The sequence below is a fragment of the Gasterosteus aculeatus genome, chromosome 15 (assembly GCF_964276395.1).
Source record: "Gasterosteus aculeatus chromosome 15, fGasAcu3.hap1.1, whole genome shotgun sequence".
Taxonomy (NCBI): Eukaryota; Metazoa; Chordata; class Actinopteri; order Perciformes; family Gasterosteidae; genus Gasterosteus; species Gasterosteus aculeatus.
This window is the reverse complement of record NC_135703.1, coordinates 1,460,112-1,590,008: the sequence shown is the minus strand read 5'-3', so window position 1 is coordinate 1,590,008 and position 129,897 is coordinate 1,460,112. Positions and strand designations below refer to the sequence as shown.

Genomic DNA, 129,897 nt, shown 5'->3' with positions numbered 1-129,897 from the left:
GGCCCCGAACCCGCCCCGTCAGGGGGCGAGCACGCAGGGGGGGGGGCGTGGCGTGGCGGCACACGACCACATCGAGGCCAGAGGGGGCGTGTCCACGGGGACCCTTTTGCTTTGAAGATAAACATAAGAGCAGATCGTCATGGCGACGGAGCTCCTGGTTTAAGATGCTAATGATGTATTTTTAACGCTGCGCTGTGTTCAGCAGCTCGTACATGAGCTACTCACTGGTCCCTTATGTCCGATTTTACAATTTAAACTGGTTTCTTGTAGAATTAAAGTCGCTAAAGTAATTTTATGTCGCGGAAAACACATTTAGGATTTAACACAGTATTGTTGTTGGTTTAATTTCTTTCCGCTCATGTTGAAGCGGGAAGCGTCATGAACTGATTGGAGTTGTGTTGTTGGAGACGATGCAGCTTCTTGTCTCCAGAAGACCTTCCAATGCCGGTGGGACGGAAAGGGAACCGGAGGGGAAGCCCACGATGAGATTAGAGGCAAAGCTTCTGCCGTCTGAATAAACCTCACACAGCAGCAGAGACGGATCGACGACGGCGTTCTGCAAAGTGAGGCTGCACGTATTTGTGTCAGGGTCAGAGGTCAAAGATCTCTGCTCGTGGACGCCTCGGCAGGGTTGGTTTCCGTGCGACTGACGTTGGCGACGAGAGGTTCCGCATTAAAAGCAGAATGACCGTTACCATGGAAACACAAAGTCAACATCACTGCAGTTTAAAACGCGTCGTAAACAAACTAAAATAATTTGGGGCAAAACAACAACAAGATGCTACCGGTGTTCAGGTGTCTTCTCTGGAGGACAAATAGTTAAATGTTCGTGGTCTCCTGAGGAGGTTCAGTTGTTTTTCTGTTGCTTCCTTTTAGATGTGACGTTATAATCGACAAGCAGCTGATTGACGTGTGCAAACATTCCCCTGCGGCTCCACCGATGACAATACAAATAATAATAAGGGTCGTGTTCCTGTGGGGGCCGAATGTTTCCATGAGGGCCGGAGGCGTCCTCGCTGCTCTCATTACCGCATGAAATATTGACGGGCAGCTCGATGGCGGTCGATCGGCGACGTGTCATGTTTTATAATATTGCACCTGCGACATTCAAAGTGGACATTTTAACGTTGTCCTTCCGTTTGTGTCGTGTGTAACTTAATAATAATTACACAAATTTACCCGCTTTCCAGCTTGCAAAGCCACTGAATTATATATTAACGCTTTTAAGACGTGATGACATGACGACACACGGCCTTCACAATCAGTCAAACGGGAGGATTTCCACTCATTTATTAAAAAGCAACTTTCACATTGAATATGTATCAGATGTTTTACAGACAGTTTGATGAAAGTCTCAGTCGTCGTCAAACATTCCCGGTCCCCTGAGGATGAACCCGGCTGACTCTGACCCTCTGATCTCCCTCCAGCGCCTCCATGAGGTGTCTGTTCAGGCGGACGTATTAATGTGTATTTCCTCCATCACTTACGTTTCTTCTGTGAGATTTATGTCCTTCAAACATGATTCAGAAAGAGGAAAAACATTTTATTCAGGAGATTGTTGAGCTTTGAGGGACATTCATTCGTCCCCTGGGAACCGTCCTCATTAAAAACCACCTCCTCCTCCACGCAGTCTGAGGGGGGGGCGGGGGGGGGGGCAACAATGGAGGGTTAATCAGGGCCGCTCTGCTCGTCCTCCCTCAATGGACGAGCCGCTTGGCGGCGGTCCAACCGTCTCATGGTCCTCAGCGGGGACACTGGGGCCCATTATGGGCTCTGGGGACAGAGGGTCCCTTGTGCTGGAAAAGACACAGTGGGACAATAAAAAAAAAAGTGTTTTTTTACAGATTGAAAAAGGTAATTGAATAACAAAACATTCCAAACTAATAGCGGGTGACACAAAGTCCGTCAGTGTTCACAGTGGAAAGGAGGGTTATCGCTGCGCGTCGGGACGAACAACACCAACTGAACATTATTGGACGATAAAGTACTTTATTGCTTCAGTAAAAACCACGTTAACCAGCTGCATAAGTGGAAGATGAGACTACTGGTGACATCCAGAGGAGATTCTTTATGCGGTCGTACGTGTTGTGCGACCGCATAAAAAATCTCCTCCTGATCATTGAAACCAAAACAACATCTGTTCTCGTAATGTGGACGATAATCGGCAGACGTGTGAATCTGCAGACAGGAAGTGCGTGTCTTTGTCTCCGTGTGTGTGCATGTCTTTGTGTCTACGTGTGTGTGTGTGTGTGTGTGTGTGCAGAGGACGTTTCTCTGAGGTTTTTGTTGCAGTTTCAGCAGCTCAGAAAACGAGTCCTTGTTTTTCGGCACAAACCAACAGGGGGAGAAGACTTGAGGTTAAATATTGCTGACGAGGCGGTTTTGAGAAGGATGAAGGATCCCCTCACGTTTCTCTGCATGCTTTGCTCAGCTGGTTCCATGAAGCACTGACTTGGTGTGTTGCCATTCCAAATGTTAAAGAGTGACCTCACTGCACATGGAGGAGCTGCAGGGGAAGGAACGCCTCCGTCAGTATCTAATCTGCAGGTGGTGTAAAAGCGGAGCGTGTTCTCTCAGATAGCAGAGCTGCTATCTGCTCCGCGTCTGCAGAGGTGACTCCCAGAGTCAAAGCGAAGGTGACATCATCCTCTGAAGGAAACGACATCAGGACTCATCAGATTTCTCATGTTTAAAATCAACTGTCGGTGAGACGATTTCCCTACAAGTGTGTTTGATGTTCTCCAGTGAAGGTGAATGAAGATCAGAATGCTGACATGTTGATAATAAACTTGCGTGCAGCACAAAGTTACAAGGTGCCTGAAAATAAACAATGAGAAAAAACTAAGAAAATAAATCAAAAGGAACAAAGTAACAAAAGAGCGAAATAAAGAAATCCATATTAAATTCCTCTAACCGTCAGTTCATGAGCATAAAAAGAACATGCAAACTGGCCACAGCTTCGTAACGGGCTCTGATTGGCTGCTGGTGACGTCACATGTTGAGAGCTTGTCATTGAGTTGAAAGTCATAAAAGGTGATCTGAGACGTGAGCGTTGGCTCGGGGGTTAATCAGGACACACACTGACTCACAGTTCGACCTTGTGATAAGAAAACAGGCCGACGGCACTTTGAAAGGGTTACAGACCGAGAACAACCGAGATACAGAACTAATAAGAACACATTAAACAAGTGACTGACCCGGAAAAAAACAAAACGCCAGTTAAACTACCTCGTAATGTCAAGTAGAATATCAGGGGTTGGGCTTTTAAATAAGTTTGTTTGAATACAAATAAGTCACCGCTGACTCTGGATTCCACGAAGGACGAGAGCAGCGGTTTCCTGTGTTTGTTTCACTCAACCATCCAAACCAGATGCTCAAACCACCTGGACGAGGACAGAGGTCACAACGAGTTCAGGCTCTCTGCTCGGACACGAGGGACAACCAGATGATGCTGAACCACGAGTTGAGGCCAGACGTACATTCCCCTCCGAGTACGTGCAGCGCGCGCATGAGTCACAGCGTCATGGGACGCATCGACGAGCATCCAGAGCATCGACGAGCATCCAGAGCATCGACCAGCATCCAGAGCATCGACCAGCATCCTGAGCTTCCTGAGCATCGACCAGCATCCAGAGCATCGACCAGCATCCAGAGCATCGACCAGCATCCAGAGCATCGACGAGCATCCAGAGCATCGACCAGCATCCAGAGCATCGACCAGCATCCAGAGCATCGACCAGCATCCAGAGCATCGACGAGCATCCAGAGCATCGACCAGCATCCAGAGCATCGACCAGCATCCAGAGCATCGACCAGCATCCTGAGCATTGATGAGCATCCAGAGCATCGACCAGCATCCAGAGCATCAACCAGCATCCAGAGCATCGACCAGCATCCAGAGCATCAACCAGCATCCAGAGCATTGACCAGCATCCAAAAGCATTGACGAGCATCCAGAGCATCGACCAGCATCCAGAGCATTGATGAGCATCCAGAGCATCGACCAGCATCCAGAGCATCGACCAGCATCCAGAGCATTGATGAGCATCCAGAGCATCGACGAGCATCCAGAGCATCGACGGGCATCCAGAGCATCCTGAGCTTTGTGCTTTTCTCAGGAAATGGGAAACGTGAGGAGAGACACAGCTGACATCTGGCTACCAATACAAACTCAAGAAGTAACAATTCACATTGAAACAGTGCACTTAAAGAGAGCGAATCCACAAAGCAAAGACTCGCTACCAAGTGTGCAAACACTAACAATGGACCACCAGGAGCTGTCGGGATGTTTCAGTCTGGATGAAGGTGAAGCAACAGCTTCCTGTTGTGTTTTATGTGCAGCCTTTGCATCTCATTGTGTGATTTGCGTGAGCCGGGCGGAGAAGGTGGGGCACATTCCTGCTGCACAGTGTGCGCGCGCTCAGTTGTGTGCACTCGTGAAGTCGCAGGTTGAACTTTGGTCAAACATCCCGGAAGCAGCAGGCGGCCACGTACACAATCCTCCAGTCCGGAAGAACGGAGAACTAATGATGATGATTTAAAAGCCAAAAGTCCCACAGCGAGTTTCCAGCGTAGTGATGAGTCTACCATATCTACCCTGCTTTTAGCTCCGTCTTTGGTCTCCTCCCCCCTTTTTTAACCAGCAGAAATACAGGAAGTGCCCCTAAAAACGAGCTTCTGACAACCTTTTCTTGACCCTGACATTCTACGTCCGCCCCCCAGTCGCTCTTGTAGAGTTTCCTCCATTAACATCCGTCACCTGACCTTTCTCCCCCGCACACCCGCCCTCAATTACCACATTACCCCGTTAGCACCAATCAGAAATGTTTGTGCACAAAGAAGGAAACCAGAGGGAATATACAGATACGTGTCTTTATTATTATTATTTATTCTGTTTTCAGTATGAAGACTTTTATACAGCTTTATACTTATTATTTAAGGTGCAGATAGGAGCTGTAAACATAGATTTTATTGTTTCTTTTTCAGGGTGGCTGATTCATTTTCCTTGGTTGTCTGAAAAGAGGAAGTTCTTTGCAGCTCTGTCTTGTTCCACTTCCTCATTCTGCAGACGGCGTTCCACCTTTGCACCCATTTTAGGAATAGACCCGCTTCAGACTTCCTGTGCACACTCAGCTCAGCGCGGGTGCAGTTAGTTGAGGCTCATTTTCCATTTCCCCTCTTGTCGCTCTGCCCTGTAGGGGGGGGGGGCAACACTCCCGATTTTAACTTGTCCTAAAATCCCAAACACAGCACAGACACAAACACAGGATCAAGGTGAGGGAGACGTGATGATCGACTGCCCCCTGCAGCTCGGATGGAGGTGAGCCAGCCCCCCCCGCCCCCCCCCCTCCACCACCATCGCTGCAAACGCCTCTTTACATCAGACTGCAGGGTTTTGAATAAAACATGACGTTCACGATCTGGTCGAGCTGTTCTCCTGCAGAGCAGCGAGGACTCAAGGAGCGGCGCTTTACACCATCACGCTATCGGGTCAAACGCCCTCATGGGCCCTCTGCCTCCGTCCTCGGGTGGGGTCATGTGTGTACTTTGTGGGAGTGGAGACACACAATAATAATACATGTCACAGGGCAGTGGAGTGAGGGGTGAGTCCTGCTGTTGCCGTGGAAACCGGCCAAATGTGGCCACAAAGGACACGAAACCAGAGTGTCCCCGCGTCTCACAGAGACATCAGTATTATCAGGATGAAGGCTGTATGAGTCGTAGAAAGGAGACATTAGATCATGGATTTAAATGTTTGAGTTATTCATATTCAGGGTTACGCCAGCAGATGATCCTCACTGTGATCTGGTTGATAACTCAACCAAAGATAGAATTAGTCTTGATCTCTGAACTACAATCCTTTCTAAAGCAGGTAGAGACTGTGGACGGAATGAGGTTATGTAAAGTCTTAACTGGAGCGTAATGTCCTCTATCCAAATGTCTCGTGTCCTCATGCCGTCAGGTCACACACACCGAAAACACAGACGCTATGTTACCGACAGGGTTGCCGGTTTGAATCCCTCTTCTGGGTGGAGGTCAAAAAAACAAACGTATTGGTCCAGAGACATTTTAATTATATTCACATGTTATTTATATTTTACATAAATCTGCCAAATACTTCACGAAAGAATGCTAATGAATAAATCTAAAGAGAAATCTATTTCTAGTTCTGGCATATTATCGCTATGGTAACCGATCACTCAATGAGAACAACGTCTCGTCAACGTCGAACCGCTCGCAATCGATTCCCTGACGGGGGCCAAGCAGGTCAGACACATTTCATCTGAACCCCCTCCGGCCCCCCCGGCCCCCCCAGTCCAGCAGCTCGACGCTGATCGATGCCGTGAGAGGGGCTTTGGGAACGTTACATAACCCTCTTCCTCCTCCTCTTCCTCTTCATCCTCCTCCTCATCTGTTTGTGCTGCACAGCCGACCGCTCGAGCTGCACCACCGCCCCCCCCCCCCTTATTTTATGTGTCCACGCCGGCTTTATTCACATATACTGTTTTCAACCCTTCGGCTGTGCAGCACATTCGTGCATCTCGTATTGGAAGTTGTCTGAAATGGTTTTTGAAGGTTCCATTGATGTATAAACACCTGGATGTGTATTTTAGATGTTAGAAGACAAAGTTCTTGAGTGAGTTAAAATGTTTTTGAATGTTTTCTGCTTGGTCAACAAAACAAAAAGACAACACTCCTCTACTTTGTACGTTTACATCATATATTTATAAAACCGGGCCTAAGTGCACTGGTGGAAGATATATTTATTTACTTGAAAGGCATTAAACGCGAGCAGGAAACACGCCACTGAAAGTAAACACCCTGCATTCATAACGTTACGTAAAATGAGCAAAATGTACTTGTAGTAAAAGTATTAATAGTGCAGTAAATTGTTCCCTGTGTCCCAGTGTTTCTGGACTAATATAAAGCTGCATGGATGTTGCATTTAAACTAATTGAATGTTTAATCTTTATGAATGCATCATATTCCATGTTTGCACATCTAAAAAGAGCAACGCCTGTTTCCAGCTCGATGACTTCCAGCGGACAGGAAGCTGATGAAAAGTGCAGAAGGTCCATTAAAGATCTATTAAAGGCCCATGTCATCCTTCATGGTGCTGCCGTTGCCATGGTGACGCGTGCTGCAGAGTTTAAATGGCCTCCATGTTGCACATTATGTAATCGGCTGCAGAGAGATACCACTGTCTGCTCCATCCACGCCGCGTGCGTGTGAGTGCAGCCTCCTCTTCCTCCTCCTCTTCCTCCTCCTCCTCCTCCTCCTCCTCCACCTCCTAAAAGGAGCGAGCCGAGCACCTCGCGCCCTCTGGTGGCCACACGTGGAACAGGCAGGTGCCACGTGACGCTGAATCTTTTTTTTATCATCTTTTTTGTTCTTTTCTAGTATTTTATTCTCTAGTATTTTATTCTCATGTTACTTTCTACGTCCTTTCAACCTCAGAGGGAAATATGTATTTATTTGATTCCTCTCCGGATTTAGTCACTTTTTTGTACTTTTATTTGAGAGAATTCCTTAAATTGTTCTCTTCCTGCTGATTTTAAATCCCTTTATATATTTATTTGAGATCTTTATACAATATTTGTGTTTATTTCAATATTATGTTGCGTATCTCACTATTACTTTAGATTTTTTACAGCTAAAATGACAAGATGGAAAATGATTTAAAAACTATTTTGATTCATTTTTCCAGCTTGCCAATTGAGAAAATAGTCGTCACTTTACATAAAATACTTTGACGTTAAGGAGTCAAACTTAAGATATCTGTCCGGTGTTTTTGTATGAACTGCAACATCGTTTTGCTTCGGAAAGAAGTGCATATTTGCATTTTCTCATTCAGAAAAACTAATTCTCACTGCAAATACATGAATATTGCAACACTTTCATCAGTGTTTAAGTGATGAACCGGCTGCAGACCTTTTCTGTAGAATGGAAATGGTCCAGATCTTTAAACCTATGAGCGCTTTGGGATTGAATGCTTGATTTAATTGACTGAAACCCCTCAGACCGCCATTAAAAGGCCCTGAATGCTCCTCCTCCTCTTCCTCCTCCTCTGAGGGGGAGCTGGTGGTGCGTGAAGACGACTTCCATCCGGCTGAGCTGCTGCTTGTTTTTTCTTAAAATAACCTAGAGTGTTTTTTTTTAGCTTCTTTTCAAAGAAAGTTTTAGTTTTCTCTGGAGAGCAGCCAGGAATACATCAACTAAAATAAAATAAGACCCCGCAACACCAAACACTGTTCAAGACACGCCGTCTTTATTTAGTAGTGGGAATACAAATTCAATACACAACCATCCATGGAGCATTCACACAAACTTTTTTTTTTAGTGTGCTTTTTAAATTTTCTTCGTTGAAGCGCTTCACAATCGATGCAGTTAAAGGCGACTTAAGAAAACGTATTTGGAAAATCTACCAATTGCAATCCCCCCTTTTCCCCGACGCAGAACACGTTTTCCTGTCGTTGGCAGAAAGAAGAGTAAAATAACTATTAGCTACGGTTCGCTAACGGAAGATCGATTTCTTTTTTGGAGGATTTCTACTTTTTCGCGTCCTCATTTCTTCGTGTTTCACCACGTTTAATCCACCGCTGCTGGATCGAGCGCCACGTTGCACCAGCTAGAGGCGGGAATTCTGAAACGCAGCCGAGGAATCTCTACGACTCTACGACCGCTCGGGTTGAATTAAAACGCGACAGTTCGATATTTTGCAAAGAATGCGTGTTCGCTTTTCTCGCCGGCTGTTCGCTGAGAAGATGGACGCCTCTCTCGGGGCATCTGCGTGATCAAATACGCTACCGTTAGCAGCCAGCTAACTTAGCTTAGCATAAAGATCGCATATATAAAAAGCAAATAGAGGGAAAATTTGGAAATATGGAGGTTTGGCATTAATTCAGTGGTGAAAGAAGTTTTCAAGCCAGTTGTTTAAGTAAAAGTACCAATATGAGTGTAGAAATACTGCATTACAAATCAAAGTACAGATTATTAGCAACAAAAAACTCATAATGTGGGTTATCCAGTGTACTACTGTCATTTTAAATAATGTATTAATATTAAACTGATGACGTACAATCAAACCTCAGCTGGTGCAACCGGCTGCTGACCTTTGACCTGCAGCTTAACAAGCTCAAAGGTGTTCGTCTTTGGGTGGAGTAAGCCGAACTTGCTCCTGAGCCTCCACCTTCCTCATTTCTAAGCTCTCTGGAATCAACTTTGGTGCGATGAACAAAAACGAAACATTCTCCGAAGACTACATTCAAATAAAATGTCAAAACCTGCACTCTGTTTCTTGTGAACGCATCGAGAAGGACTGATGGAGGTCACCCCCCTCCCCACCTGCCCCCCCCACCCCCCCGGGTCCCACTAATGGACTGCAGGTTCAGATACTCAGAGCTGTGTGTGTGTGAGAGGGAATACAAGACGTCCGGGTGGAGAAGACAGAGTTCTTCTATTTTAGGATTGGAGATTTATTAAATGCCACTCTCAGAAAAAGGGGGCGTCGCTCAGACTTGTGGATTCCTCCGCCGCTGAAAATAGTCCCCAGAAATACGCTGTTTCCTCTCATTTCAACTTCTCCTTCATCACACTACTGACAAACCTTCATGCAGCGGTTAATACGTTTTTTCAGACCGCAGAAACCCAGAAAGCCTCACGCTGTGGACAGTTCTCATTAATCCAGATGTGTAAAGGAACCCGGGGGCCACATACACTCGTCTCGCAGACAAAGACCTCCTCGGGCTTAACATTTAGAAGATGGTGCTTCCAGCTGTGTAGTCTCTAATATACAGAAAGGCTCTTTTGACAATACATACATTCCTGGACTGTATTGTTAATTGTTGCATTATTGTGTTCACCTCTTTAAAGGTGGAGCCGGTTTTAACTGCTTTACATTCTGCCGGGTTCTTTAATCTGTAAAGATACTTCATTTATTACTTGTTTGCATCGTATCACATGGTTTTCATCTGCAGTTGAAATGTCTTATTCCTTCTCAGTAGCTTAAGAATTGAGGTTCAAAGTTAATTTTTAACAGACGTTGACAAAAACAAACTTTTACCAGGTCAGTGAAATAAACAATTTCACTAAATATAAATACCAGATAGATAACTGGGCTCGTTGGACGAAGAGAACTGAACAGAAAGGGCAGATTTCACAATGTTAAAAGAAACCGTCCTTCTTACAGGCGTCTTTCACCTTTTTAATCTGGTAGTGAAAACTTCTCTCCGTCTTATTTCAGGTTTAAATGGAAGGGTGAAAATAAAGGCACAGAGAATTTGGACTCCCTCTTCTCCCTCTCCCTCTCCCCCCTCCCCCCTCCTCCTCCTCCTCGACCTTAGAGAAGTTTCTAGAAGGCTGTCGACTGCGATCACGATCAACACATCGACCCCCCCACCAGGACACGACTGCCGGGCCTGTGGGCTTCAGCCTCGATGTGTCAATCAGGAGGATATCGCCGCCTTCCTCTTCCTTCCCCCCTTCCTCCCCCCAGTCCCACTTCTCCTCTCGGTACAAAGTGTGTGCAGGAACTAAAAGCAGCAGCAGTCCTCTTCTTCGATGGCTGAATTAAAAAACAACAACAACAGCCCCCACGTCTCCTCCAGCGTCCTCTCGTCTCCTCGCCGGTCAGCTGATTTATGGGCCCGGAGACACGGGTCCTCTGACCTCACGCACTCAGCTCCGCCTCCTCCTCTTCCACGTCGCTTCTCAAACAGAAACGGTTTGATTCCTGCACGAAACGGCACGAAAAATTTAAGTAAACAGGCGGTTCACCAACCGCGCGGCGCGCGGCGGTTGCCAGGGGCGACGGACCCTTTCCCTAATTAGGCCGCTGTATTTAACACAGCCGTGAGCCTCCATGAGAATCAGGCCCGACGCGACGGCCACAGCCGAGCGATCCGTCGCCCTGCATCGATACCCAGAGCGGTCTGAGGACAGGACCACCAGCCGGGCCACACACACACACACACACACAATGACAGACAACACATCGCACACAATGACAGACGACACATCGCACACACATCTGGGAGATTATGGAACAAAATCTTCAATTGTTGTTCCACAAAAGGAGTTCTCCTTGTTCTTCTCAGAACATCTACCACAAAAAAGGGATGAAAGGAAAGCGCCGCCGCAGTGCATTCTGGGGATTGGAGTCCATATGTACAGCCCGTGGAATGATAGCATACCAGTTAGAGTTTAGTTTGTCTTTTATATACAGATTATTGGCTCCTCCTCCCTGTTTATCAGTACTCCCACTCGTCCGTCTTCATGTCCAGGTAGTTGAGAATGTTCTGGGCGAACTTCACCGCCTGCTTCCGCGCCATCTTGGTGGTGTCGTCGCCCTGCGGGTCCACGGCGTCCAGCGCCAGCAGCTGCTTGGTCAGCAGCTCCTCCAGCAGGATGTAGCTCTTGTCGACCCGCTTGCCGTCGAAGCCCAGCGCCTGGGCCTGGAGGTCCGAGAGGCTCCCCAGGACCAGCCACACCGCCCGGTGCGCCGGGTGCTCGCCGGGGCCCGGCTGGCGGCGAGCCAGGGCCTCGCGGAGGTCCAGGAAGGTGATGATGGCCTGGACCTCCACCACGGCGCGGCGGCGGGCCTCGCGGATGCACGGGTTCTTGGCCGTGTCCACTTGGTCCAGGTGGGTGAGGAGGCCCTGCAGCTCGGCTTTGGGCCTGAAGCTCAGGTCGCCCATCACGCAGTGCCGCAGGACGCCGTCCCGCAGGTGGGAGACGTGAGCTCGCACCGCCTCGATCTCCCTGATGGAGTTATTCTGACCCAGGTCGTACCTGAAGACACAAAAAACACTGAACGAGTGCGAAGAACAAAGTATTTGTACGTCAGAGTCAATGATTCAAACCCTCCGCAGTGATGTGGATACTTGCTGATATCAATATGAAGAATTAGAAATAAGAAACCGAAAATAACTCGTTTGTTAGTTTGGTTTTATGGCGCCGCTCAGCTCTAACTCCCCACCAAAATAAAAGCACAAGTCAAGAAGCATGGTTATGAATCTATGGGATTGCTACTCTTTCATTTCATACTTCACCAAACAACCTTCTTTTACCACAATTCAATCCGAGCGGCACAAAGACAAACGTGTGAATGAAGTGGTGCTTGTACATGAGCGAGCAATAGGTGTGTTGCTGCTATGAGAGCGTTATTTACTCTGGACGGTGCAGCGAGATTCAAATCAGAATTCAACAATCCCCCCTCCCTCTTCCTCCCCCCCAGCTACGGGGGACGCATCATCAGCTCGAGTGCACTGCAGCGAGCGCAGCGTCACACTTTAAAGAAATAGAGCGTGTCTGTTTAGTTGTATATCTTCTAATCCAACATTCACATTTAGGCCCCTCCCCCCCCCGCCCCCCCTTTGAGTGACGTACCTGCGCGTGTCTTCTCCCTCCCCCTCCAGGTCCAGGTGCTTCAGCAGCCCGTTTATCTCCTCCACAACTTGTTTCCTGTAGTTTCGGATCGCCGCGTCGCCGGAAACATCCAGCGCGTCGAGCTCCGCCTGCATCTCCGTCAGGAGGCGCGACAGGTGGGCGCAGCTGTCCCTGCCGCTGAGGCCCATGAGCAGCGCCACCAGCTGGCCGCGCGCCACGCTCACCTTCACCATCACCTGGTTGATGCGGTGCACGGCCTCGTGCGTTTCCCCCGGCAGCGGCAGCGAGAGCGTCTGCTGCTCCGTGCGGCCCTCGATCACGTCCTGCACGGCGCAGAGGCGCGTCAGCGCCCGGTAGCGCGCCTTGCGCAGCGGCACCCTCCCCTCCGTCTTGACCTGGGTGAGCCGCAGCACCATCACCTGCAGGGCGTCCACCAGCTCGTCGTTGATCTCGGCCGTGCCGCCGGACCGCTGCGGCGCCACCACGCGGTCGTCCACCAGCTGCCGCGCCTCGTCGCTCACCTCCTCGATGACGGCGCGGGACGGGTGGGTGGCGTTCTCCTCCAGGTAGCGCAGGAGGCCCTCCACCTCCTGCGCCGCTCTCTTCCGCGCCCCCTGCAGCTCGGGCTTGCCCTCCGTGTCCACCTGGTCCACCTGCAGCAGCAGGCGCGTCAGCTCGCGCTCCAGGCGCTTGTAGTCGCGGTCGTCCTGCAGGCCGCTGAAGGTGCACACCTGGGGCCCCAGAGACGCCACCTCGCCGTGCACCTCGTACAGCCGCGTCATGGCGGGGTGCTGCTGGTGATACGGCTGCTGCTGCTCCGTCGGATGCTGGTGCTGCTGCGGGCCGCCATGGTCCATCCTCTTCCCACCATCAAAGGGCTTCCCAAACAGGCTGGAGGAGACGCAGAGGAAGCAGGAAGTCAGACGACCACAGCGGAGCCTCAGATGCCTTCTCCTCAACGCTCTTTATTCCCCATGTGATGATATAGAGGCTTTCATGGCTCACTTCCCTTTAGATATTGCGAATTAAACGGATAATAGATCCACACAAGCCGATATTAGAGCATATTAGAGCACCCCGTATCATATTAGAGTCATTCAGAATGACTGCGTTCACGACTCACAGCGGAGCTGCAGAGGCTCGTCTCTGGTCGGATACGAGCAAATATCACAATGAAACAACGACATTTTAAGCAAAGAAGTCCAAAGCTCCTGCTGTCGTTGCACTTTTCTGTTTTCCGATGAGATAAATTTCACGTTTCGGTTACAACTTGTCAAACACGGCGTCACCATGGGAACATTCATGAGCCACGTTCACGCGGCTTATTGGCCGTGTTCTCCTTCCAGAATTAGAGCAAGAAACTGGTGCATGTAAACACCGTTTACTGGCCAGAATGAGTGGGTTTATTCACAGCCCACGCTGGTGCAACGAGACCCCCGACTAAAGTCTGGATCGCTGCCAGAGCCGCTGGCACGGAGACGAGCGGCGACCTCGGCCGACCGCTCCACACCTACAACACGCCGCTTAGTACCGACCTGCGGTGACACGAAAGCATTTCATGAATCAACAACAACACATGCGACCTTCTGAGATCACCAACCACAAAAACAAGGAAAATAATCGGGAGACAAAAGGAAGAAGTGTCGTATCTTCCATTTGCTGGCAGTCCGTCACCTTAAACGTGTCAGAGAGTCATCGGCTTAAAGACCAGGAGGAACGACGCAACATGACGGCCTTTTCTGAGCCGCAACATCCAAAGAAAAGTGTTAAATAGCAGCGATAAAAATAAACGAAGAAGTGTATTTGACAATGACTTTATTTAACTAAAATATCTGAACAGAGAATATATCTCATAGTAGTAAGTAAGTAAGTAAACGCTGCTCTTAGTCTCCAAAAAGGCATTTTGTTATTGCTGTGAAACATCCTTAATAAGCAGTTTATTGAAACTAGTTTTTAAATGTCCTTTCTTCTTAAAATCTGAGGTGTATTTTATGTTTTTCTCTTCTGATCTCTTTCGTACTTCATCATAAACCCAAAGTGAAACTAAGCGTGTTGAGCCTGCGCAGTAGAGACAAACGTAATATATCGATATTAAATTCTTGGCGCTGGTGCATCGGATCGAGGCCGTCTAGACGAAGGCGGCCGGCAGGATAGCGACCGCTCTCCGCCCCCCCCCCTCCCCCCGAGGAGGAAACGAGCCAGCGAGACGGAGCTCAGAGGCGTCTTTGAGGACGTGAACTCCAAACATTCAACATGAGGGGAAACGTGAGGTTTCGTAGACTCCGGCGGAGAAGAACTGTCAGATTTCTCCGTGATGAAGCGATGTGACGTTGTCCTCTCTGCAGACAGACGGACGCTTCGTCTCTTCGCCACTTTCACATTTGTTGGTAAACTTTAAGTCTCGGCCGTTTTGTGGTTTCATGATTGTTTTTTAATAATTTAGCATCTCTTGTTAGTAATTGTGTGACATTTTGCATCTCCTGCTTGTTATTTCTCCTTTACAGTTCTAGTTGTTTTTTTAATCGATTCGCGCTTCTCTAGTTTTGTGCATCTTCCTCTTTGTGTCGTGTCCCTTTTTGTTGTGAGATAATATACACAATACTACAGCATACAGACAGTGTCCTGTCCAAACGGCAAAAACAAACCAATACTGGATTGGATGCAGCGGGAAGATACTTTATAGAAGTCTACTTTGAGCAGGACATTGTTGAACTTTGACTTGATATCAGTCACTTCACACGGAGGATCTGACCTCTTGACCCCCCCGGAGGCCTTCGCCCCATCACTGTAATCCATCAGTGATCACCATGCAAACCTCTAGTCTACTGGACTCGAGAACTGAAATGTATTCTACAAAAAGCGTTGAGTGGACCCCCCCTCTCTCTCTCTGCAGGGTGCGATGTGACACAGCGGCTTAAGATTAGGAGCCTGTTGTAGCTTCAGCAACAGAACGCAGCTGGAGGAGGGAGAAGCTCCGCATCACCAGACCGGACGCCTTCATCAGTGGAGGCGCCGTGCACGCATGACGGGATTGTTGCATAGGAAGACAAAGCCCAAAATGCGATGGTTTGCTGTTCCCCGCATCACTAACACTTATTGGAACAGACAGGACTGGGTTATCAGCGATAAGTACTTTTATGTAACAGGGCGAGGAGGGCCGAGCAGTGGACTGACGCCGGAGCCGGAGCTCACAAATGGGGAGTATTTAACAGGATGATCTCAGCAGGAGCCGCTGGAGCCTGACGAACACCTCACCCTTTAATTTGATCCAAGAAGGAAATAAGGGAGTAGTGCTGGAGCTGAGACAAGGGTTCGATAGTAACAACCTCCCCTCCCACGAGTCACACAGCATGAAGGGGCTGCTGCTTGCACATGCAACGACCCCCCCCTGAAATAAAAACGCACCAGCACCTCTCCTGCACGGCTGCATGCAACCGGATGCACCGGTCCTGCACGACTTTGCGCATTATGACCACATGAACAAAACCCGTCTGGCACAGCTGGTTCGCGAAGGTAACGTTGAAACATCTGCATCCCCTGCAGCACGCGCAGCCAACACACCTGCGGCACAGACGCATCCTCGCGCACATACGAGCAGACTAACAAATACCTTTATATATCTATATATATATATATATATATATATATTCACTCATACGTGTGCGCGTGTCTCACCTTTTCAAAACTCCGAACACATTCGCGCACATTTTAACGGATGTCTGTTTCCATCGGCCACGGCAGGGCGGGTCGTGGAGCCAAGTGGCACCCAGATGGAGAGCCGAAGCAGCCTTCACACCCCCCCGGCCCCGAGAAGAAAACACGAGAGAGAGAGAGAGAGGAAGAGGGGGGGGAGATAAAGAGAGACGAAGAGAGAGATTCCGGTCAGCTTCAGCACCGACTGACTGACTGACTGCGGTCGGGCTGGTGTCGCCCCTCCCACTGCCCCCCCGCCCCCCCACCCGGAGGGGCTTCCCTCCCCCGACTCTCGCTTTAAACCGACTTACTCCTCTAATACGTTTCTCCCCCTGATCACCTAAACGGAGAAGTGGGGCTCGAGCCGCCGCTCCCCGCGCAGCACGGCGTGAACGCCATTGTGTCGGAGCGTTAAGCTAGCGCCACATCACCTGACTCAGCCCCACCTTGGGCCGAATGAGTCCCCGCTTTCTTTGGAGGGGCGGGGTAGGAGGGTAAATACACAAACACCGGCTCCGTCACTTTAACGGGTTCGTCCTTACCTGCATAACCAGCGTACAGCCATCTGAAAGGTCGCCGAAAAGTGCGCACCTCCCCCCGTTTGTAGCTAAACATTAGCCTATCTAGCAACCTTCTAGAAACGTTAGTTACTTTCCGGCTCACGCCAGTGAACTTACGCGGAGTTTAGCTTTAGCTCGTTTAGGGGAGGAAATAAAAGTCGGTTTGCCGGCATTTGTTTAACTCGAGATACCCAAGTATCAAGTGATGTTTATTTATTGTCTTATAAATGTATATCGAAGTAGAAGAAACGTAATTTTACCGTTGTTTGACTTTACTATTTTTAACGTAGTGCAAGTTTTGGTTGTCCAATTCAGAGAGCGCTCCATTTTACGTGTGGTGATGCCGTTTGATTTTAAGAGCGAGGGCGGGTGTGACGCTCCCTTCGAGTTCACCCAAAGAAATGAAAAGCAGCAACATCATTTCTTAATCGTGCTCGTTTTGATGTTGTTTGTGAACAACGTTTTTACAAAGTATTGCTCAAAGAAATTGGTTCACGTTGTATAATGTCAGATTAGATTAGATTCTGGATTCACTTTGTGTATTGATTTTCTTACATATGTTGTAAAATAAATGTGAAAAACATTTAATTTTTCATTGCATTAAGTTAAATAGATATTTTATGATAAGGAGATGGTGATGTATTTTCTTATAACTCGTCTTTAAGTTAAACGGTCAATAACATTACTAAAAATACTTCACTAAAATAATTAATTATCAGACTGACGTCTTTCAAAATATGACAATATACTCTATTCAATTACCTTTAGTAACACTGTATTTAATCTACATCAATGAATCATATTTTATTATTATTATTGATTTATTATTATGTATTTCTTCATTATTTTTACGTATATAACGTAAAATAATGTGTCCTTGTGTGAACTTCAGCAGCTGTAACAATAACATACACATTAATTACATTAATAGTTATAATGCAATAATATAATACAAATTATTCAGACATGGGTTTTAGTATATATATTATACCTTTGGTACGTTTTGATGTTAACGCGCTTTTACTTTTACGGGATTTTAAATACTTTTAATACAGTTCGCGAGGAAACCCCGCCCGAGTCGCTCAAGCAGGGGCTGCGCTGACAGAGCTTTTAAGCGCCACTTTCCCTTCTGAGAGTCACGTGACCAGACTGCTGGTCCTGCTCGCAGAAGGACACCGACACGAACCCCCAGGAAGGAGGATTACCATCAACACCGGGAGTCCCTGCCCCGTAGCGTCCCGGCGGAACACCGGCCAGGTTCCCGTCGATTATAAACATGGCGGCCACGGCGGCAGCGGGCCTTCTGACGCGCGGGGCGTTCGGCGCGTTCGCCCACCGCGCTCCACGCAGCCTGACGGCGCTGAAAACGCGGCAGTGCAGCTCCGAACTGGCAACCGAGCGGGACGAAAAAACCAAGGTCCGCGCTGCGATCCGCTCTCTTACGTTCAGTTAACTCATGCGGGAGGCTTCACCGCGGTGAATAATGGACTTAAGAGCCGCCGCGTCGCCGGCCGCTCGGTCAGCTGTTCGTAACGCTGAGCGTTGCTACGCTACGGTTGCGGGGGTGGTCGCCATGTCCGTGGTCTCCGCTGATAGTGTTATTACAGTAGCGGACTGCTGGTGGACGAGGTACTGAGATCTGTGAGGAAAAGTAAATATGCCACCACAAAAAAAATACATGCAAAGTAAAAGTATTTACTGTGCTGTAAAAATGTCGGCGCATAATGTATTGTTTAAAACTCAAAGGGAGGTAATGAGAGGTAAAAAAGTGTAATAGGTGTGTCTCTAAGATGTAGTGGAAGAGAAGATACATAAAATACACAAATACCTCACACTTGTATTTCCGTACAATACTAAATATACTCCACCACTGTCATTTACTTCTATCAACACCTTTACCCCGGGATCAAACTATGTATATTTTAACACAAACATTTACTAAACTGGGTTAGAAGTCAGCTGACTGGTAACCAGTCCTACCAGTACAGTGTGTACCTGTTTTGGGCCTCCGGGAGCTGCGTGGTGTGTTCTGCTCCTCTGCGGCAGTCTGGGTGGAACTGATAAGCCGGTTCCTGCTTGTCAGCTGTTGGTTTGAGCCTCTTTAGTGTCTCCAATGTTTCTTCTTCTTCTACTACGTTGTTTGCTGCAGAGGAGCGGCCTGCTTTCAACCTCCAATGCTGAAACTCAACTCAACATTTGTAGTGAAGCAAAGTGGTCTTAGTGGTTAAATTCTAACCCAATACAGAATAGGCCAATATTTATATTTCCAGTTAAATAATTAGAGTGCAATTTATAAAGAACGGTTTTCCCTTGAAAAAAAAAGAGAACTGCACTTTTTTAAACCTTCAAATAGTTTGATTAAAATAATTTAAGCTTTATTTATTTCAAAATAAGAATTGTTTTCAACTACCATTTTTCCTCTTATTTGGCTATTATTTTCTCATTTAAAAACTTAAATTTCCAACCCGCAGATGCAGTAGTAGATAACGTAGCATGTAAAGTAGCTTCGCCTCTGATCAGCTGTTCTCTCTATGCAGAGATCTCCCTTCAGACCAGCGGCCAGCACCACACACGACTGGATCGGTCCACCGAACCCTCTCTCCAACATTCGGCCCATCGTTTACCACGTCCCCGAGAACGAGTCGGAGCTGGAGAGACGTCTGAGACACCTGAGGCAGGAGACCGAGGACTGGAACCACAACTTCTGGACCAAGCAGAACATCAGCTTCAGCCAGGTAGCCTCGGAGGGCAGCGTGCCGTCTGCACACCAGGGATGCGTTCAATGTTAACGGACGAGTTATAGACCTTAGAAGTGTTCTCCTCACCTCCTTCCTTCTTTTCTCGCCTTTTATACTTGTCTCTTCTTGACCTTTGACCTCTCAATGGAGGTCACTGCTACTCCGCTGCATGCTGAGCTCTTACAGCAGTTCTTATTTCCACCAGCAGAGAGCAGCATCTCACAACAAAAGGTGGCTGTTTCAGATAAATAAGGAGGCTTTATTCGTCTGCCTTAAATACCTGCCTTGATACTATTTAACAGCAAATTATCCGTCAAATTAAAAGTATTTATATTTTCTGGGAATATGTGACTTTTTGGCTTGTGTATAAAATGTACTTTATACTTTTGTATAATGAGGTTTCTGGGCAATCTGCCTCAGCAACAACATAATATTTATTATGCATTGATTAAACAATTCTAACGAACTCTGGACGAGAGGAAGGATTATTGGATATTTCCACTGGGATGAACACAAAACAAATAAATATTGATCTATATACATATTTCTGCTCCCTGCAGGAAAAAGAAGAGTTCATCTTTTCACAACTGAACAGAAAAGGCTTGACAATGCGGGACGAGGAAGGTGAGGACGAGCTCTTCTACACACAGAGATGTCTCAACTCCTTTCCTCTGTCCTTCCTTATTTTCTCTTCCTCCTCCTTCTGTCTTATTCATTTCCGTGGAGATTGAAGAAGTAAATGAGTCCTACTGAGAATACAAAGTTGTCCCCTGTGTCCCCCCCCCCCCCCAGGACGCCGGCGGTCCCTGAACAGTGAGGAAATGGCCGTGTTTTACAAGCGCTTCCTGGATACAAACCGAAAACGACACGGAGATTATAACCGGTGAGTTTCTCCCATGATGCCGCTGGGCAAATGTAGAGGAACCAAGCTCTAAAATGCTTTGTGCCTCCTCTCCTTCATCTTCCTCTCCTTCCCTTCTATCATTCCTTGCTCCCTCACCCTATAACGTCTGTCTCGTCTCCTCCCTCACCCTTCTACTATTTGTCTCCTTTCTTCCTCCTCTTTTCTTCCCCACCTCCCTCTTTGCCTTTCCATCCTCCCTCTTTCTTCTCATTCCATGTTTCCCTCCCTCCTCTTGTCTCCCCTCCTATAATAAAACAATTTACAGGAGTAAAATAGGCTAAACGTCTTTATTAAAACTGTATTTCACATTTGTAAAGTCATACTGTATCACTGGATTCAACCTGAGCTCACTTCCTCTGATGCTCCCTCCTCCCTGTGTCCAGGGAATGGTACCGACGTAACTTCACCATCACCTTGCTCATGGCCCGAGTGGCCCTGAAGCAGATGTGGACAACTGTTACTGAAAGATACAACAGACCTAATACCAGCTCATAACTAATAAAATATTCTTAGAAAAGTCTTCTCTTCGTTGTCGGTGCTTTGTTGTGTACTGATTTATTATATTTTTCACTTGCGAGAGTTAGAAACGTTCCTCTCGTATCGGATGGAGGATTTAAATCTCTTCTCTATTTCTGATATGTGCTTGATTCAATGAAACCTGCCTTCAGGTACTGAGACATGTTAAGAGCTGCTTCTTGGATTTCTTCAGCCTCCATATTTCTTATAATTATATTTTAAAAGGGGTGTAAATTTTGATGAGTTTATAGTCAGTATTTTATGATCTTTTTTTATTACAAAACATCAGCTCGTGAAATGTGATTCAGTGTCTGCAAGTTTATATACGATTATAAGTCAAATGTATTGGTTGTGAATCGTAGCACATATGGGGAGTTGTGTAGTGTAACATACGCGTTTACATTAAAATGAATCTGGCAGCTCAATCCGCAGCTTCCCCTTTAACCGGAGAGGGATGACATCATCACCCGCGGGGGGAGGCGCGCGCGCCGGCTAACGCCATTTTCACGCACGGCGCAGCCAGTCGGTGCCCGAGCCAGAAGGACCAGCGAGCTGTCACTGCCCGGGACACTGGTCCCCTTCGAGCCCCATGAAGCCGCTGTCGAGTCGCCGTGGGACGGAAATGAGAAACGGGATTTTCTCCAATGGCTCCGACTAAAGCCTGTGTTTTGACAGTTAGGGGGCTAGCTATGGAGCTAGCTGGTCACCAGTAGCGGCGGTTGATGCGCTGAAGTCGGCGGAACGTAATCTCAGCCGGACACCGATTTTGAATATTGAGATTTATAACGTTTATTGTTTTATTTTTTTTTACACAATTCTGCTCAAACGTTGTGGGTCGAAAGAACAAGACATCTATTTAAAAGAAGACGGAAAGGCGAGATAAACGGACGTTACAGGGAAGCTAATACATTGGCAACGGATGTCCTAGAGAACGGTAGGAATGGCTCCGTGTAATTCTTGGAGTTGTATCATTTGCTAACTAACGTTAATTAACGAACATTTCCGTCAACCTGGTTAAGTGTCATCTAGTCTAACAACACGCATTTGAATAAACGTTTTATCCATTTTTATAAATGTGTTAAAGATGGAGCTCTAAGGTGTGTGGTCCGTGTTTACGTTAATTGCAGGAATTAGACGCTTTAAGCACCTTAACTGTCACCGACAGGAGCCTCGGTTGCTCAGAGCTAACATGCTAGCAGCGTGTGGGTGCAGGAAGGAACCGGCTAACTGGTTCTTCAGGTTAATCCATCCCAAGCGAGGTGGCTGGCTAAAGACGCACTTTGCGGGGGCCACCGCAGTCACCTTTAGGGCTTGATGTTTGGTCACGTGACAGATGGATTCCCCCCCCCCCCCCTTTTCATTGATATTCCCTGCGGGAGTGAAGCGGTGTGAAAGCCGCCTGTGTTCAAGGGACCGCTTGGGAAGGGACAGTGGATCTCAGTGTGGGACCCACAGCTGGGAAACACTCGAGAGGCGTCTGTGAATATTTTAAATGTATTACACACACACACACACACACACACACACACACACACGGACCGACACACTAGTCCCCGGCCCCGTGGCCCTTCATGTTTGATCCGGCCCAAGGAGGCTCCTGACAGCCTGCAGGGCTCCTCCCCCCCGGGAACACCCAGGAGAACACCCTCTGCTCTCTGCTGCAGCTTGCTGCTAGTTATTGTGTGTGTGCGTGCGTGTGCGTGTGTACCTTCCCTGGGGTTGTCACTGCTGGTAGGAAATGGTGATTATGTGTCGCCGCTGCATATTTTGGTTGCGATGCTGCAGGATTTGTTCTGAGCTGCATCGAGCTCTTCTGCAGGTGGAGCACGTAAACTAAAACACGACGCCTGCTGAGCCCACTGCAGATGTGTCTGTCCAACTGGGGTGAACGTTTACTTCCTGAGACGTAGTTATTTATCAATATTTGTTATTTATAGACCTACCAATACAAATATTTGAAGCTGAAAACCTATTTCCTCAGACACGTTTATTCAAGTCCTTTAGACCTCTTTCGTTATTTCTGTGCTTTCATTTCTCATTACTTATTGACCTGTATTGATTAATCTGCATACGGATGTCATGCGATCAATATCAGCCTGTTTCATTAGACGCAGATGATGAAATGCTTTGGTTCTCCGTTTATGAGGTAGAGCTAAAACTAATCGCTCTCGCTGTGCTGTGAATCCTCCCTGCGTGAAGGTTGTCATGTGCGTCCTGTAACGTGTCCATCACGGTGTGATCTTTTTGTTTGTTTTGGTGGATGATCAAATAGGCGAAATGTCTGTAGTGAAGCAAACAGAGAAACCGCACATCAGCTTCTCACGTGACATCGTTTCTCTTCCCTCTTGTGTTCTATATTATCGTTAAACACCTTCGGGTTCTGGAAGGTCGGGAGAAAAAACAGAAATTTGAAGACTGGCTCAAAGATATTGTAATGTGCATTTTCACTATTATTTGACATATTGATGAAATATTTCTGAGGATAGAAATGTTACTAATTAATAAGTAATTCTTGGTTTGTTCAATGTCTTAAACAACCATGTATTAAAAAGCAGCATACTGGCCACGAGTTCCTCCTGATGTTGATTGTGAGATAGTTTATCCTCTATCACAGTCCCTGTATAAGAAAACAACTCTTCTCTCTTATCTTTCTGCCCTCGGGGGCCACTTAATATGATTTAAACTCTCGCCCACGGAAATGTGGAACAAGTCTTCCTGTCACGTGAGGCCTCAGCAGAAGCCTGCCACTCCTTTAGGAGGCGACGCGTAGGAATCGGGCAGTCGGGTTAAATTGGATGTCGATGGTCATTTCCTTGTTCCAGCCTGCTGTCGTGTCTTGTGATGGTCTGATGTCTTCGTCCTTCTCACGGTCCCTGCAGCTAATGTCTCCTGTTGACTCAAATGACTCATTAGTAACGGCTTGAGTGTTGAGCCTGAAGAAAAGTGGAATCAGAGACTCCAGTGTGTTGACTTGCCAAAGGAACAGATATATGTAAGCAGCTTTAGTCCTTTTATACAAACAATGGATCCTCTGACTGTCTTCTGTTCCCTCCAGCTCCTCAGATAGTCATAATAGTCATCAGCGCTTTGGTTTTGTTTAAAATGAAAGACTCAAAGACGAAGAGGGTGAACTATTTAGCAGTGAAAAAGCCCAAATTAAGCTGAAAGGGGAGTTTAGTTCATTCTGGTGACTTTCAGCCTTCGTCTTAAATGCTGTGAATCAGTGCTGTCGGCCCAGTTTGCTGACTAAGATGGTTTCTGCTCAGTGTTGCTCTTCCTCTTCCCCGTTGGTCCCAGTCTCCCAATAGCTTCTACCATAACCGGCTCACAGGAGGAGCTGTGTGTACACCAAACATCAGAAGCAGTTTCTGTTCCTTTCCCTCTGTGGTGCTTTGTTTTTTCGAGACTCATCTGATGCCAAAAATAAGACTGTTGGATCCGAGCAGGAAAAAGAACCGCTGTCACTTTCGCTTCTGCATTACTCCGCCCGCAGTGGGAGCAGTTATTGTGTCACTGTGCATTTTGCTAATTACTGGCCACAGCAGCCCGTTGTTACTACTGAAACATCCCAGCATAATTACCCCCCCCCCCCCCCATATCTCCCTTCAAGCTAAAATATAGAAGGCTCCCGGAAACCAAATAAAAGAAAGCTTTCTTTTATTTGGTTTCCCTTTTTTTAACTTCTTTCTCGGGTTTGTTGGGTCAAATAATGAAGAAAAAAAATCAGCAGGTTGACTCATTATGAGAATGACTGTTTTATTTGAAGGTGTTGTAGAGGATATAATTATTCAAGTGTCATTTAGATTCAATGCTGAGTTTGAGAGACAAGTGAAACATAAATACCATCAATACAAATAACATTACTTTATTAGTTTGCCTTCAATCATTTAATAATGTGAATTTACCAGTCTGAAGATTAGAGGATTTTTTTTTCTCGTTTCACCCCCAGAGCGCTCAGCTCCCCTGGACCTGCTGTGTTTCCAGCTTCCTGCCGGCTGTCAGCTGACGCGCTGCAGGCTTGCTGCTGAGTCTCATGCAGACATCACGCTGCCTAAATGTCTGTTTGCATCTGGTCCGTGTGTCTGCGATTATTCAGAGCGGTTTCAGTCAGACGTTGGGACGTTCAGACGTTTATTGGGAAGCTCGCTACAGATGCTGCTCAAGCGCTCGGTCATAATCCTTAAGAGTGTGTGCGTGCGTGTGCGTGCGTGCTTTTTAAAATTCTGGCCCCTTCCAGCAGGCTTTTAGTTAGTGATTATGACTGACTCGGTATGTGGAAAGCTAATAGAACCATGAAAGAAAAGCCTGCTAGCTGCCACTCATCACTTATTTCAGCTCTGCACTGGTTCCCCATAAAGCTTCTCTAACAATCCGCTCTCACCTCATATCTGCCGCTATCCGTAAACCACAACCCTCCCATCGGGATTCGACCCGTCAGCATGCAGCAGCTTTAGCGGGCCGAGGTTTAGGTTCAACTCCTCAGCGCACCGCCCCAGAGAAATCATCTTCAGCTACAACAGCTTATTTTTGAGGAGCACTTCAAACAGGGTTGTCACAAACATTACGTGTAACTTTTGTTTACCAAGCTTTCTGTGCTGCAACACGGCGCCGCCGCCGCAGTGCCTGGCTCAAAGGTAGCTCGAGAGCACAAACCTTTCTCACTCAACCTAAAAGTCCTCGGCTCCTAAAGCAAGGAGGTTCTGTTTAACTCCTATCGACTGAGGAGTTGCCGTGACAACAGAAAAGGTCCGGAGGATGCAACTCTGAATGAGACCTGAAGGTGTTTTGTTACGTGCTCATTCATGATTTAATCAATAAGCCACTTTACTGTTGGTTTTTACCAGCAGGAAACATGAATCTGTTGCGTTACATGTAAAGAATCCAAATGGATAAACGAGCCATGTTGACTTTCATGTGCAGGATGCGTGAGGACATGTCCACCACGGTGTGCGTGAAGGAGGAGGAGGACCCCGGGGAGAAGCTGTCCCAGGATGAGATCATCTCCCGGACCAAGCAGGTGATCCAGGGGCTGGATGCCCTGAAGCAGGAGCACCACTCCATCCTGGACGGCCTGCTGGGAACGCTGCGCTGCCTGAAGCAGGAGGAGGAGGAGAGCGTCCTGGTGGAGGAGAAGTCCCACATGATCCGCAAGTCCATGGAGATGCTGGAGCTCGGGCTGAGTGAGGCGCAGGTACCGTCAGTCACTGGTGAACGCTTATCTTATCAGATCCAAGCCAACAGCCATATTGGATTTAGTTGAATATAAAAATAAACAAATGAAGCCTAAAATCAAGAAATAAACGTTTGTAATTGCATTAAAGGTGCAATAATTGTGTTCATTAAGAGGTTTATTTAGTATATTACACATATTAATAATCCGGCTAATTATCTGGATCAGACAACACAGATCTAAACTGTCTGAATATCCTCGGCTTTAACTAGCACTCTATATAATATATATTTGTATAACAAAGATGTCCTTAAAGGGTACCCATAAAAGTGCTACGGTTCGGATTTTTGGTACCATTCTCAACTTTTGGCAGTGGAGACACAAATAAAAGGGTACCGACCCGACCCGCACCGCTCGGTGGAAACACGCCATTAGAAATATAACTCTTTTTAACAAATGCAGATTTTCTTTTAGATAACGTTGGTCGTGATGTTGCTCAGGTGATGCGTCACTGGTGCTTCAGCCTCTCGTCTCCCAGCAGGCTCTGCCTATTAACTACACACCACTCTGCACCAAGCTGACTCCACCATCAGCACTTACTGTGAAGTAGTGTGATTCATATTTCTCTGCATAATTATCAGACTCTAACTCCCCAAATGTCTCTGCCCCTCACTCTGTCTAATTAGACCCCTGCCAGGCGTGTGCCTCTCACATCTGCTGTGAGATGGATGCTTTTACCCAGAGGGCCTCACAGCAGCACGTGTGCACATATCTAGTGCTGAGCAGTTACTCATCATGCTGCCACCTCAGAATGAAATGTTGATTGTATTAAGAATAAAGCCCGTTCTGTATCAATGACTGATGTTTGTATGGACCTGTTTCAGATGATCGTATCCAGGACGGACTGGGAATTAGTGTGAATGTTGTTACCAGGTGGTTCTAAGCCAATTGTGATCATGCTCGTCATGATCAACTCCAAACATGTGATATGACTGTTCTTGACTTCTGAACCAGGTGATGATGGCGCTGTCGAGCCACCTGAGCTCGGTGGAGTCGGAGAAGCAGAAGCTGCGGGCTCAGGTACGCCGGCTCTGCCAGGAGAACCAGTGGCTGAGGGACGAGCTGGCCGGGACGCAGCAGAAGCTGCAGAAGAGCGAGCAGAGCGTCGCCCAGCTGGAGGAGGAGAAGAAGCACCTGGAGTTCATGAACCAGCTGAAGAAGTACGACGAGGACTTGTCCCCATCGGTGAGTCCCGGGTCCCCTTCACGGTTTGCTAACGAGACGTCTTTTGTTATATGGTTAATTTGTGCTGCCTTGAAGTGTCTGTGTCGAGTGTCCGTGCTGAGCCCTGGAAGTTCTTCCTTTAAACGACTAGACTTAGTTTATTCCTCTTGTATTGTTAGTTTTTATGTCGCTTCCCTGAGCTCCTCATCAGCAGCAGAGTCAATGTTAATAATCTCCACTACACTTTTGAGATGTGCCAGAACACACAGCCACATTCGATGTAGTAAACATGGAGTCAGCTCATTTCCTCCTCCCTCCCTCCCTGCCTTCCTCCCTCCCTCACCTCTCAGGAGGAGAAGGACTCTGATTCCAGTAAAGAGACTCTGGATGATCTCTTCCCAGATGACCAGGACGACCAACCCCCAGGCAGTAAGTGTCCCCCCCTTCTCCTACTCTAGGGGGGTGTTCTTAATCACAATCAGTCCAAATGACATGTAGTTCCTGCCTCGTGTAGGTGGTGTAATTGTGGGGGTGTTCTTGTCATGTGGAGAGGAAGCTTCCTGCCGTGTGTTGTGCAATAGTGGAAGGACTTAACTTCTGTTTCTTTGCTTCTGTCTGATGATGAGCAGATTTGTCTTTGAAATGAGTCAGTGTCCCTCGATCAGCTGGTTTATAGCGTTGCTCCTGCATTCATCCCTACTTTAACTTCTCACTCTCCACGTCCACCCGTCCCTCGGTGTTTGATGGTCTTTCAGTCGCTCAGCAGTAACGTCGTGTTGGCTGTGAAGGCCCATCAGTCAGGACCTGGTCCAGCCTGGAAAAACTCCCGACCAGTTTGGAGTCGTAAAGAGTGTTGTTTGGTTCCAGCGTTTCTACAGCGAGTTCTCTTTGTGTCGCTGCAGTCGGGTGAAAGACTGTTTGGCAGAAGACCACAGTGGTGTTGCTAAGACCTTTGGCTTTAAATGAGAATGAAATGCATGAACGTTTGGGACCTTTACGCCATGACTCCACTACAGCTCAACACAAGTTAGAAGTTCGTCCTTCTTCACATCCATATAAAGTAATAATGCGCCCACGCCCATTTACACAGCCACACGTTCCCGCTCACACCTCCATCAGTGCTGACAGTAAATACAAGGAAGCTACACTTGAGGATGGTGTACACAACCCTCAAAGGACCAAAGAACCACAAGCAGATGGCTGGTAGCCTGGGGGGGGAGGAGGAGGTTTAAGGGTTTCCATGTCTCCAAGACCCGTCTCCCTCCTGCATCGCATCGGATAGAAGTGGGAACATAAATGCTTCACTTTTAGTACCAGTGAAAAAGGGGCATCCTACAAGTCCCACAATGCAATGTGATGTATTTTTTGTGTAAGATCTATAAACAAATGGCCACAAAAACAAGTACTGTATATATTTTACATTACACCCAAATGCATCGTGAGTGAAGAAGTCGAGGACAAAGGGGTGAGTGTCTCATCCTCTCCTCCGTGTCTCCAGTCCAGCCGACCCACGGCAGCGCGGCGGCGGCGGCGGCCCAGCAGGGGGGCTACGAGATCCCGGCCCGCCTGAGGACCCTCCACAACCTGGTGATCCAGTACGCCTCCCAGGGCAGGTACGAGGTGGCTGTGCCCCTCTGCAAACAGGCCCTGGAAGACCTGGAGAAGACCTCTGGACACGACCACCCAGATGTGGCCACCATGCTCAACATCCTGGCCCTGGTCTACAGGTGCGTCCCTCAGATACCTCCGAGCTGCTGCTGTTGTTCCCTGAACAGTGCCAAGGAGGGAGATCGTTCTCCACGATTAACTGCCAGGACTAATGTACAGTGTCTCCTTTGTTTTCATGCTGCCAGCAGTGTGACGTAGGAAACAAAACATCTTCACTTTACCGGGCTTTCATCTGCTTTCCCAATATTTCAGAAGAGTCGAGGACCGTCAACGCTGCCACAGCGTTTCAGTAGTTATCAGTTAAAGTTATTGCTTTTTTCAGAGAGTCTGTAATAATGTTTCCAGCAGTCTTTTTGTGACCATCACAACTCACTTTGGGTAACAACCCTTAAAGCGTTCTGTCCCAGGCCTCTATAGGACCTTCTGAATTATAGCTGGGTACCTTTTGTAGTTAAGACGTGGAACAAAGATTGACAGTACAGTAAAACCGGGGAAAGGGTTCATTTCACAACTCCAGAAGAAGAGCCCTTGTTTCTCACCCCCATGAATCTCGTGCAGTGAATAGCCTGCGCCGGGAATGAGAGGCCGGGTTCCCTCGCTGTCTGCAGACCGGGGACACCGCCGGCAAGCTGTTCGGACCCCGAAGACATCGGGTCGATCCGCCCATCCGTGTGTGCTGCGTGTCCGTCTGACTCGGGTTTGTTTGGGTCCGTTTCAGGGATCAGAACAAATACAAGGAGGCGGCCAGCCTGCTGAACGACGCTCTGGCCATCAGGGAGAAGACTCTGGGCAGGGACCATCCGGCTGTGAGTCCACCCGCTTGCTCCAGACCAGACTCTGTGTGACCTTGCTTTAATTCCTTAGACGTGTCTGGTACCGTAAATATATTGTTATAGGTGTAGGTGTTCTAGCAAAGCCCATGTTAGAGATGACAAATGAGGTGTTCTGAGAGCTCCTGCTGGTGTGCTGATCACACTGATTAAGGCTAGATCTTTTCTCCTGTTTTTATGCCAAGCTAACACAGCTTTTGGCAGTAGCTTCACATTCACAGTACAGACCAGGGTGGTGATGATCCTCTCTATTGATGCCAATGGATGTATTTCACTAAAAGTAAAACATTTCCCTTTCAATGCGAAGAGCTCCAATAAATTATCCAGACTTTAGTATAATAAAAACTTGAACCTGCGGTTACATTTAATGGAGAAGTATAATAAGAGTATCTTGTTGGATTACCACAGTTCTCACTCTCTATTCTTTGCTCTGCTCCTATTCGTGGTCGCTGAGAGACATTTGACCCCTTCAGGTAACACTGGAATCACAGTGCAGCCAAAGCAGTGTTTGGGTTACAGAGGCATTTATCATTCTCATTGGAGCTTTGAGGGAGGGAGAAACATCCAGCTGGTTGACTAACTGTGTTAACCCCATCAGGCCTGTGTCTCCACTGTGTGGACCTCCATCTCGCTCCACGTGAAGCTGAGGTTAGCTCTCCCACCTCCACCCAACCGCTGCATTTCTCTTTAAACGAGGAAGTGATTTCTAATCATAAAACCCTAGTTGTGTTATTAATATAGACCTGACAGTGATTCCTCTCACTAAATGGTTTCTTCCTCCTAATATTATTTCAGAATTTCTCAATCTCCTCTTTGTCTTTTTGAAGTTTGCCTTTTGGATCTGATTCTTGGGCTGAAAGAGATTCCTTAAGAAACGTGGTCTTGACTTCCACTTGTTGACTCCTGGAGACGACATCATCGTGTTTACATGAGCGCTCACTGGGGGGGGGGATTGCTCTCCATTCACAATCACCTGTGTTAAGCCAGCAGCAGCATTGGTGTGATTACCGAACAGAGTAAGGGGGGTTTAGGGGGCAACGGTAGATTTACACCCACAGTGTGGATCCAGTGAATCCGACAGGTGAAGGTTGGACCTTTGATGGTTATTTGTTCTTTTGTTTATTTCCCTTCTGTCACTCCTCCACTCCTTGATGCCCCCCCCCCCCCCCCCCCACATGGCCACCAGTGCCCGTCTGAATCAGAGATCAGAGGTGACCTCCAGGCGCCTCGGCAATCTCCTTCTTCCTGAGTGCACGCGATCAAATTACCGCCCCCCCCCCCCCCCCCCCCCCCCCACCAACAATCACTTCCTGCCCTCCCTTGATGATTACTCCCTCACCGGATCGATGGCCTCCTGAGTCGAGCCTCGAGTCACCAAAAGTGACTGAAAGGAAATAACGGACGCGTCTGTGTTCCCGTCAGGTCGCCGCCACCCTCAACAACCTGGCCGTCCTGTATGGGAAGAGAGGGAAGTACAAGGAGGCGGAGCCTCTGTGCAAGAGAGCGCTGGAGATCCGGGAGAAGGTAGGTCAAAGGTCATCAAACACAGATTCGCAAGCAGCAGTTTCACAGTCTCTTCTTCCATCTTCCCCAGACGTAAAGCTTTCAAACAAAAGTCTGCTTCCAAATGCTGAAGTCCTCTTTAGAAACCAGCAGTCTGTCTCCGTTTCCCTCCCGGTTGATGTGTGAATGGGAGCGGTTTTAACCTTCATCCGGCATTTCTCACCTCAAGAGCTCTGTAACGTTTCTGTGTTGGGAATGATCGCAGGACGGCGCTATTCACAGTTTAATATTAAGCACTCACAAGGTGGACACCAAGAAGAAGTGGAAGGTTCTACTTTGTGCCAGAATGTCCCCTGAGGTGACTCCCATCGTTCAAAGATCCTGACGCCTAGTTCGGTTCTTGCTGAGCTGCTGCTCAGCAATCCTCCGCGTGTCCTCCGCTCTGAGATGAGACGTCCGCTTTGGTTGAGCTGAGCATTCATTTTTTTGTTATTTTTCACCCTGCTGCAGAGATTTGCTTTTCCCTGCATTTTTTTTGTCGTCTTTGTTATGGAAGCTCAGCTTCTGTGTGAGTTTGCTCGGCATCAGAGAGAAGAGAGGGAGGAATATTTAAACCGGTGGAGAAGCTTCTCACTATTCAGTTTGAGAGGAAATGAAAACATTGTGATGCTGAATACATCACCGCCAAGACCTCGAAAAACTTTATTAACAAACACCAGATTCTCACGAGAGCTTCAAAAACGGAAAATAGTTCAGACAAATGCATTATTTCATTAGTTATTTACAAACTACCTCAGCCAAATGTTTAAAGACACGGTGAGACGTTTAAAAAACCTGTTTTTAAAGATGAATGTCTTCAGTGGGCAAAGTATCAGCAGACTGATGCTTGTTGTTTTTAGTCGATCGATTTTGACATTAACATCTTTTCATTCAATTGATCGACATTGAATCAAACTGAAGCCCTTCTGCACTGACAGGAATATGCGTCAGAGGGGCAGAAACACGACGCAAACCTTTGGATGAAAAATGGATTCACTTTGTTCTTTATAAGTAGAGGCTCTTCAGCCAGATTTGAGACGACGGTGGTGTTTCTCAGAGCTCCTCCTTTCCCCGAAGACCTCATCAATAAACATGTGGTTGCGCAGCATATGGCAAATCCCTTTCCAGCTAATGATGTTTACAGGGAAGGTGGGCGGCTGCGGCTGCTGGAGGTAGAGAGCTCTGCACCACCCGGTGGATCACAGACACCGACAGGCTGGAGGAGGATCCTGTGACGTCTCTCCTCTTGTTGATGAAGCTCTTTCTATACGCAGCACAGATTACAAGGTTTCTCCTGCTGAACGTCCTTTTCTCTCATCCTTCTTCTGCGAGGAAGGAAGAAGAGATTCAACGCCTCAGCCGGTCTCTCCTCTCCTCTCATCTCCTCTCCTTTCATCTCCTCTCTGCGCTGTTTCCTTTGCTGCTCGTCATACTCTGATAAAAAACCCTTGCTGCAGTTTTTCTACGTCTGGTCCCCCTCGTCTCTGACGGTTCTTTTTGCGTGTCTTCCTCGCTCGCTCAGTTAAGCCGCTCAGGAAAAGCTCTCAGCGCGCTCATATCCTCATTCAGTGTAGGAATCAAGCCGTCCACTGTCCTCTGCTTTGATCTCATCGAGCAGGTCCACAGTCCGCATGTGAAAATCTTTTAGCTACAGATTTAATTTCTAACACGGCATCCTGATGTCATTGGTCTCAAAAAGCAACATCCCAGAAGGAAGCGAGACGTGTTACTGAGCGGCGGCTTGTGAATTCCAAAGTTTTCCGGCCACTTAGAGAAACAGCCCAGTGACGGAGGTCCAGCTGCAGCGCCTGCAGACGGACCAAATGGCCCCTGAAAGTCGTCGTCGCTGATGTAATGACTGTTGTCTTGCTTCCGGCCCAGGTGCTGGGGAAGGAGCACCCAGATGTGGCCAAGCAGCTGAACAACCTGGCCCTGCTGTGCCAGAACCAGGGCAAGTACGACGAGGTGGAGTACTACTACATGAGAGCGCTGGAGATCTACCAGAGCAAGCTGGGCCCCGACGACCCCAACGTGGCCAAGACCAAGAACAACCTGGTGAGGGGTCTCATTGCTGTAGCCGTCAGACATGAATGGATTCAGTGGTGGAATCCCGCTGTTTTAAATGCTGCTAACGGAAGATCCGCGCCGAGCTGCCGCGCGCTCTCCTGCCAGCAACTGGTACCTGTGAAAGATTAACAGGAAACATCTGGCATTCAGGACGACGTGGAGGACCAATGCCACGCTGACGCTCGACTGTTTCTCTCGTGTTCTTCAGGCCTCCTGTTACCTGAAACAGGGCAAGTTCAAGCAGGCTGAAACTCTGTACAAAGAAATCCTCACCCGCGCCCACGAGAGGGAGTTCGGCTCCGTTGATGGTACGACACACACACACACACACACACACACACACACACACACACACACACACTCAAGCATTTTGGTGGCTGTAAAGAAAAATCACCTTTTAAGCTAATGGAGAGCTCGTGCTCCCTGCTGCTGTTTATCTGAGCCGATCAGCTGTGACCGACGTCTCTGTTCCTCTGCAGATGAAAACAAACCAATATGGATGCACGCTGAGGAGAGAGAGGAGCAAAGCAAGGTGAGTCCTGTGCTTCTAGTCATGAGAACCACAGCTGCTTTAATATGTCTTATTACCACATTTAAAATGTGATTAACTTCAATAAGAGCTGGATAATCTGATCACGTCTCCGCCAACAGGCACAAATAATGTGAGTTTATTATTTTAAAAGGTTTCAGAGAAGGAAACTTTAATCCCACCACATCTTCATCCGGGTTCATTTTCATCCTTTAAACGCAAGTTTGAGACTCTAATGACATTAATGTCGTACGCGGATGAAACGGGTGTTTTTTTGTCTCGCAGGGGAAGCAGAAGGACGGCTCAGCGTTTGGAGAGTACGGAGGCTGGTACAAGGCCTGCAAAGTGGACAGGTCAGTTTGTGTGAGAGGAAGTAACCAGATCCTCAATGATCCCGTTTACTCGTGTTGTGTTTGACCGCTGTTTCTTACTTTCTCTCTTTGTCTTAGATAAAAGGGCATTTTAGAAATATTATAATTGAAGTTATTGCCATACGTTTGCTTGTTTAAAACCAATGGTTTTATATAAAATCAGGTAAAATCGCTTTACAGTAAGTGTTTTACAAAGCACTGAAATATGAAGAACAACATGTCTGAATTGGTAATTATCGGTGTATTCTTGGAGTGCCTCCACTCCTCCCTCAGGTAGATTCTCCATGGTTACGTACCCCACCCCCCTTGTGTCTTGCAGCCCCACAGTGACGACCACCCTGAAGAACCTCGGCGCCCTCTACAAGCGGCAGGGCAAGTTCGAGGCGGCAGAGACTCTGGAGGAAGCCGCCATGCGCTCCAGAAAGCAGGTGAGGGTCCGTATGATGTCACTCGTAACGCAGACGCTGTTTAGAGCTGCAGATCGGCTTTGATTTCAATCAGTTGCATTGGCATTTATAGTGTGTGTGTGTGTGTGTGTGTGTGTCAGGGTCTGGACACCGTGCACAAGCAGCGCGTGGCGGAGGTCCTCAGCGAGCCGGAGGTCCGCGAGAAGCAGCGGAGCCGCGAGAGTCTGACCTCCGACACGGTGAAGTACGAGAGCGGGCCGGACGGCGGCGAGGAAGTGAGTATGAGCGTGGAGTGGAACGAGGTAAGTACAGTACACAGCCCCCCCCCCCCACCCTACCCCCCACACGCACACGCCACTGAGAGTCTGCGCACACGTAGAGGAAACGTCTCAATGACGACATCATTGTAATTGTAATGGTAAGCTGTCAGTCTGGCGATTGAGATGAGATTCTCCATGTTTTATCTCCAACAGTCGACCTTAAAGAGTTCCAGTGGTTTCTGAGGTTGTTGCCCCCCCCCCCCCCCCCACCACACTGACGGACTGACATGTAGCACACGGTGACCTCTCGCAGGCACTGCAGCACTTCCTCAGTCCCCCGCTCACACCCCTCCCTCGTTTACTGCTGCCTGCTCACATAGCAACAGTAGTCATAGCGCCCTGAACAACCAATCAGCGTTGTGTCCGTGGGAGGTCTGCTTGGTGACGTCACCTGTAACCACAATGATGCTGCATCAACATGTGGACGTCGATTAGTATGTATACAAAATGAATACGATTCAAACATCAGTGAGGGCTTTAAATCAGCAGTTTAAGGAAGCCTCACATCTAATTTATTATGACATCATCGCCCCCCCAAAAAAAAATATATAAATGTAATGATGGTGCTGTTAGATTGCTGCTGAATACAGCTGTCACTCAAAAACACACATTTACTCTGCGCCGCTTCCCTGCAGCTGTCAAACTAAATCCTCACTTCCTCTTCAGGCTCATTCCTGAGTAAGAAGTCAGTAACGTGGGCTCTGTACTGTACGCTCCTTTTCCCTTGTCATCCTCCGTTTGCTTCGGCGGCGTGTCGGCAGCCAGAGGAAGACGATGTTGGTGGATGTTTATGTTAAAAATCCTTCAACCGGCCTCTAAGCTAAAGTACCTTTTTTATTATGATGACGCGCCGTTTTCACTACGGCGACACTTGAGTCCGGCGATGACTTGGTCTTCAGCCCAAACTCTTGTCTGCTAATTCACTCAACTGAAAATCACCTTCAACCGCCAGAAAGAAATCGACAAACTCTCCGTCTGGCTGCTCTCGTGTTTGTGTTTTATTCTGTGGTGCAAAGTTTAACCTTCTACTTGATGCTCAGTGTGCAAACTAATGTCCCAGATACAGACGCGGTACCTCTCCACCACGTTAGCGCCACCTGGTGGAGAACGCTATCAGCTTCACACCAAGTAACAACTTGCTGTGTGTCCGTTAGTATTTACCAACTAAGGTACCACAGAGAAGGACGATAGAAGGACTGTTCCACCCATGAAACGGTTCAGTTCCCTGTCCGAGCCTCTTGTATTTTATAAACCAGCCTAAAGTTTATAGAAATATGTGTCTGCCGTCATTTTGCCGGAGGCAGCAGCCGGTGGAGAAGTACGGCGTCTGCTCTGGACGACCAAGTCGGCCTCTTTAATCCTCTGTTTCCTTTCCTCTTCTCTCCTTCCTGTCTCCTTGATGACTCTCCTCTCGTCCTCTTTTGTGTGTCCTTCTCTCTTCTCTGCGTCTGACCGGCAGCCGTAACTCCAGATGCCTTCTAATGGTTCTAAAACACTCGTCTCCTGCATGACGGACGTCTCGCCTGCCTCCACCGCGCCTCCACCACGCCTCCACCGCGCCTCCGCCCTTCCAGCTTAGCTCTCTCTCTCTCTCCCCTCCACCTGGGGGGGTCGAACCACAGCGATAACGTTGCTTTTAGAAACGTGTGTGTGATGAACTCATGTTGTGTCTGCTGTCTTCTAACACGTCTCTTTCTGTCTGTGAGCTGTACTTTCTCATTGCCTGTAGATTTAACAGGTTGGGGGGTTTGGGTGGTTTTGGGGGGGGGGGGTGACAGTTAAACAGATGAACACTCTCCATTTAAACCGGCGCTCTTAACATTTAACATCTCACCTCAACATGACAACTTAACCAGATTCACACTTGCAGGCTTTTAAGTTCATTCCTTTCTTGGAAAAAAGCAGCATGAAGAGAAATCCGACCTTCTGAGCTGTTTCTTTAAATCAAAGTGTTTACGTTGCTTCTCTCTTTGCCAGCTGCCAGAATAATGTATAAAAGAAACGGTGACGTGTCGCATGTAGAAGTTAAACGATTAGTCGACCAGCAGATAAAACGTATCAAGAATCCGCCCATTTGTCAGGATTTATGTTTTTATTTTGTATTTGTATTCAGACGACAGTGTAAATAAATGAACAGCAGATTAATCATTAATTGCAGCCCTAATATCAAGGAATAAGATAAAGATCATAATAATGATCAGTAGGATTTAAAATGGCAAAGTCAAATAATGAATGAATACGGATTTTACATCCCGTTATAAAAAAAAGGATGAATGAATAAATCCCCCTTTTAAACAAATGGTATTTGTGTGAATATTCAGTCCTTTTATTTATCCACATCATTTGAGGGGGAAAGTCAACGTTTTACTACTCAGAGATGATTGATTGATTGATTTAGAGAAGAAATATAAAGTCAGCTGATTGATCCGCTGATCGATGCCTATAAATAACGTCTCGTCAGCATGAGCGAGAGGCTGTTAGACTTTAGTCATTCACGTTAAAGGTCACGTTGAAGGTCACAGGACTCGTGCACGACGTCTCGCGGCTTTACCAGCAGAGAGGTCGTCCTACATCGAGCTCTGTTCCTCTGAATGTCCGTTTGTGGGGGTGAAGCTGTAACCTCGCGTGCATCTCTGTATGTAGATGTGAGGGGGGGGGGGGGTAAACAAAGCCGTGGTCACTGCGTTTTGTATGGACGTGGTCTCGTGCTCTCTGTTCTCGGCTCCTTGCTAATAATCCCTCTGCGTGTCCTTTTGTCTTTGTGCATCTGAGCGCTTGTCTTCTTAACTTCTAATAAAAGCTCAACTCTCTGCTCACCTGAAAGCTGCAGCCTGTCGCCTCTTTGTGTCCTCTGCTCTTCTCTAAACATCAGTAACTCCTCTTTTAACTCACTTGTCATCGGCTCATTGGAGGCTGCAGGAGCCGCCACCTCCGTCACCACCTCCGTCACCACAGGTGCTCATTCAGGTTTAATGGGGGCACAAGACGTCAGGTGGTGGATTGAAATTAAACAGTAATTTTATTAAGTTCATACTCAGACATTATTATATCGACATTATCACCATAACAACTGAACCGGAAACCACCTCCCTGTGATGTCATCAATCGCTGACCTTGTATTGATACTATCAGCTATTGGTTTATTAGTTTATCATATATGTGTATGTATGTATCCGTACTGTCAGTTACAAGAAATCCTAAAGGAACATTATTTTTAGGTTATTTAGGATCCACATTGTCAACAAGTGAAAAACATGAAGAAATGTTATGCTGAGTAAATATTAATATATTCATTTATATTAATATATAATATAATATAAGAAATCCATATATTTGTATTTATTCCGCTTGTTATGTTACTTTATGATTTAAGCAAATGTCAATGAATTGGGGAAAAAACGTGAAGTCAAAGGCGTTGAGGATATTATCTTAAATGTCCCGTTACGACTGCTCCAGGTGCAGTTTATACATTTGACTTTAAATTAGTCAATTAAAGGCTTTGCACAACCACACAAGTGTTTCTTCTGCTTCCCTGAGCACTGACCTGCTCCACAAAGAGCAGACTCACCTGTGTGGATGCAGTGAAGCAGTGCATCATGGGAGTAGAAGGCAACTACAGATTTGTCTGCATCGTTTTGGAAGTTTTCCATAGAATATCATGTTAAAACACTGCTGCCAATTATCCTTTTGATTTAATCTAAATTAACCAGAGTTTGTTGCAAATGGTCCTAAGACATGAAATTTCATTGAGCTCCTCATTCTGTTGATTTTAAATAAAAAAGAAGGCCTCATTTTGTCAAACAACTCCCCGTCTTCAGCTAATGTGCACACAGTGTGTGTGTGAGTGTGTGTGTCTGCAGCAGCAGTGCGTGTTGGGACGAGAGTAACGCTGTGGCGTCTCCCATCAGGACGGCTCCGGCGCTCTGAAGAGGAGCGGCTCCTTCAGCAAGCTGCGAGCCTCCATCCGACGCAGCAGCGAGAAGCTCGTCCGCAAGCTGAAGGGCGGCGGCGCGTCCCGAGACAGCGAGCCCAAAAACCCCGGGTAACTATCCCATCATGCACCTGGTCCAGCCAGGTGACTCTGACTTTAGGCGCCGGAGGCCCGGAGGAACTAACCCAGAGGGAAGGAGGGACGGGCTTTGCTGGCGGTGAAGTAACTCTGAAGCTGTTTGCACTTGAAATGACGGAGCAAACTTTAACTGGTCCTCCAACCGTCGCACTGGTTTCCTGTCCTCACTGCGCCTGCACCTGTACGCGGCGCCGCTTCTCTCTTCCTGCTTTGGTTTGGTTTGCGAGGGAAACGGTTTGGGGGAAATAATCCCAGAAGATTGCAAGAAGTTGCATTATTTTAAGAGAAATGCTTTCTGTAAAGGAAATAACTGAATATTTCAGGTAAAAATAATTGTATATATTAAGAAAACATTGCAACATTTTACGAGAAATCCTTAATATCTTAAGGAAAATGTTGCCGTATTTTAAGCAAAATAGTTGTAATATTTGTAGAGAAATACCTTGTATTTCAAAATAACACATGCAATATTTTAAAAGGAAGAAAATTTACAATTTCCATTGAAAATCTGTAATTTAACAATCTAAAAGTGTTTGTACTTTGGGTGAATGTTCCCCAAAGAGTTTTAATAAGGTTGTTTGCTGCTTCATTCTCAAAACATTACGAGTTAATTCTTTAAATATCACAACCTTTTCACGTGAACGTATTCCTTTCCATTCTAAATAATAAAAAAGCTTTAGTCTCAATCTCTTTCCTTCAGCTTTCTTAATATTCTGCCGTAACGACCAAATCTGAACACATTCGGCAGAAAAACCAAAGTAGCCGTACTTGAACTGTACTGATGGAATGTGAAAATAATGCAACTACTTTGAGGAATGCTTCTGGAATGCTGTTCTGCCTGAACTCCTTTTCCTTTTGTTTGAACAACTAATAGATTCATCTATTTATTGTATTCTGTGGCTTTCAGACATTTTATTTTGAAAAAAATCACTTTTACTTTATGATTTTATTATTTTCATTTTTTTTCCTTTGTGAATTTTACTTTAAAAAACAACTTGTCTGCATGGCAGTTTTTGTTGTTGTTGTTGAATTTTTTATTTATGAATAAATTTGTTCGTTTGAATGTCTGCATGCCTCATCTGTGTTTCCGTTCTCCTCTGATGGAGGCGATGATGTCGTCATCATCAGGATTCGCCTCCATCAGGACCAATCAGTGATGCTGACTCCCTGATTGGTCGTTATTTACCTTTTTTATGGAACAAACCAACATCTACTCAGTTTTCTCGAGAATTGAAGTTGAATCTTCTCGCCAGCAAATGAAGTCGGTTTTGATTTGAGATCTGAGAGTTAAAAAACATTTTTCCAGGTGAGTCCCCAAACTAATCCTCCACATTAGGAACTAAAAGATCCCTCTTAACTAACTCTCTAAGTATTATTTATTTCAATTTAATGAAGAGAGGAAATAGAAAAGAGTTTATGTGCAAGAAAAGAATAATTTAAAATCATATATCATACATATTTACACACAACTTTGTATTTTGTTTTGTTTGGCTGCATAAATATATCTTATATCTTCCTAAAAACCAATAGAATTGACATCCTATCGTTAATTATTGTATTGATAATTATTGATCTGGATGACTTTTCTTATCATGTTTCTGCAGTTTTACTTACTGATCCAAAGTTTTTGTTCATGCATGAACTCTATTAATGAACTTTGCTGCTGACGCATCAAGTGATGAAGGAGAATGTTGGTACCAGTTTCTAATGAACTTCTTCATCTGTGGCTATTTATGGTTAATAAGTCATCTGTTGACCCTTTAAAGATGTTGATTGTAAATATTGTTAATAATTGTCACGTTTACTTTTTTATAATCACACAGTTTGAATCTTCTGGTTTTAAATAATAGACCAAAAGTACAATTATACATTTTAATTATATTAGAAACTGGTGCCAAAGTTTCATATTTAACTTTCTAAATCTCATGAACACAAAGTTGTTTGTTTTTTAAAACTAACCTTTGTGTGAAGATGTCATGGATGTTATTAACAAACCATCTCCATTGAGCTAAACAGTTGCCTCTCCCCCCCCCTGACCTCTGACCTCTCACCCCCTCCTCACCCTTCACCCCCCCCGCATGTCACTGCTCTGGTGGGTGCAGCATGAAGCGAGCCAGCTCTCTGGGGGTTCTTAACGTGGCGGACGAGGCTGCGACCGAACAAGTAAGACGTCCACCGGTCCCCCTCAGTGTGACCCGCCGGTTACCGTGGCGATGACGAGCTGTGAGGGCAGAGGTCAAAGTTCAGGCCTCAGAAACTTCACTATTAAAGGGAAAAAAGCACATTTTAATTATCTAAGGTCACAGGAACACTTGTATGTTTTATTTTTTGTTTTTTATTGATTTAAAATGATAATCTATAAATTAACAAAAAAACATTATGAACTGATCAAACAAATTATATATGAATATCTTCAATTGTGTTTATATGTTAAATAATATTCTAAATGTAATATCTGGGTTTTTATGCCATAGGTCAAACAAAAATAATGAGCTTGAAGACCACATTTATACTGAGAAATATTGTGAGTTTTTAAATTAAAAAACTAAATAATTTTCTATTGAGGTACTTTTGTGGCCAAAATACAGGATTTGTATCACTACACACACTAACTACACACATCATTGTTAACTAACCAACAACAACTATTAACAGGAAGAATGTTTTTGTTTTTTTCTTACTTGACACTAACAAACTGTTTAACAGAATCTGTGTGATAATTCATCACCAGTCCATAGTTACCATGACGACAGACTTTTATTTAAGATGAAGTCAAAACGTTTTTAAACTGTATTGGAGGTGAAACTTTAATGCAGCTGAATCGTCTTTACACTTTAGAGATTCTTACATTTGATACTTTCCATTTTCTCCTACTTTCTACTTCCAATTCATAGACTATTATTGTAGTACGGCACTATATTTATTCAATACCTTCAGTTACTTCATTGAGATCAATGCTACAAAGTATAGTCAACAAATAAAAATATGATGCATTAATATGTGCTGAGAGGAAATCTTTATTGGTCCATATATGAAGTTATTATTTATTGTTAACCTGAATTAATTATTTCTACATTGTGGTATTACTACTTGTACTTGAGTAAGAGATGTGGGTACTTCTTCCACCGCAGTTTCTAAAGATTTTAACTGATTCTTGTTGAGCTGAAACTGAATTTCTTAAAAAATTCAGTTTGTCTAATTTCTGTTTTATTTTTTCCCCCAGGAACGAAATAATCGTCTGAGAAAGAGTCGAGACCTGAGCACCAGCCACAGTGACCTGCCGCGCTGAAGGTCAGCTTGACCCCAGCAGGCTGTGAGGGGCGGAGCCTGTGAGATCACTTCCTGTCCAGACCCTCCCCCTCGTTAAGGAGCGTCTCAGCATCAAGTGTGTCTGTGTCGCTGCACTTTGTTTCTTAATTGACTGCACAACAAGAGGAACGTGCACAGTGCTGCTGTGTGTGTGTGTGTGTGTGTGTGTGTGTGTGTGTCTGTGTGTGTGTGTGTGTGTGTGTGTGTGTGCGCGCTGTATGTACTGTTACGTGTGTGAGGTCCAATCAGTCCTTTTTAAATATTTAATGCAGAGTTTAAACCTGTTTCTCTCGGCTCGTTGGTCCAGTTTATCAGTGACGTCGACGAGCTCATCCGTTCACCTCGGTGCTCTCGTGCTCGTCCTGATGACGTCACGCCAAGAGACGGGAAACATTTGCACCCTCTAGAAATTCGGTTGAGATTTACGTAAACACGACTGTATTTCAGTCGATAAAAGAGTCGAAAAAAACGTTATTCGTCTTCTTTGTGTTTGGAGTCCACGAGTTTTCCTTTTGGTCGCTGAATACGTCGTAGAGGAAGACCTGATGGTTGTCATGACGACGACGTTTTCCAGTACGAGACAAATATTCACTACACTTGTATTTATTTGAACTGTCGATGAACTCATTAATGGAATTTTTTTGTCAAAAGTTGTCAACTTTGAAAAGCAAAGTTGCAGGCTGATTACATTACATTACATGTCATTTAGCGGACGCTTTTATCCAATAGTGGATAGTGGACAGTGAGCTCTTTAATTACTGATCTATTGATGCTTTAACAAACCTCGTTTCCCCACTCAAGCTTAACTTAAGCAACGAGAGATGCAGAATGAGGTTTTAGCACCTGAGGACTCGTCCGGCAATGACGTGTCTCTGGAGGCCGACCCGGCGTTAGCGTAGCCGGCAGGCGTTAGCATAGCCGGCAGGCGTTAGCGTAGCCGGCAGGCGTTAGCGTAGCCGGCAGGCGTTAGCGTAGCCGGCAGGCGTTAGCGTAGCGCTCTCCCTCTGCAGGTTTCCAATGAAAGTTCCGAACCGGGTTACTTGAATCCAAAACACTATATTTTCTGCGTTGACCCGTAATGGACACGTTGGGAGCCGCACCTCTTTCCCAAAATGTTCCGTCCTGTGATGATCTCGCTTGTTTCTGTATGAGGTTCTATGTTTACATTTGAGGTTTTTTTTTGTAAATTATGTTTTGTTTTTTCTCGCTGCTTTGAAGAGTTTATCTTAATATCTTCCTGTAAAAAAACTAAAACACGGCCCTTGAGAACTACAGCGCATTGAGGACCGACGCTGTACTTTCACGCACTGAAGCTTAAGCTGAAGATAAGATAAACCTGAAACTAAAGCTAAGCTAAGCTATGGCTAAAGATGAAGCTGAAGCTAAAGCCACTCCACACTTTTACACATTAATGGAGGAACTGTTACAGCATCCATTGTTACTTCCAGGTGTTTTATTGTTTATTCAAGACAACACTTTACCACGTTGGTAAAGTCGAAAGGAATTCAACCAAAAAGTGCAAATTATGATTTATTTAAAAATACTCATTATCGTGCAAGAATTATTCCGGTGATTTAAGATGCAAATGTAAAAAATATCTATTGGTTTTAACCAAAAATAAGCGGGACTATTCCTCCCGAAGCTACATTAGATATCATTTAACAAAGATATATCACCGTATATCAGCGATTCACTTTGAAATCAAAAGTGTGATTTAAAAGATACATAATTAATTTACTGACCGAATAAGAAGGAAACATGTTGCTCCAAAACCAAAATAGCAAAGTTGATTTTGCATCACTCAAAACAGACTTCAGACAAAGAGCAACGTTGCTAAACTCAAATGAATTAAATTTACTGGCATTTAATAGAAATAAAAGCTGCAAATTTCATCTGAACTCTTAAATCCAGTTTCACTGCTGAGACAAACTGTAATCTCTTTGTTTGGAAAACAACTCTCTTGATTCTGATTTGATGAAAATGAATTAATATCCGGAGGGAAGTTGGGAAATTATTTTCAGTCCAAAATATTGTTTTATTAAAAAATCCCTTTTACTAGCAGCTCAAAGACTCAAAGTGTAAATATGTAAGATGAATAGATTTGATGATTTGAAAAAGGTTACTTTTACTTTTGTGAGGGCGATAATTCAGTCAAAGTGATTTTTGAAATGTTAAAATACTGTTTTCCTTGATAGCGATGAATTTATTGACGTCACAGAGTCGAGTGAGGTGAAGCTTCTTGTTGACCGTTGATCGGTCTTTTTTAAATCGTTGTCTTATTGTTCCACAAAGTAACGCGGCACATAACTTTACTACTTTGCTGGTTCTAATGAACCGGGCAACTTTTAGGGCCATAAACTGATGTACAGACGTAATCTAATGTTTGAAAACAAAAGATTCAAAAGCTAGAAATTCATATAAATATTCACTATTGAATCAATTTCATAATAGAAATTCCTACATTTTAAAGGCTTAAAAGAAGTTTAAAAGAAACTTGGTTGTTAAAAAAAAAAAAAATCGAATCCGTCATCTTTAGTATCCCTGTGTGTGTGTGTGTGTGTGTGTGTGTGTGTGTGTGTGTGTGTGTGTACACATACTATGCTGTGCTCTTAGAACTTAAAATGACTTCTAAGCAGTTTTCAATGAACCAACAAGACTTTTTCTGCGTGATTAAAATGAGGTGAATGTAAATTTAACGGCTTTATGAAATCTCTGGATTCTCTATGGAGGTAAAAACCTCTCAGTCCGTCCTTTATATTTTACTCTTTAAAAGATTATCAACCCCGAGAAATATAATATTCTGCTCACGTCCTGCCACGGAAACGGTGTCAGTTATTAAAGTCAATATTTACGGTTTTATTATAAAGTTTATCACAGCATCATTCTGGTCACATCATAGATCCTCTCGTGTGTTTATATAGCATCCTAGTTACCATGGCAACGCATTGGGCCCTGCCCCTTCGTCGCCCACGGCTCCACGCCGTGACGTCCGGCCTGTGAAATCTACGTTTTTTTTAAACGGGCACAACAGGGAGACACAATATTGAATGTGGGGTTGTTTTTGTTCTTACTTTTTTAAATGTTCATGTTAAATCTCTGTGAGCCCGCTGTGCTTCCTGCAAAGCGGCGTCGCGTCCCGTGTGGAAAATGCTCCTGGATGAAACTGGCATTCATGACTCGTCCTCCCAGATGTGCAGGCCGACCGCACATTCCTCTGGCTGTGGCGTCGTTAGACAGTAATAACAGTGTAATAGAGCACCAGCAGATCTCAGCAGAAACATGCAAACCTGTTCTAACTTCACGTGAGGACGTTTGTCTGCAAACTGATGTTATTTTAGTTTTAAATGTGTTTCAATAAAATGCTCAAATTCGTGACGTTTCTTCTGTGATTTTTAATATCTGATTAAATGTGGAACAATTCTGAGTTGATTCAATTTTAGCTATTTTTCATCGTTATGATTTATTTATTATCTATTTTAGAAGCAGATATTGTACTTTTTCATAACAGCTGAGTAAAATATCATAGAATAAAGTATCACATGTGGGTGTACAGTACGGTTAGGGCCGTTCTTGTTAAGTGTATATTTAACGAGATACTTTTTGTGTGGAATATTTTTATGCAACCTTAAGTAACCAAAAAACAAACATTTGAATTGCTGCTTTTAAACACAATACGATTTTTAAAAATTGTATTGTATCTTGCAGCTCTTCTTTATTTATTTATACTTTATTATTTCAAATTTTCTATAGAAAAAATAAAGTGTGATACATTAATCAAACAAAACAAACACACGAGGACTTTACGTTGAGCAGCAGCAGTTTAATAAACATAAGCATAAATAATACTGAATAAATCCCAATTCTCTCGCTCGCGCCAATGTGTTTTTATGGGCGTGGTTGTAAAAACCAAAACATCATTACTCCAGAAGAGGCCACGTGACGTGGCCCTGATTCGTCCATCCCCCTGTCAATCATTCGTGGGAGGCGTGTCCACACCAGACTTCGTGGCTGTCGGGAGTCCCGATTTTAACAAGAAGAAGAGAGGCGGCTGCTTAACGGGGGGAAATGTCTGCGGTACCCGATGGAAAGAAGCTCGTCCGGAGCCCCAGCGGGCTTCGCATGGTGCCGGAAAACGGCGCCTTCAGCAGCCCTTTCTCCCTGGAGGAGCCGCAGTGGGTCCCGGACAAAGAGGTGAGACATCGCGGGGAAGATTCGGGTTTAAAGCCAGAACGGTATCGAAGCTTCGGACACTAGCGATAAGCTAACGTTAGCTAAACAGAGCTATTCCGGTTGAGCGTTTCAAAATAAAGGAAATTAAACGATTGAAAGTTTTTAGTTTCTAAAGGGTAGCGATATAGTCAATATATATATATATATATATATATATGTATATATATATATATATGTATATATATATATATGTATATGTATATATATGTATATGTATATATATGTATATGTATATATATATATATATGTATATATATATATATATATATATGTATATATATATATATATATGTATATATATATATATATGTATATATATATATATATATATATATATATATATATATTGTGTGTTTTGTGTGCGTTGTATTAAGTGAGCCTTTCAGAAATTGTTCCACATATTGCGCAATTTTCTAATTTTAGTAAAGTATTTCGCACATGCCAGTAATATAACTTTATTAACCGGGTCCTTCAATTGGGAGGCAATTCATGGCAACATATGAATTCCAGTGGTGCAATAATAACCAACGTAAAGGTAAAGTGCAAAATATCAAAATTTCTTCTTGAGAGCTTGGTTTATGATGAATGATTCAGTTGATAATATATTATATTTATAACTTCAATCAACAAAATAATGTGTTGTGTAGTCAAATACAATATCTACCAGACCAGACCATGTAAATAGTCAAGAAAAGTGTTAGTATCTTAAAAAGAATAATACCTGGGTAAATGTACTATTATTGCCTTTAATCACTATGTGACATCAATGTGTTGCCGCTAAAGCGCTTTTACTTTCGAGGGACGGCCCCCTAACATCCGGTTCACTCCGTGCTAATTGCGGCTAGCTGGACGCGCCGCTGGACATCGCTGTTAGCCCGGTCCTGGGCGTTGCACAGCTCGCCCGGCAGCTCACATTTATTTATCACCACAAGCTGCTAGTTTACTGCCACAACCAGCTGCCACGCAGAGTTACGATGCTTTATCTTCCCTGTAGATCGTTACGAACGAAGCGGTTGGTTAGTTAGCTAGCGGCGTTGTGGCTAGCTGCTATGCTAGCAGCGCTCTGTGCGCTTGTGTCAACAGGACAAACAACACAAAGAGGCACTTTGAGCAGACAAAGTTAATAATCTCTCTGCTGCTGGTTCATCTGCTCAGTATTACAATGTAAGCCCATTAGAACTGTTCGTAGAGTGGTTCGGTTGATATGCACAGGCTTTATGGAGGTGAAGGTAGAAAGCAAATCAAACGCACCATTATGATAGAAAATGACAAACTCTTTAAGGTTGTAAATGTTCTACAGCAGACATCGTCTCTGATCTAACGGGGAACGATCTATCCCAGTATTATTTATTGTATGTGGATATTTTAGTTTGTATTGTCTCCTCTCACATTAGAACCTGGAGAAAAAATAAACCTACAATAAAAATGAAGATTCATAGCTGAAACATTTAGTATACTAACAATTAGTGAGGCATCCTTAAATTATTGCGCCACATTGTTTTGCAATGGATTGAAATCATTTTGGGAGGAAATGTGTGTCTCTGCTGATGATCCGACTCAGCACATTGTGTAACTTCCTGTTTGTCTCTTTCCCGTCTCAGTGCCCGAGATGTATGCAGTGTGACACCAAGTTCGACTTCATCAGACGAAAGGTCGGTTTCGTTTCCGTGGCGACAAATGACAGCTTAATCTCTCTGGGAACAAAACAAGCAGACGAGAGACGCGCGCGAGTTAACTGAAGAATTTTGAGTCTTTTATTGCGCCTGTAAAACGTGAGCGGATTTATTTCCCCTCTCGGCTTCTGTTGATCTTCTTTGGCATCGAGTCACGTTTCTTTCCAACGACTGGTGCCGTGACAACGCTGCACATCTGCTCCTCTGATCTTTCTTCATTTTCAAAAATCAAATGGCTGTATCTGGACTTACAGCCAAATAAATACTTTTCTTTTTTTTCGTGAATCCACTGAACGTCGTCTGTTGTTCTCATGATTCACATTATTCTGGACAAACTCTTTAATTCACCACCTTTTGCGTAAAACGTTTTCTCTCCGGCTTTCACACCAGATGACTTCAGCACATCTGACGTCAGACTTTGGGTCGAATAAACACTTTCTGCCCAAACTGGGACTAAAGTCACACATTCTGGAGTCTGCATGGGCGTCATTACTGTTTTATGTGTTATTGTCACGCAGCTGGGTCGGTATTAGTGACCCCCCCCCCCAACATCTTTCTCTCTGCAGCATCACTGCCGGCGGTGCGGCCGGTGCTTCTGTGATAAATGCTGCAGTAAGAAGGTGGCGCTGCCCCGCATGTGCTTCGTGGACCCGGTGCGGCAATGTGCCGAGTGCAGCCTGAACTCCCAGAAGGAGGCGGAGTTCTACGACAAGCAGGTCAAAGTGCTCCTGGGGGGTGAGCAGTTCAGCGCACTTTATTCCATTTATTTAGAAATCTGCAGCGATGAAAATAAAAGCATGTGTTTTTTTCTCCCTTTAAAAAATAAAGAGAGAGGAAACCCCATGTTTTTGAATCCATCCCAATTTTGCAGGAGGGCTGAATGTGTGACCTGATGACGTGTCCCGTGACACGTGTCATGTGACCCACCGTCACTGCGCACGGGAAGCGGAAACACAATAGAAATCATCTGTGTCGCCCCGATCGTCCGTGTGCAGCTTTAAATACGCAGCAGCAGGAAGCTTCTTATAAAACATCCATCAGCAGTCTCCTGCTTTACTGATGAGAGGTCAATACACCAAAGATACGAAGCCGTAAATCTCTACAAGATGCTCTTATATCAATACGATGTGATGGGAGCTCTACAAATAAATCCTCATGTGAGGAACTGGAACCAAAGAATAATTCACTTTAATTCATTTCTTGATAAACGATTTATTTGGATCGTCAATAATCTAAATGACAGTTTTTCAGATACTAGTTAGAGAGACAAGAAAGAAAAAGACCCTTAATTCTGAATTCTGTAGAGTTTGGCGTGTAAAAGCCATGACGTCATCTACAACAACACAATGTTCATCTACAAACATTTAGCCTTTTAGCGGATATTGCACTTGTGAATATACCGACTGGTGATTTCCACGTGATCCGTCCTCTCTGCTCAACACGCGTGTTCTCGTGTTTTCAGGCGGAAGCTTCGTCGTCACTTTGGGAACGTCGGAGAAGTCTGAAGCGATGACGTGTCGCCTCTCCAACAACCACAGGCGAGTTTAACCAACAAAGAACCCTCCGCATTTATTTTACACATAACTTCACTCTTAATACCAACACGTTTTTATAAAAATAGGTTATTGCTTTTCTGCGAATTGTATTTAAATAACTAATGTAAAAACCCAGAATACATTTTGAATGAAGTGGCGAGAGGATTTGTTCCCGTGACCCGGCTGCAGGTACCTGTTCCTGGACGGGGAGAGTCACTTCGAGGTGGAGCTGTCCCGCATCTCCAGCATGCAGATCCTGACGGACGGCTCGAGTCCCGCAGGTGAGACGACTCGCGAGTCGGCTGGATGTCGGCGACTCTTTCCGTTGCCGTGACGAGGAGGTTTGAGTCCCCGGAGATGAATCCACTAACCGGCGGAGGGAACACGTTGATGAACGTCTTCACTAAAAAGCTCTTTGTCCTCTGCTGCTCTTCCTCCTCTGGACGCAGAGAAGGACATTCACACTTACACCAGTCTGCTGGACACTCAGTTTCTGTCTGAAGGTCAGCGTCTGACTGTCGACTCGCTCGTCACTCTTTGATTTTCATCTTCTGTGCATGGAATCTAATCCCCAAATACTCTTTATGTTTTTATGTCTCACTCCGTCCCAAAAGGTGTCTTAGTGAACAACCAACCACCAAAGTCCCTTTATTCCCCGTAGTGCACGTTCTCCCCTCCTCTCAGCATCCTTTTTGATGCGCCCTTTTATTTTGAAAAACATCCTCTTTCACTAATCATTTCTCTTAATTTTTCGTTACATTTGTTTGTTGCCTCTGTGTGATTGTGCGCGTGTTCATTATTTTTAACCTAATGCAAGTTTATTTATGAAGCACGTTTCTTATGATATTATTCAGTATTGATATTCTCTCTGGACATGAACCTAACAAAGCATTAAATAATCTGCAGAAGATGAAATTAAACCTTTAATTTCTCTGTGTTGAGAAAGTGTCAAACTCGTTAAACTTCAAAGTGAGGCGAGTTCTTTGTGGAGGAAAGTCGCTTCCAAATGTCACCGAGCTGAAGACTTCAATCTTCCTCCTGCCTGAAGGACAAAACACACATCCGGCTTGTTCACTTGCATCCATCACTCTTTTGTGTGTGTGTGTGTGTGTGTGTGTGTGTGTGTGTGTGTGTGTGCGTGCAGGAGGGTCGTCGCGCGCTAACGGCATGCTGCTCCACTTCAAGCCGGCGGGCTCCCAGGAGCCTCAGCAGCTGCGCGTGGAGGCGGCGGACGACAGGAAGGCGGCGGCGCTGTGGCTGGCGGCGATGCACAAGGTGCCGTGTTTTTATTTAAGTCTGTTGGTGCTGACGTCAGAGTCTCCTGCAGCGCTTTTATCCGGGGTCTCTGGCGCCCCCGTGTGGCGGCGAGGCGTAACTGCAGCCTGCCGGAGCTCACGGCGTGTGGTGGTTTTTTGCTGGAACACTTCAGGCCGGCGCATGTTTCTGCGTCTGCGTCGGTGCGTCGACGCACTCGTTTCCATTCATGGTTCTGCGTGTGTCGCAGAGCGATTCACCGTCAGAACAACAGGCGGAGTGACGTGTTTTGTTGAAGACGACCTAGAGAGTCACGTCTATTTATTTGTTTGTTTGTTTATTTATCATAGACTTTATCGCCCCGTGCATCGCCACAGACGTGGAAACATGATGATGATAATGTTGTTGTTCTACAGTTTAAAGATTATGTGAATAATATTTTGCAGCCGTCCTTCACTTCAAGATGCTTCAAGCTGTCGACTTCTCCGTAGTTTTGGTCAAAAATCAAGAACTCCAAACAAACAATGATGCGTTAATGTCACTTTTTGTATTATTATAATTGTATTAATTCATTAAATGTTTCTAATAATGACCCGAACACGTCTTGTATTGAACAGTAACCTTTTTACTTATGTTATATATGTTTCTTATGTTATAGTTTACATCAAGCGAAGACAACGTCATGCCACTTCCTTTCTTTCACAAAATAAAAGCACTTCCTGTTAAGTACGCTGTGCAAAATAAGCAGTGTGACAGAAGCAGCATTAACTACATTTCTCATGGAATCAAACAATTTACAACATTTAATGACTGTAGAAAACTTTAAAATTGCCTCCATATGAGCTGCTGGTGAAGCTGCAGGTCCTTTGACTGAATCTGTGGTGTGAACGTGTGGTTTCATCATCATCATCATCTTCTTCTTCTTCTCCTCTCAGGCAGCAAAGCTGCTGTACGAAGCTCGGGACCAGTGACGCGCCGGCGGCCCCCACCGGACCTCCGGGCAGCGAGGAGGGGACCAGAACCACGACCAGCTGTGGAGTTCTGACTCCACTGATGGGTCTGGTTCGGCGTCGGCTCCTTGGTGCTCCTGAAGAGGAAACACTTTATTACCTCTGTAACTGAGCTTTGTGCGTCTCGATCCTTTTAAAGCGGCTCAACTTTTCACCCGATAACAAATGTTTAACGTGTTCATTCACCTTTTCATAACTTCAGCTGGATGAACAGTTAATAGTTTTATACGCTGCAGATCTTTTGTCTCATCTGGGATTTTATTTCCTGGAGGACGTGATGAGACACTTCTTCTTTTTCTTGGACCATCTCAGATTGATCCATTTGTCCTCCGAGAGACGGAAGAGTTCAGGTGAAATGTCTCTGCTTCTTTTCTTTAAATCGTTTATATTATTAATTAATTCTCCTCTCTGCTCACTTACAGATTCAAAGCTTCTCTTCGCTGATTCTAGTGAAGCAGAAACGCTAAATAAATGTAGGTTCACGTATGGAAGTTTTGTATGAGCTATTTTGTCAAGTATTGCTACTTTTAACACTATGTGTGTCTGTACGCACATTACACAGTTTGTGTAACATTTGTAAACCGTTATTTTTTGTTTTGGCCCCAAACAACAGTTTTCTTATTTTTTATCGTTTGTCGTAACAAACAGGAGGAGAATTCTGCTTCTTCCACCAGTTGGACAGTTTGTTGTGTTTGGGGCCAGTTGATGGTTTCTAAAGGTCGACCCTGTTTCTTCCTCTTTGTCATTATTATTATTATTAATATTATAACATTTCAATGTTTCACACAAAACCAAACTACCATTTTCTTCACTCACAAAATGATCTTTCAAATTGAGAAATATCTTTTGTGCATTAAACGGTGAAACTAAAATATGAAACGTGGGGCGGCAGAGGGGGCGGGGCTTCACCTCTGCAGCAGATCTGATTCGCTCGTCGCTGAGGGGCGGAGTCAACCATCAGCTGTTTGTTCCACATGTGACGTAAAGACACAAACTAAAAAACACAGAGGGATGTTTTTTGAGTGACACTCATTTTTTAACTCTAAATATCTCGTCTTCCGAGGAAACCGATGAATTGTTTTGTATTTTGTGTCTTAACACGTTTATAACGTTGGACGTATAAGCATGAAGCGTGTTGTCTCACTAGATGTGTCAGGTGGAAGCTAATAAGTGGACCTCCATGAGACGCTTTCTGTGTAGAAAGTCAACAGTTTAAACTGCATTTCGCTCGCTGACGCTACGTGATGACCAAGTATCGCTGGCTTGTTTTTATGAATTTTAATGTGTCTTCACAGTTTTGAGCTTGAAGAAGCAACTTAAACGGTTTCATGAAGAACAGCTCTGGATTTGTTGGCGTTTGACCTTTTTTAGTGTCATTGACTCCCAACTAGACAACATTCAGCACCTCCTCTTTGTAACATAAAGTTTATTTTTATACGCTGCTCACCTAAGAAATAAAAGCCCTCGTTGTTCTGTTTGAGGAGCGGAGGAAAGCTCCTCGAGGTTCTCATGAAGACGTCTGATGGCTGCACAGAGGACAGAAATGAAGAACGTCTCTTTAGTTCCTGCACAGTTCATCTGATGCATCTTCTCCAGCTCTTAACATCTACATCGGTATCGGCCCCTTTTACCCGACAACACTCAATCCTCCATGAAGTCCTGCAGATTAAACCAGCGGGTTTCCCTTTCAGTTCTGTGATCATCTCTGTGCAGCTCTCACGTCGTCTTCACTTGTTAGATGATGAAGAACTTTGGACTCTGTGTTTGTTTCTGCACTTTAAAGCTCAACCTGATTACTGTCCATTTAATCCAGCGCTTCATTTACCAAAACACTTTGTTGGATTTTTCTCTTGGGAATAAAAATCAAGTGTTTGTATATTTTGTCGTGTCGATTGTGTCTTTTGGAAAGTTTATTTTAGCGGATAAACAGAAGAGAAACATCGACTGAGGATAAAGTCTTTGATTCAGGAGCTGCAGCTTCCTGAGAAACGTTAAAATACGGAATATGTTCTTCAAATATTTAACTTTCAACTTCACTAATAGTGGAGGTGTTACTTTAACAGCCAGAATAGAAACTCCGAAAAGACGTTTGCCCCAAATCACCTGAAGATTAAAATGTAGAAACTGAACATAAAAAGTTTGATAAATGTTTTTCCTTCAACATCAAAAGATTTTCCATTTCTTATTTCATCAAATCGACGAAACGACTAATTGTTTCCGCTCTGGTTGTGAATCATGTTGAGTAGTTTATTATAACAAAGTATGTTTTAAAAGCTCTTCTCAGGTTTTGTATCACGTATAAATAGTGAAGTACAAGGTACAATGTATTTGTCTTAGACTTAGTAGAAGTACAACACTGCATTAATGTAAAGTAAATATTCATACACATGCATATGTGTAATATATATATATATATATATATATATTACATATATATATATATATATATATTTATTATGCCCCTTGAAGTCGTTAGTGAAGTTTGAATGGTTTGAATGAGGAACATGTTGAGTATTGACTCCCTAGTAGAGAACAAACCGGTTGTTAAGTCACCAAACCGGTCTCACGTGGTTACCCTACCGGCAGCTTCTACTTTACCTCCGCCGCAGATGCAGGTTGTTTTCCACCAACGAAGGTATCGTTACCGCGTGTTTTACACGTCAAATCTATTCTACATGTTCTCACCGAGCTTTTTATTTCCTGTTTTAATGCTGAATGGTTTAATTTCGATAGAATCGATCTGCTTCTTTTATTAAGAAAGAGTCTGAAGGTCGAGTCTCGCTCCGCAGCTGCTGAGTTCATTATCATCATTATTTATTTCATAAATGTTCTATTCTAACTTGATGTCTTAATGTCGAAATGACGTTTAACTGATTGTGAAACAACTCAATATAAATGTGAGTTATGTAAGTAACCATCAGAGAGAAGATCGATTGTTTATATTCTTTCACTTCCGCTTTGAAGACGATTACATAAAGACTAGCAGCTAAAAGACGAGGATTTGAAAGGTGTTTTTTTCGCTTGTCCGACTAATTTTTACCTGTTAACTTCAAAGTCCAATCTGTGTGTGTGTGTGTGTGTGTGTGTGTGTGTGTGTGTGTGTGTGTGTGTGTGTGTGTGTGTGTGTGTGTGTGTGTGTGTGTGTGCGTGTGTGTTACATCTCAGAGCTGCAGTAGAGACCAGACTGTGCAGAACACACAGGGATCATGGAGGAAACAGTGCGCAAGGGGAGGTGAGTTATTTGACACGATGTGATGTTATTTATAGTTTTAGCCGACTTGGTCGTTTCTGTGCATCATCACATGATGTGTCTGAAAGTCTAATAATCCTAAATATCAAATTCACCAAATGGTGGTCTTACATTGATCCATGTTGTCCACTCACTCGGACTAGTGATATATTAATATTATTCAGGGTAATATGAAGTACTTTGTTACTGATGTTGTTGTTGATGTGGTTAAGGAACAGGAAACACACACAGACGTCCTTCCTGCTTTTAAACCTCCACAATAAAGTGACTGAGGATCCTTTCAGAGACCAACGTGAGATGTTTAAATGTTTGTGTGATCTTCTTTCTTCTAGAACCCTCATGGTGTCAAGAACTGTGAAACCATCAGAAGATCTCTACACGGAGAGAAACGGAATGACGTACCGAGCTGTCAAGTAAAACGCTTTTAGTGACCTCATATGAACATTTCACATATTACACTTTATTACATTCTGTATCACTTCTGCTGCCTTGTTCCACACGCTGTCATCATATATAAATCATGCTGCTGTCAATGTCCAGTTTCATGCCAAGTAACAATAACTTGTTATTTGCAGCAAACCAAACATGAATTTGGAGGACGATCAAAGTTCAAGATCCAGTAAGCTTTTACTCACCATAAAATATAACTTCATTCAGACTCTCAAAAGGGTCGCTTGGCGTTCTGAGCCCACTGAACCTGCACAATAAACACACATAATACCAATAAGTACGTGTATTCAGTGTGTAATCACAAAGAATGGTTGTGTTTCTGTTACCTCACGACAACACTTTTACACCTACACAGGGCAACACTCCTATGAATTTGGTCAACCAAATTTCTTGAGGTTCATAATGGAAGAAACCACCGAGGGTCTGGAGGTACGACCCCCCCAAAGACGTCCAGAACGATCATACTGGACGCCTGTGCTCTGGAGGGCAACCCCCCCCCCCCCCATTCCCCTAAGGTGAGCTGAAGATGGATGGAAACGTCGCCATGGAAACCTTCTGTCTAATTCTGACGGGTTTATTTAGCACTTGTTGTCTCCTGCTTCCTATTGTGTAAATCTTGTTTCCTGTTGACAATAATCTCTTTAAATCAATATTATTTAGTGCAACTCTGAATATGATGAATTAGTCGTCCAGATAAAGTATATTGAACAATCTTAAATGAGTGCTATTCAGTGTTTTACATGATGTGCCTGTTTCCATCAATAAACTGAATGCAATCACTGGATCTTTGATTTGTTGAAGCGCGTCCGCAGGATAATCCAACAATTATTAGACCTACTCTGCTACAAGTTTGGCAGATGAGAGAATTTCATATGACGATGAGTTGTAATGAGCGCAGACAAAGATTATTAATATGTTGGAGCCCTGTTGCATTTCAGCATCAGATGATTCTTTTTATTTTATATATAAATGAAAGGATGCAGTCAAGCAGGTTGCAGGTTGCGTCATAAGTCTTCGCATTTTCAAGAGTGCTGCTCTTTGATTCAGGAGCTGCAGCTTCCTGAGAAACGTTAAAATACGTTTAATATGTCCTTTAAATATTGAAATACGTTCCCGGAGGAAAGTGGCTGGTTGTTTCATAATGACATTATTATCATGGATGGGTAGAGAGGGTGTCCCGGGCCCCCCGGCTGCTCCATGTCCCATGTTGAAGTGCCCCTGGGGAAGACACCTGACCCCTAATTGCTCCCTGGGCAACAATGTAAAAATTGTTACAATGTGAATGTAATGCTTTAAATAAAAGCTAAAGGACCTGTAATGTAACGTAATGGATGCATCAGTGTGAAAGTATTTTCATGATGTGATTGTTATGATGGGGTGTTACTCTAACAGCAAAATAGAAACGGAGAAGAAGAAATACGCCCCAACTCACCTGAAAGGTAAAATCCTCACATTTAGAAACATAAGTTTGTTTGTTAGTTTGTTTTCCTTCAACATCAAAAGATTTTCCATTTCTATTTCATCAAATCGATCGAATTCAAATTTATCCCAGATGTGGAGTAGACACCGCATGAAAGGAGAGACAAATAGTACAGACAATATTCATATATATATATGTATATAAATGTGTATATTTATTTATTTAAATGTGTATATTTATTTATTTCTCCTTGTTTCTGACTAGAAGTACAACACCGCATGAAAGGAGAGACAAATAGTACAGACAATATTCATATTAATATTATATATATATATATATACACACATATATATATATATATATATATATATATATATATATATATATATATATATATATATATATATATATATATATATATATATATATATATATATATTTTTCCGGCTTCCTCCCACAGTCCAAAGACGTGCTCTGGGGATCAGGTTGATTGGGGACTTTAAATTGCCCGTAGATGTGTGGATGTGAGTGTGAATGGTTGTGTGTCTCTGTGCAGCCCTGCGATTGGCTGGCGACCAATCAGGATGAACCCTGTCTATCGCCCGAAGTTGGCTGGGAGCCCCCCCGCGACCCTGTGTGCAGGATAAGCGGTTTGACAATGGATGGATGGATGGATATATATATATATATGTATATATTTATTTCTCCTTGTTTCTGACTCTGACGCTTTAAGTCGTTCATCCAGTCGTTTTGAAGCAGGACGGTTTGTGGGCGTGGTCACACTAGTTAAGTTTCACTTTGATCACTTTGCTCGTGACGCAGCTTGTTTTCCACCAACGAAGGTATCGTTACCGCGTGTTTTACACGTCAAATCTATTCTACATGTTCTCACCGAGCTTTTTATTTCCTGTTTTAATGCTGAATGGTTTAATTTCGATAGAATCGATCTGCTTCTTTTATTAAGAAAGAGTCTGAAGGTCGAGTCTCGCTCCGCAGCTGCTGAGTTCATTTCCGCTTATTTCATAAATGTTCTATTCTAACTTGATGTCTAGCTTTTAATGTCGAAATGACGTTTAACTGATTGTGAAACAACTCAATATAAATGTGAGTTCTGTAAGTAGACCATCAGAGAGAAGATCGATTGTTTATATTCACCGAGTGATTCTTTCACTTCCGCTTTGAAGACGATTACATGAAGTCCGTTGATCGGAGTGAAGACGTTTCTTCATCAACCACTATAATAATGATAATAATAATGATAATAATAGATTTGGTTTTATAACACATTTAAAACCGACTTTAGCAAGTCGTCAGTTCGCTGGTTTCCACACGTGGGGCGTTTTCCCCCCTGCGGGCGCTTATCAGCACATCGTCCAAATGACGCGTTTCAGGCTTCATGAGATACAGAATCCCGTGTGTTCATTTCTAAAGCCGCATTAAGACACGTATCACTTTATGTGTTGTGCTACATTCTCACTGAAGTCAGAAAAAAACATCTGCGGCAAACCGCGAAGATACTGATCACAGGAGGAGGATGAGGAGGAGGAGGAGGAGGAGGAGGAGGAGGATGAGGAGGAGGAGAAGGAGGAGGAGGAGGAAGAGGAGGGTTCATGTCGCTGCGGCCCAAGTCAGATCGGTTTGTTCCGTTCTGATAAATGAATGTGGCCTCCGAGAAAGGAACCTTATGGAACCTGCCTTTCTGAAAACGCCTCCTTTTCTCTCCTCATTTTAAAATACTGCTGCAGATAAATTAAGAGCTTTTGTAAAGGAGACGTGGTGCCGCTACCCCGTCTGTCCACATGGAGGCGCCACAAGCAACACGAGATGAACGTAAACAAATCCTGTGTGGGTCATTCAAATATATAATGCTGGATTGTGTAATCCTCCTTGCATCATTATCATCACAGCGGGGGGGGGGGGGGGGGGGGGGGGGGCTTTAATGGAAAACAAGCCGGTGGAATTATCGGAGACAACCAGCCACAGAGAGGACCATGTCCAGAGAGGACCAGGTGCAGAGAGGACCAGGTGCAGGGACGACCATGTCCAGAGAGGACCAGGTGCAGGGACGACCATGTCCAGAGAGGACTTGGTGCAGGGACGACCAGGTGCAGAGAGGACCAGTTGCAGGGACGACCATGTCCAGAGAGGACTTGGTGCAGGGAGGACCATGTGCAGGGAGGACCATGTCCAGAGAGGACCGGGTGCAGGGAGGACCATGTCCAGAGAGGACCAGGTGCAGGGAGGAGGACCATGTCCAGAGAGGACCAGGTGCAGGGACGACCATGTCCAGAGAGGACCAGTTGCAGGGACGACCATGTCCAAAAAGGACCATGTGCAGGGAGGACCAGGTGCAGAGAGGACTTGGTGCAGGGAGGACATGTCCAGAAAGGACCAGGTGCGGGGGGAGGGACCCAGATGTGCTGGGCCTTTCCCCCATTGGGGGACTAATGGACCACTTTACTCCTCAGTGCCCAGCAGGTTGTGGCATACATCCTCTGGGCAGGTCTTGCCCCCTCCTAACCCCGACCCCCCCTTGCCGGGGCTGAAGCATCACCGCTGAATATTGTGAAGAGGATTCGTGCTCCGCCCGCCCGGGACGTCACAAGAACAGAAAACAAGCGACCTCTCCAGATTTGGGAAGATAAAACCAATTAACCTTTGATCTCTATTCAATAAAGAAATGTGATGAAGTTACTTTAACCTTTGATCTCTATTCAATAAAGAAATGTAATGAAGTTACATTTAATGAAAGAAGGAACGTCTGGCTTATTCTTCTCACCACTCACATATGTTGCAATTACCCTGGTCATGCTTACAAAGTCAAAATATTGACATACTTTCATAGTGATTTGAGTAACATGATCTTTATTTTTCATCAGTTTTGGCAGATTTTGCCTCATCACTCAAACATCTGCATTGTCATATGTCTCACTGACTGTCATATTGACTCACTATGTCTGAGAAGATGAACTGCTCAACCGGCAGCTGTGGAGAAGATCAGTGAGTCATTATTACTTTATAATGACTTTTATTGACCTGATTTCTTCTTTTACAATCTAATATTTTCTTCTCTTGTCTACCAGAACCATGATGGCTGATGAAGCTTCAGCTGCAGCCGGTCTCTTACCGACGCGCAGGGGGAGACTTCCATCCGTTTCAACACATTCTGAGCGCAGTAAGCATCGAGCCACCATAAGATGTAACTTCATTCAGACTCTCACAAGGGTCGCTTGGCGTTTTGAGCCCGCTGAACGTGCACAGTAAACACATCTAGTATCAATATGTATGTGTATAAGTGTGTAATCATAGAGAATGGTTGTGTTTCCGTTACTTGACGATGACACTTTTATATCTACACAGGGAGCACCTCCATTGACAGAGGTGTACTGAATTTCTAAAGGTCCAAAATGGAAGAAACCACGAGGCTCTGGATAGAAGTGACATATCGCACACTCTCTGAATGCTTTCTGGTGCTGCGATATATAATATACTATACTACACCTGTTCCTGTTTTGTTCATCTTGTTTCCTGTTGATAATAATCGCGTAAAATCTTCATAATTTAGTGGAACTATAACTCTATAGTCTACTATAACTATTTTTATACATATTGTAGGAGTCTTTGTCCTTTACAGTAGTCACATGGTGTTGGAAATCATAATGATGTATAAACAGTAAAAAGTGTCAATAAACCACAGCAATGCAATCACTGGATCTTTGACTTCGATTATCAAACCTACTCTGTTACGAGTTTGGAAGAATGACAGAATTTCGTATAATGAAGAAAGTGAGTTGTAAATAAGATTAGTAATATGTTGGGGCCCTGTTGCATTGTGGCATCAGATGATTCTTTTCATTTCATATAGTATATGAAGCTGGTGAGACTTGGCAAAGAAGCTCGTTGTGAGTTTTTTATATCTCAATCTCCCTCTGACTGAAGCTCAGATGCTTAATTTTGGCTTTCAAGTTGTTGAGCCTCTTCAGATTTAAGATAAAGCAAAATTATAAAACTACATATTATAATATGGTGATAAAAGTTACAACATTGTTGCTCACTGGTACAAACTTGCCACCTCACATTAAGTCTTGGTCTTTAATGTCTGTTACAAATACATGCAAGCTAAAAATGGTGAAAGAAGAATAAAGAAATAGAAACACAATTGTAAATGATAGTATTTTCTAAATAGTAAGTTGTTGTATTTTCTTCCTCTCAGCCATTGAACATAACAGTACGTTTGCTATCAGGGACATAAGAAGTGCCGTCACACAAGTAGGGGAGTCCGTTGCCGTAAACACTTGTATGACAACCTTATGCTTATTTTACATTTATCTGACTTCCAACGTGATGTTATCAGTGATTATCCGCCTCACATTTCTACAAATGTCCCACTTGTTCCATTATTTGGTGAATTAATCAACACCGTGACACCACTTCACCCCCCCCCCCTCCAGCTCGAGTTGGTCTCGCCCGTGACTCCACAGCATTAACTTAAACGCACATGTCGGGTGTGTTGTGAGGATTGTTGCAGCGTTTAACGAAGCGGTCCCCCCGGTACCGGCCGCTCTCGTCCCCCCGGTACCGGCTGCACTTTGACGACACCAGGGACGATGCGATAAGTGTCCCGTACAAGAGAGACGGCCTGCGATTCACTTCTAGTGCAGAAAACGCTCCCGGTGCAGCTGACTGTTACCGACCACCGGCCTGAAGGTATGTGACACGTGGGCGCGGGGGGGGGCTTTGACTGTTTAACACTCGTTACGTCATCTACCGGTCCGTTAATGTGTGTGTGTGTGTGTGTGTGGCGGGCTAACAGCGCCCCGTTAGCATCCCGGTGCCCGGCTGTCAACGTGTTAGCAGCTAGCTGACGCGTCATTTAAACGGACCCCTTATTCGGCCGGGTGACGTAACGTGACGTAATACAGGGCCGTGGCTGCCAACTTTGACCCCGCAGAATGACGACTCTGCTCGGCCGGCTGGGGGAGGAGAGGCCGGCGAGCCCCGGCGTGAGTGCCACGTAGCTAACCGGCTACCGGCAGCAGAGCACAGTACTACTGCGTAAAAGTACCTTTATTATGATAAAAGTAGCAGTAGCACAGGGTAGAAATACTCTGTTACAAGTAAGGCTTGTGTTTTTTTTATTCATACTTTGGTATGAAAGTACTTTTATCTAAATATACTGAAAGTAGCAGTAGAAGTATCAGTGACACACTGTAGAAATACTCTGTTGGAAGTACACACGTCTATTTTAGAAGTACTTCTATCACAATATACTGAAAGTACCCAAAGTAAAAGTAGCAGTTTCACACTGTGTACTCTGTACAAGTGAAATGCATATAATTGGAATATCAGCTTTTATATTTTATGTTCTTTAGGTACTTCCTGTCCAGGTAAACTACTAACTCCAGATGTGCTTAAGTTGACTGTTTGTTGTTCTAAATAAACAGTTGTTGCCATGTCAATTTGTAAAGTAACTACAGCTGTGAAGTACATTGTACTGGAAGTACTAAAGTACCAATACTTCATCTTTCTTTTTTGCCGAAGTTCAGTTCAATATACGGCGGTACGTTAAACCCCTGGCATGTATAAACAATCCAAGACCAACATCACCTTCTGATTCTCAAACGGGACAGATTTAACTAGTTGAACCTTTTTTTCCCATCAGGCTTTGCGGCTCGCCCGGCGACACCATGAGCTCCAAGGTGTGCAAGAACTGCGGCGGCTCGGACATCGACGTGGACCATGCCCGCGGCGACGCCGTCTGCATGACCTGCGGCTCGGTGCTGGAGGACAACATCATCGTTTCCGAGGTGGAGTTCGTGGAGACGGGGGGCGGAGCCTCGTCGGCCGTGGGGCAGTTCATCGCCGCTGACGGTGAGCGGGAGGGGGGGGGGGAGACACGGGAGCATCAAACTCTTAACATAAGACACTGCGCTAAAAGTCAGTCAATCAATTGGTTGATTAGTGGATCATCTCAACATTTCCTGGTTTCGGGTTCTCAGAAGTTTTATTTTTTTTTTGTCTTAAATTAAGTCCGTTATCTTCTGCACCGCTTATCCAAAAGGTGGAGTGGGGGGGGTTGAAGTGGGAGGGGGTCATGTGTCCGTCTACAGCTGCTTATCACGTTTACCTCCAGATGATCTTCTGACCTTCAGCCTGCAGGACGTCTCTCCTGCTGATGCTGCACCCTGATACTCAATGTGTTGTCGTCCACTAGGGGGCGCTGTCTGATAACAACACTCGGCTCATTTTTTATTAACATGAAATTAGAATATTCTGTGTTTTATATTTTTGTCAACTTGCTTTTCTTGCATTTTTCAGATTTGAATACATTTAATAGAAGAATAATTCATTGAAGAAATGGAAACAGTTAAAGAGCTGCAGCTCTAGATTATTTTCATTATTAATTGATCCGCGTCTGTAAACATTAAATTAACATTAATGTGAGAGTAGGAAAATCTGCTGATTAAGACTTAACGGTTACCTGGTATTTAATTTCATGACATTGTTTGTCTGAAATATAAACTTCAATGTTTTGATATCTGAAATGAGTCCCGTGTCTGTGCCTCCAGCTGGAGGCGTCAACCCGTCCTTTGGGGACAACCACTTCTCTGGGATGGGGAGGGAGTCCCGCGCTCAGACCCTGCAGAAAGGTGAGTGGCCAGCGGAGGGCGCCACCGCCTTTCCCCCCCCCAACACGTTCATGTGCATCATGGATGTTTACAGATCATCGTGGATCGAGTGCAGATGTTTCAGGCCGAGTGTAATATCTTTACCTCGAGTATCTTTCAAGAAAAACTTTGATTATTGGGTGAATGTTGAGGTGAAATCGTTTTTTATTTCAGATCTTCCCTCTTCGGCTCACTCCGATTAAAAAAAAAAAAAAAAAAAAAAAAAAAAAAAAAAAAAAACCAACGTAACATTTATGACGTCCAGAGTTGCGTTTCGTTTGAGAATAAAGGAGATGGACCCGTCCTCAGCGCTCGCCATCAGCCTAATGCTCTTTTACTGGCCTGTTGCTGCTTTTATTCTGAAAGCTGTTGTCTGTTTCCTGCCGTTACTTTCTCAAGTGCGTGTGTGTGTGTCCTCTGTGTTGCATGCGATGACATAATTATTTGTTGGTTATTAAACCCTCGCGCTCGTCTCCGGGCGTGTTCGGTTTGCACACGTGCTTGTGTAACACGTATTGTGCGTGTGCTGTGGTCTCGGCATTGACGGCCTGGTCACCAGGTTCAGATTTAGCAGTAGAAGTTGCTGCTTTAAACCACGTGCACCTCTCTGCTCAAACGTTTGAGTGCGACTCTCTGTCCCTCCCCAGCGCGACACAACATCAACACGCTGGGTCACCAGCTGCAGATGAACAAACACTGTCTGGACACGGCCCTGAACTTCTACAAGATGGCGCTCATGAAGAACCTGACCCGCGGGCGCAAGAACTGCCACGTGGTCGCCGCCTGCCTCTACCTGGTGTGCCGCACCGAGGGAACGCCGCGTATCCTCCCATGTTTTCCTGTTTTCTCTCCTTCATCCGAACCTTGTTCTCTGCACGGGGGGGGTTTAAGGAGTAGGATTTAAAGTAGACAGACGGACAGCGTGAGATCGGATATTATTATCTAGTTACTGCAAAATATTTACTGAGACAGAATAATGACGAATAAACTCCTTCCTGACTCTTCTGGCTGACGTCACTTAACCGGTTCCTCTCAGACATGCTGCTCGACCTCAGTGACATCGTGCAGGTGAGCTCATCAATTTAAATGTTTAATTGTCTCGTTTAGTCCCACAGATGAATAAATTATTTGAGTCACGTGACTTTATCCGAAGTGTAACCACTTATTCCCAATAGTTGCTGCACTTCACTGAATGAGAAACTAATTACATTTACTGCAAATCTACTTTTCCAGACTCTCCTTAATTCTCTTTTTCGTGTTAACGTGCGGTGATGCCCACCCTGCTACTTCAGTTCAAACGCCCACCCACATTTCCCATAATGCACCTCTGCTGCCTAACCGCTCGGCCTGCTGCAGCCACACGTCAGGTCGCGTGTTGTGATAAATTTAGAACCGGTGGTCGGGGGTGTGGCCACGGTCCTCTGTCACAGCTGGTCAGGGGCGTGGGGGTATTTTTATGCACCCAGCTGCCCCCCTCCCCCCCCCCCGTTATGGCCCACACCCGGCATGAGGAGCTGGGAGTGGACTTTGGGTGGGTCTTCTTATGGATCCAGTCTGCATTGTTCAGATGATGGAGGGGTGGAGATCAGATCAGCTGTTCCTCCGGCTGCAGCTTTTATTCCCTCATGTTAAGTTACTTTTATACACATGAACCAAGAGTTTCAACACAACTCTTTCATGGGAGTTTGATTCATATTTGGCTGTAAAAGAGATTAAAACGTTTCACATTAAAGAAACTAGAAACGGACTAAACGGCATTCAGTAACCGCTCTGCCTTCCGTAGTCTCAGGATCCATAATCCTGATCTCTGCTGAAGACGTAATCGATAAGAGCTGGTGAGGTGGAGGGTTGATGGACATGAACTTAGACATGAACCCTCCTCAGGGCTCCACTCTGTGTAATTTGCTCTCGTTGTTGTTTTTTTAGGGGCGGGGTTTAGTGATTTCAAAGGCCTGTGTTGGTCTCCTCTTTCACGTTCTGGATTCATCTTCTGACAAATCTACAAACCTGAGCTTTCATTTTGTGAAGTCTGTAAAGATGAGACTCAATGAGGTTGGAGAGGGTTCTGATTTCAAGAGGAACTGAGCCATGAAACATCAAGGAAACCACTTAACAATATTGGGGGGGGGGGGGGGGGCGCTGCAGACTTGTTGATGCTTGCTGATCCACCTGGATTATCTAGATCTGACTCACTAGACCTTCTGCTGTACTTTGGGGCGGGTAAAGACGCTGCTCTTTGAGGAAGTGAAGGTGATGAGTTTGTTCCTGGTTGGCTCAATATTTCTGCAATAATGTGTTGAGTTCTAAAGCCCCCCCCCCTCCCGGCCTGCCCCCCTTCAGCCTTTTGCATATGAATTCCTCGCTGGAATCCACTTCCCAGAATAGCAGAGGAAGCATCTGGTCGACTCCAGAGGGGCCCGAGCGAGAGTCTGTCCGTCTGTGCCCCCCCCCCCCCCCCCCCACCCCACACACCCCCCTCACCCCTCGGAGGTCTGAAGGAATGACAGACATCTGACCCGGGTTCACGACCTGATCCCGCTGCCGCCTGCTTTATGCCCCAGATCTGGATTCCGGGCTGCGATGATGCTGATTTGTGGCGAGCGTGATAGATGTGCCGCCCTGTGGGCTTTGTTATTCATCCTTTCAGATGCGGGGGGGGGGGGGGGGGGGATTTACTGCCAGGCCTTCTGGAGGTGTCGAGGGTAAAGTACAATGAAACATCTGTGAGGGGAGGGGCCGGTCCGAGAATCCCTTGAAATGGCCCACGGCTCAGATTTTAATCCTCTTGTGGTGAGCAGAACATCCGTCACCCTGCAGGTCGATGATGTAACCGGAACGCTTAACCTGCGACCCCCCCCCACCCCCCGCCCCCACCTTCCTCATCCAGCGTCTTAATGTCACACTGGAGTTCTATAAGAGGCAGCAGGGGTCTTCTTCTGTGGTGTTATTCTAATGTGACCCTGCTCTCCTCCACAGGTGAACGTCTACGTTCTGGGGAGGACCTTCCTCGTCCTGTCCAGAGAGCTGTGCATCAACGCCCCAGCTATAGGTACCCTGACCCCCACCCTGTTTATGTGACATAAAAAGAATCATCATGGAGATGACAAGAGGCTCCTCTCTATGTATCGTACTAAATGATCACATGTCTGTAACCAGTGAACCTTTACTTACTGAGCAGCTTGTTGATGAACATGAACAAACCCTAAAGGCCGCCGCATGTTTCTGAGTCTTTACGTCGTGTCGACGCACTGGTTTCACTTCCTGGTTCTAAAAGTCTTGCGTGTGTTGCAGAGCGATTCACCTCCAGAACAACAGGTGGAGTAACGTGTTTTGTTGAAGACGACCTGGAGAGTCACGTCTTTGTGTGTGGAAGTCGTTGGTGGGTTTATTTATTTATCATACTTTATTGCCCCGTGCATCCACACTGCTGCTTTTCATCAAGGACACATTTGTCCCGTATTCTCCTCCACAACTTTGTTCCCCTCGTTTGTGGAGATCTGCCTCCATGAATCAGAGGCCATCCGGCGTCCTCATAGTCCGCCAATGACGGCTTGTACAAGCGCTCGACCCACGCAAGGAGGTGTGAAAAGACACGCAAGGGGCTCTTGCGTCGCTCTGAAAACGCAGAAGCATAAACTAGGCTTTAATGAATATCCCGTCTGCACAATGAAACTTGTTCTCATGACAGCGGATGTAGTTCCCAGCGCCGTAACCAGAGGGCGCTGCAGTCCCTCAAATCAAGACCTGCGTCGCTTGGATCACTTTATAACCTTTTTATGTTTCATCAGGTTATCAGCATTCTTGTACAGAACACACGTGTTCATCTTTAACAGCATCAAGCTGCCAACAGTTAAATTGTTTTTTTTGTTTACAAAAGACCGTCCTCTGACGTGCAAAACAACTAACAAGATCTACTTTTTTTTTTTCTTGGCATTTAGAATCATAACACCACATAGAAGGTTGCTCTTGGTGTAATATTGCTGCTTACACTTTATTAACAACGTTGCATATAAAGCTCCAATTACACACTTGAAGCGGCCCCTACTTGTTCCAGTGGTGGAGCTCCGCTTGATTACATAACCACACGTCACCGTATTAATGTTCCTACAGCAGCTCTGCCGCCAGAGCCAATAACGTTAACCCAGCATTTAAATAAAAAAATACCATTAAATTAAATTAGATAAAACGACAGCTCCTTGGCTTTTAAAATCGTCTGACTGAACTAACCGGGTCATTTAGTGCGACATGAGTCGAGTGTCTTTGTTGCTACATTACTGTGAAGGCTGGGAGGCCGCCAGGACGAGCCGAGCGCCTCACGCGTAGAACACGAGCTCGGGGATCTGTCCTCCCTGGACTCCGGTCCCGTTGGTGCTGTCGGAGGAGCACTGGAATTGAAAGGTCACCTTCCCACACTGCACCTCCGTCATGCCCTCCTGCCCGAAATAGCTGAGTTCGTTCCCGTCCAGCACGACGCTCACCGTGTAGAAGGCGTCCTGCTCCACCTGAACCGGGTGCTCGAAGCCCACGGGGAACGTGCTGCTCGACCCGTCCGACACAAACTTGGTCAGGTTCTGCGCCAGCGTCACGCCCTGCCGCTTCAGCTCGATCTTGGCGCTGTACTCTGCTTTGCCGCCGCTCGACCCGTAGAGCCCCAGGCCGGCGATAAAGATCCGCTTGTCCACCGCGAACTGGATGCTGTCGCAGCGGCCGCGGTAGCGCCACTGGTTGCTGCGGTAGGCCGAGGACTGGAAGCGGTGGCACCTCTGCGGCGCCAGGCCCTGCCTCGCGGTCAGCGGGAAGTCCAGGTGGGGCTTCTTGGCCGCGGTGTACCACAGGAACAAGTTGTGCGTCTCCTCCAGCGTCAGGATGTCGCACTGCGCCGCCCCGTCGGCGAACTCCTCCAGGGTCATGGAGGGGATGCGCACCAGGAACAGCGCCTTGCCCAGCACCTCCCTCCTGTTGCGGGTCGTCGGGCCCAAACATTGCCTCTTGCACTCGGCAGCGGCCCAGTTCATGGCGGCCTCGAACACCACCACCTCCTTGGTGTTGAGCGTCTCCCGCCGCAGGATGATCTCCAGCGTCTGCAGGTCGATCTCGCAGAAGCCCTCGGAGCCCAGCGCCAGCTCGGCCTGGGCGTCGATCACCTCCCAGCAGCGCTGCGTCAGCTCGGGCTCCTCGAACAGGCGGCTCTGGGACAGCAGCACGCAGGCGTTCTTGGCCTCCAGGCTGGTCTCCAGGAAGGTGACGCAGGCCTTCGCCAGCGCGGGGACGATGTACTTCTTGGCGGCGTACAGGGTGGCCAGCACCGTGTCCGCCTCCAGGTCGATCTCGTCGCTGTACATGTACCTGGGAGAGGGAACGTCACCTGTTTAAATGGCTGCATGTGTTTCTCCCCGAGGAGGATTGTGTAAAGACGATCACAAAAGGCCCAAGATGCAACAGGGCTGGCTCAGCCAATGCTACTGAACGAACAACAAAAGGGAGGATATTTTTAACTAGTAGCCTGCATGCATTTCCCCCTCAGAGCAGATTGTCAGGCAGCGGATGACGGGGACAAAAATGTTTCAAGTTGGACAAAAGCGCACCGAGAGAACCAGCAATTACAGAGCGCTGCTGCTCTGGAGCGCTCGCAGCATTCTGGCATTCGCCGCTGCTGTGGATGAGTAATAATACGCTCACACGGACTACGCTTGTCGCCCCCCCCCCCCCCCCTCCCCCCCTCGTGGCTTTGCCTGCGTGAGGGCAGTGAGTGGCTTACTTCAGCAGAATTAGGAAAGCAGCCGGTTCCACATCTGGGATATGGATCTCAGAATCCTCCTCCGCCAGATCGCCGTAAAACATGGCGCAGAACACCGAGCTTCCCACGGCCAGCACATACTGCAGGGGGGGGGGAAGAGGAGAGTTCAATAAAGGAGCAAGAGGATCAGATTGTTTTTCATTAGTGCTGCGGGGACGGATAAAACTCACAGATCCATTTAAAAAAATCTTCTAGATCCACCTTTTTTTAGGGTTAGTCAGAACACGTGGGTATGTCTTTACCTTATGTGCTGGGACCTTCTGCGACCCCCCCAAGGGGCCGACAATGAAGTGGACGTCCGCCATCAGCTCATTGTTGAACATCAAGGCATTCCTAGAAGCAGGAGCAGGATTCAGGTGTTGTGTAACATCAAGTGGATGTCACGCTGCTGCTAGTGACCATTTGCGTCATCTGTTGTCTTTTTAGCCGAATGTACTGAACCCACAGATTTACCGCCCAGAAAGGCGGAACCGCCACAATTAAACCCCCCGTTAACATCTCATACGCGCGTGTACATAAAGTCCCGGTCACATTAAAGAGCTCCTCCGTCACTACGGCGTCACGCACGCAGTGACGTCCGTCATGGCGGCTCATGGCGTCGTACCTCTCCCGCAGCGTCGGGTGGCTGCACTGCCAGCTCGGCGGCTCGACGTTGTTGTTGTTGATGTTCTGCTGGGTGGTCGGGGTGGTCGCCGCGCTGCCGCGGCCTCCTCCTCCGTCTCCTCCGCCTCCTCCTGCGCCCGCCTGGCTCACCTGCACCTCCTTGTTGGTCTTCTCGGTGTCTGCCACCGTGGTGCCGGTGGACAGGTTGGGGTTGTTGGGGCCGGCGGCGGGGTACAACTCCGCGGCCATCTTCTCCTCCTCCTGCTGCTGCTGCTGCTTCTTCTTGCTCGTCAGGGACAGAGTGAGGATCTCATAACATACCGGCAGCTTGCCCGGGAGCTTGCCGACCTTCTTGGACTTTTTCAGCGTTTCTGGAAGTAGGAGCAGATAAGTCAGACACCTCATGATCCGGCCATGATGGAGCAACCTGCAGTCCGCCGTTGGCATCGGCACAAGCGACCTCCCCTCCTCCTCCCCCGATCTCCTCTCCGCGGAGGTATCCGGAGAAATGTCGCTCTGTTTGCTGGAAATTAACCCCCTCAACGGAGCAGAGGGAGGCGGGGGGGTTCGTTCGTTCGCTCGGCGTTGATTTGAATTGTCTTTTTCCTCCTTCTCGACGCTTTAAAACGGCATCGACAGTGAAGTTCACGCGACAACGTCGAACACGTCCGTTCGGCTCCGTCCGGTTTCCAACCGCCGACTCGCGAGCGCTTCTCCTCCTAACGGCCGCCTCCTCCTCCTCGTCCCCCGCGCGCACGAACCTCCGCGAAGCGTCGCTTGTTTTCCCTTTTTCTTCCCCCCCAGTGAGCGGGTAATCCGAACCGCCGCAGCTCGTGTTCGAGTCCTTCCGCGTTAATCCTCGCCGTTGTGCCTCCCGCTGTCGCTGAAACGCAGTCGTCCGCCGAACGCTGCGTCCTTCTCACCGGGTGTGAATATTCATGTGACGGTAGTTTTTACGGTCCGCTTCATTTTCTTCCCCCTTTTTTTTTTTTTTTTTCTTTCGTCGTGATCTCCATCTGACGCCCACAGCGCGCTGAGGACCAATCAGATCCCCCCCGTGGTGGTGACGTCAGGAGAGCCGAAGCACCTCCCCACCGGCCGGCTCCGCAGAGTGCGTCACGGGGCGCAACCGCTCCGCCTCCGTCCCGCTGATTTTAGACCCGGTGGAAAGATTAAAAATAAAAAAAAAGGTCGTTTATAAACGACTTTCGAAGTACAGTTTATTAGTGAGAAGTTGACCCAGAAACGCCAAGCAAACAAAACTGCGGCGAAGAAGTAGTTCAATCATTTATTCAAGGAAAAGTAGTACTACTACGGTGTAAACACTGTTATTCAAAAGTAAAAGCATCAAAATGTACTTGACCCAAAAGTAAAAGTACTCATTACCTAATCCACTTCAGATTTGTTTTATAGATTTTCAATAAATCTGATGGAAGAGGTAAGCTTGATATTGTTAAACTAAATTCTAAATATCTATTGTCATACTGCCATACCTTTTTGTCGTACATGTTTATAACTACTTGGAACCGTTATTCACTCGGTTAATTGAACAACACCAGAAACTATAGTATGTGAAAGAGCCACGAAGTTCATTCAACACCTTAATTCGAAAAGGACAAGCACATTTAGAATTTTAAAAACGTAAAAGATTTGTCGCACATTTCAGACATTCAAAGGGATTTTCATAAAGCAGGAAAAACAACCTGATAAAACTAATGAAATGGAAATAAGTCAAGAGAATATACAAGTGTAGAAATACAGAAGATTTAAATAATCTGTTTTAAATGAGCTGTTGTGAATGTTCATAGCAGTCTTCTTAATCTTAATTAGCATAACGGACCAAAGAGACGTGACGCCTCGTCCACATTTCCGATGATGTCGTACCTCCTCACTACTCCGTCAGGTGTTTAACTCTCACAAGAAGCTCCTCCTGAGGAAAAGGAAACAGACCCATTTCTGCACCAAAAATAACCAGCCCCAGAATGCATTGCAGTAGAAGTTTGGGTTTCTGAGGGAAGGGCCCACAGCTCAATGACGACCTTTTTAAACTATATTTTTTAAAGCTATTCAAGCCTCCCTGCTCCCGTATAGTGATTAAAAGGAGCGAGTTCACAGCCCCCTTCTTCTCCGGAGGTGGTCTGAGTCATTTTGGGGGGAATGTGCAGAGCAGGAGCAGAAGAGGCAGGTCGGGGGGGGGTGAAGAAGTAAACCACAGCGCTCCATCCCGGAATGCCTCCTGGGCCGCTTGAGCGTCACTGATTGATTGTATTCGACAGTGAAGGTGGATTTCATTCCCCTTAAACGGCCTTTTCCCCCTCTGTGGGGATCTCGCCTGTCCGCTATTTTCCAGACTCTCCGGTGCAACTTGGAGCGGTGACGGCGAGCTCTGCAGACGTATCATTACACTGGGAGGAGGTGGGGGGGGGTCAGCCTGGATCTTATTACCAGCTGGCTCAGCCGCGGACTTCAAAGATATTTCCGTCCGCTCTCGTAACCGTGCGGTGGAACGCAACGCCTCCTAATTTCAGTATTAAATTAGATTCCTTAGCATGCTGAAATCATCATTTTTTAGGATGAGTAATAAAGGGAATGGAACAGGCCGTCTGGTCTTAGAAGCAGGTGGTTCTGATGGGAGTCTTTTTCCACGTGCCCGTGGATGAGCAGCGCGCAGCTGAAGCCTCGCTGGGTTCCTTCTGGCAGCTTTGAGTCCATTTCTTGGTTACTTACAAGATTAATTAAGACAAACACTGGTTTAAAAGGTAATTTTGTAGCCAAAGGAACCGCGCTTCATATTTCTGATGACTCAATCTGAAGCCCCCCTCTGTGTCTCCCCCCCATGTCTCCCCCCTCCCCACAGACCCGTGTCTCTACATTCCCCGCTTCTCCCAGCTGCTGGAATTTGGGGAGAAGAACCACGACGTGTCCATGACGGCGATGCGGCTGGTGCAGCGGATGAAGAGGGACTGGATGCACACGGGCCGGAGGCCCTCGGGGCTCTGCGGCGCAGGTAACCAACGCCGTCCCACGAGTCGAGTACGGTCCGCCGTGTCAAATGTTCTGCCCTAAACGCCCGTTCGTTTTATCCAGCGTGCACTTTGTTTTCAACGTGGTGGAAACTGCAGCGAATGTTTGCAGAAAGAAGCAACACGCTGAAGATCTGAGGAGGAAATGTCTCCCGCTGAGTCGAGCTGAAAACCAAACTACAAATTGGGGTCGCAGCGCCTCTCCAGTCTTTACACCTCGAGCGGTGCTTTTGAAAAGAAATGGTTTCTACGTTTCAAGGTTTCCTGTTAAATCGTTTCAACATTTTCCCGTTTTAATTTAGCGGAGAACAAACTGCAAGGAAATCCTTGACATCTAAAATGTGTCTTCAGGTTCATATAAATGTTCAAAGTGAGGTTCACCATATTTTAACTGGTTTGTTTTATGACAGTCTTTGGTGTCCGTGGCCTCACAATAAGTTGTGTGTGTGTGTGTGTGTGTGTGTGTGTGTGTTACTCTGGGATCAGTTTGTCATCGTTCGTACTGAAGAACGTGGGAACCTGTTGTTGTAGAAACAAGTGGGGACCCTGATCCATGTAACACAGGCTCGTGAACCAGGAGGCCGACCCGGTTTGGTTCTCCTCCCCCCTCCTGCTCCTCGTTGGAGTCTTTGTGGAGCAGCTGTCGGCCCGAATGCCCCCTCTGATGCCTCAGCGGCTGAACGTCCTGAAGTGGAATCGAGGGGCTTCCTGCATGTTTATTTGTACCCCCCCTTTGTTCCTCTGCTGCATTGCCTGAATAATTAATCCTCATCATAAATCTTTGAGACGGGACACAGTCAGACGGAAGATGTTTCTTCCCAAATATGACACAAAATAAACGCCGCTGCTAATGAACCAGAAATGTTTCTGCAAGGACAACGAAGGTCGTGGATGAAAAGCAACAAATCCCAGAGTTGATTCTGCAGCAGGAGCAGAACATGCGACTCTGAAGTGGTTTCTGAGCAGCACGGGTATAAAATGTTAGCGCTAAAAGCCGTCACTTCCGTCCTGCAGGCTGTCAGGAGCGTGCATGTATCTGTCAGCGGGCTCTGCAGCGCTCTAATGACGTTATGTAACCGCTCCCCTTTCAGCGGCGCGTTGCATCACGCTCGCCTTCACAAGCTGCTCCCGTGCGGCCTCTCGGCTCGGCTTTAAGGTCAACGCACACTAACGCACACGGGCCCCTCAGACCTGCTGTTGGTGCTGCGTTTGAGGGAGAAAGGGAACTTTCCTGAGACGCGTTGCCGCCCCGGTGGTTCGATTTGTCACACGGTGTCGTTCTGTGTTTTATTTTTTTTTAGCTCTTCTGGTCGCCGCTCACATGCACGACTTCCGCCGCACCGTCAAAGAAGTCGTCAGCGTGGTGAAAGTGGGGGAAACCACGCTGAGGAAAAGGTGGGCGGTGCTCCGGCGTTCATCCTGACTCTCTCTCCCTTTTGACGGGATGATTTCTAAACGTGCCGCCCCGTGTTAGACTGACGGAGTTTGACGCCACGCCCAGCAGTCAGCTGACCGTCGAAGAGTTCATGAAGATGGACCTGGACGAGGAGTGCGACCCGCCCTGCTTCACCAGCGGGCTGAGGAAGATAAAATACAATCAGGTTCGGATTTGTTCGATATCTCTTATCTTTATGTATTCGTGCTGTTAAATAGTTCATGGATGTGAGAAGTTTCCTCCATCAATTGTCCCTCTGGCTTCTCTCAGAATAAACAAAGTCTACTGGTTCAGACGTATTCACTTCATGTGGAGTCTGAATCCTGTTGCACTGAGAATAAAACGCTTGTCTCCTTTTTGTCCAGCTGGAGATCGAGCTGAAGAAAAGGATGACTGACGTGGAAGGTTTGGATCTCCTGGTTTTCTAAACAAGTCCTGTGATCTTTCCAGCGTAGTCGGACTCTCCCTCTTACTGTCTAGTTATCAGCAGACTTGTCATTATCCAAACATCAGGTCCCTAAGCACCAACACGCTGCATTGCAATTAGAGTTACACACATGTGATTCAAAGCACACTGGATGGACGCGAGGTGTTTCTTCTTCTTCATGCATGAAGCTTCGTTTGGTCCCGTGTTAACTTGCTGTGTCCCTCAGAGGAGATCCTCGGCTACCAGGACGAAATAGACGCAGAGATCGAGAGCTGCCGGCCCAAACTGAGAGGAGTTTACGCCGCCTACGCCAGAGAAGGTACGGAGCGCAACAGGGTTCTTCTTCCTGTAATTGGTCCCAACGACCGTTTCCCACATCATGAGGCCAGTGTCTGTGTTCTGAGATGAAGCCGGCGCCGCCTCTTCTCCTCCAGACGCTCACAGAGACGACGATGACGTCTCCACGGCGGCGGGCGGCGAGGAGTTGGACGACGAGGACGTGCTGCAGGCCGTGGCCAAGCACTTCGGCAAAGACCTGGGCGAGCTCACGCTGGAGGCCCTGATGAAACTGGAGCAGAGGAAGCCGGGGCAGGAGGAGGAGGAGGAGGAGGAGGAGGAGCTGGAGGGGGACGTCCTGAAGAGAAAAGCCCCGTCGCTGCTGTCCATCCTGGGCCCGATGCCCACGGCGGCCTCCCTCCGCCTCCCGGAGGGCTTCGGCGACGGGAAGGAGGACGGTGAGTGAATCCGCTTTAATCCCACGAGGTGCTCTGCAGGTGTGATGTTCTCATCCGCTTCGGTCCGCGATGCTTCTCCTTGTTTCTGCGCCCGGCGGGACGATCTGATTGCGGGCGCCGTGTTCCCGCCGGTTCCCCCCGTAATAACCCCACTCGCGTTGAAGAACGCTCTCCCAGGTCTAATTGTCGTAATTAACTGCGCCGGGATGAAATTGGTTGAGCAGCGTGTGGAATCTGTCTTCCCCGTCTCCCCCTTTCTGGTGGGCCTCACACGGCGAGACGAGGTGCCAGTTTGTCAACGGATTTGTGCACAAATTCTGCAAGGTTGTTGTTGTTGTTGTTGTTTTCTTGCTGCACATTTAAGCTGGTTTCTCTGGTGGGTCGGCTGGCTGTTTTTTTGTTAAATCTTTTTGTGCAGAAGCAGAATGTCTGATGAGAAACTGGCTGCACAGAGAGTTCAGTGTCTGATGATCCTCCACAGTAAAGGTAGAGGAGACGTGTAACACAAACACTCCAATCTGTGCTGATCATCGTGAAACGTTTCAACAAGGTCACAAGCGAAGCCGCGGTCCTGAGCGGTAAAAGGTAAAGGGAGCGAGACGCTTCAGCTCATTTAAGGGATTATTAATCTAGTGTAGACGTGACGTCTGATGGTCCTCAGCACTCACTGGAGGAGAGAAAACCGATCAATCTGTTTGCATTTTAAGTCCTAAAGAGCCGCCTAAAAATAAATAAACTGTCATTGTGACTTAACGCAACTACAGGGACCCGTCATGCGTTTCCTATAATTACCTAATTACACCAGTAGGATGTTCTGCCCCCGCCCCCCCTTATCTGCAGTGGTGGTGATGGATCGGTCCTGATGGGGGAGATGAGTGCTGTGCTGTCAGTGGATGGGGGGGGGTCTGGTGTTTGGAGGTCACCTTGTAAAGTTAAACCCCACGTCTGTGTGCCGGTGCACGTGGAGGAGGATGTTGGTCCGAGTCGCGAAGGTCGTCGCGTTTGTCCGTGAATGACAGAACCGGCATTAAAAGATGAAGGCGGCTGTGATTAAAGGGTTTAATTGTTGGCTGGTGGGACTGGAGGCTGATCTCACCGAGGGAGGGGGTGATTACAGGGTCTTTATTCTGCTGCTGCAGTGTGTGCCGGTTCTGCTTTGGTTCATATAACAAGCGTCCCGATTGGCCGGCTGCTAAACCGAAGGACGCTTTCTCTTTTTTTTTTTTTTTCACTCTCTATTCGAGTGGCAAAAGTTCACAAAGACAATTAAAAACTAATCTTATTAGCCTCCAATCGTCGGCAGCAAAGCAGCACATGGCGGCTTCATCATTTCAATTCAACGATGAGGAAGAGGAGGAGACCCTGAAGTCAACAAACGCAATACGCGATGGCCTCCGCGTTTCGTTGCTCGGCCGTTTTAAAATGGTCTCCTGGGTGAATTCTTCCTTCCTGCCCATCGTCCGGGTCAAAGTTAAATTAAATTAATTAGAAATAAACTAGAGTTGAAGTTAAATCGCCTCGTCTGGGTTCTGTTCTTCTGGCTAATTGGGGCGGGTTTGGGAGGGGGGGCGGCGGCGATACTTCTTTATTGCCCTAATTAAGGTGTAAGGTGTAACATGTCTATGTTGACCTGAAGTTCAGTTAATACATTTAACGCTGGTTTCTTTACAGGGCTCGAGTAACGGCAATAAAACGTCCTACGTGGCTACAATATAGTTTAGTTGATTACATTAGAGTTTGGTTTAACTACGTTAGTTTGGCCTTTTAGATAAAGCCGTGTTCCAAAGTAGAATAGTAGTAGTAGAATGTTAAAGACCTAATAATGATTTTTGATCCGTAAAAGTAATCCGTGCTGTTACAGCTCGTCTTTCCTTTCAGATTATGAACTTTATTAACTATGGACGCGTGATAACTGGTGTTTCCACTGCTGGTGTTTTTATTAACTGGTGTTTCCACTGCTGGTGTTTTTATTAACTGGTGTTTCCGGCCCCTCGGCCCTCAGGGAGCGCGGCGCCGCTCCCATCAGAGGCCGCATTGATCGAGGCACACGGAGCACTTAGTTCAATCGATGACGTCGACCTCAGAGAGCACCACTCCGCCCGCTTTGACACCCAAATATGTCCGGGGGTGGGGAGGTTCTGGATTTCAGACATTTCATTTCGTAGCCCTGGATGTTTGCGTGGCGCTTCTTTACCGGCGCTCCTCCGTGTCAAAGGAAGCCGGCGTTGGCCGGCAGCTCATCTGGTGGTCAAAGTCTGGTCTTCTGCTACGAGCGTCGCAGGGGAGACGGGGGCCGCCCTCAAAACCAGGAGGTCACTGGTTTGCTCCCAGTGCCTCCCACTGTCTGGGCACAGGTGGACTTTGTTGATGTGGCTAAGCAACAGTCTCCTGCTGGGATTGTGTTTGAACGAGTGTCTTTGAAGAGATGAAGATCCGAGCTGAGTGACAATCAAAAGAAGGAAACGACAATAACTTCCCTTTAGTCCCCGTGAAATAATCTGAAACAACAACCCGAAAAAACCCATTAATGCCACTTATACACCGTGCAAGATGTTAACCAGTGAGCCGGGCTAGCGGATTCCAGCCGTTATGCTAAGCTAAGCTACCCAAGAAAGCACAAGAGCTTCATCTCCCCAAATGCTTAACTGTTCCTGTAGCCTGAGGCTGGAGCCTGTTGTCATGGTAACAACGTATAGTCGCCTCAGCAATAATAATGATAATCAATATTATAGGGATTTACCTTTTTTGACTATTTACCTTTTTTGACTCCAACGTTAAAATACTTGTTAGAACTACACCTGCAAACCGCATTTAATTATCAGAATGTTTAATGTAAGAAAGTACCAAAAATAATAAATATCATCTGTCTACTGTAGTATACACTGTCGATAAATAAGTAATTCATACAACCCCACCCAAAACTATCATTTAACCATCTGTGTAAACACAACAGAATAAATGCAGGTCGCCATTAATGATCCAAGTTATGTTAAAATATAGATGATATACAGAATTATTGTGACGTTCATGGGGTTTTTGATGTCAGCGGGCAAAGTGCTGCGTCTCAGCACCTGTTGGATAAATATTGGATTCATGGTATTTTTCAATCAACAATGAACCGCGTGATACCAAAACCAATGCATTGTTCATTAATGATGACGTGTTCACTTCCTGTCTTCTGCCGCTCCGGACAGCTGGGACCCCCGGTGGGGGGGGGGTTTACAGTAGAGCCGAACGGACATATGGCCGCCCAGGGAGCGACCTCTCTGAGGAAGGGGCGGCGAACAGATACCAGCTGAGCTGCCTCAGCAGTGTGGAGGTGTGCGTGTGCGTGCGTGTGTGTGCGTGTGTGAGAGCAGCCGTCGTGTCTCTGGCGAGGCGTTTCCAGCGGCCCGTCACAGCGGCCCGCGTGTGATTGGAGACGATGTGCGTCTTCTGGCCCGAGGCGGGAGGGAAAAGAGCGAAAAAAAGAAAACGAGGCGTCTCGTCTGCCTGACGGGAGATGACAGCCAGCGTTTAGCAGGCGGGCAAAGTCGCTCGCCGCCGGCTGTTGCGTCACAGCAGGTTTCACGCCCCCACAACGCCCCCCCCCCCCCCCCCCCCCCCATCGCCACACACATACTTCGCAGGAGCTCCCCCCGGGACAGGGCCTCCCAATGTACAGGGCAGGACTGTTGGATGAGGTTGAAGGATAATTATTATGATTAATCATCGTAATAAATATGGATATTTTGATGCTGTAGGAAATCATTTGTTAGTTTTTATTTTGCTAAAAATACAAATACCTTTTTGTTTTGAAAATCAAACTCTTGGGTCATATTTAAACATTTTTAATTTAAACACATTTAACTTTTAACAAATCATTATTTCATTGCAGTTTGGAGACTTCTGTTCAGACCTTCTGTGTCAAGTTTCCTGTGTGACACAATATCTTATTGATATGTCAGTAAATTATCAACAGTTGACTTCTCTTCCTCTTCTCTTCCTCTTTGACCTTGTGGAGATCTGAAGAACATTGTCTGACCTTCTAATCGACCTCGCCAGCTGTAACACTTCAAATATTTAAACGGTAAATTTCAGTTTTCCCCAGAGTTCCACCACCATTCAGACACGAACCCATTAGAGAAGACGCGTACACCCTCTGCTGCTAAAAATATACCATGATGCATTGCGGCTGTGAGTCACGGCTGCTCATTGTCGACTGGAGAAAAGGAGCAGAAACGCGAATCACCACAAAATCGTTGTTCGGCGCGTTGGGGACGCCGACTCATCGCCGTGGTAACGCCAGCATTCCCCGCGGCGGTCGCCTGGCGCTCTACAGATGTTTCGATTTTACTCCCATTAACCGGTTCTCTCGAGTTCCTCTTCTGATGTTCTGACCTCGCTGATGATTAGTTCTGCGCCCTCGATGCAGAATGTTGAAACGGGACAAAATGACGGGACGTGTCTTCGATCTGAGACGTTTTCCCGGAATGTGGGACAGTTTATTGTCAAGCCAGAAAGGATCCGTCGCTTCCTGTGCAAACATTCGTCTTAGCCAGCTGAAAAACAACATGGCCGCTCATAACCATGGAAACGACACTATGAGACTGAAGGTCTGCAAACGGGAGGTTCAGTTTAACAACGACGCAGAGTGAATCTTTACAAACGTTGTTTCGTTGCTCAGGAAACAAAAGGTCTCCGTGTGTGTCTGTAAGAAGTAGGCGTAGCCATGGTGACGGCGCCCACCCGTGGACGCTGGCGTCTTTTAAGCTGTGAGCAGGAAGTATATGAACTGAGGGCACGTATGGACACCTTTTTATATATCTGTCAATCAGCGTGTAGTCCCGCCCTAACGCATCCCCTGCTTCATGGTCGGTTTGACTCTACATGGACCGCAAAAAAGAAAAATGTTTTTCAGCTCAGTTTTCTTCCTTTTTTTTGGATTTGTTTTGGAGAGAATTCTTGTTCAACCTCCAACGGTCGTCGTTTGATTCTTTTTAATCACAAATCTATCAGCGCTACTTGTCATGTCGACGCTTCTTCACGACATAAAAGACATTGATTAAAGCCGCTCAGAACCGTTGTGCTCCTCGCTCACCCAAACCACAACGTCCCCTGACATTTGTTGCACGTGTGCACAATGGAAACAAATGACTTCATTAAAATATCACAAATGCCATCCGAGAGGTACGACGCGGCGACGAAATGTCACGACGTTTAATAATCTAATCTCCTGGCGTCCTCTCCACGACATTCCCACAACGCCAGCTAATTAAAGTCCAATTGAATCAACTTTCTTTTTATTCTACGTAGAACTCTGGACGAGCAAAGTGTTGCTTCTGCCCCGAGGTCGTGTTTACGGTCTGGATGTCTTTAAGATTTCTCCAAAATGTTAACGTGTTTTTTGTAAAAGCTATAAAACCTGTAAAAATCCGTAACGACAAAGGCTAAACATCCAAGTGGGTCTTGGTCTTTCTCTCTCTGGCTGAGGACGCATCAGGTAAAATAAAGACATAATCTGGATGTAGCTACGCTACATCGGGAACGTTCTGTTCTCATTAACTACTGTAAAAACCCGTGAATTTGTATCTCAAATCACAGCAGAATCGTCCCCCCGGCCCCCACCCGCCCCTCGCTCCCCATTCTGCCGGAGGAGCAGGTGGATGAGTGGGCGTTCTCTGGGCTCCTCCAAGGTCGTGGAGGTCTTGGTTTAATGGGCCTGTCCGTGTTGGCGGGGGTCTATAGCGCTGGTTGCCTCCGGGGCACCGAGCCTCATTTTCTGGCGCTGCTGCAGAGGACGACTTCTGCACCGCGAGCTGGGGGGGTTTAGTCCGTTTAAGGCACTCGGCTGAGATGTTTTGCATGAGTGCAACAGGAGAACATTCAGCTGAAGAGTTCTGCACGTTAGTTTATTATTTGCTTCAGCGTGTGACTTTGTATTAAAAGACAAACTATACGTGGTTATTTGGTTGTTAGGAAAGCAACGTATCCCCGAACTGCTAAAAGCTGTTTAATAGCTTAATTCCCTCAAGTCCACAAATGATCTAACTTTTTAACTTTGGATGGAGCCGGTTTTTATGCTAAGCTAAGCGCCGCTCGTACTTGAAGCCAAGATATCAGCCGTATCTTAACCATCTCTTTGAATGCAAACAAGGATGAGTCGTCGGTGTGAAACCCAAAGAGTCCTCTGCGTCTGTCCCACGTATCCGGTGTGAAGCGGCTCGTCCTCCTCCTGAGACCCGGCGTGTCCTTGGCGTGTCCTTGGCGTGTCCTCTGCTGATATCTGAGGACTCTCTTCCCATTCATCCCCCTGCAGAAGCTCCTTTCCTCCGTCCACCATCCCATCCAAGAGAATCCTGACAAATTGAAACGTCTCCCTTCATGTGCCCCCCCCCATACCCCCCCCTGGGGGAGCTCGCCTCAGGTTGGGGGGGGGGAGGAGGGCGAGGCGTGTAAGAGGGGATCAGGATTGTTGCTGACTTCAAGCGCTACGAGTCGGGATAATGTGGGCTGCTTTTTGAAGTGTGGATGTCTGGTCTTCTCTTCATCACACACACACACACACACACACCCCTTTGTTTCTGGTGGAGGACGCAGCGTCCAGGAGAGGACGGGAGGTGTGCAGCGGTCCTCCTCAGATCCCAAACGAACCGGGATTAGAAGAAGCTCACTCAGCCGCCTCTTCTCGTCTCCACCTCCCCCCCCCCCCCCCTCTCGTGTCCTGGGTCACGTCCTTTTGTCTCTCGTCCTCTCTCGGCTCGTCCCTCCTGCTGGTTTGCTCCATCAGTCTTTTGTCTCTTTTCCTCGTTCTTTCTCTCTGCTGTTTTTATCTAAATGTCTTTGGCCTTTTTTCCTCCTGCGTTTTTTGTTTTTGTCCTCCTGTCTCTTAAAGGACACCGCTGGACATATTTTGTATTTTTCTTGTCGGCGTGAAAAGAGCAGAATGGCATCGTTGGCCTGACGTCACATTACAAAGATCTGATCCGCCAACAAGCCTCGTGTGTCCAAAGCTTCTGCTTTGACGCTTTCTGTTGTAATTCATTCAGTATTTCTTGTGAGTGAAGAACAGCTTTCAGCCTCCGCTTGTCGACATGAGTTGTTTTCATTTGTGGAAGAGCAGAGAGTCGCTCAAAGGCTCCACTTTTCATCTCGACACACGACGCAGATTCTTCTAAAGTGTAAATACTTCAACATCAAGTGCGTATCAATCCGCCGCTGGAAATAGTTCCCGACAAACACGCCGAGTGAAGTTGAAGATGTAGCTTTTAGTGATGATTTGAGGGCCACAGACGGGAAGCGAGAAGCCTTCTTTCTTCCTGATTATTCGACCCCCGAGAACAGTGAAGAACACATCCTCCTCCTCTTGATATCTCTTACCTTCCATGTCCTTCTCACGCCCCCCCCCACCCCCTCCGCCTCTTCTGAATCTCCCGTCCCTCCGCCTTCAGGAGACCGTCTCCTCCACCTGCTGGCGTTCGCCGCTGCAGGGCTCGTTTTGTGTCTCTACTTCTTTCGACCAGAAGAGACGGGGGGGGGGGGCTTTTCGGGGTATACGTCTGAAGCGTCGGGGGGGTTCAGAGAGGATCGGGGGCTCTGGAAGCCTCCTGAACACGCTGGTAAATCAGGCCATTCATTTTGGACATTCACCATTTAGTATGATCACAAGCCAACGAGGATTTCCTCCAGCGTTTTATTGATTTAAACGCGTCGCCTTGATGCTCGCGAGGTGACCTCCTAGCTGGCGAGCGCCTGAATGCACCGCCGTCCTGTCTCCATGCCCGGGGACCTTTTTTTTTTTGTCTCGCCGCGTCCCCGTCCCGTTGTTATATAAAAGGACTAAAATGACTTAAATATCTGCATCCTGACGTCTGCAGGTTTCTGTGGCTTCTGAGCAAATTAGCGAGTGTGGATATCAAAGCCAGACTGAATAATACCTACTAATTGCCCCCCTCCCCCTCCTGCGGGGCGGGGCTGGCGTTATCAGCCCTTAGTCTCGCTGCCTCCCGGAGCTCGTCTCCATCTTATCTCCCCCCCCCTCCTCCACGGAGAGGAAGCTCTTGGAGGGCTGGACCCGACAGATAGCGACTGACCCGTCCCGCCCCCCTGGAGAGCGTTCTGTTCCTAAACCGCTAACTGAAGTGGATTAGCTGTGAGGACACACACACACACACACACACACACACACACACACACACACACACCCTGTCCTGCCCCCCCCCCCCCCCCCCCCCCCCCCCCCACCGTCTGTGCAAAGCTGTAGGATTTCACTGTGATGGTTTTGCTTCCTCTTCATTCTTTTTTCTTTATCAAAGTCAATGAAATTAACATGGAACCTTCCTGCCCCCCCCCCCCCCCCCTCTGTCCCCCTGGGAATTCAAATCTCTTTATTTTACCTACACATTGAAAATGTTTCAGTCTTATCAACCCCATCGCGACGATGAACGGGGGCGGGGGGGGGGGCTGCGAAATTTCTCCTGGATGTAAAAATAAAGAAGCGCTTCAGTAATCTAGAAAGCGAATCGTAATTGAAAAGGAGGCGTGTTTCAGGGGGCTGAAACGCCGGTTAAGCCTATTAGCGTCTTATCAGAAGTCACGGAGCGTTTATTACCCCCCCGATGGAAGACGCAGCAGGAAGTTTGTTTTTGTTTGTGTGCGTGACAGCAGATGTGCTAAATGTGTCCGTCCTGTGCTTGTTGTGCGTTTTGGGGGGGGGGGGCAGATGATGATGACGCCGGCGAGCTGGACCTGAGCGGGATCGATGACCGCGAGATCGAGCTGGTACGTACCTGCTGCTCCTCCACCTGGATCATGGTGCTCGATAGTGGTGATTATGTACATTTATGGAGCACAGAAACAACACGTTGATTAAAGAAAACATGGAGAGAAAAAACAGGTATGAGGTCGAATCAAATGGTGAAAAAAAAAAACGGTAACAGACAAAAACAAAAGTATTTCCATGAACATCTCATTTTATGTTGCGTGTTCTGACGCTCGTGACTCCTGGCTGCAGTACCTGCTGAGTGACCAGGAGATCCAGGTGAAGACGGCGCTGTGGATGGCAGAAAACGCCGACTACCTCAAAGAGCAGAAAGGTAGAATGCACCTCCCCCCCCCCCCCCGGCCCTCTGCCCCGTGGACGATGTCGTCTGAGGGTTTTTACACCGGCACCGTTCTGCTTTCAGAGAAGGAAGCCCGGATAGCGAAGGAGAAGGAGCTCGGCATCTACAAAGAGAAGAAGGTAACCGCGCTCAGCTTTAGGGACTGGTGGGGGGGGTCAAAGGTGGACTCTCAGAGCGCCTCCCCCCGAAATGTCACACTGTCATAAAACCATCGTTTATTTTTCTAATTTTATTTCTGAATCATCATTTGAGGCTCCTCCCATTCGATGGCTTTTTTCTTTGTCGTTGTAAAACCCTCGATGCTCCGGTTCATCAGGATCGTGCCGTTGCCCAAAAGCTTCGCAGAGCGATGGAAATTAAACTTAAAGCAAACGTCTGTCACATAGTTTCCTCCTTTAAAGTCTTCTTTAATTTATTAAAGGCAAAGAGCCGTTGCTCCTCGGGAACAATGGCGGCTGCTGAGGTCAAATAAACTGCAGGTTTACATTTTTCACCCTTCAAAGCGACTGCAGACGATTTGACTCATTTGATTTGACTCTTTTTGCCCCTTTTGTCTGCTTCCTCTCATTATTATACTACTTCTACTTTTTTATTTTCTGCACCGCCGCTCAGATTAAGGTTTAACTCTATTGATCCGACGGGTTTTAATCCGCTCAGAAAGACTCGCGGTCGATTCCGCTGTCTTTTTCTCCACGATGTTTTACCCTCAGAAGCTTTTGCGTCATCGACTGACACGATTCACAGGTGATCATAATTTAGTTACCTCAAAGGTCAAAGGTCAGACGGGTTTCAACTGGCCGGGTTACCTGCAGAGGAACAAATCAACATGTCGTCCTTTGTGAGAAGTTTTGCTTCTCTAATCCGATCCGAAGCGGTCGAGGTGGATAACCAGAGCTAGCAGCTTAGCACGCTAACGTTAGCAGCCGCTCTCATCTGTAGTGGTTTTTAATGATCAGAATAACCGTTCCCTTTGCCCCCCCCCCCCCTCTACCCGACAGTCCAGAGGACCCACGAGGAAGTACCCCCCGATCCGGGCCGACACGGCGGACGAGGCCATCGGGAAGATGCTGGAGCAGAAGAAGATCTCCACCAAGATCAACTACGACGTGCTGAAGGACCTCAACGTCAAGCCCAGCAGCAGCCCGGCTCGCAGGGCCGAGCCCCCGAAGAGGGAGTCGCCCGGCGCCGCGCAGTCGGGACGCCGCCGCCCGCCCCGCGCCCCGCTCAGCCTCAGCACGCCGCTCAGCAGCCTGGGGAAAAGGTGGGCGTGTGCACCTGAAAGCACCACACATACAACCAGAAGAGCAAGTCTGTCTCTGCGTCTTCAGAGGCGTCTGAGACGAAAACACGATGGAATCGGATTAGAATCTGAATCATCTGTCATCCCACCGCCCGCTGGGTAAACATCACGAAGGTGACCGATGTCGGGCTGTCCTCTTCAGCCCGTCACGGAAAATACTTCTGATCGTTACCTGTAGTCACCCCCCCCCCCCCCCTACATACAAACAACACCGTATTTATTTATGTAAACCAGTAAATAATTCTGAGCAAACGGCAGCTGCTCGGCGGGACGAAGCCGAGGTGGACGGATGGCGAGGGGGGGGGGGGGGCAAACACGCCACCACCAATGTGCCCAACGGCTGCTCCGTTTGTTGTTCTGCTGGATTTTCGCTCCATCCTGTGCCCGGGTTGTTTTCTGCAGCGAGGAGGGAAGCTGCAGTTTGTTTGGCGTTGGTGGAAATCGGTTTCCTGTGGTTCTGTTTTTAAGGCGGTCCAGTTAATGGGTTTTAGGGGCCGTGATGAAGCTTCGTATGAGCCCTGCAGAGGCAGCTGTTGAGTGATTAGGGAAGGCCCCCCCCCCCCCCCCCGCACCCCCCACATCCTCCACCGTGGAGTCATCTGGTTGCAGTTTGCTTGACCCCCCTTAAGCTCTGTGATGATTCGCCGTACGCGGTCTGAGACCCACGAGGAGTCTTAATAAGTCGCCTTATTTTCTGAATTTTATTTCTCGTTTATTGCGGTCGGGAGTCTCTTCAGCTGCGGTTTCTCTTCAAACCAAATGAAATGTCTTTATAAAACCGTCACCCAAAGCCGTGTAAACGGAGCCATGCGAGGCCGTGAATGACGTCTGTGTGCGGCTCAAATGTGACGCATGGAATTCAACTCTGACGGCGCTTCGCTCTCTAACGTTCGGCTGGTGATGATTTGCACGCTGCGGCCAAAGAGCACGCCGGTCTTCACTCGTTGGGTCTGTGGTTCCTCTTTTCCACGGGTCCTTGAGCAGGAACAGCAATGCTTATCACAGGCGACGGAAGATCAATGAAATGCTTATCGATGCTACAAATGTAGAGTATCGATGGAGGGTTGAGGAGCTCGTTGGCTGATGCCTCCATGAGTGAAGGAGCATCTCCACCTCACTGTTCCAGCTCCACCTCTACTACACCTGTGTGGGTTTTTATTTTTAAGAATGGACGCGCTCTCCTGAAGTGTTTCGACCCGTTTGCATTTTTAACCGAGGCGTCTCCGCTCGATGAATCATTCATGACGCTGCTGTTGTGAATGATTCATTCTGCACTTTCCGTCACTACTTTCTTCCTGAATGAAGAGGAAAAAAAATCATTTTATCCCAAATCGCTGAACTCTGCACTCCAGTCGCGCTGGATGAACAACAATGTTTATAGACCCCTCTCTACCCACAGGCCATTATGGGAGGGGGGGGCTTGGAGTGTGAGTGGGGGGGCAAATGCCCCACTAGCAACAAGATGGTGATAATCGACCCCATTCTCTCAGAGCGCCTCGCTCGCAGCACTGGAATGAGGAGCAGGAACAGTAGACAAGAAGCATGTGAACCGAGCGAGCGTGGAGGACAGAATGGTCCCTTTCAGGCCCGGAGGGGTGAGGGGGGAGGGGTGAGGGTGGGGGGGTAGAGGGGGGGCTGGTGGGGGTGGAGCAACCGCCGTTGGTCCGGCCTCTGAAAAGCTTGTTGTGCCGGTTATTGAGGCAAAAATCAAGAGGAAGCCGATGGAAGTGCAGGAGAAGTTCTGCTGACAAGTGCAGGCATTGTGCCTTGTTTGGAGGCCTCGCTGAGGGGGCGACACTGGGCCATTGTCCCCCCCCCCCAACATCAGCCCGGAGTCTGTTCTTTTACTTGTACTCTACTTACTTTACTTAGAAGTGTTGTAGAGCCTCGAGGTTCTCGCCGAGGAGCCCTGAGGAGCTTTTTTGGGTGTTCTCGATCTGTTGACCACCTGAAAAAAAAAAAAAAAGCAAGTCATCCGCCGATTCTTCTTCTACTACTCCAGAAAATTGCCCCCCCCCCTCTCTCTCTCTCTCTCTCTCTCTCTCCCTCCCATCACTTTCTCCATCTCTGCCCCCCCCCCCGGATCTCCTGCACCGTCTCCCATTGCTTTCTGATTCTTTCTCCATTTCCTCTCTTCAGGTTCCCATCTTACATTTTTTTTAAATTTATTTTCATTTAATTTGTTCTCCCGACTCCTCCACCTTTCCTCCACCCGTCCTCTTTTCTCGCGCCTGCTTTTCTAATCCCCTTGTTGCCCCTCGGTTAAGACCCCCGTTGTATCACTCTGCTCTATCAGGTCCGCTCGCGCTTTGGGCTTTTTTTTTTTTTTTTTGTGCCACTAACGAGTTCTTTGCCTTTTTCTTCTTCTGTTTTTTTTTGTGCGTCTTTCATCTCTTGATCTCTTTCCGCTCAAGTGTTCACAGAAACGGGGGAGGGGGAGGGGGAGGAGGGGGGGTCGGTTGATCACGGGTCTCTGGGGAGCGGCGGCGGAATCGGTGTGACGAAGTGTGATGAGAGCCGCTGCGCCTCGCCGGCTCCGGCTGACGTCCTTCTGAAGGTCCTTCTGAAGGTCACTCAGCGGAGAACTTGTATCAGGAGGACTTGGTCAACATGTAGATTGTGTGATTTGCACGCTTCTCAGGGACTCAAAGCCAAAGGTCGTTTAAACTCTATCAAAGCGTAGAAAGTATAAGCGGCTGAAGGGATGCGGCCCGTTAAAAGAAGTGAGTCAACAGACCTTCTGCTTCTCCGTGTTTTGGTTGTGGACAAAGAGCGGCACGTAGTCTTGATTATGAGCCGGTCGGAATCTGGAGGACACATTTCCCAGGTCAAAGGTCACTGCCCCCGCCCCCCCTTCAGTATCTCAAACGAACGGTCGGTGCGACACCTTCGTCACTGACGGAAGAGAAGGTCGTCGTGAGAAGCATCGCTCTCCGGCCGGTGAGAAGTGACTTTTATGGTCACTCGGAGGTCATCGGATGACCTCCCGCTCTCCGCCCCGCCTAGCTCCTCCCACATGGCGTCTGTGACCGCCGTCGTCTTCTACTCACTTTACTCGACGGTTTTGTTCACTTCGTCATCTACGCAGCCCGTCCCCCCCCTCCTCCTCCAGCCAGCTGCCAAACAGACCCTCCCTGTTCCCTTCATCCCTACTGGGGGGGGGGGGGGGGGGGGGGCACTCTTCCAGAAACAGCCCACTTAATTGCCCTCCTGTGATATTTTTTTCTCTTCCCATTCAAACCTTTTTTTCTTCTGTTTTTAGAAGTAAAAGGAGAATTGGGGGGAGGGGGGCGAGGGGGGGGGGGCTCTGGTCTGTGTTGACTTTTCCACAAATGTAAAATTAGACCCTCAGACTCTTCGACTGATCTTTTTAGAGAATCTTGGAGAAAGGTATTAACACAAAATAATGACCAGTTGTGCTTAATATTGAAGAGGGGTCCGATGTCTGTTAAATACCTGTCAATCACAGTAGTCCCGCCCTAAAGCGCCCCCTATTTTATGGTCTGTTGGACTCTTATGGGATCATAATTTCATGAAAATTGATTTTCATGAACATCATCTGTATTAAAGAAGGCTTGAAACTAGAGACTGAGACCATAAACTCGTGTTTACAATGTTTTTGTCAAGGAGTCATTTCCTCATAGACGTCTATGGGAACAGAGGAGTCGCCCCCTGCTGGTCACTACAGAAAAGTAGAGTCATTTCCTCATAGACGTCTATGGGAGCAGAGGAGTCGCCCCCTGCTGGTCACTACAGAGAAGTAGAGTCATTTCCTCATAGACGTCTATGGGAGCAGAGAAGTCGCCCCCTGCTGGTCACTACAGAGAAGTAGAGTCATTTCCTCATAGACGTCTATGGGAGCAGAGGAGTCGCCCCCTGCTGGTCACTACAGAGAAGTAGAGTCATTTCCTCATAGACGTCTATGGGAACAGAGGAGTCGCCCCCTGCTGGTCACTACAGAAAAGTAGAGTCATTTCCTCATAGACGTCTATGGGAGCAGAGAAGTCGCCCCCTGCTGGTCACTACAGAGAAGTAGAGTCATTTCCTCATAGACGTCTATGGGAGCAGAGGAGTCGCCCCCTGCTGGTCACTACAGAGAAGTAGAGTCATTTCCTCATAGACGTCTATGGAGCAGAGGAGTCGCCCCCTGCTGGTCACTACAGAGAAGTAGAGTCATTTCCTCATAGACGTCTATGGGAGCAGAGGAGTCGCCCCCTGCTGGTCACTACAGAGAAGTAGAGTCATTTCCTCATAGACGTCTATGGGAGCAGAGGAGTCGCCCCCTGCTGGTCACTACAGAGAAGTAGAGTCATTTCCTCATAGACGTCTATGGGAGCAGAGGAGTCGCCCCCTGCTGGTCACTGCACAGAATGCAGCTTTAACTCGTGAAGCTTTGGCTTTCAGGAGTGGGTTTTCTCTTGTTGGGTCTTGGAGCTCCGCGCAGTGATCTGGGTGGTGTCGTGGCGTGCTAGCTGCTACACGCCAGCGGCTCGGGGAGGGATCCCACTGCTGGTCGCATGTTAAATCGAGCACATTTACATCCTGGTCTTTTCAGCTCCAGCAGTCTCATCCGGGGAGATGCTCACATATTAACCCCCCCCCCATGCAGAGGAACCCATTTCTCATGAAACCACAACGAGAGCACCTCTTTGATTCTGGACATCCGGCTCTGCTCTCTCTTTGTGTCCCCCCCCCCTCATCCCCTCGCACTGTAACTAATGGGACAGCCAGGGCTGGAATTTCAACTGGGGGGGGGGGGGGGGGCTCTAAGAAACTGGGCCATTTGGATAAAATCCCAGTTTTTATCCAGGGCTTAGCCACGGAGAAGAAAGGGAGGAAAAAGCCAGCGACTGATGGAGTTGGCGCCGTGCGAGTTGGCGCCGTGGTTTTGGTTCGCAGCCTCTCTGAGCCGCGGCGTAGCTTAGCATCAGAAGACTTTCCACGCCAAGCTGCTTCCTCTTTTGTCCCTCCCTATCTTTGCTAATATTTTAGTTTCATTTTCCTTATTTGATCCCTCTCCCCACTAAGTTTTATTGCCCCCCCCCCCCCTCCCGCTGCCAGTTGTCAGCCAGTGGCTGAACTGCCTTCCCTCAATCGCCTTTTCAGCTCAGGCTTAGTCTCATTGGCAGTAAGCTGATTAGCAACGAGCCGCTAAGCCCGGCAGCGACTGATAGCCTAACAGAGAGAGTAGCACGGAGTGGATGAGTGAGGGGGGGCGATGGGAGTGAAAGGACAGAAAGTGAGACGGGGGGGGGGGGAGATTAATAGATGGGAGACGGGGGGAGGGAACTTTTATTGTTGGACGAAGAACCCATTTAGGTAATGAGAGCGAAGGTAAGCGCTGAGGAGGAGCCGCACATCTGTATCGTAGTTCCACCCGGCGTTCCAGAGGTCCAACTTATTCAGACCATCAGGCCCAAAAACCCGAAATGTATAATGAAATATATTGCAAATCCATCATGTAATCCCAACCAGCAGCAGGAAGTCTCCCTCGCTGTAACTGACACGACCGCCCGGCTTAACGCGGACGTGCTCGCAAAGACGCCGCCGACATGCGAACGAGGTAGAACCTTTCATTTTGTTTCCCACTCGTACCGACTTGTTCCCCCGCTTGCACACAACGGGACGTCACCCGTCTGCCTTCCTGCTTTTGTTCACCATCCTGTATCTGTCCGTGTAGTGTAGTGTAGCGTGTAGTGGGGGGGGGGGGGGGGGGCGGAGCCAAGTCTGAATCAGGGGTCTTCAACGTTTTTCAGGCCACGGCCCCCAAAACTGATGACGAGATGAAGCAGGGACCCCCTATTCTAGTTTGGTCCGCCATCTTTTGTTTTTGAGCTCCGCCCTCTTTAGACGTGAGCATGAACGGATCTGATAGGCTGGTGGCTGTGATGTCGTATCAGCGTGAAAGGAGCTGAACCGGTGTCCAGCTTGAGAGATCTGCTGTGGACTGAAAGACAACGTCTCCTCCATCAATCTATCCGTTCGCTGCAATATGTTGGATTCATGTTAACGTGTATTTAAAGTCATTCTCTCTATAACAACCATTACCCAGAAAGCATCGCGTAGAACAACCATTACCCAGAAAGCATCGCGTAGAACAACCATTACCCAGAAAGCATCGCGTAGAACAACCATTACCCAGAAAGCATCACGTAGAACAACCATTACCCAGAAAGCATCACGTAGAACAACCATTACCCAGAAAGCATTGTGTGTGTGTGTGTGTGTGTTTATACGTGAGGAGCTCCGACTGCGCGTCGGGAGCCGCCCCCCTGCTGCTGTAAACGGTCGCCGTGGAGACAGAGGTCCGCCGAGAAGTCTGCCGCCGCGGGTCCCGTCGAGGGCCATTTGACCTTTGCCCTCCACAAGTGACAGGACTCCCCCGGCGCGCTGCGATTAATCGCTGCTGTCAGGAAGTGATGCAGCACGATTCCTAACGCATTCATATACTACATGTTCCTAGTTGTTGTGACTTTAAAGAAAGATGTTTATCTTTTATTAGGTACGCGTCTGTGCAGAAGGAGAACAACGCATCAGAATAATTATTAAAATCCATTCAATGCAAACAAAACAACTTTAAATTCTTTAGAATGCTGCACAGATGAATGAAATTCGAGCGTAAGTGAAACGGAACAGGAAAGTAATTAAAAATAAGATATTATCTTAAAGTAGTTTACTGTCTCCTACTCTTCAAAAAGGGTTTTCTTTATATTTAAGAAAAAAAGCTCTATTTTGGGTGAACACGGTGTATTTAAACACGCGTGACCTCTGACCTTTAGTCTGGGACACGATGACGTGCCGTCGCACTTTGAAGTTCCTTCATTGGAATAAAAAGGCCTCTGTCGAGCGGCTTTTGACCAAATCATGTAGTTATAAAAAAATAGCTAAGAAATAGCTTATTTTTATTTGATCTGCATCAATTTTATTCGTAATTTAAAGTTGTATTCCATTTTAATGCTAAAATATAGTTTTTATTCTTTAATTTGTGGCACACATTCAGTTCTTTGTTGGATTCCTTTGATGGTGCCGAGGAAGCTGCGTTTAGTATTCACTGTCTTTGTGTTCTACGAGTAGAACAGAGACGTTGTTGTACTTCAAAGAACAGAAAAGGGTTCAGGAAACTTTTCCCTTATTTACGGAAACATCAAAGCCGGCTTTTTGGTTTTATTCTTTTAAATTCCCTTCTCCCTCCTTTGCAACGTTTTGTTTTGAGGCCAAAGTTCAATTTTTGCGGTGCAACTCCGGCTTGGTTCTCCCGGGAGCCGCTGCAGCGGATCCACGCTGGAGGTCAGAGGTCGCGCTGAAGGTGGCCCGGGAGGTGGAGCGACGTGACGGATGTGGACGGTCGAGTCCCCAAAGTTCAGAACCGAGCTCAGCGGGCGAACCGTGTTAATGGCGTGTTATCCTCCCCGTTTGTGTGATTAGTGGTGTGTAAATCGCACACACACACACGGCGCTGCCTCTCCACTCGGCGATACTGTATTAAGCGTCCTTTTCCGTCTCAAGCTTTCGTCTCCCTCCATCAGCAAGCTGCACTGCACGCCTGTGTGTTCAGAGCCCCCCTCCGACCCCCCGACCCCCCGATTCAATGAATAGTTAATCCCTGTTCACAGGACCCGTCACGGTCCCCAAAAGTATCTCCGCAGGATGAACGCAGCGGCGCAGCCGGGCGCTAAATGACCCAGAATCCATCAAGAGATGCGACGTGTCACAGTTCTCATCAGACGTGCGTGTGCGTGTGTGCGTGTGCGTGTGTGCGTGTGCGTGTGTGTGCGTGCGTGCCTGTGTGTGTGTGTGTGTGTGTGTGTGTGTGTGTGTGTGTGTAAACCTCCTGAAGCTCGTTAAAGTTCAAACCCTAATTGGGATTTTCTTAACAAGCTTCTCTACCAACGACAGAAACGTGCTGCTCACCCGGCGTGACACACGTCAACGGCGCGCGTGTGATCCCGCCTCCAAAGCTCAATGTTCACACATTATAAATGTTGTGTGACGAGGTCGTCGTGTTTCTCCCTTTCATCGCGCCGTGTTGTGCAGTTCAAAGTATAGTGACGTGAATCTGAACATCTGCGTGAGTTTTTTTTCAGATTTTTATCATTTATTTACATCAGAGCTCATTGCCGAACTAATTCATTCAACCCCCCACTTGGCAGATAACTCCTCCTCCGTGTTATTGATTGGATTACAGCATGAATAATGTGTCATTATTCGCTCATTACCTCGGTTTGTCTCTGATTTATTGCAACCGCAGAGGCAGTGATGGGAAGTGGAAGCTGATTTCTATTAACAATTTCTAACAAACCCGATTGGAAAAGAGCCGAGGCCTCTCATCTCCTCGGCGCTAACGAGCTAAGCTAACGAGCTAAACTACATTGTAACAACAACAACAACAACCAGCTGCGGCGTAACGAGAGCCGTCAGTGGTCGAGGGCGGTTTTATTGGTTATTGGGTGTGTGTGTGTGTGTGTGTGTGTGTGTGTGTGTGTGTGTGTGTGTGTGTGTGTGTGTGTGTGTGTGTGTGTGTGTGTGTGTGTGTGTGTGTGTGTGTGTGTGTGTGTGTGTGTGTGTGTGTGTGTGTGTGTGTGTGTGTGTGTGTGTGTGTGTGTGTGTGTGTGTGTGCTACAGCATGGTGGCGATGGTTAGCGCATTAGCATGCTAATATTTGTAGCAAAGTTTAAGGCAGCCCTTCGAGCAAAGGACCGTCTCTTATTTCTATCTCTTAACCCTTATTTTTCCTTTTGGATGCCTGCTAAGGGCCACCCTGACCTTTGACCCCTCCTCACTATCAACTGAAAAATGGATTCTTTTGCCGGTAAAAACGGAAATGAGAGGCTGTGAGTGAATAAAACATTCAAAATATAATAATTCACCTTATTATTTGCTCACTTGGCTCCTTTGTGCTTCCTTTACCTCCCCCCCCCCAGCAGGGTCAGGGCCCAGGAGAGCGAGAATAGTCCATCACATGTTCTGGGCCCTGAATACCGCTCTCAGCAGGAGGCAGGGGTTTTCTGATGAGCTTCAGGAAAGGGGGGGGCATGTTGTCTGTTACCCATCCTCCCCCTCTTCCCTCTTTCCTTACCCTTGCTCCCCCCCCGGTTAAAGTAGATTAATTAGAAGCGCTCTCTGGTTTTCTCTCTTATCGGAGAGAGTTGTGCGTTTACTGTAAGCCTGCAGGGAGGGGGGGGGGGGGGGGGGCGCTGAGCCTCCGGGAACGATGCTAATTCCAGCCAGCGGGCCGGGTGGTGGTGGTGGGGGAGGAAGAGGCGGCGGCTGCTGAGGAATTGCGTAGATGGGCGATCTCCTCCGCTGGCGTCCGCCTGTCAGTCACGGTTCGGGTCTCGCTGCGTTTCTTCTTCTGCTCTTTGCGCTCGTTTGTTGTTGGAGCCGCGAGTCAAAGAGCGCCGAGGAAATGGAAACGAAGCCCTCGGCCGTTCTTTGTGTCAGCGGTAAACCCTGTAATAAACCCCGGCGTGAATATGGAATATCAATATATTCTAATAGTGTCTGTGAGGAGGCTTAATAAACCACAGCTGTGAGAGTCACACTTAATGACCAATAATATCACGAGCGATATTAATATTTATATGGTGTCGCTGCCTGCTGGGCCACGATGCTTCTTCTTAGTGAAAACTTCAGCAGCCACACTGACAATCAAACCACGGAAGCTTCAACCGATGTCCTCAAATACGAGGAGGCGAAGGAGTGTGTGTGTGTGTGTGTGTGTGTGTGTGTGTCCTTGTGTTGATGTGTGTGTCGCTGTGTGTTGCAGGTTGCAGCCCTTCATCAGCGGTCAGCCCAGTAAGAAGCTCGCCGTGGATCAGGTGAGCCGCCGCTCGTCTTCACCGCGCCGTGCTGTGCGTCTCCCTCACACACTTAACGCACGTGTGCACACAGACACGTGCACACACACACACACACAGACACACACACACACACACACACACACACACGTCTCTAATTCAGCAGAGACACAACGCATGAAGCATGAAGCTGTGTAAACCGGGAGACCGTCTTAATTCCATTAACATCTAGTGGCTGACTGCTCGGAGCAGAGGGGGGGGGGGGGGGGTTGTGGGGGGGCGGGGGAGGGAGGGGTGTTTGGGGGGGGGGGGAGAACCTGCCTTTCTCCCTGTCCTTCCTTCCGTTGCTCCTCCCCCCTCCAGGAAGTTCCTGCGACAGGCTGCTAAACTTCTGAAACGTCTGAAGCAGCACTTTTCCAGGTCTTTTCTTCTTCTTTCCTCGTTTCACAGCTTCACAGCGCTCGGAACCTTCAGGCAGATCCAGCTTTGGTTCTTAATTTGATTTTAAATTGGACCAGAATTCAATACGCGGGAAGCTTTACATCGTCTTGTTTCTCCGTCTGACTGGTGATGAGCTGCTGTCGTGTTCCTCTACATCTCCACGTGGAGGATTCATCACCGCAGCCCCGTAACAAAAGAGGCCTTGTTAGAAAAAGCCAGCTGCTTAAAAGTATTATATATATATTTTAAAAAAAAAAGGCAATTTGGTGACTTTGAAGCTGAAACTTTCTGCAGCAGCGTCGTTGACGCCACGTGGCAATAAACAGCGTAGAAGAATAAAGTATTATAATATTATTCACGCGCTATGGAAGATCATATCGGTAAAATGTTTGTCAGAACTTATTCTGCAAGACTTCAATCCATTAACGAGCTTTTTAACTTCTTTTCAACACAAACAACGCTGAGCGAGCGGAAAACCTTTTTTTGTGCAGAAAAGTTGAAGTAAAAAGTCTGTTTCCCTTCTTTCCTCTCTCCCCCTTTATCTTCTCATTTCCTCTCACTTTCCTCTCTCGTCTCCGATGGGGGAGGGCGGGTAAGGGAGGGGGCTCTGTCACAATGGGGGCCGGGTCAACAGGGCCTGTTACCTAGCAACCCCCCAAACCTCCTCCTGGGAACCGTCGGGCTGCTCCTCGGTTATGTAACGCTGCACCGAGGGGGGGGGGGGGGGGCGGCGCCTCCTGTTGACTTGTTAATTGGAATCAGAAGAGAACCTGCAGCTTGTGGTTGTTACCGTGGAAACGGCGTGATGAAATCTGTCAGTAGTTTGTACTTCCTGGTTTTAAATGAGCGCTTTGATCCGCACTCTGCTCCGTTTGTTTGGTTCTGTTCCTGAGTGACTGTAGACGGTCACATGACCACCCCCCCCCCCCCTCGATGTCAGAGACTCTTGTCTCACTCCAACAACTCTCGCCTCCTCATTAGCCTCGTGTTGGTTTCCTTATTTGTTTCCTACCCGAGACGTCCTCACGCGGCGCTTAATGAGGCGTCCAGCGGCTGTGAAGGACTCTGGTGGGCCGACGTCAGCGGGGGTCCACCGGGGGGCTCAGAAGTTATTAAAAGCCTTTTGATTCTTTGTATTGCTCCGTTGCGCGATTGTGGGTCAAAAATAGATCAAATGTGAGGGACATGAAACGAGAGGAGAGGAAGTGATGGAGGAAGCCAGCAGGTCGCTACTGAGGAGACTCCACCTCCTCCTCCTCCTGCGCCTCCTTCTCCTCGAGCCCTGAGAGGAGGAGAAGGAGAACAGGCAGGTTCCCTTTCAGTCGCTGCGGAACAAGAACGGACTGAGAAGGTGGATTTGTGTCGTGATGTTCAAAGTACACACGAGCGTCTACATTTGACTGACTTTTGTATGACTTGGTTGAACCAGTGTGAGACAATAAAGGCTCTAAAAAGTCATTATGTGGTGATGGAGCCGTAGATGAAATATCTCCACCTGCCCTAAGGCCCCCCCCCCCCTCGCACCCCCCGCTGGTTATTATTTTTGGGCTTTATGAGATCAGATCTGGATTAGATTTCCCTCGAGGGAGGCTGGTGTCACGCCGAGGAAAATATTAAAAACTCAACAATATTTCCTGTTTGCCCAGGCTGCCGCCGCCGGCGAAGCCCCGCCCCCTCCCGCCGGCGCCGGCGTGGTGGTGGAGAGCGGGCCGGTGGTCTACGATGACGCGGCCGGCGATGAGGAGGAAGACGAGGAAGAGGAGGCCTGTGTCAGCGCCATGGATCTGCTGGGCAGCAACGGTCAGTTTCTACTTTATTACGAGATTTACCCAGAATGCCGTTCGGCGAGTTAACCAGCGCGTTATAACCCTCTGAAACACGGCCCAGTTTCAGAAGCATTTATTTTTTTCCGCTCAAGCTTTTTCACCAGATATAAAAGTCCTTTTCTTCTTCTATGCAACTGGAACAATTACGTCTTATTTCTGCAGAATAAGACGCAAATGATGAGAAACAATAAAAGCAGTTTTCTGATCATTTCTTTGACAAAGTTTTCCCCCAGTGGAATTCATCTATCCAGCTTGTCTTCTTTATATTTAGATATTCATGTTTCCGTCTCAGGCGAATCGATCTGGATTCTATATTCACGCTGAGGAGCTCGGAACCTTTTCAAGAGTCTTGAGCTTAGTTTGGTGTTTCCCTCTGACGGGCTTCGTCACACGTGATGCGTTCAAGGGCCCTCGGAAGGATTCAAATGTAAAAGTCAGGCTTCGAAGAACAGAAACCCACTAAAATATTATAATATTTCACTAGCCTGTTGGTAAATCAGCCTCTTTAACCGGAAGAAACTGCTCTAAATAACAATAAATCTGAATTCTCAGCTTGAATCTTCCTTATAAAGCGAGCGAGAGACAAACTCTTTGTCCTTATTGTTGTTAACAGTTTTAACGAGGTCTCCTAAACATTAACTTTCTCCGTCTCTGGCCGTTAACATTTAAGCTCTCTGCCGCAATAAAAACGCACTTAATTGATTCCTGTAAGTCGAACTCTTTGTTTGTGGTCCCCTCTGCTTCACGGTGAGGTCAAAGGTCACTGCCCTCCAGACCTGACACTCTCCTGCACCCTGAAGATGTGTCTCCTACATGCACCATCATCATCATCGTCGTCCTCTTCCTCCCCACAGATTATGGCAGCGACGCCGACTACGACGACTGACTGCTTTTCGCCTCACGTCTGCTTTCGCGCCGCTCCGACTCCTCAAGTGATCGTTAACCACGGGGGGGACGCGGCGCGTCTGCAGCTTCAGACGGCGCCGCCATGCCCGGAGCGGACCAGGACGTCCCGCAGGGACGGAAGAGGGACCGAAAACGAAAGCTGGACACCACTTTGCACCGCTCGCCGTCCCGACTGAGCAGCGAGGAGGCGCCGCCTGGACGCCGCCGCAGGAGTCCAAGCGGGAACGCTGGTCGTCATTTGGGTCACAAGCCGAGGAAACGTTCCACTAAACGTTGTTCTGAAGATCTTTTATTGAAGTGATTCAAATGTGGGGGTCAACGTCATTTTATTTTATTTATTTTTTTCCTGTGAAATCACCTCATCGTTCTTTACTGAACAAAATGCTGCATCGTGGTATTTTCCTCCAACTCGCACTTTACGATGACATCACTTCCTGTTGGCTAATCTTCGCTAAACCTCTTTATAAACAAGCGTCTGACAGCATGAGATCAATAAAGCTTTAATCCTTCTAAACTATGCAGAAATCCATCTCAGATATCTATATCTATATAGATGTATATTGTATATAATCTCAGGTTTTTTTTTTAGTTGCTGTTGATTTGGGTTTTTATTTAGATTCCGGACGTTTTAATTTATGAGATTGTGTCATTTTTGAATTGTTTGAATATTCTCCTCAAAGCCGGGCGGCACGTAAACACATTCTCTGATATTATTATATTTCCCACAAGAGAGCGAGCAGGTCTATTTAGTATTTATGCTTTTGGGTGTTCGTGTTGGGGGGTGAGACTCACGCCGCGGCGCCTCCTTTCTGCTCAGATGACGCTTTGCATTCTGGATGTTGTGCAATAAAGATTCACTACATGGAGGACAAAGGTGGGTCGTTTCTTTCTTCACGGTTAAAATGGGAATCAAGAACCCGACATTAACACCCCCCCCCACTTTAAAGTTCTCCTGTTTCAGTCACAGAAGCAGCAACAAGCAGTGTTTTCCTTCCTTCCTCCTCTGGCCTTTTTCTTCTTCTTCACCTTCGTCTCACTCTGCTGCCCTCGATCCTCCTAAATGTCCCCCACCTTCAATGCCCCCCCCCACCTTTACTCCTCTTCCTCATTAAACTTCTCTCCTTTTTTTTTTTACATTCCTCTATTCCTTTCCTCCCTCCTCTCCTAACACCACCTTGTTTGCTCTCCTCCTTAAACCTCCATCTTGTGCCGGCGTGCTAACTCCTCCCCGGCGGCGCTTTGCGTGTGAATCAAAGGCACCTCTGCTGGGTCCCACACACACTTCAGCTCCACCACACGTCATTAAAATGGACCTCAGAGGCAAGAAGCTTCAGAGAACCTCCGACCAATCAAATGCCCCCGCTGCCTAAACCCGCCCCCACGTACATGTATGAAACCACCACGTAGTTATTGTAAGTACTGAACGTTACAGAAGCTACTTCACCCGACCTCCATCGCTCCGTTAACGGCTTCACGGTCGGTCCCCTCAAAGGCCCCGGAACAAACACACACACACACACATGCACATTTTTTGCCAGAGCAATGTTCCTAATACCCCCCCCCCCCCCCCCCCCCCCCACACACAGTCTGCCCTCAAACTCTCCTCTTCCTTCTCCGTCAGCATATCACCCTCACCCCCCCCCCTCAACCACGGCCTCCCTCCCCGTCCTCCTCACCCCAATTATTTTGCACTCTTCTGTAGTGCAGCTGACGCCCTCCATTGTGTAATAAATACATGGAGGTATTGACGTTGCCCTCGGCGACTGTTCTCTGTGTTCCCCGACAGGTAGATTAACACGGGGGGGTAGAGAGTGTGACTGAAGGGGGGGTCGAGGGGGGGCACTGAAGGACGCAAGCAGGTTTCAGAGCGCTGCTCCTCAGCAGAAGTGGACCCCCCCCCCCCCCCCCCCCCCCTCGGTCACAAGGCACAAACACGGATACTTCTTTGGCGCGATGGATGTGTTCTGTGGAAGTTAATTGAATTTCTTAAAAGGGAAGACTGACGTGTACTGAAGTTATCTGACTCTTAATGTCGGCCATGATGCTGTGAAGACTTGACCTGCTCTGTATCAGCGGGGGGGTGGACGGGGCAGAGGGGGGGGAGTGTTTGCAGAGCTCTTTATAGCACCATCGCCATTGGCTTCTTCCTCCTGTCCATATATCTTCTCTTTCTCTTTCTCCTTGTCTCAGGTCTTATTTAATTCTTATCTCATGTCTGTTTTTTTTCTCCACTTTCTCTTCATCTTTTCCTGCAGGTAACCGATCGATTTATTTGAGTCAGTCCATCGAATTTGGAACAAGAAACGTTCCGTACAAATGTGTATAAAATGTGTATAAAAAGGAAGTCTGGACGTAATATAAGAGAATAATATATGTAATATAAGAGCGAATAATAACTAATATAAGAGAATAATAACAGGCCGTCACATGACAGACTTACCATGAGACCCCTGTTGGGTTCATTTATAGGTGTGTGTGTGTGGCCCTGTGGTGTTGCTTTGTAGAAGGTGTGTGTCTCCAAGGCTGCGTCCTTTTGTGTGGTGTTTCATAATGTGTGTGTGTGTGTGTGTGTGTGTTGTTTTGTTCCACTGCAGCCCTGTAATTACCTTCAGTCAGATCTGCTTCTGTAACACAGGTGGGAGACACAGAATTTAATTACAGGGTGGGATCCTGCTGCAGCCCACCTGTGTGTGTGTGTGTGTGTGTGTGTGTGTGTTATAGTGTATGAGTGTCTACATGTCTGTCTTATACAAACTATGAAGTAATACATTTGAGTTTCTGCAGTTATTCATGTTTGACAGATGTGTGTGTGTGTGTGTGTGTGTGTGTTAGAGAGACCATGATGGGGGTGGGCGAGTGAGCCTGAGTGTGATTGAAAGAGACCGAGGGAGACAAAGGGAGGGAGGGAAGGAGGGAGGGAGGGAGGGAGGGCAGGTTGAACACCTGGTGCCTGATCTGAGGCAACATGATGGAGATTAAAAAGATCACGAGGGGGATTCTCCCTCTCCTCTCCTCCCCCTCACCTCCTCTCCCCCCCCTGACCTCCTCTCCCCCCTTACCCTTCTCCCTTCCTCTCCTCACCTCCTATCACCTCTTCCTTTCTTCACCTCCTCTCCTCCTCGGTCTCGGTTGTCAGAGATCTCAGTGCTCAAGGTGTGCTACATCTTCCCTGTTGCTAAGCAACTTAAAGTTTCCCAACCTCTGGGGAGTTATCTGATTCTCTTCTCTGCTCCCCATAAAGATACCGGAGGGTCCGTCTGTCTGCTGGTTGAACTGGGAACCAGCACCTGCTTCTGGTGTTTTAAAGTGCTGCCAGGTGACGACACAATGCGACGGCGTTGCCGAGAGACGATGTCTGAGCCAATCAGGCGGCAGCGCCACGTCGGCTCCTGGATGTGCGTTCGTAAGCAGGGGGAGGAAGACCCGGGTGGAGATGAATCTCTGTCTGCAAGGCGACTCCAGGTGCTTCGTCTTTTAAAAACGGGTCCAGAGAAGACCTCCAGGCCCTGGACCAAGGTGAGATACCTGCGAAAGTCCTGAAAGTAGTTATGGATTTCAAATCTGTATTTGAGTTTTCTCAAAGTGTAATTTGCTTTTCGGTGGCCAATCAGCGACAAGCCGTCTCGGACCATTTTGATCCGTCCGTCCTTTATCTTCTGCTTCTGCCGAACATGGAAGTCATCCTCAAACTGACTTCCATGTTTGGTCCCGCTCGTGGGATTAGTTTCGTCCTCGTCTCAGACCGCGGATCCACGGTCAACGGGTTGACTGAAGCGTCTCCAAATGTCCACATCTGTAAACGTGTAACCGGCTTCATGCCCGGCGATGATGGCAGAGCCACGTGGACGAGTTTACGCGGCATGAGAGAGAACGCCGCTTCTACGTCTGGTTCCTACATGCAAGTCTGTGGATAATCTGGAGGAGCACGTTGTGATTTCTGGCAGGAGACACCGGCTGTGCCTTATAAATCTGATGTATTAAAGAGAAGGCAGACGTCTTTAAAACCGATATCTCTCCAAAACAATGTAACCGCTTAAACAAACTCCATATTGTTACAGTCGCTAGTAATGGTGTCAAAGCAACAAGATTTGTTTTAGAGATTGAAGATATAAGAGAATGAACAAAGTACGCTGGATTCAAACGTATTTTCTCACTTTGCTTCATGGTGACCAAGTGGGGAGCAGAAGTTCATCCAACAAGCTTTGGCTCATGGAGCTGCAGCGTGGCGCTCAGGTGGGCCCTGCTCCCTCCCTCCCTTCCTCCCTCCCTCCCTCCATCACCTGTCGGTGGCCCTCACCCCCCCTCGCTGTCATCGCTTACTTCATCAACAGCATCGCTGCCAAACTCTGACGGCTGTTTCTCGGCCCGTGTGGTTAAAACATGTCCGTCACTCGCTAGCCAGTTCTTTGTTTTCTTTATTTCACAAAAGACACCCAGATGTTTCTGCTGCTGTATTACGTGGATGCTAACGTTAGCACAGCAACACTGTGGGGGAGATTGAGCCCAGACCGGTTTTGTTCATCTCTCTCTGTGCCTTAAAGCTTCTTTTCCCCTCAGGTGTGGAGCGTTAGCATTAAGCTAACACGCTAAATGTAACACCGGGAGCTTCTGCACGTTTGTGCGAGTTGTATATATTTTTTACTAAACCGCAGAGGTGTATAGCATGCAGGCAGAAAACCCCATTGTGTTATAAAGAACACAAAGTAAATATATATGTTTACATCCTTTAAGGATTACGGTTCTTTTCTCAACCTTTTGGCTGATAAAATGTCAATATTGAAAAATGTCATCATTTTCGTGAGTCTCCTCCTGTTCTCCCCCCTGCGCCCCCCCTCCCTGCAGATCCATCCATCATCCCGGGCGCTCCGCACGCCGCTGCAGACTCCCCCGTTGGCGTGGGAACGCTGCGTCAGGAGCTCCACCCACATGACCTTGCTTGCTCTCCTCTCTCGGGTTGTTCTCCAGACAACGAGCCCTGAGGCTCACGGGCGCCACAAAACGGGCCGCGATGTCGTCTGCTAGCGACGCAGACTCCCCTGCGAGCGAGGAGCCAGCGGCGATCAGGTTATCGGGGAGGGTCGGGAGGGAAGATCGAATCGTCCACTGCACAGCGGTGAAGGTGTCGGGTGGAGGAGGTGATTCACGGCTGCTGACAGCGGAGATGTTGAACCTTTCGATTACCACACAGGATGCATCTCACTGCGGAGCCCGGTTACACTTAAACACAGACTTAATCTCTTTAGGCAGAACCTGGAGGTGACAGGACGAAGCATTCTGCTTTCTATTAGTAGTCTGAGTAGTAATGTTACTCGCGTCACAAAATGAACGTCACGCTGCGTTGAAGAAGACTTGAAACTAGAGACTGAGACCATAAACTCGTGTTTACAACGTTTACTGAGGGAATAAATCCAGAGAGAAGTAGAGTCATTTCCTCATAGACGTCTATGGGAGCAGAGGAGTCGCCCCCTGCTGGTCACTACAGAGAAGTAGAGTCATTTCCTCATAGACGTCTATGGGAGCAGAGGAGTCGCCCCCTGCTGGTCACTGCAGAGAAGTAGTCATTTCCTCATAGACGTCTATGGGAGCAGAGGAGTCGCCCCCTGCTGGTCACTACAGAGAAGTAGTCATTTCCTCATAGACGTCTATGGGAGCAGAGGAGTCGCCCCCTGCTGGTCACTGCAGAGAAGTAGAGTCATTTCCTCATAGACGTCTATGGGAGCAGAGGAGTCGCCCCCTGCTGGTCACTACAGAGAAGTAGAGTCATTTCCTCATAGACGTCTATGGGAGCAGAGGAGTCGCCCCCTGCTGGTCACTACAGAGAAGTAGAGTCATTTCCTCATAGACGTCTATGGGAGCAGAGGAGTCGCCCCCTGCTGGTCACTACAGAGAAGTAGAGTCATTTCCTCATAGACGTCTATGGGAGCAGAGGAGTCGCCCCCTGCTGGTCACTACAGAGAAGTAGAGTCATTTCCTCATAGACGTCTATGGGAGCAGAGGAGTCGCCCCCTGCTGGTCACTACAGAGAAGTAGAGTCATTTCCTCATAGACGTCTATGGGAGCAGAGGAGTCGCCCCCTGCTGGTCACTACAGAGAAGTAGAGTCATTTCCTCATAGACGTCTATGGGAGCAGAGGAGTCGCCCCCTGCTGGTCACTACAGAGAAGTAGAGTCATTTCCTCATAGACGTCTATGGGAGCAGAGGAGTCGCCCCCTGCTGGTCACTACACAGAATGCAGCTTCAAGATACTTTAACCTCAGCTTTTATTTAGTAATAAGGCCTTAATATACAATATTTGCATGTTCAATACTTGCAATCATTTTATTTTGGATGCGTTTAGGTGGATGAGATTAAACATTCAGCTGAGATGGAGCTACGGCACTTGTTGCATTGACCTCATTATGAGCTGATGAAATGAAAAGCTCACTGAAAATGACAGAAGCATGACTGAAATGAGCTGCTGAAGGTTGAACCGTCTTTCTCCCAGAGCTGCAGTTTATAATTAATTTTCTGTCCAGGAAGTAATCGGTTTGAATAAGAGGTTTCCAGCTAACATGATCGAGCCCCTGAACATCACCTGCTTGGACAGAGAAACAAAGTGGAGCAGACGTCTCGCTCACGAGGAGGAGACCAAAAACGGGCAAAAAAATCAGACAATATTGGCATTTATCTGGTGGACAGAAATATGAACAGATGAAGATGATTTGACTGAGAAGGTCGTTCAGCATATTTTGGCTCTCGAAATCTACGAGTTGCTGCACGTTGATTCCTTTGCAGACGGAGACGCTGACGCTGTAAAGACCCTCTGACTGCACTGTGGACGGACAGATTTAACGAAGATGAAACAGTGACGACCTCGGGTGTTTCTCCTGGTCCTCCCCGATGGACCTGTGGGAGGTGGAGGGGTGACAGTGGGGGAGTCACGGCTCGGTCTGTGATGTACAGCTTCGACCCTGTAAAAAGCACGAGCCGACAGAATAAAGTGCAGACGATGACATCACCTCTGTGGACAGAGGATTAAAAAAAAACGTCTCCATGATCAGCAGCTCTTCTTCTTCTCGCCGCATTAAATGACAAAGACGGAGATAGTGATCAAGACTGAGGCCTCCCGATGACACCAGCTCTCCTCCTCCCTCCTCCTCTCTCCTCCCGCTGTAGCTCTTCAGTGGCCCCGAGGCGACATGGAGGAGCTGTTTTCCCCTTTAGTCGATTGGTCGTCGCTCACAAACATGAGGAAATGGGGTTTAAAAATACCCACTCAGCCTAACAATGGTCCATTTTGACTTCCTTGTTTTGTGAACAGCCGATTAGGAGCTCCAGACTGGACGTCCTGCCAACAAGCCCCAAACAGACACTGCAGCAGCCACCTGACCTGTTTTCATGCATCTCGTCTATTTGGAAGGAAAAACTAAAGTTGTTTTTTCCCCACCGATGAATAAATAAATAAAATAACTGGGGGGTTTAAACGGGTTAGAAGCAGCCGGAGCCACGACACACCCGGCGTATAAATGACTATAAACCTTCAGTGAGCGTAAGAAAAAAGAAAAAGACACTCGGGGTCTTTCTTGCTTATTTGCCAAAAGGGAAACGTTACTCTGCAGCTTCAGTAAAACCCCCATTTACACACACACACACGCACACACACACACACACACACACACACACACACACACACACACACACACACTCTCTCTGGGGACCTCCAGCTGGTTGGTTTCCATGACAGCAGTTGGAATAACAGCCTCCATGTAAGCGGCTCCTGTTTGCAGGGAAACATCAGTCACACAATGGACGCCTCCCAGGTGGCCGTGACCTCCGGTGACCCCGCAGCGCCTCCACGCTTCCTCCTGGAAGACTTCCCGCGTCTGTGTGCGCGTGGTTTTCATCCAGAGACAAAACAGCCTGGATGTTGCTCTCGGAGACCGACTCGGGTCCAGTGAGGGTGTTTTTTTTTTTTGCTAGTGGCATCAGAACACGGAGGCCGACAATAGACGCATGGATGGAAAATAAGAGACTGACTTCCAGCTACGAGCCAACGTGGCGCAAATCCATTCATTCCTTTTTGTTGAGGCTTTAAGAGGAAGTTCTGCTGGTTGATGACGAGAGCATCTGCCAAAAAAAAAGTGAGGTGAAGACACTCAAGAAGGAATTAGAAGAAAAGTCAGTTAATGTTGTGAAGCATGAAACGACGAGTAAGCGGCAGGAGATTCTGCTCACAGCTCATGGAGGAACTTCTCTCCACTTTGCTCATTTCTTGTTACAGCTCACAAACGTTGAGGAGCAGAAGGAACAATCTGGAAGGATCGGTGGCGTTTATTCCTCCCAAGTGCTGCAACGTAGTAAAGAAACATGAAGTCACCTTGAGATGATGGAGTTCCTCTCCGTTGGGGAGCGCTGAAGATGGATGTGCTCCAGATGGGACCTTCAGCCCGTCGTCACGCGGATCTCGTCATCGCCGAACAACGGGAGGCGGAGTGAGGACGAGGATGTGAGAAGAGGAAGAGGTGTCAAAACACCCGGAGGTTGTTCTCAGAGTCCGTCCCATAAGGGACAATCCGTCTTCACCTGGCGAGAAGACGGATTGGCATCGCGTCCCCGCTGACAGGAAGTCCGTCCCCGCTGACGGGAAGTTCACCGTCTTTTGTTTTGTGGGGTCGACTGGACGTCCTGAGGAAGCCTGGAGAAACGCTCGCTCCTCGTCCTCCGTAGACGAGAGAGGACGGTTGACGGAGGGGAATAAAATATAAAAAGATGGCCGACCCCCCCGGGTTTCATCCACGAGCGCACAAGACGCCATTACGATGCCGCACAGAGACTTTATTTATTTAAGAGACACTGAAAGTGGGTTTAAGTGATGTTAAAAAAAGACTTTCATTGATAAAATACCCACATTGGTATTTTATTTTAACAGATAAACGTCTGATAAATAATAAAACAATAAACAGCCAACAGGAAGTCGACTCGTTTGATGCTTTCAGGCCTCAGCAGCTTCGACGGAGACGCCACGCGAGGAAAACCGGCTGGAACGTTTAACAAAAAACACGCACGTAGATCGAGACGAACAAACGTAACACGAGTCGTTCGTCGGAGCCTTTCAGCGACTGTCGTCGCCTTCGGAAGCCGCAGAGGACAAAACGAAGAGAATCAGTCCGAGGCGTCGATGCCGACTGTGGCGTCGACATGAGGCGGGTCAAAGGTCATCGCAGTTGGGCTTTTTTTCATCCCAGTTGCCGGCGAGCTGCAGGGTCAGAGGTCGTTCAATCTAGACGGACCGGTTGGAATGTTCTTTAGCGTCTTCGTGAAGCTGCGGCATGGGGTCAAAGGTCGCGTCGACGTGAGCGGAGCCGCTCGTCCTTTCTGTCTCGACGCGGCGTTCCAGCGTACGGAGACAAAAGTCCTTTTCACGTGAATATGTTTAATATGCGAAGGAGGACGAGCGTCTCGTGTCCTGACTCGCTGGACGCCGCGCGTTAAGAACAATGACGCCGATCAGCCGATGACACTTCCCCGATGTGAGGCGCGTTTGATTCATTTCAGGAAACAGGAAGTGTCGCTTGAGGCGGTAAAGCCGACGCGCACGCACTCCAACCGGAGTACCCATAATTCCACAGCAGCAGGCGGGCGGCGTGCAGAGAACGTCTGGGCCCGACCCAGATGTCCCAAGGTGCCATTTACCCACCGACGGCGCTGACAGACGGGCCCGCGTGCCACGGCTAACTGTCAGCCATTCGTCTCCCACGCGTCCACGCCGCTCGCTTGGCACCGGGCGCCGTCTTATTTACGGAGCGGCGTAACGGCGATTTGGCTCTGCGGCAACACTCGAGTCCTCGCAGCCGCCAAGGACCCCCCCCTCTGTGCTTCTCTGCACGCACACACACACACACACACACACACTGTGCACGGATCAGGCGATATCAGCGACTTAGACGACTTAGAGACTTAGACGGAGCATCGGAGGTCGGAGGAAGGGAAGGTCGCCTCACTTGATGATTGGAGTTCCCCTCTGTGACCTCGTGACCTTGTGCTGTTTCCAAGGTCAACCATGAGCCTTCATGATGAAACGGCGTGAAACGCGCTGAAGCGCGTGGACTCTCCTGCCTGTGCACAAGTGCTTTGGTGTCTCCACTATTTCCATCAGCAGCTGAAGTGATGCTGGATTCTACCCAGAACCGTTTCCCTCTCGGGTCGCTCCCCCCACCCACCAGGTTATCTCGGCCTGAAATAGAAGAGGCTTCAGGAAGCCAGTTCACGGCGCTCAGATCCGCCTCCTCGAGCTCCGTTTGGATCCAAATGTTCCAAACAAGTGCAGGAAGTCTGTGCCTCCGTGTGCTTCCCCCGGATGTTACACTTCCACGGCTGATTCTGGAGACGCTTTTAGAGGCGATTGGTAGCGGTGAAGTAGCTTGTATGTAAATGCGGCGCTATGCTGGAAATGGACCACTGTACGAGTCGGGGGATTATAAATCGATCTCTCTGTGGAATCAGAAACTCAAAGTCTCACAAGGTCCCGATTTTGACGGCTTACAAAAACACAAAGTGTGATTTGGGGATTTGATCCGTCTGCTGGGGCTCTCGGCCCGGTGAGCCGCCATGCTGTCAGAAATCCTCCCTAATTACGGGTGAAGTAAATCCCTCCCCTGCCGACCCCCCCCCCGTAGGAACGGCTTAGATCAATTAGCCCACTCTGGCCCGGCTGGGCTCGATCCTCGCCGCCTTTCTCACGATCCTGCAGAACGGTGGGAAGCCGCATTCCCCTTTCTCCCTTCCGCCCCGCCTCCTTTTCCTCATCCCTGCGTCCTTGCCGGGGCCGTCGCCCCCACCGGTCGACCTCCTCTTTTAGGCATCGGCATGAAGATCATCTCCCGCTCGCTCCTTTAACCATCGCAGTCATCACGTCTTTGACATCCAGCGAGGTTCTGTATCTGAGGTCGCCGCAGGATTCTAGTTTGTAGGACTGATTGGTGATCAATGACGCATGTGACGTCATGTTGCCCTCGTGATGGAGCGCAAACACCCACTAAACGTCCCTCTGTGCGTGTGGTTTGGACCTCAGTGCCCCGATGGGTGCTGGCTGCACACTTTTAGTGGTTTATTTGAGGAGTCGATTCCTCCTCTAACAGAAGCTTTGCAGAAGCTTGGAGCACCACTCCAATGTCGGGTCACATTTCAGCCAGTGGTGCCAGCGACTTTTCTGCTTATTAAATTAGAGATTAAACGTAGCCGATCCGCGCTGAGGAAACAGAGTCTGCAGCTGCAGAATAACCGGAATCGACCGGTGGAAACGAACCAGACGGAATGTAGAATAAGCAGTAAAAACGTTCTGCTGGTAGCCGAGTGGGAACCGATGTGCACTAATATTTACGGATTTGCCTGCAGCTGTTCCCAATCACGTGTACCTGGGAAACGCTGCTGGAGGGCACGTTGGCAGGGCGGTGAGCGCCGGGCTTCTCCACCCTCGGGCCAAACTGGATCCCAGGACCGCTGGAATGGATTTTCCCTCGTCGGCACAGATTTATAATGCAGGCCCTCGTTAACCGCTAATTACAGGAGGGAAAATTACCCCCCGGCCAAAAGCACCTTTAAATAAAGATAAGATAATACAGAATAAAGGAGGTAGCATAAAAAAAAGGAGAAAAATAAGCACAAGAATCAATTCAGGCGTTTAGTTTTTAGATGAAGATGCGTCTGCATGAAGATCATCATCAGAACATCTCTGCTGGAGGCGTTTTCATTTAGTCGCTCGGCTCGATACGGAGTCTTAACTGTGAAAAAAACAACTACTTTCTCCTGTAAGAAGCTACAACAAGGAAAACATGGCGCCAACGTGTTTGCACGCTGGACGCCTTTAAACTCAACTTCCCCAAAACACTTCTACAGCTTCCCCCCGATGTGCACAGCCAAAGAGTTTGTGGGGGAACATTGTTGGGGTGGATGAGTGGCTCCTTGCAGGCATGGCTGACCCCCCCCCCCACCTGGAGCTGCTGGTTGGCATGGAGGATGTTTACAGACATCCAGCCTGGAAGCACATTTTCATCCCTTGTTAAAAATAAAGACGAGTACATGTTCCTGTTCCGCTCGTGTTTCCCTAAACGTCTCGCCAACGTGCGAATGTGTGCTCAGCCCCCCCGGGCGGGAACACTGCAGCTCCCAGTCAGTCCAGACAAACGGCGTGGGAGGGGCGGCGGGGAAGGCGGGGGGAGGCGTGGGCCGCTGGGCTCACCAGTCTGGGGGTCCCGTCTGCAGGGAGACACATTTGTTAGCGTGTAGCAGAGCCCCCCGGCATGTTCTGTCTGTGGCAACACAACAGACACCGGAGGAATCCAGGCGGACCTGCTCTCCTCTGAAGGTGGGGGAGGGGGAGGGAGGGAGGGAGGAGGGTACCTGTGCTCTCCAAACATCCATAAATATGTCCTTCAGCCGGAGCAGCTGTGCACACGGAGGAGAAACATCCAGATGTTGTCTGATTAACCAGCGCAGCGTTTGCTGCGTATTAAAGTAACATAGCAAATAATGGTAAACGGTACTGTGAAGCCTTCTCGTTTGATGATACGTTGTTTCTATTTAACTTGACCTGTCTTATCGTCTCAGTGTATTTGAAGCTAACATGCTACGTCAACGCTCAGCGGTTTTTGGGGAAAAAACGTTGCTGGTGCGCCATTTTTATTTTAACGATCCGGCCTGATCGTGAGCAGGTTTTCCTCATTATTAATGTGTTCATTACTTTCTAGGCAGCAGTTGTTTGGCTCCACACAGTCTGACGTTAGCATCAATTAGCATCGGCCATCCGGCAGGTGCAACGCAAAGTGAACTTCCGCCTTCGCAGGAAACTGAGGCCGTAAAAAGGTCGTAAAATAGTTGGTTGAGTCTCATAACATTTGAGAAATACTTTAACTGCAGGAGAAGATTGCGGTTTGGGTTAAAAATAAGCGTGGAAGTGGCGTAATGCATCGATAAATCTCCACGAGGAATCACGTCACCTTGAGGCGCCATCGCTCCCCACACAGGACTCTTAGCGTTGGGTTTTATCCGGCAGTAAAACGCCTTTTTATCCGCTGCACACAGTTTGATGGGGTTTGCATACATTCAGTTTTGGCACTTTTGTTGGTAAATAATGTTTTATTGTTTCATGGCCTTTTTTTATTTGAACAATTCATAAAAATCAAATTGAGAAAATAAACTAAAAACCGATTTCATCATTAAATGTCGTGTATTTTTAATCTCCAGAAGCTCAGAAGTCGCCGCCCTCCCGCTTCCCTCCCGCTTCCCTCCCGCTTCCCTCCCCCGGTCTCCTGGCTTCCTTTTTTTCTTCTTGTTTCCTCCCTTTCTTCCATCCTCCCTCGCTCCCTTCCTCCTTTATCTCTTCCAGCCAAGTCTGCCAACTCTCCTGCAGATCTGAGCTCGGACAGATGGCAGCGGCAGAAAGTGTTTACTTGCACACAGCTCCTAACAAAGCGAGCAGATGCCAGCTGAGCCCCCCCCCCGCCCCCCCCCCCCCATCACCACGATACGGAAACATGGCCGACAGGATTTAGCGCGAGGATAGAGGCCCGGGTTCTGCTGCCTTCTTACCTGAGTCCGATTTTCTTTCCTCTGACTTTTTCTCTATTTTAAAGAGTGAGACTTTTCGTGACCTTTTTTGACCTAATTAAAAAATACATTTTGTCAGACGTTTAAAAAAAATAAATCTTTTTTGATGTTTTTAGATCTTGTTTTCAACAACAATCAACAACTTCTGAACGAACATATTCTGATTTTTTTTCGAAAATCAATTAACTAATATTTTTCTAATAATTTTTTCCCACAAAATTCAATTTTTTTTCATTAAGATTTTTTGACACAATATCTTGACTTCTTTCAAATTATAGTTTGACTATTTTTTACCATGAATCATGAGTGAGGAACTTTGTGGAACATACAGTGAATTCGACATAACATAACATAGACAATGAGATAAATAAACACAGTGCACAAAATGTAACATTTACAATTTACAATTATATATACAATGAAATATATAAGAATATAAAATAAAAATATTTGCTGCGATGATGCTAACTAGTTGCCGTAATCATCGTTGATTGGCACCCACAGGCAGCGCCTTTTGATTAACACAAAAATCCTCCTCCTCGTCCTCATTAGGAGGAGTTGCATGTTCAAAACGCCAACATTCAAATTCAATCAAGCCCCCCCTCCCTACACCCCCCCCATCCAATTACGCCGACCTCAATGTCGGTGTGGCAGCCGACGTGGCTTCAACCAACCGCTAAAAATAGACTCCATTTTCCTCAGAGCAGCAAGAAGGAGTCTGCACCAAAACAGCTGTATTCCGTTGGGAGGGGCCCCATCCACATTCCTCTAAGTATCTGCCAGATGTTTTATTGTGAAGTGACCTTTTATTATCTGACTGAACCGTCCTTCCCGAGCACATTTAGCTCATCTTGATCTATTTTCTTCCTCTCTGAGGAAGAAGCGCACGGTCGCTGCTCAATTCCCGCAGCAGACTCCCAGTATGCGCCGAATATTCATTAGCCGCCGGAAATATCTTCTTTCTGAATATTCATGGCTGCGGGGGAAAACATGAGAGGAGACTGATGTAAACCGTGTCAGTCCATAACATACATCTATAACATGCACACGCGTCCGACAATCACTGATTCACGGAAAGGAGAATAACTTTACATCAACAGAAAGAGCCGGACGACATCACCTCTCTCAGGCTTTAATCGACTCATAGGCTAGTGTCAGCTTTGTGTGTGTGTGTGTGTATATATATATATATATATAAAATAAAAACAAAAGCTAAAACTAAGTGGCTCTATTCTCTGTGACCTTCGCTGCTGTGACTTCAGGCTAACGGGGGTATTTTATCAGCCGGCCTTTAAGCCGCCGTGTGGCCGTGACTGGAATGCAAACCGGGGTCCCTGTGTGAGGAAGGACTGTTTCAGGGATCCTCTGTGCGCCGGAGGAGGGAGGAGGAGGGAGGAGGGAGGAGGGAGGAGGGAGGAGGGAGCCGCTCCATCACTTCGTACCGTCGCACTAGAAGGCGGCTGCTTGGCGGCTAATCGCTCGGTAAACAACGCGCCCAAACAGAGGCAGCTGGGAGTCGAGTGGGCTCATTAGGACGAAACACAACCTGTGATTACGGGAATCAAGACGCCGGCGCTCCAATCAGAAGCAAACCACGCCCCCGTTTAGAGCAGCGACGTACGTCCTTTGAAACCTGGAAGGTCCCGTGACTCCTCATCTGAAGGCCTGTATGATTCGGGATGCTGTGATAGATCCTCTCTGAGGGTCAGAAACTGGGTTTAAAGGCAGGAATAAAGAAGAAACAATGACAGCAGAAGATGATTGATTTAACGGCTCGGCGCCATTTAAAAAAGGGGAAAAAACAGCAGTTGGGATTTGAACCTTTCAACAGCGTCTGTGTTCTCTTTGGAGGAGCAGCGACTCGCTCCCATTCAATTTATGCCCCACCCCCCACCCCCCCGCTGCTGGCCGCTGTTGCGAATGCGTTGCGTACTGTAAGCTCGAGCCCCCGAGCGGAGCCCCTCCAGGGTCGCTCCTCACTGGGGAGGCCGATGAATAAAAGATGCGTCTTACCTCACACGAGCCCATGAATAGTTCAGAGCGCGGTAGGTGGAGGATGGAGTGGGATGGAGGGTGGAGGAGGGTGGATGGGTGGAAGAGGATGGAGAGGGAGTGGAGGAGGATGGTGGGTGGAGGAGGATGGAGGGGGATGGAGGAGGATGGAGGGTGGAGGAGGATGAGTGGGATGGAGGATGATGGGGGGTGGAGGAGGATGAAGTGGGATGGTGGAGGATGATGGAGAGTGGAGGAGAATGGAGGAGGATGGGGAGTGGAGGGGGATGGAGGGTGGAGGAGTGTGGAGGGGGTGGAGGAGTGTGGAGGATGGAGTGGGATGGAGGATGAAGTGGGATGGTGGAGGAGGATGGGGAGTGGAGGAGGATGGAGTGGGATGGTGGTGGAGGATGGAGGGTGGAGGGGGTGAGGTTGGTGTTGGTTGGTGGAGAGCACAGAAGCGCGAGATGAACGACCGGCGAGCGCAATCAAAATATACCACAAAACACAATACACACTGACTACAGGGACACACACACGTTTCACTACACACTCAAACAGACACATCTTTCACTCGCACATGAAATGTACTTTAAAATAAGCTTTCACATGCACGTTGCTCTTGTGCTGGGCGGTGTGGTGGAGTTGGCGGGTGGGGGGCCGGTCACTGGGGGGCTTCCTGAAACCCGCGAGCCCTTTGAGCCTTTGAGTCCGTGTTCAGGTTCTCACTGTTAGCATCGTTAGCTCAGCCGTGCAGACACACAATTTAGCTCCTTTTTTTTTTACTGTAACATTAGTGGGCTTCTCCTTCTTCTGGGGGGGGACGAGGATGACATTTGAGAAAGGTCACGCGAGGGATTTCAAACCGCCGTTACCCCGTTAGGCCCCTCGGCCCGAGAGCCACCGAAGGCTCCGGCTGACTGGTCCTCTGAAGGTCCTCTGAAGGTCCCCTGAAGGTCCTCTGAAGGTCATCCCAGATTAATGAGCTGGTCGCTGACAGATGAGCCCCCTGTAATGATCATCATTCCCTTATCTACACAGCAGGTGATTCCAAACCAGTCTCAGCCTCATTATTATAAACTTCGGTTACCTCGGGGGTCGTGGGACGCAGTGGGGGGGCAGAGCTGAGCTCCACTGGTGGTTTTCCTTTTCATGTGTGTTTAATAAGCGAATGAACAAAGAATGAGGCTCAGAGGTCAGAGGTCATTCCTGCACGGCTCCAACGCGCCGATCACCTGATGGGAGGAAACCACCAAACACCGAGCGCTAAAGTCACTGTCTTCTGCGTAATGATGCAAAATGTCCCCCTTCAACACACTGATCCGTTATCAATGAGGTCGATACAAAGACTTGTGCATTTTTACACGGGGTCAGAGGTCAACGCAGGGTCCAGGTCAGACGTGAAGGTCATCTGCACAGACAGACCTCCTCTAATGGGAGCGCATCGTTTCTCCTCCTGGACAGACATTTAATTACATCAAAGCCTGTTAGTAGTCTGACGGCCGGATGAGGCTTCGCCTCCTCCTCTTCCTCCTTCTCCCTCCTCCTCTTCCTCCTCTCTTCCTCTCCTCTTCCTCCTTCTCCTTCTCCTCTTCCTCCTTCTCCTCTTCCTCTTCTCTTCCTCCTCCTTCTCCTTCTCCCTCCTCCTGTTCCTCCTCCTTCCCGTTCTCCTCTTCCTCTCCTCTTCCTCCTCCCCCTTCTCCTCTTTCTCCTCTTCCTTCTCCTCTTCCTCTCCTCTGCCTCTTCCTTCTCCTTCTCCTTCTCCTTCTTCTCCTCCTCCTCCTTCTCCTCTTCCTTTCCTCCTCCTCCTTCTCCTCTTCCTTTCCTCTTCCTCCTCCTCCTCCTTCTCCTCTTCCTCCTTCTCCTCTTCCCTTCCTCTTCCTCCTCTTCTTCCTCCTCCTCCTTCTCTTTCTCCTCTTCCGCTTCCTTCTCTTCCTCCTCCTTCTCCTCTTCCTCTCCTCTTCCTCCTCTCTCTTTCCAGATGTCTGCCAGAGGTTTCTCCTCGTTAGTGATTTGCTCTCCTCTGAATTCACTAAATCAGCGTCTGTGCTTCTGCGTCAGGATTTAATCACCACTCAGCTCCAAGTGCTGCTCCCTGTTGTGTTGGGCCGGACTGAGGGGGGGGGTCTGTGTGTGTGTGTGTGTGTGTGTGTGTGTGTGTGTGTGTGTGTGTGCGTGCGGTTCAAATGATTAAAAACAACAAAGAGACACAGAACCAACACAAAGATGGAGGAATAAATAAGATAAAAAAACACTACAAAGAAATGCTGAAGAGCCACAAAGTTACAAAACGACCATGAAGAGATTCTACAAAGTGCTGCGTTGCAAATGAACACAAAGACGCACAAACGCAATAAAATAACAAATTACATGCAGAGAAAATAAAGAGTAAGGAGACATCAAACCAAGGAAGAATTCTGCCTCGCGGCCTGTTGTCTCATCATGAGTATGTGTGCGTGCGTGTGTGTGTGTCTGTGTGTGTGTGTGTGAGCGAGACGCGAGACAACGTGTGTGTTTGTGTAAACTCGTGGAAGTTGAAGTGTGAAGTTTTCTTCGAGGGGTTTTCTTACTTCTGTTCTCCAGATGTCACACTTGAGTGGATAAGTGATGAACACACACACACACACACACACTGCGGCACGCGTCACACGGTCTTCACAGCGAGTCATTAGTGCGTTTGCATCGTGTGAGAAGCCCCCATCTGCTGCTGCCCGGCCTCATTACCGGGGGCTCCCGTTGATATCGCTCCTCGTTCTTCTAACGGGAATCCATACATTATTCAGTAATTAAGAGCTTTGTGCTGTTGGTTTGTTCTGGAAATCTTCCTCCTCTTCCTCCTCTTCCTCGTCTGCCTCTTCTTCCTCCTCTTCCTCGTCCTGCTGAAAACTTTCTCTTCCCAAAATCTTGCTGATAAAAAATGTGGTTTTGCATTTTCAAATGTGACTTTTAGTTAAGTTTGAGTGTAAATCGTTCCTACTCTCCTGCTTCTCCTGCTTCTCCTCCTTCTCCTCCTTCTCCTCCTTTTCCTCCTTCTCCTCCTTCCGTTACCTTTCTTCCTTCCTCTCTTCCGGTTCCCAATCTTCTCTTTCTCCATTATTTTCCCTTTCACCGCTTTATATCTTCATATCTCATCCATTCGATATATTCAAACCTCCTATTTCACTGCGTCTCTCCTTCCATCGCATCCTCTGTCCTCTCCTCTCTCCTCCCTCCTCTGTCCTCTCCTCTCTCCTCTGTCCTCTCCTCCCCCCTCCCTCCTCTCTCTGGTCATGGATGCACAGCTCCCCAGGGTGCTGTTATGTAAGAGCTTAGCGTGCTGATGTGATGCAATAGGAAGTGTTTTGGCGGCCGGGCTGCTCAGACCCCCACCGCCCCAACACACACACACACACACACACACACACACACACACACACACACACACACACGCACACACGCTGGCGTCTTCTCCTGCTCAGACGATGTGTCAGACGTCAGATGGAGCTGTGATTCATTCTTCTGTTCTGATGCTTTTTGTCTCCATTGTGACTCAAACTAAAACTTTATTTCCCATTTGTTCTAACAAATTAAGTTTAGTCGCCGTGGTAACGGAGAGAGACTTCTGATCAACATGATTGAGGTTATTACTTAAAGCATAACTACCAATTGGATGATTAGTTTCCACCGTGAGTTCTTCCGCTCTGTGAGTCCACTGCAGAACCACACGCACACGCACGCACGTGCACGCACATGCACGCACATGCACACGCAGGCACACGCACACCAGCATGTGTGGACAGAAAGTGGAATCCTGGAAGCACGTCGCAGGCGGCCTGGTGACCGGTGACCTCCCCCCTCGCTAATGGACCAATTAGTCACAGAAACAGACCGAGCGTGATTATGAGCAATCAGGCCGCACACAGGAGGACCACCGAGGGGGGGTAAAGAACGGGGGGGTAAAACAGAGGGGGGGTAAAAGAGCACTACGATGGTATCGAGTGGAGGAAGACCAGAGGCTCCTTTTAGCTGCTGTTACCACTCGGCACAAAGGGGTTAATTAAATCATTTTTTTAAATGATCATTTTTCTAACATGGACGTTGTTCAGCCTCCCAGCATGCATCACACCGTCGCGTGGAGCGGGCGAGACGCTCGTGCTCAAAGGAGGACAACAGGTCGCACCGCTAAAGAGCCTCATTTATCAACCTCAGCAGGCCGGTATGGATCCATCTATGACATGCGTGTGCGTGTGCGTGTGTGTGCGTGTGCGTGTGCGTGTGCGTGTGTGTGCGTGTGGTTCACCGGCTTTGGTCTCCATGGTTACGGCGAACGCAGCCCCGGGGCTAATTAAGGAGTTAATTACCTGCTGTGGAAATATATGTATCGCCTTCGGCTGACGAGGTCGGCTGAGGGGGCGGAGCTTCTGTTATTGAATGACATCATCACATCAACAAGGGAAAGTGTGTCAGGAGGGTCATTTATGTGGATGTTTACTTGTATTCACAGTTCATTAATGTACATTAATGGCATTTAACGCTGAGGTGTCATACCTCCTCCCCCCCCCCCCACAACCTGAGTTGTGCACCGAATAATCGCTGTAAACATGATCACATGATCACAATAATAAGCGAGTAATTGGCTCTCCCTCCACAGCAGCCATTTTGGTCTAATGGTGCGTTTTATCCCCCCCCCCCCTTTGTCTGAAATGGAGCGTGCGACTCACTAAATGGAGATAATAGAGGCTCCATTTTGATGCTAAGAGGGTCATTTGCTAACTCTTTGAAAATATAATTCTCATAACAGCCGTGGTTCTAATTCAAACTGCTGCTGTTTCTGCTTTTAGTAAAAGGTTCAGTGTCTTTGAGCATCAGAAGCTCCTCTGTGCTTCATATGAATAATGATTAACATCTTTACCCACCACGTTTAACAGCGGGTGGGAAGCCCAGGTGAGCTCTGTTGACCCACCTGTCTAACCAACACATCAGACAGGTGCTTGATTACCTGTCAGGAGCGCTGGTGTTGGTCGTGTCGCCTCCCCGTCATGTGACCAGAGGACTTCCCCGTCCTCTGACCTTTCGGTCGTGAGTTTCGCACTAATCCGCCTGCAACAAAAGCCCCGATCGATATTAATGAGGTTCAGACTAAACTAAAGCTTCGGCTGCAGGTCCGTGAGGTCGTATCGATCTTCATCCACGACGCAGGACACAAATAAAGGGACGAATCAACTGCAACCTCAAAGTAAAGAAACAAACCTTCAGGATTAGCATTAGCTGCTGACATGATGGAGGTTATATATATATATATATATAAATATATACAGGTTTAAGTCTGACATCGGATACGTTAGCTCTACTAGCATGATGCGCTACGGGCACGTAAACAAACAAAGGTGATCATTTTAATTAGTGTCACATTAAATAATATATTTAACACGTGAGTGCTGACGCTACGTTAGCGGCACTAAGACAGGAAGTCGGCCGCTGAAGCAATTTGTAATATTCCGAGGCGCTGGAGCGAAGCTTCAGGGCGACTGACAGCTCACAGGCTGGTTTCCACCCCCCCCCCGGTCGGATCAGATCTGCTGCCCCCCCCCGGTCGGATCAGATCTGCCCCCCATCTCGCTGTCTGTGTGGCTCAGCGCAGCAGAGGCCTCACAACACGAGTCGTGGGAAAGGCGACGCGCTCCGTCACAGATGGCGCCGCCGAGATGCTTCTGAGAGCGCCACGCTCCGCTGGTCGTGGGGGGCGAGGGGGGGGGGGGGTCACGTGGAATCTGTGCATACAGGTGTGCTGTGTAATGTCTCACACACACGCACACACACACGCAATGCAGTGAACATGATGTATGACACGATGTATTGAACCCAAAGTCCATCTGTAAGAAGCGTAGACGAGCACGCAGTGAGTCACATGACCGAATGCCATGTGACACCTTCTTGGTATTCAGGAGCAGCCGGTTCAGCACGCGAGGTGTGTGTGTGTGTGTGTGTGTGTGTGTGTGTGTGTGTCCCGCTGTCGGCCTACAGATGGGAGGTGTCACGTGTTGAGCTGACACTCGCAGTGAGGCGAGGGAGGGGAGGGGGGGGGGTCAGCAGGAGATGGGGGTGAGGGGGGGGTCAGCAGAGAGGGGGGGGCTCCCTTTAACCTGAGTCAGCTTCCCTCTGACCTTCACCATACGACTGATGTCCGACGCAGCCGCAGGACGTCCTCTTCAAAAGGCGTTATGAATATTCAGCGGGGATCCATCATTCATAAGCATGTCCTTACAGCCGGGGGGGGGGGGGAGGGGGGGCTCGTGACCCTTCCCTGAGAGAGGGGGGGGGGGGGGGCTCCCATCGACGCCAAATGCGCTCATCCTAAGTCTGTGTGAAACGTTCCCCGGCTCAGTGAAGTGTTCGGGTCATTTTCTGACAGCTTTGAATGATTGTTCATTACTCGTGTTTGTGGGTTTTTTGTAGGAGATGATATGATATAATATGGTAACGTGCTTGTGTAAATACATTATATATATATATATATATATATATATTCAATATGAATAGGACAATATTGAGGCTGGAATTCCATTCGTGTGACAGCTCAAATATTTGGACCCATAATTTATATTTCCTGGATTTCAACAACCAGAGTGTGAACTAACCACATATTGAAGATATTAAAGTCACTCGGGCCGAAGCTGTGTAATTATTGATCATTTATCGGCATCATGTGACACAGGGATGCACAGAGAAAAGCCTTCGTCACACGACAAACACATAAACACACAGCAGAATGTTCTTCACCGTTTGACTTTCATGTTCCCTGCATCAAACGCTGGGCCCCCATGTAGAGTCACGGGTGGAATTTGTGTTTTTAGTGGATAACAGAGAACACGGGATCCGATTACTGACACTAATAGTTTCTTTTACTTGTTCTTATTTTAAGCTTTTAAAGGATTCTGACTTCAGGCAACGAGCATTAACTATCGCATTACTGCGGTGAAATAAGTCAACAGCACGTATGACTGTGTGCTCTGTCTTTAGGGCTCCATCTCTCTGCAGCACATCTGCAGAATAACAACACACCAAACGTTCCTGCGCGTGTGTGTGTGTGTGTGTGTGTGTGTGCGCGTGCAGGTTGTATTTGCATTCTCCTGCTCAGCACTCAGCGCTGCTGAAACATTAGCTCTGTAAATCTTTGCAGGCAGACGGCCTGAAAGGACCAGCGTTGCTCTCGTGGCGGTAAACGCTGCAGCAGCAGCTGCAGTCTCCCGGTTTGTCCAAGACAAAATAATCCCCCCAATCCAGACACAATGATTCTGCCCTCACCTTTTATGTCCAGCTGCACTCGGCCGCTCACCCTCTGCCTGCATTCACCTCGTGGCACGCTGGGCTTTCAACATCTCTGCGTCGGAGACACTCTGCGGTCCATCCCGCGGGACGCTTTCAGACACGCAGTCGTCTTCTCACTCGGTTCTGCAGGACGTCGTGCACTAAAAGGCTGCGTGCACCAACACAGCACCAACCAGTTGGCTTCACACATTGTGGGGTTTTACATGAAAAGGCTTATTCTTTTTTAAACAGTTTGAAGTACAAAAGTACAAAACCAAGTAGTCTACAGCATAGACGAGCTTCGTTTCTTCATAATGAATGTAGTACTCAGCCTTACGCCGCATCCTCTGGTGCTGTGAAGCCGATGCTTCCTGTGTTAAAGCTGCATCATCTCTTCTGACCAGCAGGGGGCGACTCCTTCGGTCCCATAGAAGTCTATGAGAGAATGACTTTTTATTTATTACCTCAGTAAACATGAGCTTATGGTCTCAATCTCTAGTTTCTTCTTCTTCAACACAGCATGACGGGGGTGATTTAGACACTTCTGTTTCAGCTTCTGGGTTTAGATAAACCGTTTTGTGGCTTTTGAATCCCCCTCTGGTGGATTTTGGGCTCCAGAGGGTTGATGTCTTTTGTCAGTATGAATTCCTCCTTTTGGCATCAACACAAACACGCAGCAACATGGAAGCATCTTCTCCCCGATTTCCAATGAAACAGGTTCCAGAGGAACGACCTGAGTCATGCTCCTGTAAGACGACGCTCAGGGCTCCAGGTGCCGGTGAGTGGTGTGTGCTCCTTGTTCTTCGGTCTTTTATGAACACGCGTGGTCTGACGAGGTCTGCACAGTGTGTGTCTGTGTGTTTCAGTAGCTGTGTGTGACTGGAGATGAGTGTGTTTTCCATTATGTTCATTCATGTGTCTGTAAATGTGACGTGGAAATGAGTTTCTGTCTGAGAATGTGTTCTTTTATTACAGTGTCCGTGCATCTGCTTCTGCAGCCTGCGTTGTTATTTTTCTTACGTGTGTGTGTGTGTGTGTGTGTGTGTGTGTGTGGGGGACACAGATATGTCCTGACAGCATGTCCTCTCCTCCACCCACAGTCCTGTCCGACACGGTAAACGTATCCTCACACACACACACACACACACACACACACACACACACACACACAGTCACGAAGTGGCAGAGCGTAGACGGTAAATTGTCCCGTTGGATTCTCATTTTATTCAAAATATTTTTTTAAAACAATTATTGCAAAGTCACTTTTTGTCCAATATTGTGAAGCTGTAGAATGATTTTTCTGTTGCTGTTGTTTTTGCGGCGTCCGGCTCCCATTGGGACATTTTATCGGATGGTCGTCAATAAGCTCCAGAACAGAACAAATGATTTGAAATGTTAACGGCTGCGTTTGTGGGTCTAATCTGGGTTTAGCAGAACCACGGCTGTGAGGAGGGAGGAAACCCGGACAAAGATAAGAGGCTAAGTCTCTTTTCAGTTGATGAGGCCACCAAATAATACCAAAGAAGAAGAATCCAGACTGACCTCTGAGCAGCCGCTCGCATAACTAAAGACAAACTGTAAAAACCCAGAGCGGATGTGAATGAAGCTTTAAAAACCAAATGTACAGATTAAACACACTGAAAAACAGCTACAAACTAAATAATAACTACTAAAATCTCTTACATGTGTGGTTGTGTGGATTGGCTCTCATCAGATAACGATATAAATTAGACTGAAATAACAAAATAATGCAGACGAATGACTGAAATGTTTACAACAAAATGAAAATAGAATAAAAATCTTTCTTTTGACTAAAGCTTTGGACAAATATTTGAAATAACTTCATTTCATGTGGACTAAAATATTTGAACTAAAACTATGAAGGATATGAATAAAACTAAACTCAAAGTAAATGTTTAAATGTTAAAGGTTTTGTTTAAATATCCACCAAAAAGACACAATCAAAATAAAAGTAAAAAAGGGCTTTTGATTCCTGCTGACGGAGGGAAGAAGGTGTAGATCGTAGTTATTTTCATCTCCCGTCAATCACTGCGGGCTTGTTCCTGTCGACAGAAGAAGAGCCGACGGGGAGATGAAAGGTTCCTTCTGGCACCACGTGATGGTTCGCTCCGTTACTTTTTCATGTGGTTGCTCCGCCGACGGCCGGATCCCGCAGATTAAACCCCGATCAGTCGCCCGGCGACCGTCTCTGATGTCAGATCGAGGGGCGGAACATCGGGGGAGTTTGGGGCGGAACCGGACCTGCCCGGGCCGAGGGTCACCAGGCGGGTTACGACGGGCCTTCAGGGACACGTGACGACAGGCGACGCATCCTTTAATGTTTTAAGCTAAAGACGTTTGATCCAAGTGAAACATCACAGCTGTAACGACAGGTGTTCAGTGCTGATGTTGATGCTAATGTTAGCATTACTAGCATGCTGAACCGAGACAGACAGGAAGCACAACTAACTAATCATCTACATTCGGGGTAAACAAAGTTGGAACGGGAATTATCAACACGATCAAGAGTACGTGAAAGGAAGAAATGATAAAGTGTGAGGCGATCAGACATGAGACGCTCGGTAGAAATGAGAACAGGAGATTTAAGCATCCTACAGTTTGTGACTCGCCGTCTATACGATCGTAATCAGCACTTGTTCTTTTTTTATCAAACCAGACAGAAGCGGTCTGTTGACTCTCTCTAAAGGAAATGCGCTTCTCTCGCTCTCCTTAACTTAAAGTGCTGAAGTCGTGGTTTTCTAACGTGACTCGTTGTCTTGATCTGGGATTGAGGGATTGCCTCCACATGGCTCTCAACATGGCGGCTCGTTTACCGGATACAGACTTGAGTGAATGAAAAAGTAGTTTGTACTTCTACTTATTTCAATGTGTGTGAGTCCAATAACTCCGAGTCTGAGGGGAGGGAGTCACTGTGAGAAAGTCGCTCCTCGTTTATTCTTTTGTTAGATGAGTGTGTGTGTGTGTGTGTGTGTGTGTGTGTGTGTGTGTGTGTGTGTCTGACTGCAGAGCGAGTCAGTCTGCGTCTGTTTTCCTGTCGAAGTGACGACTCTCTTCCCGACGTCTTCGCCTTATCTCATGTTGACTCGAGATGTTTCCACCTAAGCTACACACACACACACACACACACACACACACACACACACACACACACACACACACATCCATCCTCAGACGTGACACAATCACCTCAGCACTGGGAGGGGCGCGAGAAAATGAGAAAAGAGATAAAAAAGAAGTCAGACATTTGTGGAAAGAGTCATCAGTGAGGAATGAATGGAAAATATTCTGTGTGTGTGTGTGTGTGTGTGTGTGTGTGTGTGTGTGTGTGGTGGCTGGTTACTCGCTGCATAATTACCGCTGTGTGAGGAGACTCACACGATGGCAGCGCATGAGGAGCAACTGGGACTCGTAAAAGCACAAACTTATATACACACACAAAGAAAAAGGCTCAGACTAACAAGCACAGAGTCGCACACGAGGGACTTTGTGTCCTCTTCTGCTTCCCGTCAGCAGGAAGGAACCCAACAAACACATCGGCCCCTTCGCAGCAGTTTAATGCAGTAGCTTGCAAACTAGCTTGTTGTTTTGCTTAAATGTTTCATGTGAGTCATTTACTGCAACTCTTCTACTGAACTTTAAGTACTATATTACGTGTTGACGCTTTTAATTCTTAATACATCGTAGTGGAAAACTCCGCTCCGCCTCCAACAGACTCCTCCTGTTCTGATCTTTCACAATAAAAGCCCTATAACATAACATCCCTGCATTAGTCCTAGTAAAGTAAACAGATGCCTATTCAAACATCCATCAGTAAGTATGCGCTCTCTTTTTGCTCTCGTTTTGGTCTCCACCTCCTGAGCTGCTGAATGCTCACCAGCCAGTCGCCGACCCCCTTTGGAGGAATCTTCCCACGATCTGTCAAGGAACTCACTTTTTTGCATTTAGGTCACTTTTCCACCAATGCAGCAGCCAACGTGTCCTCTTGTTTGTTACAAGAAAAACAACCAACGGTTTGAATCCCCGGCGTTTCCCACGAGATCAAAGCTACGAGACGGCAGCGTTTAGCGAGCGGCTTAATTAGAAGGGGACGTCCTGCGTGTCCTATTGTGCCTCCGCTCAGTGAAGTTAAACTGAGTCAGAGGCCACAGCATCTGTCCCTTGTCTTTATGGTCAACAAAGGTTACAATGAGCGCGCACACAGACCCACACAGAGACACACACAGGTGCGTCGCCCACCTACCGGCAGATGTGCTCCGGATGAGTCACACTGATAATTCTCATAATCCTACATTTTCCAGAACTGCTGTGTGTTGTAGATTTAAGCCACGTATTACATTACGGTGCTGGCGTGTGTGTGTGTGTGTGTGTGTGTGTGTGTGTGTGTGTGTGTTTGCGCTCCTGCAGCTGCATTCATACCTGTTCAACCTTCTCTTCTTCACCTTTCACAAACATGCAACTCCTTTTTGCCGGAAAAAAACGTTTTGAGTCAGACGTGTGATCAAATGATCTTTGGGACATTTGTCACTTGTGGACATTATGCGCGTTGCGGAGAAGAAGCCTTTTAACATTGACCAACTTCCGGTTGTGTGTCTCTCAGTGCTGATTGAAACGGGGATCGTCATCACTGGTGCTGCACATGAATTATATCGTCTAATGACTCATTAACTCGTCCTTTCACAGCACATGGCGTTAGCCGCTGCAGCCTGCCCTTACCCTTGGCTGTGGCTGCAGCGTACCAGAAGGTGATGGAGGAGCAGAGGATGGAGTCCATGATGGCCGTGTAGAAGTGCACCATCACCCTCTTTGGCAGGTATTTCTTCAGCTGCCTCAGGAAGAACAACCTCTGCTGAGCCTTCTTGGTGATGGAGCTCGAGGTCCTGGGTGATGATGGAGACCAGCAAACGGAAGGAGTCCACAGTGGTGATGGGGGAGGGTGGGGCTCTGTTCCTCCGGAAATCGACAACCATCTCCAATGTCTTTAGAGCGTTGAGCTCCAGGTTGTTCTGACTGCACCACGACACCAGATGGTCGGACTCCCACCTGTAGGCGGACTCGTCCCCACCAGAGATTAGTCCAATGAGGGTGGTGTTATCCGCAAACTTCAGGAGCTCGACGGACTGGTGACTGGAGGTGCAGCTGTTGGTGTACAGAGAGAAGAGCAGAGGGGAAAGTACGCCTTGGGGGGAACTGGTGCTGATGGTCCGAGAGGCTGAGACATGTTTCCCCAGCTTCACGTGCTGCTTCCTGTCAGACAGGAAGTCAGTGATCCACTTGCAGGTGGAGTCGGGCACGTGCAGCTGGGAGAGTTTGTCCTGCAGCAGAGACGGGATGATGGTGTTGAAGGCAGAGCTGAAGTCCACAAACAGGATCCTGGCGTAGGTTCCTGGGGAGTCCAGATGCTGAGGATGTAGTGGAGGGCCATGTTGACAGCATCGTCCACAGACCTGTTGGCTCTGTAGGCGAACTGCAGGGGGTCCAGGAGGGGGTCGGTGAGGGACTTCAGGTGGGTCAGGACTAGCCGTTCAAAAGACTTCATGACTACAGAGGTCAGGGCGACGGGCCTGTAGTCATTGAGTCCTGTGATCCTGGGCTTCTTGGGGACAGGGATGATGGTGGAGGCCTTGAAGCAGGCTGGTAAGTGGCATGTCTCCAGGGAGGTGTTGAAGATGTCAGTGAACACCGGAGACAGCTGGTCAGCACAGTGCTTCAGGGTGTGAGGGGGGGAGGCGGAGTCCGGGCCGGCTGCCTTACGGGGGTTTTGTCTTTTAAAGAGTCGGTTAACGTTTCTCTCCAGAACAGAGAGTGATGCTAATATTATGCTAATCCTAATGAGTAGAAGGGGATTTGACAGCTACGATGGCAATCAACAGATTATTACACATTTTTAGATTGCACAGCCACTTTAAATCAACGAAGCCCAAATAAAATATTATGAGGGAAAAAAATCTCCCCAGGAGCAAAACCTGTGTGAAGAATGTTAAATATTTATCATGCTGGGCTCTATTATCAAGGCTTTATTTGAATATTAAGATGGTGGAGGTGAGCACCAAAATGAATCCGACCACAGAAAGTGAATATCTTTCATTGATCCCGTCCAAATCGGATCATTTGGTTTCTTTAATGAATGTTTATTGACAGTTTGACCCTGTGAGGATCCTCGGGGAATACGAGGAGCAGCTCTCTGATTGGCTCCGAGCGATCAGTGACACGCTCAGCTGGTATCATTCAGCCCACATCGGAAGTGTGTGTGTCTATAGCCGAGGTCAGAGGTCAGCGAGCCACACTGCCCTGCTCCCGCCTCCTTTTGTCTGTGCCTCCTCTGGTGTTAAACTGACACATCTGTCGGGCCCCCAGCTGAGCCTGCCCCTGCTACAGGAGGAGGAGGAGGAGGAAGGGGGAGAAGAAGAAGAAGAGGAGGAGGAGGACACTTTATAGAGACCTCCAGCGAACACAACTCAACATTTCCGGTCTACTGAGGGAAGGTTGCAGCGAGGTCGTGCAAGGTCACAAGGACAACACGCAGAACAAAGGACAACCTACGTGTTTATTTTTTGCAGGTGTTGCTACAAATGCCGGATGAGACCGGTCTGCGTTGCCGTGCAAAAACACACGCACCCACATACACAAACACACACACACACACACACACACACACACACACACACACACACACCTCTACACACACCTCTACACACACACGGGGCCTTTGTGGCAGGAGGTCTGTCCTTTTCATTCCTCACAAGTCAATCAGTCGCTCCCACCCACCCGAGAGAAGCAATTAAATCAATTCAAAGTCATCCCCAGCGCCTCCCTCGCCTCCCGCCGTTTACACCCCACCCCTCCCCCACCTTTCATTTTGTCACCCCCCCCCCCCCCCCCCACAGGATGCCAGATTGCAGGCATTATTAAAAACTGACGTGAAGGTCGCTGTGCAAAGTCAGCTGCTTTGTCGGCTTCCTCAGAGTCAGAATTCTCCCTGAAACACGGACGTGAGATCTGAAGAGCTCGGCGCTCGCCATCAGGCGCTCGGCTCGTGTGGTTCACCCCGTCCGACCCGTCCCGGGGGCGACCCGAAAGAGAGCGAGCGGCTCAAGAGTCCTGGGAGGGGGGGGCGATGCTGTTCCGTGTCGGCGTGGGAGAAGAATTATAGCGAGAGACTCTTTCCACCTCGCGGCTCAATTAGCTCTCTGCGGCGAGGTCGTCGGGAGGCCGCTCAGCCCCTAAATGCAGGAAATGGAAGCTATAGAAGTTTTAATGGAGTGTGCGTCTGTGTGTGTGTGTGTGCGAGCGGCAGCTTAGCAGCGGGATGAGCGATAATGCTGAGTCATAATGTACCGAGTCGCTCTGACCCAGTTCTCACTTTGCATCCTATTTGCCATCACAATTTATTCATTCGACACAGCGCCGGTACTTTCTCAGAGATGCGGCTTTAATAATGCATGTCGACCCAAAGTGGGATAACAAAGCCAGAAAAAGGGACGAGCCATATTGAAAACGCTTCCATCTGCCTCTCACTCAACGTGCACTTTTAATGAAATCGCACAACTCTGTGTCAATCTGGGGAAATGTTTCATTCTGTGACCTAAAATTGGTAACGCTCCGAATCCGGGCCGGTGGGATTATGTTTTCAATTTGTCCGTCAGTCAGCAGGAAATCTCTGGGGAAGAATGGATCTGCTGCTCATCAAAAGGCCTAGAAGGTGATGTGAGGTGGTGAACCTGGTGAGCCGGCCTTAAACCGGCCTTCTCTCTCTGGGAAGCAGCTTTAAAATACTCTCCTGTTGGCTTCATCCCTCACAACCGCAGGTCTTCAACCTGTATAATAACCGC

At 47.6% G+C, this 129,897-nt stretch overlaps 6 protein-coding genes and 1 long non-coding RNA gene across 27 annotated transcripts; 5 read left to right on the top strand and 2 right to left on the bottom strand.

Annotated features, from left to right (window-relative positions):
• Positions 1–8,247: 8,247 nt before the first annotated feature.
• Positions 8,248–18,763, bottom strand: bag5 (BCL2 associated athanogene 5). 4 transcript variants are annotated; one of them, XM_078089233.1, is made up of 4 exons: positions 18,636–18,763; positions 16,063–16,175; positions 12,388–13,278; positions 8,248–11,790 (listed from the first exon to the last, which is right to left on the bottom strand). In XM_078089233.1, exons 2-4 carry the CDS (start codon positions 16,092–16,094, stop codon positions 11,250–11,252), a joined length of 1,464 nt encoding a protein of 487 aa, XP_077945359.1. In that variant the 5' UTR covers positions 16,095–16,175; positions 18,636–18,763; the 3' UTR covers positions 8,248–11,249. The 4 variants fall into 4 exon arrangements, with proteins under 4 accessions (XP_077945359.1, XP_077945358.1, XP_077945361.1 ...); XM_078089232.1 differs by lacking the exon at positions 18,636–18,763 and adding an exon at positions 16,623–16,738; XM_078089235.1 differs by lacking the exon at positions 16,063–16,175 and having other exon boundaries at positions 18,636–18,758.
• coa8 (cytochrome c oxidase assembly factor 8) lies at positions 17,692–20,799 on the top strand. The gene is made up of 5 exons (XM_040199844.2): positions 17,692–18,057; positions 19,178–19,375; positions 19,939–20,002; positions 20,171–20,261; positions 20,666–20,799. The coding sequence occupies exons 1-5, from the start codon at positions 17,917–17,919 to the stop codon at positions 20,775–20,777; spliced, it is 606 nt and encodes a 201-aa protein (XP_040055778.2). The 5' UTR covers positions 17,692–17,916; the 3' UTR covers positions 20,778–20,799.
• Positions 20,800–21,187: 388 nt separating this feature from the next.
• On the top strand, positions 21,188–45,676 carry klc1a (kinesin light chain 1a). 11 transcript variants are annotated; one of them, XM_040198783.2, is made up of 16 exons: positions 21,188–21,732; positions 25,719–25,989; positions 26,983–27,213; positions 27,543–27,621; positions 28,691–28,919; positions 29,579–29,666; positions 31,113–31,214; positions 33,114–33,287; positions 33,508–33,607; positions 33,779–33,831; positions 34,114–34,181; positions 34,519–34,627; positions 34,747–34,881; positions 38,835–38,968; positions 41,098–41,158; positions 42,219–45,676. In XM_040198783.2, the coding sequence occupies exons 2-16, from the start codon at positions 25,720–25,722 to the stop codon at positions 42,282–42,284; spliced, it is 1,899 nt and encodes a 632-aa protein (XP_040054717.2). In that variant the 5' UTR covers positions 21,188–21,732; position 25,719; the 3' UTR covers positions 42,285–45,676. The 11 variants fall into 11 exon arrangements, with proteins under 11 accessions (XP_040054717.2, XP_040054716.2, XP_040054718.2 ...); XM_040198782.2 differs by having other exon boundaries at positions 34,747–34,908; XM_078089226.1 differs by lacking the exon at positions 21,188–21,732 and adding an exon at positions 23,574–23,790 and having other exon boundaries at positions 24,748–25,989.
• A 552-nt stretch (positions 45,677–46,228) lies between these two features.
• zfyve21 (zinc finger, FYVE domain containing 21) lies at positions 46,229–53,884 on the top strand. Of its 4 annotated transcripts, none has more exons than XM_040200378.2 (8): positions 46,229–46,495; positions 48,136–48,186; positions 48,774–48,942; positions 49,670–49,745; positions 49,932–50,023; positions 50,192–50,245; positions 50,887–51,017; positions 51,932–53,884. In XM_040200378.2, exons 1-8 carry the CDS (start codon positions 46,370–46,372, stop codon positions 51,965–51,967), a joined length of 735 nt encoding a protein of 244 aa, XP_040056312.1. In that variant the 5' UTR covers positions 46,229–46,369; the 3' UTR covers positions 51,968–53,884. The 4 variants fall into 4 exon arrangements, with proteins under 4 accessions (XP_040056312.1, XP_040056313.1, XP_077945350.1 ...); XM_040200380.2 differs by lacking the exon at positions 46,229–46,495 and adding an exon at positions 47,328–47,698; XM_040200379.2 differs by lacking the exon at positions 50,192–50,245.
• Positions 53,885–54,530: 646 nt separating this feature from the next.
• On the top strand, positions 54,531–60,831 carry LOC144388386 (uncharacterized). 5 transcript variants are annotated; one of them, XR_013452730.1, is made up of 6 exons: positions 54,531–54,641; positions 55,172–55,238; positions 55,589–55,669; positions 55,832–55,875; positions 56,062–56,135; positions 56,167–56,485. It is a non-coding gene; the product is annotated as an uncharacterized LOC144388386 (long non-coding RNA). The 5 variants fall into 5 exon arrangements; XR_013452733.1 differs by lacking the exons at positions 55,172–55,238; positions 55,589–55,669; positions 55,832–55,875; positions 56,062–56,135; positions 56,167–56,485 and adding exons at positions 60,006–60,126; positions 60,210–60,301; positions 60,487–60,831 and having other exon boundaries at positions 54,609–54,641; XR_013452732.1 differs by lacking the exons at positions 54,531–54,641; positions 55,172–55,238; positions 55,589–55,669; ... (1 more) ...; positions 56,062–56,135; positions 56,167–56,485 and adding exons at positions 57,115–57,145; positions 60,006–60,126; positions 60,210–60,301; positions 60,487–60,831.
• A 744-nt stretch (positions 60,832–61,575) lies between these two features.
• Positions 61,576–100,057, top strand: brf1a (BRF1 general transcription factor IIIB subunit a). The gene is made up of 19 exons (XM_078089222.1): positions 61,576–61,833; positions 62,789–62,997; positions 63,696–63,776; positions 64,442–64,615; positions 64,831–64,862; positions 66,771–66,843; positions 73,052–73,201; positions 74,519–74,612; positions 74,692–74,818; positions 75,018–75,057; positions 75,306–75,398; positions 75,514–75,813; positions 84,515–84,573; positions 84,806–84,887; positions 84,978–85,033; positions 85,913–86,175; positions 95,981–96,032; positions 98,099–98,252; positions 99,133–100,057. Exons 2-19 carry the CDS (start codon positions 62,814–62,816, stop codon positions 99,162–99,164), a joined length of 2,046 nt encoding a protein of 681 aa, XP_077945348.1. The 5' UTR covers positions 61,576–61,833; positions 62,789–62,813; the 3' UTR covers positions 99,165–100,057.
• Positions 67,553–71,492, bottom strand: LOC120833337 (BTB/POZ domain-containing protein 6-B). Its single transcript, XM_040200377.2, has 4 exons — positions 70,196–71,492; positions 69,834–69,924; positions 69,553–69,671; positions 67,553–69,140 (listed from the first exon to the last, which is right to left on the bottom strand). Exons 1-4 carry the CDS (start codon positions 70,639–70,641, stop codon positions 68,108–68,110), a joined length of 1,689 nt encoding a protein of 562 aa, XP_040056311.2. The 5' UTR covers positions 70,642–71,492; the 3' UTR covers positions 67,553–68,107.
• Positions 100,058–129,897: the final 29,840 nt, after the last annotated feature.

Excerpts from the sequence above, each read along its gene's own strand:
- bag5 (XM_078089232.1), bottom strand. Across the intron at positions 13,279-16,062 it reads GTGTTCGGAGTTTTGAAAAG|CCTGTTTGGGAAGCCCTTTG; the intron begins GTGAGACACGCG and ends CGTCTCCTCCAG. Across the intron at positions 11,791-12,387 it reads GAGGGAGAAGACACGCGCAG|GTACGACCTGGGTCAGAATA; the intron begins GTACGTCACTCA and ends TTGTGTCTTCAG.
- coa8 (XM_040199844.2), top strand. The coding sequence starts at position 17,917 with ATGGCGGCCACGGCGGCAGCGGGCCTTCTGACGCGCGGGGCGTTCGGC. Across the intron at positions 19,376-19,938 it reads AGAACATCAGCTTCAGCCAG|GAAAAAGAAGAGTTCATCTT; the intron begins GTAGCCTCGGAG and ends TGCTCCCTGCAG. Across the intron at positions 20,003-20,170 it reads GACAATGCGGGACGAGGAAG|GACGCCGGCGGTCCCTGAAC; the intron begins GTGAGGACGAGC and ends CCCCCCCCCCAG.
- klc1a (XM_078089225.1), top strand. The coding sequence starts at position 25,684 with ATGGATAAACGAGCCATGTTGACTTTCATGTGCAGGATGCGTGAGGAC. Across the intron at positions 33,608-33,778 it reads GGAGTTCGGCTCCGTTGATG|ATGAAAACAAACCAATATGG; the intron begins GTACGACACACA and ends GTTCCTCTGCAG. Across the intron at positions 34,628-34,746 it reads CCATGCGCTCCAGAAAGCAG|GGTCTGGACACCGTGCACAA; the intron begins GTGAGGGTCCGT and ends TGTGTGTGTCAG.
- zfyve21 (XM_040200378.2), top strand. The coding sequence starts at position 46,370 with ATGTCTGCGGTACCCGATGGAAAGAAGCTCGTCCGGAGCCCCAGCGGG. Across the intron at positions 46,496-48,135 it reads AGTGGGTCCCGGACAAAGAG|TGCCCGAGATGTATGCAGTG; the intron begins GTGAGACATCGC and ends TTCCCGTCTCAG. Across the intron at positions 48,943-49,669 it reads GGTCAAAGTGCTCCTGGGGG|GCGGAAGCTTCGTCGTCACT; the intron begins GTGAGCAGTTCA and ends TCGTGTTTTCAG.
- brf1a (XM_078089222.1), top strand. The coding sequence starts at position 62,814 with ATGAGCTCCAAGGTGTGCAAGAACTGCGGCGGCTCGGACATCGACGTG. Across the intron at positions 63,777-64,441 it reads CGCTCAGACCCTGCAGAAAG|CGCGACACAACATCAACACG; the intron begins GTGAGTGGCCAG and ends GTCCCTCCCCAG. Across the intron at positions 66,844-73,051 it reads CATCAACGCCCCAGCTATAG|ACCCGTGTCTCTACATTCCC; the intron begins GTACCCTGACCC and ends CCCTCCCCACAG.
- LOC120833337 (XM_040200377.2), bottom strand. The coding sequence starts at position 70,641 with ATGCCAACGGCGGACTGCAGGTTGCTCCATCATGGCCGGATCATGAGG. Across the intron at positions 69,925-70,195 it reads CACCCGACGCTGCGGGAGAG|GAATGCCTTGATGTTCAACA; the intron begins GTACGACGCCAT and ends TCCTGCTTCTAG. Across the intron at positions 69,672-69,833 it reads AGAAGGTCCCAGCACATAAG|TATGTGCTGGCCGTGGGAAG; the intron begins GTAAAGACATAC and ends CCCCCCCTGCAG.